General features: G+C 46.4%; 1 protein-coding gene across 3 annotated transcripts; it reads right to left on the reverse strand.

Annotated features, from left to right (window-relative positions):
* Window positions 1-10,512: 10,512 nt before the first annotated feature.
* Window positions 10,513-114,765, reverse strand: TP63 (tumor protein p63). Of its 3 annotated transcripts, XM_009931665.2 has the most exons (14): window positions 114,704-114,765; window positions 94,170-94,298; window positions 93,278-93,410; window positions 59,824-60,078; window positions 30,518-30,704; window positions 28,714-28,829; window positions 28,284-28,393; window positions 27,867-28,003; window positions 26,762-26,844; window positions 25,713-25,849; window positions 14,020-14,177; window positions 12,931-13,075; window positions 12,041-12,134; window positions 10,513-10,809 (listed from the first exon to the last, which is right to left on the reverse strand). In XM_009931665.2, the coding sequence occupies exons 1-14, from the start codon at window positions 114,763-114,765 to the stop codon at window positions 10,513-10,515; spliced, it is 2,043 nt and encodes a 680-aa protein (XP_009929967.1). The 3 variants fall into 3 exon arrangements, with proteins under 3 accessions (XP_009929967.1, XP_075273461.1, XP_075273462.1); XM_075417346.1 differs by lacking the exon at window positions 114,704-114,765 and having other exon boundaries at window positions 27,879-28,003; window positions 94,170-94,258; XM_075417347.1 differs by lacking the exons at window positions 10,513-10,809; window positions 12,041-12,134; window positions 12,931-13,075; window positions 14,020-14,177; window positions 114,704-114,765 and adding an exon at window positions 20,973-21,087 and having other exon boundaries at window positions 94,170-94,258.
* Between the last annotated feature and the right edge of the window lie 29,414 nt (window positions 114,766-144,179).

The raw sequence follows: 144,179 nt of genomic DNA on the forward strand, positions 1-144,179 counted from the left end.
CTGGCCAACCTGACAAGCATTGCTCTTCTCTCACTTGCAGGGTGGATGCTCACAACCAGCTAAAGCAGCATGAATGGGAAGAAAAATCAGGCTTAGGAAATTTGCCTGTAGCAGTATAGATGTCCATCTTGGGCACCCTTTCCTGTAGCCTCACTGGGTTTGATGTGGCTATCTCAACTAGCCACGAGCCTTCTTGAAGGTATTCCAGATGCCCTGGCCTAACCAGGCATGCAAGGGTTAACCAGCATGCTCCTTGGGCCCAGCATCACTTCACTTCAAACAGACCAGAAGGAAGGCTTTACTCATTCCTCCTGAAGGTGTGAAAAATGGTCAAGTGCTGCAGTCTGTGCTCCATGTCTTCCCAGCTGGACTCTTGCTGGGCTTCATCTCCCACAAAACGCTGCAGTAACTCTGTGCTGCTTCCTGGCCATATAAAAAAACAGTAGAAAAAAAATAAAAATCAAATTTCTGTCAGCTTTCTCTGCTCCTCAGACCTCTCCAGACAGCAGCCTGCCATAGCCTGCATGGAATGCAGGGTGCCTTCGCCTTCACCTCCTCATCTGCCCATCTTCAGCTGGCTGCTGGCATCCCTGTCTAGGCTTTCAGTCATGTCCAATTTCCCTCCTCCGAGGCAAGGCTGAAATAATCTGAGACAGATGCTGCCCGTGGCCTGGCAGTAATATACTTGTTTTAATGGTTATTTGCTAATATTTCACCCTTGGGCAAAATGATAAGGTTCAGGGCCAGGTGGAACAGATTCAGCCATCCCTTCTTTGGGGCAGGCTGAGTCACTGCTGTCAGAGTTGTGCAAATCGAGTTTGTGTGGGGTTTTGGTGCATGTGTGTTTACATGTGAGCCCTTACCCTTCAGTGCACAGCACAGTCCCACCTGCTGATAGCTCCTAAACGTTGGCTAAACTCCTAAACTTTTCTAGAGGACGAACAGTGAGGTTCGTGTCCCCCAGCCATCACCCTCAGTGGCAGGCAGGTATCACCACAGGCTGCTTCTCTAGAAAATGAGAGCCCTGCTCAGGGCTTTCAAAGGATGCTGTGGGTTTGAGGCTCAGGCCAGAGCCTAAATGCCACTTAGGAAGGGCCTGGCTCACATGCTGATGCTCAGGGCTGGGTATTTGCTCAGCATGCAGGAGCACTGCACCAGCCTTCAGAGGGCCAAATACTGCCCTGGGGGTAGAGTGCTGGACTCTGCTCTGGGGCCGGGCTTCGTATACAGGGGCATTGCAGCCCACCTTCTAGGTATACTGTGCTGGAGGTGACCCATTACGTCCTGTTTCTATAATAAATTCTTCCATGAAAATACTCATGTTCACCACCAGGTTCAGCTTGGGCTGCTTGACTGTGTCCTTGGAATAAGAACTCGATGCATTTATCTCACATTTCGCCATGGCGCATGGATAATTTGATGCAATTGTGTAGCCACCCACGCCTTTAATTAAGCAAAGAGTTTTTCATGCAGCACTGTGCAATATTTTGTTTCCTAACATCTCTGCTACAGAGTACTAGCATCTGTTGTAACATTTCTTACCCAATTCCAACACTGATAGCTATGCAGCCAAGAAGAAGATAGATCATGTGTAGAAATCTTGAGCATTGTCTCCAGAGGCTATTTCCAAGGATTCAGAAGCTGAACTAATCAGAGGAGCACAGAGGGATCTGGGAAAACAAAACAAAACTGTAAAATACTCCAGTCAACAGACAAAAACAACCTCAGGAAGAAAATAGGAAGAAGTCAGCAAATTCGTTGGGGTGCCATTTAGGATGCCCAGGAAAAACGGAAGGAAATCAGAGGCTCCCCTAGTAAATTGAAAAACACCTTGCCAGAGTTCACTGCTCTAGGACAGAGGTGAAAATCCCTTCCAAGGGACTAAAGGGCCACTCCAACATCTTCCCCTTCAGACTTGCTCCTGCCCAGCTTCATGATGCAGCTGCTGGTGGGGGACAGGAAAGTGCTGGTAGAGACTGGAGATGGCCAAGCAAGGGAGTGCTTGGAAATGCTCCAACTGAATGCTGAATAACTGAAAAGGAACACCTGACCAATGCTTGTCCGTGTCTGAGAGCCAAGCACCCAGCTCATACCTTTGTGCGCAAATGAGCGGTTTGCGTGCTCTTCCCTTTGGTGTCCCTGCAGGTCACAGCCACCCCAGCCAGGAAAGCTGGGCTGGCACCTGGAGGCCAGGGTAGGGATGAGGAATGGGGGTACCTGGGTGCTGAGCAAAGAGCCTGCGTGGGCAGAGCACGGCCCTAGCACCCAGATCCCGCACAACAAGCACTGCCTGTGGCTGCCAGCACGGCATACCCCTCCCCATCTCCCAGCCAAAGGTGGGTGCCACCCTCTGCAGCTCCCCAGCTTCTCCTTGGGAGCTGCAACCTGTCTCCACGGCACAGCCCCGAATTGCGGCAGGTGCCTGCCCAGTGCTGGGGGCTGCTCTCACGTGTGGCCTCCCCTTGGGCAAAACCACATGCGGGCCAAGCGAGCGGGGTGAGGTTTTACAGCGTGCACCAGCGAACGGAGCCGGAGCCAGCACCCAGCCATCGAGCCAACAGCCCGCAGGGAGCCCCGGGGGAGAGCCCCGCTCCGTGTGCAGCACCCTGCGGAGCTTTGCAGGTGCACAGCGGGGTGCGGGGTGCTGGTTGACCCTGGCAGGGTGCCGGGCTCCCCACCCAGACTGGCTGAGCTGGCTGCCGCGGTGGCGTGGGAGCCCAGAGCCGGCCGCCAGTGCTCCAGCCAGGTGCTGCCGTGGGAGTTCCTGGCTGCGGCGTGTGCTCCCTGCAAAATACCTGGTGGTATTTTCTCAGCTGGAAGAAGAGATGCGTATCGCTCTGGCAGGGAGGACTTTTGCAGCCGAGGCTCTGTGCGTGGATGGAAGGTGGAGCACCTCTCATGCCCTCGGGCAGGGCATGCATGGTGCTGGGAGCCTGAAGTGCTGCTGCACACCGGCCATGGCTGCAGGGTGTTGCAGCATGGGGTAACCACGCAGGGCTGCTTGCCTCCAGCAGTCCTCGGACCAGCCTCCTGGGGCAGGTAGGCTCTGGAGACATCTCTGGGCAGAGCTTCACCAAACTGAGGACCCAGCTTCAGGCTTTTTGCACCCAAGAGCTGCCTAGGGTGAGAGCAGTTGCCTCCCAGTTTGGCAGGTGTTGATTTTCGATCTTCGTCGTCTGAATTTCTGATCAGTGCTGGTGTTGGTCGGGATGGGGACAACCCTGGGGATTCCCTGGGTGCACAGCGAAAGGCAGCAGAGCAGCAGTTTTCCCCAGAGGCAGCAACAGTACAAGTTGCTCTGAAGCACCGATAGGTCGCTTGCTTATTCCACCCGTGCAAAATAAAAAAATCACAACTGCTGCAGCTCTTGCATGTGGTATGCGAGGGGAAAAGTGTTGAAAAAGGCAGTTTTATAACACTCCTGCCCACGCTGCGCGCACGGGAGCCGTTTGGGGGGGCTGAGGGGGCTCAAAGGCTCAGCGACTCCAGTCGCACCCGCCCGCGGTGCGGAACACGGGGCAGCAGCGGCAGCAGGAAGAGGGCAGGCACCGTCAGCCCCCCCCCGGCCCCGGCCCCAGCCGCCCAGCCACAGCCACAGCCCCCCCCGCACCCCGACTCCGCGCTGCCGGCAGCGCTGCCGCCCTGGGCGCCCAGAGCGGCTCCCGCTAGGGGGCAGTGGCTCCCCGGGCAGCGCGCCCGCCGGCCGCCCGCCCGGCTCGGCTCAGCTCCCCTCGGCCCCGCCCGGCCCGGCTCGGCTCTGCCCGGCCCCGCCCGGCTCCCCTCGGCCCCGCCCGGCTCCCCTCGGCTCGGCGGGGCTGCGCGCCGCCACTGCCCTCCTTATTTTTACAAGTTTTCCTTTTTTTTTTACGAACACAGCATTACAAATCCTCTTGACAGAGAAAGCAGCGCAGGTGGGAGATCATCTACTCGGGAGCGCCTTGGCTTCAGTGCAGGCAGATCTCCCCTCGTCTCAACTGGAATTTTTTTTTTATGCCAGATTGGATTTGTACTCTCTTTTTTCTTTCTTTCTTTCATTCTTTCTTTTTTTTTTTTAAGTTTGCTGGCAGACACTCATTTCGAAAGTGCTGGCAGTTAAAACAGAAAATGAAAAGCACCATCTCTTTCCCAGGTCTGGCCATTTATTTTGTTTCAGTTTTTTCCTTTTTTCGTTCAGACCCTGCACCAGTTTCTTTGCTGCACACAGAGCCCTGCAGCCGGTTACTTGCTGTTGGCTTGCACATAGCTGTGCCATGAGAGTGTCTCTCGCAGCGCAGCCGCAAGCCTTAGGAACTCAGCAAAGCTAATTGCACGGACAGAGCCGTCCTCCTTAATATTGACAAGCTTAGTCTTCTCTTGGCCTTGATGCAGGCAACTATGAGACCACATCTTCCAGGGCATGATTCAGAATGGGAAGTTAACATGCTCTGAATGGCTCCCCAGGGACTTTCTTGCCACTGATGATGCAGGGAGCCTAATCTTCTACCCCAGGCAGTTGGGAGAGACAGTGTAAGCATCTCCCTTGCATGCTGTAATGGTTGGTATCAGCCCAGCTGCCTGTGAGTAATTGCTGAGCATGCCAGAAGGCACTCACCTCCTGTTGGAGCACGCAGCCCCATCATCTGGGGAACTGGCACAGCCAAAAAAGCCACTGGTGGTTACCACTGCATGCAAAGGGCAGTGCACTGCAACGGCAGTGAGAAAATCAGCGGAATGCTGCATGGAGACCCTCACCAAGTGCTAAATCTTAGGGCTATGAAGTTGGAATCCCGTTGCCCGTGGGCCTGTGTCTGATCTCGCTGTGGGAGCGGAGCAAGGCATGGTACTGCTGTGACTGCAGCCACCAAGGCACAAGCAACGTCCTGAGGCATGGTTAGGACCCTTCAGCCTTCAATGTGGCAGGCACCCAGTCACTGCACTGTCCTCAGAGAAGCCCCTCAGCGCTTGCCTGTGCCCTAAGGCTGCAGCTACAGCCCCCCTGTCGCGCCCCAAACCTTGCATCTCCTGCCCCCCAACTCCTTCATAGCCTTGCCTTTACTCACCAGTGGTCCCAGGCATCTGGCTCGCTTCATGAAGGCAGAGCTGATGTTTCCTAAGGACAAAACAAGTGACACTGTAGGAGTGTCTACAAGGAAGTCAAAGCATTTTAACAAACCCAGCTGATCCTCTCTGCTCCCCAAAAAAAGACTTTGACCAGTTTGAGCCAAGGAAGCACATGGCCGTGCTCACCTGGCAGCAGGGCATGGCTGTGATGGGCAGCCCTGCAACACCCGCAGGCAGGCGGATGGGGCTGCGGAGGGGCTCCAGCTCCTCTGTTGAATGAAAGGCACCTACTACTAGAAATACACATACACAGAAAACTAAAAGCACCTGGTTCCACAAGGCTGATGTTAAGGCCTTGTGCTGAAGGGATAGTATATACAGTTGGGAGAGGCTGGGCATATAAGGAAAAGGGATCAGTCAATGGGCCCAGGTCAGAAAAGCAAAGCTGTAGCGAAGGGCTACTGCCATATACCTCGGAGTAAAATTTTGGCTCCTTAACCTTAAGGAAGTGAGCTGGGAGAAAGCTGCAGCCAGTCCTTGCCAAAAGACCATAAAGATTAGCTTACTTCCAGTTTATTTGACCTTCGTGGCCAGCGTATTCAAACATCAACAATAAGGCTCCAAAACTCCACCCTCCACCCTTTGCTATATGGTCAGGAAGACGATTCACTGCTGTTGTGGGTCACAGAGAGACTAAACACCTCAGGACCCAGAAACCACCAGCTCTAGCCCAGCAGCCAGGCGAGGCTGTGTGCCAAACCTGGCTAATGAAGGCTCAGCCCAGGCATGGTGACCATGGCTGGGAAGCAGCCATGCGCTCCTGACCCACAGAGCAGACCATGCAGGGGAGCTCTGCAGGGCCAGGTGTAGCTCCTCACTGACCGTGACACAGCAGCCGATACAAGCGACACATTTTACAGCTCAGTAAATCAGAAGGCCAAACAGCCCAAGCTCCCGCTCGGGGCTAGGGCTGGGCTGCCCGCGTGGTTCTTCCCACCGAGAAACAATGAGCAAAGAGGCAGAGTGGGTGGCCAGGTCCTGCAATCCCCCCACCACAGCACAGGCAGCCGCTTTGCCTTCAGGAAGGAAGGGGTTTCTGCTGAGCTGTACAGGACGGGAGGAACGTGATGAGCAAGACACCCTTGACAGGCTCCACTCGGATGTTTGCCAAGTTTTGTTGTGTCCGGATAAGTTTCATTCCAGGGGACTGCTAGCTTCAGCACACTAAGAACTAGCAGCACAGAAGGGCACGCACGTCTTCAGAGGTCCACCCAGGCTTGCAAAACACAGCTGGAAGCTTGTGATGGATCCCTGCCCTGAAAACTTCATGCCTGCATATGAAGCATCCCAATATCCAAAGACAAAATTCCAATGGGTACGAGGTGGAGGGCAAAAGGGAGAGCACAGGCTTGGCATTCCTCAGCACTGAAATCCTTGCTGTAACATAAGCAATGCAGAAGTTCCCTACTCCGGCGGTGGATCACAGCAGACAGCACTTGCAACCATCAGCAAATACATTTCAAGCCTACCCGGTTAACGGAAACAGAAATCCTATTTTACCTTATCCAATTCACTCATCCAGAGGCAGAGAGTCCCATCAGCTGGAACAGGAGGTCCTTGCAGCCGTCGTAGTAGCACTTCTCTTTTTGAGGGCAATGTACTAGTTTTCAGCAGCACATTCAAGCAATCCCTGACTGCCAGAGTACAGCCAGGGGACTGGCGCCTGTGGATATTGACATCCAGAGACAAATGCTTCTCTAATCCTTCGGCAAAAGGGAAAAGAAACAGTGATCAGAACCAAAGAAATCAGGCAGGCATTCACTATGCTAATGGTAAACATGAAACTTAACTCCCAGGCAAGGCCATGGCCTTTTCTTTTGAGGTCTTTGTAGGGTTTTTCTGGACTCTCCCCATTTCTGAGCATCCTTCCCCAAACATAATGCAGGAAAACTATTAGAGACAGACATGAGGCCCCATACAGAAACTGTTAAAGTGGTGGTTCATGGACAGACTGAAGCCCCCAGCTGATGGAGGCCACTCCACCACTTTCAGTACAGCCACCCTACTGGCACCAAGCTGCTCTTCTTTCAAATCCTTGGAAGAAGAATTGAGCTGCAAAAGAAAAGGAAATGGTTTTGGTAGGAGAAAGGATGCATGGGGTGATGCATGAAGTCTTTGGTGTAAGTTGAATAAGGAGAACAAACCTCCCCAAGCTTCGAAGGGGGGTGGTGAAGATGGCTCTGCAAGGCCATTTTGTACGCGTGGAGGTCGGAAAGGCAGCACTGACCCTGCCTGCGCAAAGCACCCATTCCCCCACCCCAGGCCAGGGCATACAGCAGCCACAGCTCCACCGCCTTTGAGCAGGACGCTGAACACAGGGCACTTCCCAGTGCCCTGCTCAGAAACAGAAAAAGGAAACCTGATGAAAGGACAGAAAGAGCCACGCAAACAGTACAAACGCCAGAAGACCTCACAGCTCAGCAAGAGGCTTACAGGGCTTGACCCATTCATCTGCCACAAAGAAGGCAGATGGGTGTGTGATGGCACCTGATAACACACCTTTGTGACATGGATGGTGTGGGGATGAGAGAACTGCACACCTCAGTAGAGGCGACACTAAGGCCTGGCTGCTCCGAGGAGGAAGCAGCAGCAAACTCTCCTGCTCATTTCCAATAAGGCGCACAGGCAAGAAAAGAAGCTGTTTGGGAATTCAGTGTCATTTTCAGTTCGGCTTTTATTTCCATTGACTTCAACAACAAGGTGTTCCAAAACACACACAGGTCCTGGTGCAGGCAACACTGTCATTGCTACAAGCATTGGCAGATTCTCAGCTCAATTAACCCATACGCTTTGATGTATCAAAACAAAACAAATCACAGCTCTACAGGGGAGGGTAAAAGCTACAGCAGTTCAAACTCACTTGAAGATTCCGGTTATACAGAAGTGGGCTCCGTTATGGTACACAGTAGAAAGAAGGTTTTCACAGCATATATTTTAATCATTAATTGATGCAGTGGCAAAGCTCCATCTTACTGCTGAGGTGAAAAGCAGATACTGAAGTTCTTGCATCCAGACTCTGGGCACAGCATTAACTGCATTAACCTTTATAGTCAGAAGCTTCCTAGTTCGTAAAATGACAGTATTTTTGCATCAATATTTTTACAATACTGAAGCAGCTCAGAAGGATTACACAATGGAGATGCAAAACCTTGGAGGTGAGAAGGGCACAACCCAATTCACCTCCAGGAATTCGCAAAGTACCCGCACTAACACTTTCCTCGCACTAATACTGCCCCGCTGAATTAACTCTTCCATTGAGTCAAGAGCAGGATGACTTTCGCTGTTTTTGTGGCTTACAGGACAAAAAAAAAACAACAAACAAACCAATGATGTAAGTAAGTTTTCACACTGAGCATATTAAATACTTTGAAATCTAGGACGCTGCTTTTTGAAGTGTTACAAAATAAAATGATAAAACAGGCTTTCAGTACCTGCCCCCTCCCCCCTCAACTGCAAAGTAACACAGGAATCTCAGTACGAAAAATACAAATATATTTGTCCAGTGAGGAGTCATTTGTTACAAGGTTTACTGTAAGCGTTCTGCATAAAAATAATAATTAAAAAACAGAAAAACAAACAACATTTTATCGTGGTTCTGTCAGACCCGGTAGCCCAAGAAGAAATAAAAATTGGCATGTTATGCTGTAGGAAACAAAAATTACACATACAAAAAATATTTATATACACAGTCTTTACAAGGTAACCATCTTGCATTACCACTTAGAGCTATCCAAAACAGGCTTGCACAGTTACCAAAAGGCAGTCTTTGAATGCAACGTAGACCTGGCATGACAGGCAGATGGAGGAGGATTCTAACAATATCGGACTGAAATGAAATAATGTGGCACACAGCAGGGTCCAGAAAACAGCCACTGCATTGAAACAAGGTTATTTGGTTGTAGCAAGGTAGGATGACAAGTCATTTAAGCTGCTTTTTTCAGCTTTTCCCAACCAAAAAAAAAAAAAAAATCAGGCTTACTGTTAAAAAGAGCAAGCCAACTTGAAAGCAGCTGTGCTGAGCCAAGCTCCCCAGTTTATATTTGTTTTGTATATGTCAGTGTCTCACTACCTTGGCCAATATAAATGTGGAAACATGCGCTCTGTTCAGTTACTTGTCCACAGGATCACTGGCAGTCAGAGGAAATGCCTCAGAGCACAGCTGCTGTAGAACCAATAAAGAAAAAACAGAGAAAAATAATCTCTCATGTAAACAAGACTTTTTGTAGTAGCAACACTCCTATTACAAGGAACTAGTCCTTATTCCAAGGCAGCTGGAAATTTCTTTCTGTTTTTACTCTCCACTTCTGGTTGCTCATCACTTAGTCTACAGTCACCAGCAACAAACCACAACAGGCTCCAGCCTATTACAGATATATCTAAAGACAGTTCTACTTTACTTAGCAGGAAACCAATCTAGCATGGTGTAAAAAATAAAAATTGGCTGGGTTTAGGGTAGCTGAAGCCCTACAAATCAGTGTGCAGCGCTCAGTTGGTGCTCTGTTCAACTGGAGGCTAGGCAGGCAAATCCTTATGCTAAACTAACCAGGCTGCATATGTGGCAAAGCCTAATTCTCTAGCTTAAATGTCAGTAGTAGTACAGAACAGCTAAAGGATGGGTGAGGGACAGAAGCCAAGAGTGGCCAGTGGCTATATTTGCATGTATATCCTGAAACAAGCAAACCAGGACATACACGTGAATGTAAATTCAAAACGAGAAGAGACAGCAGGTTTGGTTTTTCCCAGAGAAGGCGAGGGAAAAGGAAAAAGTGAGTTGCAGGTGGCCATAACCACTGGCCTGCCCAGCAAAGTGCATGTGCTGTCTCCGCTGGAGAATATTACACATGAACAGAACACTCAGCTCCGTGGGAAGAGGCTGTTTAAGTGCAACGTTCAGCAGACCGATTCCCATTTATTTTTCGGATGAATTGACAGTTCAGGGTTTAGTGGCTTTAGGCTTTTTGCATTTGGTTTGGGGGTTGGTTTTGGGTTTTTTTTGGCTTTTTAAAAACTTATTTTAACCTTCCTGCTTTGAAAAGCAGGATCGCTGGATGAGAGAGACAAATTTGCAGGTCAGGACACCCACAAGGTGTGTGAGGATTCAAAAGTCAAGAAAAGAAGCCCTCTCCCCAAAGGAAAACATGAAACAAGAACGACGCCTTCTTGAAAAGGGCAATGGCTTTCAAGGAAATACCACCCGCCTTCCCCCTTCGCTCAGCTCTTCCCCTTGCAAGAGCTGGGGTGGAGGTCACGTCCAGGAGCATGACCTAGACAGCATCAAGGGCATAACTAGCACGAGTGAGCAAGAAGGCTCCCTCCGCCCTTCGTCCAGGGGTGCAGTACCAAGCAGAAGGAAGACAAATGAAGGGCTGAGCAGTTTGTGGCCGAGGCGGGGTGGAGCAGGGTCCGCGGAGCTCACTCTCCTTCCTCCTTGATGCGTTGCTGTTTGTTGCGCCGGGCATCCATGTCAAAGTTGAAGTCATTCCACTCATCGCGGGGCGGGAAGGAAATGGTCTGCCGGAGCGTGAAGCGCACTGCGTCGATGACCCGCTCCCCCCGGGTTTCGCTGGAGCCCACGCTGACGGTGGAGGCTCCACTGGGGGTGCGCAGGAGGTGGGGAGGGGAGGAGAAGTCATGGAGTTGCCGGTGGTCCAGGATGCCCTTCCAGATGGCATGGCGGAACTGCTCTGGGATCTTGAGGCTCACCAGATCCTGTAAGGCAAGGAGGAGGGCTTAACAGGGCAACCTGGGCTCCAGGAGTAGGAGCAGCCGCTGGGCCCGCCTGCGAATGTCTATTAACCCACAAAGCTGCTAAAATCCGGGTGGCCATGATGCACTGCGGAAGGCAAACCACTAATCCTGAAGATGGTGTCTCACTTCTGAACAAGCATGCGCAGCCAAGAGTCAGCAAGGACTGACACAGGATCTGTTTTGAAGTTCTACAAAACACACATTCATGCATAAGATACGGTGACCTAAAGCTAGGTGTTTAACTGGACTGCAAGACCTCCAAGACAACCTCAGGGAGATCTGCTGGTTGTTTATAGAGGGGGATGCTGGGTAGCAGAAGTTCAAAGGCTTTGAAAACTTCTGTGTTTGTTTCAAAGCCTGCAAAAGGATTTTAGAATCGAAGTCTGAGCTCCAGTATTTGAAGCTCTGGGTCTGACTTTATAGTAAGTGCCTTAATTGCCTGAACAAAATAAAAACTTGAGACCAGAAACCTAGCCTTAGAAAACTTGGACTTTGAGGCCTCTACCTGAGGGTAGCCTTAGCTAACTCTGGGAAAAGGGATATCAGCTTCTGAAAAAATTAGCAACCAGCTGTGGTTAATTTGGGTAAGTTTTTCTAATTAGAGCAGCAGCAGAAGGAAGGCAGCCCAGGCTAGGAAGCAAAAGCACCACAGCCTTGCGAAGTCTTGGGGCAAAAAAAAAGGACAGACAGCTCTAAGAAGAGCAATGGCACAGTAGAAGAAGCAGCAACCCTGCAGCAAAAGCCATGCAAGAGGAAAAAAACCAGGGCTGAGATGCCAGTGGCAAGGGAAGATCGTTAAGGTAAGGCCAGAGAACAGAAGCAGGGAGTGAGAAGTGCAGACCACGTCTGGACAGCCTACTTGTCTGCAGGAGAGTGAGGCGTTTCAGAGCCGTGTAAACCGAAACCGAGCCTTGCAGTATTAACAGGAGTGTGGGCTGGGGCCACTTCAGGGGCTAAAACGGACAGTGGTGGGGAGGGGGGAGACACTCCTTCTCTGTGCCAGGCAAGGCAGTTACAATGCTGGCCCCGAGTGCAGCCTCTCTTCACCTCACAGTAAGTCTTCCCCGTGTGCAACAGCCTCAAATCAAACTAATCATACAAAAATACAAAAAAATACTGAGTCTGGATTTCTGACCCGTTCCTACAGCAGGGCCAAGAGTGTAAACAAAGGAAATGGTGAGGAGTTACTTACATCCATGGAGTAATGCTCAATCTGATAGATGGTGGTCAGCCCCTGGGTCGTGAAATAATCCACACAGGATGAGCAGCCCAACCTCGCTAAGAAGCTGCAGAGGAGGAAGGAAGGAAGGAGAGAGAAAAAAGGATCACCCTGGCTGCAACAGCCCAAACCACAGAAAAACCAAACACTCAGCCAACCTGCAGCAACAGGAAACAAAGCTTTCACCCTTGGCTTGACCTCTTCCAAGACGTCCCAGGCCAGCAAGCCACATCACTGCCACATCAAACAAACGAGGGCATCCTTCAGCTGGACTCCTAGCAGACAACCCTCATGGTAGCACCTTGCCTAAGTCAAAAGCCGGTGCTACGCAGCCTGGATCTTGGGGCAGGAAGTCTCACGTGAATCGTCCTGCCAGGTCACTTCACCCAGAAGGTGGCTGAGCCCGTGGCAGCCTGCTGCATGGATAGAGGGCTTCAGCAAGGCAGTGGGTCTGGGGCTCAGACACATCATGCACACAAAGTACTTCAAATCAGCATGTTCCTCCCTAAACATAAAGGATTCGTCCTTTATGGGTAGCATCTTTCAACTGTTCAACCTCATGGAGCGCATATGGGCTTCTGACCCCAGCCATGGCTTGTTGAGTGGCCACAGGGGAAAAAAATAAAAAAAGAAACATTTGCAAGACTGCCTGTCTTCCTCAGCTCCACCAGTCCAACAGATGCTGCATCCCTTGGCTTTCCTGCAGTCCTAACGTCCCTGTTTCTCTCAGCTGTTCAGAGGTGGGGGTTTGAGGCTCCAGAAGAACGGAGCGAGGGACACAGCAGGACCCTTCAGGCTCCCGACATGAGGCCTCCACTCCCTGTGGGTGGGAAACATGCGCCGGGCAGCCTGATCCCGCTCACCTGACGATGCTGCAGTCTGTGGGGTACGGAGGAGGAGGGGTGCAGTGGGACGTTGAAGGCATGGAGAGGGGAGGAGGCAGCGCCTGTGTGGGGCTGAGGCCATTCATGTCGCTGGTCATGGCCATGTGGGTGCCCATCATGGGAACTGGAGGAGAAAAGGAGGAGCACATTGTTACCCAAGCGTCCCCAGACCCCTGCTTCGCCCCCAGTGTGACACCAAGGGACAGCACCCACAGCCAAAGCAGCCTTAAATCCCCTGAAAAGCCCTGCACAGAGCGAGCTCACAGGGAATTTCAGGCATGGCCGCAACGACGGCACAAGCACCAGATGACAGACAGTCCTTCAGGGGCTCTCCCCTCACTGGAGCAACTGCCGGCAGCGCGGCTGCTGCCTCACCTTCCCTTGCAAACAGGCTCTGTAGAAACCTAAGCAAGCTGCGGGCGTCTCAGCTTTCCCTGCCACAGGAGAGGAGTGGGGAAGAGCCAGAGTAACCCAATACAGAAGCCAAACAGCTTTGTTTTCAGAGACATCGAGAGCACCCGAAGGGGATCAGCAACAGGTGTGGGCAAGAGCCCAGCGCTTTTGAAATCAAAAAAATCCATACCAACAAAACTCAGCCCCCAGAACCATGTCTGTCACCCTGGATTTACAGGGCTGCTGGGCACTGTTCAGCAGCCAGGAGGAAGCAGGTTACAGAGCTGCAAGATGCAGATATTTCCTTTGAAACTAAGAAGTGCCTTATTTGAACCGAGGGGAAAAAGTTTGCCAAGGTTTACATCTCCTCTGCTGGGAAAGGAAGAAGAAACAAGTCTTGAAGAGAGATGGCAGTGCAGCCAGTCAGATCTGCAGCAAGTAGCAGCTCTGTCCACGCTTGTGAGGCTCAGAGCAGGATGCTGAAACCTGGAGAGAGCAGGTGACTTGCCCCATGACACAGCAGCGTGGAATATTTGGCTCTGCAGATTCCCAGCCCTGCTACCACGAATGACCCCAGGCTCCCCAGACTAGCGCCAACCACTTAGAGATGCCAGCTCTCCTTCTCTAGATTACTGGGGTGCACACAGAGCAGGAGAAGGAGTGAAGGTTTCTTACTGTTGGTTCCCATGCCGTCAGGGATGGTAGTTGGGGTCAGGGCGTTGCGCTGCTGGGGGTTGATTAGCTGGCTGACCGAGGGCAGCTTATTCATGCTGTTCATTTTGCTGAGCGGTGGAGAGTTGGAGCCATAAGATGACTGTGACTGCATGGAGGTCCTGCAAACCAAGGAGATGTTAGGACAGGAACCACAGCAGTGGGTTGTTCAGACTACACATCCAAGGGGCTAATTTTTTGTTTGTTTTACTGCTAGTGATATCACCAACACCATGGGAACATTGCAGGTGAAGATCATTGGAGAGGGAGTCAACAGGAAATATGAAGTTTCCCAGATATTCTGGGCATTTAAAAAACAAACAGTGAAATACCAACAAAGGGAAGCTTCACTTTCAGTTCAAATTTTTATTTAAGGAAAAGTTTGTATGTAAGATTTTCAGTTGAAAAGAACATATGCAAAGCCAGCTGTAGACAGCTGCCAAAACTCAAAATGAGTATTTTTAAGTTAAGCTCTCCTTGTGGTCAAAGTCTTTTTTTCATAAAAACAAGAACTGAGGAAGCCATCTCAAACCATCCTAACTACACCTAAAACCTGACTACAGAAACAGTTTTCAGATCGGGTCACACTTATCACATTGGTTTCTCCAAAATTCATAGTTACTCATATAATCAGGTTGTTACCAGGCGTACATAACACAGCCAGAGGCTCCTTGCTCAAGACAGATTCCATACACCTGATGGACCACTACTGAGATGGTCAGAGCTGCCTGGGATACCGACACACAGCTTTTGCTGGTTTTAAGGAGAACCTAGTATCCAAACCCCGCAGGCTGCTTGCAAAGAGTATCAGATTCCTGCTACCACTCGACAACAGCACTAGCCTCGCTCAAGTCCAGACAGCCCCAAACTCCATCCAGCATATCTACAAACCAGGCCAGAAAGCTTTGCTGGCAAGCTCCCCACTGACCAGCCCTGAGGGTCCCAGCTGCAATCCTGCCTCATAAGTGATCCAGCGTGCAAAGACCAGACTGCTTCTGAACAGCGGCCCAGTTCCCAGATCGAGTTACAGCTGCGCCATCCCATCTGGAGCGGGGTCTTATGTGGGGTATGCAGAAAATGATCATTAAAGTGGTCCCAACAGTGCAATCGGCAGAGCACCGCCATGCCACAAGAGAGCGGGTTTTTTTCTCCCCAAGACTGCGTAAGGGCGCTGGGGAATTGGGCACACTTCTCAAACACGACGTTACCCTCACAAGCTGAGCTTGCCCAGCAGAAAGGAGGTCACCCAGCTCACCGCAGAGCCTGGTGCTTGTTCATCTGCATCATGGTGATCCTGCAATAAAGGTGCAAGGGCACATTCCCATCTTATTTCCCATTGGGAAACTTGTTCGTCTGGGTATAACTGGTTACACTGATTCCTGGGAACTGACCTTCCTTCTATGCAAACAGAATGGTTATTACTTCAAATAAGCAAAGTGTAAAGGAAAGAAAAGGCTTATTTCTAAATAATATATTAAAACCTTCAGCACTCAAGGTCAAGTTTCATACAATTACATTGTCTCCAGCTTCCTGCACTTTCAAGACCTGCAGTGTTGGGTGAAGAAAACATCTATGCTAACAGGCTGGAGTATCTAAGGCCCTGAAGAAATCTTACCTAATTACACAATTACAGGAGGTACTGAAGGGTGTGAACTGTCCTTTGGCGATAAAGATGCAGGACAAGATCCAGCAAACTTCATAGACTCAAGGAAGTGGAAAGCACAAGAAGCTTCACAAATTAATATTAACTAATGCAGCAGCTCCCAAGGGGAAGTGAAACCGAGCTGTGAAGTTCAGACACAACTTTTCAGGGTGAAGGGAATGATTCAGATCCAAGGTTTCAATTCACCAATTCTAAAAGTTGAGGCCAGCCATGAAATGAAAGTCAGGCTGACACCACCCTTAACCCAGAGGCTTCTGGATTTAGGACCATAATGAACATTCATACTTTACTGGTTTGGGCACCTATCCCAACTGAGCTTCAGCTGAAATTAATACTCATCTGAGTAGTCTGAAGACAAAATCTGCATCATATGCAAATGAGGACATCACCATGTACACAGTGAAATACCAAATCAAATCAACAAAGATTTCCCCAAAAATATGTAGTTGCATTGTTTAAGCTCAGGACAGATTTTATTCAGAGAGATCATGACTATAACCTTTTTGTTTTTTAAATGATGCCTGTTGCTATGAAACAAGATTCTCCAAGGAGGTCAGTAGTGGGCCTAAACTCTCCCCACTCCACCACGAACAGTGATCTCAGCAAAGCTAGTTAGGCAACTACAAAACACCTTCGGAAAAGATTAAAAAAAGGCAGCAAACACGAGCCAAGCCAAAGCACCCTACGCTATATGACACAAATGCATACCTTAACATATAGCTTAAGGACTCCATTCTTATATCATTTATACTCATAAGAATCAAGATTAAGACAGTCAAGCTCAAGTCAACAAAACAGGAAACAAAAGCATTTTTTTTTGTACCCATAATTCATTTAAACTAAACTATTTCATCAAGTAAGCAGACATGTAAAAGGTCTAGAGAGCGCCATCTAGCCAAACAAAAGTCCCAAGATAAACCAAGATGCAAAATTTTATTGAAAATTAATGTCACACATCAATATAGCAACAGCCTCAGAAACACAAGAAAATATTTTTGATGTTAAATACACGGACTACACAGTGTCTCTTTAAAATATATTGCTTTTTTCTCAATTTTTTTAAAACAAGTATTATAAGAATGTCATGCACAGTGATTTTTATTAAAATTATACTTACTATGTCTCAAGAAAGATAAGAAGTAGGAGCATTAACATTTCTTTGATATCAATGCCAATGAAATGCATTTTAATATCAAGATATAAGGACTTCAATTAAGAGACTATGTACTTCTTGGAACAGTCTGATACGAAAGGCACTGAGTCACATTCTGCAATTGATTTTTCTCTTTTCAAGAGGCTGTGTAATTATTTAGCCAACAACATTTGTAGTTATGCAAGCTCTTATGAGGGCAATCGCCTCTCCTGCTTCAAGGCATACACTGATCATCTCAAGAGGTCAGGAAGAAACTTCCTTCTCCCATATATGAAGCACAGTTCAGTTCACAGGTTACCTTGTATAATTCTGCTCTTTCCCAGCTCACTGGATATCAGCCCTTCACCAGAGGTAGGAAACTGCTTGGACAGACCAATTACCTGATTCAGTAGACAAGTCCTAGAGTCCTCATTCACATTAGATGAGCACACTGTCATGTAAGCAGTCTTAATGCAATGACATCAAAGGTTCGTTAAGTGCAAGAATAGGACAGCTCAGTCTCAGAGAGTTTAAGATTTCACCCAAGCCCCTGTGCCTATGGTTTGCTATCCCTGAAGACTTTGAGCTAGTCACAATGCAAAGAGACCCAAGTGGAATCAAAGCTGTTCAGTTCTGGGCCTGCCTTTCCTTACAGCAGCCACAGCAAGTGCAGCAAGGATTACATCCCAAGTTCACACATTGTTAATGTGCCCATTGGCAGTGTTTTTTCAAGTAAGGTTGCCCACTGGGCTGCATAACACTGGGATGTCACTGATGTAGTCTAGTAATGGCACACAAGTAGCACAGATGAGGCTCAGTTGCACTCATCCACTTTGAAGGCCCATGAAGCAGGACACAAAACAGCAGAGGGATGCCCTTGCTTTCCACCATCTCAGACAGCTGCTATTCTAATGCAAGCAATAGTGCATCTTTTCAACCACACAAGTGGTTTGTAGGCTTGGTAACTAATTGGGAGCATGGAAAGGAGGAGCCTGATGGTCATTGGGCAGACAGCAACTACAGCACAGGAACAAGGTGGAGATAATGACTTCCCTCAGATTTCAGGTATGGGAATTTCCCAAGGCAGGCAGTGGATGCAATCTGCTCTCTAGGGAATGGAGCTGTAATACAGGGAGTGGATATACATCACCTAGTTGACATGGACTGATAGATATGACCTGACTGACTGACAAGGCCCCATTAGTCCACTTGGTTATTCCTTGAAAGCAAAAGGTTTAATTTTCTGAAGCCTCAAAGATGACAAAGAAGCAATGAAAAGACAGCTGGGAAAAAGTTTTCTTCTTTATCTGCAGAAGACAGACTACAAAGCAATTCCAATTGCTTCCAGGTCCAGGTTATTTGATTAAAAAAAAAAAAATTCACCTTCTAAAATAACCACCTTGTAGCTGGAGAGCTAATCAAGTCACCATTAAGACCAGTTTCACAATCCTCTTCCTTTTATAGCTAAGGTGGATGAATCGGAAAGCCTTTCCAGAGGGCAGTGGGATCCAAATTTACATTCTTGCTGGGCTGAAGTCCCAGTGCTGTACTGTTCATCACGGTATGATGGATCTTTCCTAGGGGTCAGACCAGATGGTGAACTGGAACATGAGCTGGAGTCTTCCAGCGTGGGCTGTGGATGCCTTGTATCTTCTGGTGGACTGCCTCCTCAAGCTTGCTGGTGGACAGGCCCTGGAGCAGAGCTCTAGATACAGATGAGTGTGTCCTTGTTGCAGTATTTCTGTATTGCCATCCACAAGCAGACAAGACTAAGATCCAGGAATAAACCTTCATTGGAAGGACAGACTGATGGTGCCAATAACAATCCTTCATCTGGGCTGCATTTGCAGTTCAGATTCCCACCTCTCACAGGGAAAGGAATAGTAATGCCTTTTTTCTCCCAAATAAAATGGCACAGAGCAAAAGTTATCTGCTTTGTGATCCTAAAGTACTTGCTGGAGTTTCCAGGCAAAGTAGAGGCACTAGATTTGGCTAGCTTTACACAAGGAACAATGGTAGAGCCGCAACTGTATTAAATATTCCTGTTTAAGGAGTTGTTATTTATATTAAATCACAATTCTAGGGGCTCTTCTCCATCAACCCTCCCCCACATTCCTATGGTAGAACAAGTCTTGCTAAGACAATGAAGCAGATACCCAGAGATGGGATATGGCTCTCAAAGGAGATATTAGTACGAGTTATCACCTGCTTAGATCACAGCTCTGCTGCCTGGAAGCGGATGATGTGATGTTCAGAGATAAGAGTCTTCTCCCACTGCATCAGGCTTTTTTCCTTGGTGGGTGGCCAGGAGGCCTGCTCTACGTTTGGAAGGCACCTTCTCCTCAGGCTGTGCCTAACCACAGGTGTGTACCCAGCTCTGACACACTTGCTCCAAATAAATCCACCATGGACTGCACTGCAGGCACAGAGATCCCCATCAGTATTGATCCATCCAGCAGGCAGTGTTTCCCAGGGGCTGCTGATCACCAGTATTTACATCTGAGCTCTGCTCCCCAGTCACCGCTGATCCGGGAAGACACCAGCCAACAGGGAGCGACGTTCCTTGTGTACCTTCAGTAACTTCTTTACATTTCTGTTTCCCACAGCCGTGAACATCAGAGGGTTCCCTCAGAAGATATGCCACTGCCTGAGAGTGTGCATTGAAGGACAGTTCTTTACCAGCATTAGGGACTGCTCTTCATGTAAGGATGTTTGAGCACCCCTCAGTGGGAAAAACCACAGGAGACATCATGCCCACCCTCAGCCAGCTCCTCTCTCATCACCATTACGTGCTCCTAGTAGCACACCATCTGCAATGCCAGGTTAATTCCCTGGCATGTTACTTGCCTGTTGATCATTCCTCCTTTGTGCTGCTCTGGGCTTAACACTTAGAGCTGATGTTTCCAAAGGATTCAAATCCACCTTGCCAAGTCCCATACAAACAGCTTTCGGAGGTAGAGTTTGATACAAGCAGTGTGAGGATTTACATGTCCTTGCTAAGAAATGGTCTCCTGTGCAGGAATTGCTAAGCCAGGACATACTTTATGGACACAATAAGGAAAAGCAAAGGCCACTGGTTGCAGAATTAAGGGACTAGGTGGACATGGCCTGAGGCCACTTGGCAGAGCAACTGCAACATATGCTGGCACCACTTTCTTTTGAACTATGAGGTTTGTCGTGATGCAGTAAAATGTGGTAGGGTTGATGAAAACTCTAAGACAACATCTAATAACTGCTGAATATCTGCAAGAAAAAGGGCAAGCTCCGACCCCTTTTTACAGGTATGGCAATGAGCAGTTTTGGACACTCTGCCCTTTACACCCTCAGCTGCAAAGGGACAGGGACACTGGGCGCACATGGGTGTCATTACACAGAAAGACTTCAACCTCACATTCAACTTGTGCAGCTCAGCCCACTACTTGGATCAAGCCCACAGAGTCAGGAGGGACCTTCCTAAGTTCAGCAAAGCTGGATTAATGCCATTGGTGCTGGTGTAAAGTCAAAGTCACCCAGTCTTCGCTACAATTTTGATGTATTTTAGATCAGACCCTTTAAAATCAGAATTAAGGGGAAACAATTCATGATGCCAATTTAGTGGGCATTTCTACAGAAAAAAAATAAAACTGATTTTTTACCAGTGCCAATTCATATAATTATTACCTCCCTCTGTCCAGCAGTTCAAATACTTCAGCTACTTGCACTATTACTGCATGACCAACATTAAAACAGGTCAGATTGACTATCACAGACTGTTTAAACACTCCTCCTTCTATCCCCCCCAGTCCACAAACAAATTTTTAATTTAAACAAGACAAGAGGCATTTTAAAATTGAGACCTGCTCAGAGAAACCCTGCTGAGTTTCACAAATACAGAAGTAGGAGTATCAACAGGTTACAAAAACAGGAAGAAAACGTTACACCGAGACAGTCGACATTGTGGTTCCTGACCTCCCAATGCTACGGGCTACAACTTAGAGGCCTGTAGAAGTGTCTGTTGTTGTTGCAAAATTTGAGTCCCTTCAGGAGATTGCTCTCACTGTTTACTCTGTTGCTCTCAGGCTGCGGATTTGCCCCACTGTTCCTAGTCCCGCCAGCTGGGCGAAGCGACCCCACCAGCTCAGTTTACGGATATACTGATGGGTTTGGGGGGCTGGAATGTTTTAGGATGGCATCGGTCTGTTTGGGAGGGTCTCTCCTTGAGTCCATGAGTTCACTCCTGAAGCAGGCTGAAAGGAGACTGTAGAGAAGGAACCAAAGAAAAGAAAAAGATGAATGTACAGGACCCTTCACCAGCCACCATGAGAAAAACAGTCACTTTCCACCTTCATGATCACAGTATGGGATTTGAAGGAGGGGAAAAGCAGACGTCTTAGCATCTGCAGTGAGAGTATGAGACAGGGAAGTTTAGAAAACTGGAAAGCCCTAGGTACAAGCAAGTGCTTGGCAAGAAAGAAAACAACTAGTTGATAGGGAAATCTGATTGCTGTGTGCCGGTCTCATGGGTGCAGACAGTGCCCTGAAACTCTTCTCAGCAAATACAAGAGGAAAAAAGCACTCGGCCAAAGGGGAAAAGGAGAGACGCAGCTTGCATTGAGTCCAATTCAGTTACTTAAAAAACAGAAGCTGCTGCGAGGAAGAGAGGATGGTGAATATTGTGAAAGAGACATATTAGTTACATCTCAGCTACTCCCCTTTTCAAAGCCGGGGGACCCCCTGCACTAAAGCCAAGGGGTCCCTGGGGCTGCCAGCTGATGCAGAAGGCACTGCACCCTCGGATCCAGCAAAGCAAATGCAGCACTTCTTCATATACCTAATCCCTGACTTTTTCTTTCTTGCTTTCATGTTGACAATTTTCTAGAGAGAACACTATCCAAGTGCCTGGAGTTCACAATGCATGCAAGCACAGCACTACAAAACCAAACCATGCAAAAAACCACGATTAGCTGCCACACCAAAAATGAGAATAACTAGGTGAAGGTATGAAGAATACCTTCCCCACCAGCCCCCTCCCCGCGACAGCAAGCACTGGGATCCTTGCAGCTCCCATCTCAGGTGGAGCACTCCAGGCACTGGATAGCTTGGCTCTGTCATACCTCAACTTGTGAGGTTAATTTCTACTTGTTTGGATAATGAGCTGTGCTGCTGACTAAAATGAAAGGTAGCCAGTGGGCTGATAGCTGCAGCCCTGCTGAAAAGAGAGAAACATTTGCTGGGATAGAAGATCCTGCTCAGACACAAGAGCCCTCTTCTTGGTAGCCATTGGAAAACTTTGTGAAAACCCTTCAGCCATGGGAGTTGGACTTCATAGTCCTTTATGGGTCCCGTTCCAACTGTAGGTATTCTACGATTCTATGCTATGGCCAATTGAAATAAAGACTGTTCTGAAAACAGAGCTTAGCACAGTGAAACCCACCACAGGGAGTTTTGCTGAATATGAAAAAGTGTTTTCCAGTGAAACCCTTAAAGATTGTGCAGATACTCCCTGGGAATATGGACAGTAAACGTATTTCACAGCAGAGTATTGAAGAAACTGTCCCTCCCCAGCAAAGCACATGCCACCTCTGGTACCTCTGGCAGCAGGGATCTTCTGGCAAGTCCATGTTTTAAACAAACAGTGGCAGACCATAAAAAGGAAGTCTTCTAAATAAACGTGTGTGCTGCTGTTCAAATATGGGCCCCAGGATTTGGCATTGAAAAAGGAAGAATAGAAGCTGGAGGAAAAAAAACTCTTCCCACCTATGATCATGAAGGTATTTCACATAACAGTAAGTAAGAGAAAACCATGCACAAAGGAGCAAACAGAGAGAGGAGATGAGACAGAGAGAGATTGCAGTCTGGCACAATGTGGAGCATTGCAGTATTTTGGTCACCCTGTGGGACAGAAAGCTTTCTGATTGTCACCAGATTTGTCCCTTTTATTCCAGAACAGTAAGACTGTTGCGTCTGCTGGCCTACAGAAAGTAATTCTGGTCTGTATGTGCATGAGAGTAATTATACTGTTGTTTTCCAAAATTACATATTTGTATTCTTAAAACTACATTTCACCATGATAATCTCATCCTTGCTTTTCCTACTCTTCCAAAAAGATGAGGCTTTCCATATTGTAGGAACGAAAAGGAATCTTCTTCCCACACACGTAGACAGCTTTTCTATGTTAACCATTGCTCAGAAAAGTAAACTGAAAACAAATCAAGCAATTCCTCCATCAAGGTTTCACTGTGGAGCACATGTGGATGCAGCTCTGTTTTAAGAATAAAAAGCGAAAGGCAACTTGCAAACATCTCGGCCCCACAGAGCCATGCCAGGACCTACAGCTTCCTCCACATACAGGTTTGGTCACTGCATGTGCACTTTGCTAGCTCCCAGTTTTAACACACAGTTTGAATGAAAGCAAACCAAGACCGAGTTTTGAAAGTAAGTCCCTGCTCACAAAGTGAAAGGCATTTCCTTTTAAAGCCAGAACAGACCCGCAAAGGAGTCACCATGCTGCTGAGTTTGGCCAGCCTGACAAGGAAGCAGCAGCAGGACATCTCCCAGCAACCTGCTCGCATACAAGCTTGCCCTTACCCAAACCAGTTCCTACAAAGTGTCTTCTCTGCCCACGCTCACATCAACATCTGAAGCTCCTTTACGATGCTTTTTCGGGGTGAAATTGCTTCTGTGAGACTTTTCAGCCTAAATGCCCCTTTGTCCTGAACAGATTCCTTCAGAAATTAAGTCATACCCTGGATTATCAAGGAAAAAGCACCAGAGCTCATCTGCACCAAAGAAGCTATTGCATGAACATGAATTGCAACACCAGAGGACCCTGACTGATGGCAGGCTGTCGGCAGAGACAACTGCAGCAGCTATGGACAAACACTGAAAGTTATTTTTCCCCCCACTCCTGGCATCCTTAAAGAAAGAAAGAATCATAGAAAGCTCTTAATCTTTCTCCCCAGTATCTGAGCACACTCAGCAGCTGTGAAAGATGTGTCTATAACTGGACAAGTGCCAGTAGACATGCCAAAAGAAGTTTCATTAAATTAAATGTCTGGACTTATACATGCTGGTCTTAAAGGTAACACAAATACCAACCTCAGTTGCCAGGAACCCATCCTATTGATATAGGAAGAATGAAAACAGTAATTATGGCAAAGCAACTGTCAGCACCAAGTGAAAGCTGTCATCTGCTGCCGTCCATTTCTGCTTACAAAACCATTTCTCAGCTGAAATGGCTGTAGTTCAGGTGGAGCTTTGAAGACATGCAGCTGAGCGCACAAAGGCCACAATGCCTAGGAGCTAGTAAATACAAGCTATAGTATATACAAACAGTGTAGATGACTGATAAAAATAAGTACTAATAATAAGAATTTTAATTGCCCCAAGAAAAGAATCCAGAGCGCCTGAACGCTCCAGCCATTTTGGCACATGGCTTGCTTTCACACCTCCACAAGACTCCAGCTGACACTAAAAACACACGGGTCGAAATGTGAACACATGCAAGGATCTGGCACAAGGCCGTGGTATTGCAGAAGTCCTCAGACAAGGCCAAGACACCAAAATAAATCCCTACAGGCTCAAGTGGGACTTATGTGGTGCCTTGGCCTCATGCTCACCTCTGCAGAGGAATGAGGTGTACCCTCAGCCTCTTGACGCATGAGCTTCCCAGCAGGAACGTGCAAGATCCTAAGCACTACCGCTGGCGGCTACCTACAGCCAGGGCGGCTGTTTTCTGTCACCTGATACAGCAGGTGAAGCAATGCCCATGAATGACACCTCTTACGGTCTGTCTGGGAAGTCATTCTCTGATCCATTCCCTCTCACTGCAAAGCTTCGGGAACAGACGGGAAAGTGGAAACCAGACACTTATATGGCCTTTCTTCTCCCCATCCTCCTGCCACTTACACCATCCAAAAGAATCCTGGCACAGCTCTTCCAGCAAAGTTCAGATAGGGACTATGCCCAGATGGAAAGTTTCTCATGCACAATGTGGAGACACTTACCAGTGACAAATTACAGTTTTTAAATATGCTTTAAAAGTGCATGAGTAGAGTCTTTCTTTGAAGCACCCACTGGTCACAAAGCAATTATTACATGTTTCATCCTTGCTCCTGACTTTCAGCTTCCCTTTTTATAGCTGAACAACCTACAGTATTTATATCCCACTGAGACACCAGCCCTCCAACAGCACCAGAGATGCTCAGCAGTGGGGTCCAAGTACTCAGCTGAGCTAGTGCTCACAGTCCTGGTTTCATGTGCTCTTAGAAAGATGCTCAGATGGACACCCTGGAGAAGGCAAGGAGGTGGCTCCATGTTCTCTGCCATTCTCACACAGCAGACGAGGGAAGAACACAGCCACCCTGCGCTCCCCAGCTCGGGCATGCACACACATTTGGTTTCTGTCTGTAGGCTGCTCCTCAGCACTGCCTTGCTGTGCCCTGGGCTCCAGCTGGAAGTGAGAATAGAGGCACTGAACCTATCCTCATTCACCCTCTGAAGACAAAAGGGGACTTAGGTGTGATAACTAGACAGGCACCTTGCAAGCAGTCAGGATGTTCACTTAGGGAAGGAGTACTGCTTTGTCACATTGTGCAGGTCGTGAAGTCTATATCTCAAACTCAGTCTCTCAAGTTCTGGTCCAGAAGCCTGGCTTTGGCCAAACTCCTGGCATGAATTTCTACCAGCTCTGACCAGGGGGTTAACAAGCAGCTATGCTTTTGGAAAGGATTTTGCCAATGCAGTACTCTACGAGTGCTTGGCCCTTGGTTGAGCACCATGTCACTATGAACAACTGTGCAGAAGCCTTCTGTGTCTCTCTCCTCTCTCCTCCTTCCCCACTGTCCTCACTGCACAGGTCACTGCATGCACACTTATACTTACTGCTTCTGGAGCAAGTGCTGGTGCTGCTGCTGCTGCTGCTGCCGGTAGGTCTCAATCGTGTGCTGAGGAAGGTACTGCATTAGTTCCAGGGACTCTTTGATCTTGAGTAGCATTTCATACGTCTCCCGTCCCCTCACCTGGATCATAGGAAAAGAGGGGAACAGAAAAGCCTTAAAGGACCGCATCTATAGTTTTCAGTGACAGCCACCTTCACAAGTTTTGGATGAAGTCAAGTAAACAACCAGAGCAGGATGCAAATACCCCACCTGCACACTGTGCATATGCAATAAAACTGCTAAGCCTTGTGCTAGAGGTAGAGCAGCTAATGCTGAAGAGTGATAATCTGTCATTGCACGCTAATGAACATCCTGGGGTTGCTGTCTGGCTTGTTGTAAATCTATGCCAACCAAAAGCAGTATTCTGATCCAATCCGTGTCTTTACCTGCCTCAGCGGTAAGCAGATCTGGTGCGAATCTTAACATGCCTTGAGGAAAAAGAGAGTACTTGAATTTGGGCGTTGGGTTTGGATCTCACTTCTCTTCTAAGCACACCGTGGTTTGCGATTTATCCAACTAGATGTGGCTCACGGGGAAGAAGCTAAATGGCCAGTTACAGATACTTCTGGCCCTTTCTGATCCTACACTTAACACAGCATATTTCACTTCTATCGCTATATTAGAATGGTAACACATATAAAAGCCACAGAAGCATCCACCTTTGTCAGCAAGACAACTCCCACTATCTCTCGAGAAAGCTCAAGTGTCATGGACCCAGAAATGACAGAGGAGGAAACCCAGCTAGGTCTCCCAAACAATGTTTCCACCAGGACTGACAGATCTCTTGGGATATTCTCATGTGCCTAGCACAAGCCACTCTCAGTCAGCAGCTAATGGGATTTGTATTTGAAATAGATAGCTAAGGGGATTAATATTAATAATTCTACATCCCATCCCCAGTTCTTGCTGAGGTCTAGGTGAGCAGCGGACTTGCCTCAAGGCACTGAGGAAGATACTAAACATACAGTAAATGCAAAGATACAGAGAACTCACAGGCAAGTATAAGAGCTCATCATCTGGAGAACGTCTTTTTTTGATAGATGTCATCTGTATGCCGTGAGTTCCTTGTCGAAAAGCTGGAAGAGAAACCCCAAAATCATCCCATTTAAAAAAAAAAAAAAAAAAAAGGAAGAAAGAAAAAAGAGAGATGCAAGAGAGACATGAAGTGCGCGTACAGCTCAGATCTGCACTGCTCTGAAAGGGTCTCTGCCTGAGCTACTTGCGAACTGCTTGCAGCTCCTGGGTCCGTAAGGCAGACATGGCTTTGCAGATGTTGGGTGACCATACCACTTGGGGAAACACAGCAGCCAAGGAGCACTGGATATATGGCAAAACACCAGCAAGCCGTACCTAGAACAGGCACTGGCTCATTGCAGGAAAGACTGCGAGCTTTGGTAGTACAGTGCTCATGAGCTGTTGGTGGATCCACAGTCTGTGAAGGTGACAGAACAGGCAGAGAGCACGCAGAATTCACTGCGAAAACAAGCCCCCCTCCAATCTGCCTCCTGTTAAAGTCTGCTGCCTTGCTGTTCAACCTAGTGTCATCTCTGAGCGTAAGTGGGAAACCAAAGCTGGGTTTCCACATCTCGCATATCTGATAAGCACCTTGCACTCTTTAGGGCACAGAGAAAGGCCGCTTGCCAGAGCACCTCTGATGCACAGCAGGGCTTACATGCAGTCTTAATCTAGATCCCTCTGGCTGGAAGACACATGCCACAGAACAAGACACTGGCTAGAAAGAGCAGAGAATGATAGCACAGTCCCAAACAAGCAGTAGAAGTTCAAGAAGCGGTTACAGAGCCCCAGCCATGTACATTGAGGGAGGCAAATAAGCATCCCCTCCAGCCACTGCTGCCAGGGCTAATCTAACACAGGCAACGCTGCAAGGCAGCCCGCTAACCCAGACTGTCAAATGCTGTTTTGTGAACACCAGCTCATCTTCCAGGCTGATTCATCCTGGGAGAACAGACATCTAATACCCTCCTGCCTCCAAGCCCATGCACAGCACCGCTCCCTCCCCGTGGCACAAGTGCCGGGGTCACACCTGCACCCAGTGACAGCACAGTTCGCAATCTGCCCAGCTCTGCCAGCTACTTACGGCGCTTCGTACCATCACCATTCTTTGTGCTGTCGGAGACTTGCTGCTTGCGGATGCTGTCCTCATCTGCTTTGCGATCTCTGCCTGGGCAAGCGCAAATGCGGGCTTCAAAACATCGGCGGCCCAAGACTTGCCCACTGGGAAGAGAGGCGAGAGGAAACATCAGCTGGCAGCTCAGGTACAGGACAGCAGCATCCCTCAGCTTCATACGAGACTATGCACAGGCAGACCCAAACCTCCCATTTCCCAGCCAGGATGTCCCAGGTGTTGGGCAGCTCCCACCTGTAGAGATTTGGAAAATATCCTATGGCCCTTTGCATTAAACTGCCCCTAAGGAAGTGCAGTGCTGCCCTGAGCAGAAAGGGAGCCGGAGAGCCACCTCACAAGCAAAAGCTACACTAGTGATTTGCTACTTACTCTCTGGTTTCCAGTGTCACAATGATGAGGATGGGGCGACGGTTCATCCCTCCCACGCAGCTACTGTTACACATGAAGTTGTACAAGACTGTTGTGAACTCGGTACCAACCTGGATGAGACAAAGAGGATGAGCAGAAGAGACAGTGGAAGAAGTAAAGCTCTGCTTTTTCCAGACTGTCCTCTTGACAGCTGTGCTGCAATCAGACTAGCATGAAATAGGCCCCAGCACAAGGCTTCCTTACAAGAAATGAAGAACTCCTGCTCTACAGGGATAAAGAGGGTGTTCAAAAGCTCAACTCTGACAAAAAGGAAGACGGGATTCCTTGTGATGAGGATGGGGAAAGCACAAGATCCTGACTCCTTCGACTAGTGTTACAACCCCCACCCATCTGCATGCCGAGATGCCACCACCTTGAGCTCACAACATACCTGGGGCGGCTCGTAGGGGACCAGCACGCTCTGCCTCCCGGTGATGGGGTCTTCTACATACTGGGCATGGCTGTTCCCTTCCACCCTAATGAGGTGGCTGGGAGGCGCGATCTGCCCTGCAAGGACAAGGAGGCAAAAAACAAGAGACACTGTTCAGTGAAGCAAGCTCACGTGCAGGGCAGCAAGATCTTCCACTGAGGGAAACCCCCTGCGCCCAGCCCCAGAGAGTCTATCAGAGCACACGCATGCCTCCCAGCCTGTAAAGCATCCCTTCTGCGCACTGCCAGACATGAAAGGCAATGCAGACTTTTCTCAAGCTCACACTGAATACTTGAGAAAACTTGAACATGGGCTTCCCAAGACCCCAGACTAAGCAAGCCTAAACATCAGCTGAATGGCACCTCGCAGCAGCTCTTGGAGCAGATAACCCCATGTGGTTTTTCACACCACCTGAAAGCCTTTCTTTCCTCCTCTAATGTGTAAACAAAGCAAAAGCCTACAAGTCTCAATCCCTACTCTTTTCCCCATCAACTGCTAGCCCTCTTCTGTTCCCTCCCATCAAGCTTGATCCTAAGGAGGTAATAAAGATTGAAATCACACTTGCTTACAGCAGCAGCAGAAGGGAAGATTATTTTCTTTGTTTCTAGGTCCCTTTCCAATAACTTAAAAAAAAAAATTTCCTTCCTGCAAATTTTCCTTTGTGTTTCTACAACAAACAACTAAATTCTGAGGAGAGAAGCCTGTTATGGGTTCACCCAAAGAATTTGTTTCATGTTTGAATTATTAATTTCTTACTCAAAATATAGTTTATTTCTAGAGAAATAATTATTTTAGAATAAGAATTTATAGTTTTAAGTATTTTCTTTCTTAAAACTGTATCACTGAACCAGGTATCAACCCTCAAAAAAATCCAGTTCTGTCAGGAAAGCACTTTCTAATATGAAAAACTGTTTCAAAGAACTGCCTCAACTCCACTCTGATTTTACACTTCCAAGTCCTTGCTTATTTTTGGGCTTGTCTAGCTGGTTGCATTGTGACCAGCAAAGGGATCCAGGCTCCTAAAACATCCTGCTAACTGACACCAATTTTTTTTTTTTTTTTTTTTTACAGTAGGAGATAAATAATACACGTAGAATAAAACAGATGCTCATCTGAACTTATGTGAACTTGAGTGGCCAAGGCAAAATGAAGCCCAGCCCATGAGTTTGCAGAAAACCCAAAGGCATTTTTAAAACAGCTGCTACTTCACTACCACGAGGAGAAGCAAGCAAAAGTTTAAAACATTAATACTGAAGTGATAGCATTAAATGTACAGGAAGGTTGCCTACAGTTGATGCTGGCACTTAGTGTTATCCTGCCAGGGATAAACAGCCCCTCCGTCTTTGAGGTGTGGATTAAGTACTGGAGATGATATTGCATCCTGTTACTAGATCCCTGTCCCAGTGACATGGAAGCTCATTCCTGAGCGCAAGAACAGCTGTTTCTCATCGCAGGAGCAAAAGCGGAGCAGGGAAAGGCTGCCAGAAGGGCACTGCCTGCCGCGGGGACAGACATCCAGCCAGCCTGGCCAGGCATGGAGTTTATTTCAGTACTTTTTTCTCCAAGGACTTCCTTGCACAGGGACAGCTAAAGCACAGTATGAAACTTCCTGCTAAGCACGGGAAATAAAAAGCTGCACAAGACATTGCAGGGAGGTCTGCTTCCAGCAGGTTTGTTGTGAAGCCGCCACCAGACCCCTGCACTGGTCACCCATCAGTGAAGCAGCTTTGGAGGGAGGCTGCCAGCAAATCACTGCCCTCCTTACCCTCATTGAACTCCCGGCTCAGCTCATGGTTCGGGCAGCGTTTGACCACTTCGGTGACGTGTTCGGCTTTCTTGTAGACTGGCATAGCCCTGATAACAGCTCCCTGAGGCGGTGGGGTCATCACTTTGATCTGGATGGGGCATGTCTTGGCGATCTGGCAGTACAGCTTTTTCAGTTCAGTGGAATACTGGATGGGGGAAAACAGCGAGAGAGAGTCAGGATGTTCAGCTAGAGGTGGAGGCATGCCAGAAGGATGGGGATGGGTTTGCACATGTAGCTGAATGCACAGCTACTGCATGTGCATTGCGTTTGTTCACACAACAGCCGCACTTCCAGACAAGTGGCAAAAACCCTAGACCTTTACTTGCTTTAGAATAGCAAAGTGTAAACATACAGCTCTGTTTTCCCAAAGGCAAAAGTGTTCAGATAATGAGCACTGCTTTTACATGAACAAATAGAGTCTTTATTTCTCTTGGGCACATACCCCCTCTTCCAAGGGACACGCATTACCCTCCTAACAAAACAGACAGTATTCTTTTCACAACACACTAATCCTGGAAGCACTGGAAACCACACGCATAAATTATTTCATCCTGTTTTGTACGAAGATCTCGTACTTCATCAGAGGGGTGAAATAAAAACATGAAAACTGGAATTGAACAGTGCTTGAAAGCAAGACCCTGACCAGTTTAGGAATTGCACTAGATTTGATGTTTCAGTTGTCTTTTAAAAGAATCTCATACCTCTGCTGATCACCTCTGTAGCAATCCAGTGATCTCCACACTTCTAAACTCAAAGCATTATGTCCACGAAAGCAGTAAGATATAAAATAATAAAGAATAGTTGTGGGGTTTTTTTAATAATCAAAGCTCAGAAGAGTTGAGCAGCCCAAAGATCAGGCCCATGGTGAGACCTACAGCACAACCCAGGAGCTGGCTCCAAAAGGGACATTGTCACTGTCCTGAGGTGTGCAATGAACATCTCCAGCGGAACAAGATGCTCTTATTCAGTGCGCTGATTTGGAGCATATTAGAGTCCCTCTTTTAAGATGTTCCCCGCTAAAGCAATAATGCTGGTGCAGCTTTTTCCTGAAGTGTGTTCACATCTGGAAACCTTTACTCAGCAAAACATCGAGGCATGAGCTGAAGTCATTGGTTCAAAAACCCTCACTGAAATAAGTGTGTGTGCTTAGCAGGAGTGATTGCAAAGAAACTCTAATGTGGTTCAGTACAATATAACCTGAACCCATTTTTCTGGATGTCCCCCTTGAGGAGACTCTCCAGTCTCCTCTGCTGTACAAGGTTCTTTCAAAATACGACAGTTGTCATCGGTACCCTACTCCGGAGGCATTCCGTTTTCTCCTGGTGCTCAGACATTTGCGAGCACAGAGCTCTCCCAGTAACTCTAACCAAGTAACCCACAGGAACTGCTGGTGCTTCCCCATTTCCATCACTTTGGTTCTTGCAGAGGCAGAAAAGTGAAAGCCCCAAGGTGGTGGTTTTCTAGGGAAAAAAAAAAATCTCTAGCAGCCATGATGGATACAGCCCTGGTCCTAACTGTTCATACAGAGTACTGGCAGGTTCATACAGGTTGAGAGCACAAGGTGGCTGTCCACCCTGCTGGCACGGGAACAGCCAGCGCATGCATGGGTGGGTGGCGGGTGACGTGGCAAAAGAAGGATTAGCTAGCGATATTCAGGGATTATTTCCATTTCAAAGAGTACATGTTGGTAACATAGCAAACCAAAGTTGGGAGAGACACTGGGAAGGAGAGAGGGATTAAAAATAAGACAAGCCGGTCCCTTCCCTCCTCATTCAACATCACCCTGCCATATGGCAGAGAAGATGCTACAGGTATTTAAGCTAAGGAAAAAAAATTCGTTAAGATGCACAGGCCAAATTGTGCAATGTATTTTATGTGCCTGCAGGCTAGAGATTAAACCCACAAGGGATTTACCCAGCCCGCGGAAACAGGGAACATGCCAAACAATTACAAAAAAAAAGGTTGCGAAACAGATCTAGATGGTGATTTATATCATACATCTTTTTAACCTGAAATTCCTTATTGTTTTTTAATTAAAAAGCTATTCCTCACTGAAGGTAAGAGTGAGCTCACTCTTACCTTCAGTGAGGAATAGCTTTTCATCTCAAGAGGTAGGAAAAGAATCACTTATATTTGAAAGAGGAAGAAAATTTAGAAACCATTGTTTCCCTCAACATATCAGTTTGCTAATAGCATTGTGAAGCTTTCAAGGACAGAAAGCCTCTAAAATCTCAAAAAGCCAGCTAATCACTTGGATGCCTTAACATCATTGAAGTGTAAAGAGATTGGGCACCCAAATGCAATGGGCCAACATAAAAGCATGAACATGGAAGTGCGATGGTGCAGGGAGGGCACAACACACCCCAGAAGCCAACGTGTCTGGTGTCTGCAGGCATTCAGAGAATTGAACAAATGGCAGGAGATACACACCCCTCAAGTCATGGATCAGGAGTGCTGGTGTTGGTTGTAATTTTATGCGCAATATCTTCAAAGATAGAAAGCTGGGGTTACAAAAAGGGACACTCCCCCCCTCCCCCCCAAATAATCACTGCTTTCAGAAGAAGAATACCGAGGCTCTGGGTCAAACAGGGTCGCCCAGCAAAGGAAGGGATCTGCCCCTCGTCCACCCTTCAGCACCACAACTGTCAGATCCCTTTGGCTACAACCAGCAAGGAAGGCATGGGACCTGCAGCTTAAATTCACATAAAGCAAACAGCCAAGGGTTAATGGGTTCTGATGAACAAGTCTGTGCAACAAAGAAGTCTATACATATATATGTGGCCTCAAAACACAGGGCAGACTGAAGAGCTCCACGCTTTGGCCAACACCTTGAACTTGGCATGTCAGAGAAGGAAGGTGACCAGGAGCCCACCTCTGCTTTGGGACACGGTGAGGGCATGGGGAGGCAAGCACCCAGCAGAGGCAGATGAGGCAGCAGGAGGGCTGAGCTACCTTTTCGTCACACAATTGCAAGAGGATGTCAATCTTCACGGGCACTACACAGGCTGTGGCACATCGCCACGATTTCACATCTACCTCAGACACAGCCGGCTAGGAGCGTGCAATCACTGATCCGGTCATTTAACACTGGTGTAAATCTGTTCATGGGGTACCTGCTGTCAGACAGTAAGGGGCTTGAGTTTCCCACCCTGCCAAGTTCGCTGCAACCGTGGGTAACCTGATTCCCAGCCATCTATTGGCGTAAACAGATGCAAACAACTAGGTCACGGCAACTTCATACTGGATCAGTGATACTCGTTATATCCACGGAGCAAGACAGGATATTGTATATAGATTTCAAAGCAAATAAGCGTCGGAGGGGGGAAAAAAACCCAGGGCAGGAGCTGTCTGTGCATTCAGAGAGTGTCTGAAAGCAAGGGTCACCCCTCTCAGCACAGGTGCCTCTCCCCAGCGGTCTCCAAACCGCCCCACCCCGCAGAAGGTGACAGTCGCCCTGCAGACCGTTTTGCTACGGGAACTGACAGATGCTCACTGTACGAGGGGTAAGATCACGAGACCAGCAATTCCCAGAAATCTATAGCATGGGTGTTATCAACATACTTCTGTTACTTGGTAGTGTAGGAAAATCAAATCAATTAGGAGCAAAAAAATACCAAAAATGGGCTTGACCCAATGAACAAACCTGTCCTTTAGTGAGGTGACAGTAGTCATGATCTAGCAGCAGTAACAAAAGCTGCACCAACAGCCTGAGGAGCATGAACACCATTTCCACCACACATACAGAGTAGAAAGTTATTTGAAACAAAAGAGTGGAGCCTGGTGACATGTTATCTGTTTGAGGGGGAGAGGAAAGAGCTTTGGCTCAGACTTTTCTTGCAGGTTCGACTGCTGCACATCATGCCCAAATAAGCAGACTTCAAGAGATTGCTAAGAACAACAGTGTATCCAGCTTTTTGCTTAATAATATGTTTTAAAAGGAAAGAAGAAAACATTCCAGCGTCTGCAGCCCTGCCCTCCCACCTGCCTGTGCAGACAGACTGTATTACCCACTCTTGGCACCCTAGCTGGTAATTCAGTATCACAATACACACACACCAGCTACCATCAGGCAACACCTGCCTGATTTTGCAGCAAGCCCCTTCTCTGGAAGGTGTGTCAACAATGGGTTTAAAGGAGAAAACAAAACATCTTTCACCTCTCAAATGGAAAATTCTTGCTAGAAAGAATAGAGGTCTCCTGGAAGTAAGAGCAGGGTGCAATGCAAACTGCAATGGCTTTTCACTGAGCCTTCAGTTCCCTTGCAAAACTGATGCAGCAAAATCGCCCAAGCGCTTCTTTGGAAATCTGCCTCTAATATCTCTCTTTCCATCCAATCTAGCCGAGGGATTATGGCCTTTAAGTCTTTAAAAGGAGCAGGGTTCAGCCAGCCCTGCGAACGCTGACGGATGTCAACTTGAAGGTGATCCCAGAGGCTGGCTTACGGCATGACAGCTCCCTGGGCCCCTTCTGCTCGGATCAACAGGTCTTTCAAATCTTTTGCAAACTTCTTTCAATAAGTCACGTTTTAGTTCAAATCAGTTAAACACTAGATTCATTTTACTTGATGTTTTCAAAGCCATCGGTCAGCTATGTTTTCTCCCCTATCAAACTGACTCCAAGCAGTGAGAACAAAGAACAGGTTAGTATAGCTGGAAAGCAACATTTACTTGCACCAAAGTATTCACAGATGAGAACAAGGAGTCGCAAAGAAATAGAAAATCACCTGTATAAGGTTTATTCATTTAGGAGAAAAAAGGCAGTGGGAAGAAGGGAAGCTGCCCACTAAGAATAGAGATTTATGCATGCACCTTTAATGTTTTTGCTTTGATGAGCAATGATTTAACTTCTCATTCACCAAAAATTGTTGGAAGCGTGGCAGGGGACAGATACACATATCTGCAGATGCACACTCCCTCTAGGAACTGACATGCACCCAGACCACTCTCTGCGGAGAAGCCCAAGTGGAACCTTCCCAGGAGCACTGTGGTCATCTCCTGACAGGTTCAACCTTCAGCTCAGCATAACCTTAACCCCACCACTCATTAGCTGACTTGTTGCAGCTCTAGGCTGAGGTCCTCTATCTCACCAAGCTCCATAGAAAAGCAGACAGCTTGCTGCCAGTGGAAGTAGCAGACATTCAAACCACAGGCACGACAGACAGGTCCAGAGGTCATCAGCCCCCACGTACCTCCAGATTCACCACATGTGACAACAGCCTCCAGACTCACAGCCCACCGTGGCTGTGAGCATCCCACATCTGATGGAGAAACCACCACGCGATAGCCAGAGAGGACAGAGCAGGAGGAGATGCTGACGCAGCCCCACGAGCACTCTGAAGACATTTACCAAACTTGTCTGCCCCAGGGCAAAGGAAAAACCATGTTACCCTCTTTCCCCCCCCTGGGGAAGGGCAGCAGTTCGCCCAAGGGCATCTGCCTTTGCAGAGACTTCAACTTCATTTTCCCCTTGAGCTGCTCTGCCCCCTCCCCGTCTCTCCCGCCGCGCGTCCCGCGCGCGAACGGTGCTGATGAGCTATTAAAATCCTTCCTCCGAGCGCTTTTCCCCAGCAGCCACAGCCAAAGGCCGCCTGTTGCCACCTGTCATTCGCAGGGATTAATTACCTGCGCCGGGCTGGGAGCGGCACATTCCTCCCCGGCCTCACCCGCCGAGATGTTGACATCAGGCAGGTGGGCCCCCGCGTCCCCCCGGCCGGCAGTGCGGAGGGGACGGCGGAGGGGGAACGCGACCCACGAGCAGCGTGGGGACGGGCAGCACCGTGAAAACCGCACGAGCGATGGGAGAAGCGTCGAGGAGCGTGTCGGTGCAGCTCCGCGCTGCCCCGGGGCAGGCGGCGCTCCCAACGCCGGACCGGACGCCGATGGCAGCTGGTGCTGCAGCCTGGATACATTACTGCGGAAAAAAAATTAAAAAAAAAAAAAAAAAGAATATGTGTGCTGACCTGCTTAGGTAAACGGGGAAGGGGAGGGGTGGCAGGGAGGAGATCAGAGAAACGTAGCCTGCAGACAAGGATTCAGCAGGACGGTGCCTGGTGTGCCGGGTCCCCTCCTTCCGTGCAGCCCCGCGGCACAGCCCCTCGCCCTCTCCCCACTGGCCGTGGCCAACCACGGGGCTCAGCCCCCAGCCAGGGATGTGGGAGAAGGGCTGTTGCCCACCAAGCCACCAAAAAGGGCCCGTTGCACTCGGCTGATCTGGCACAGCTCCTGCGTTGTGCTATCGTGCAACGCAGAAGGAGAGAAAAGCACTTTTTTCCCCTCTGGCAGTGCAGAGCTGCGTGCACAACCACCTACTCGCGTTGGCAGAGACACCAGCTCCATGCTCCCCCTTCCCCGTACAAACCCCTGCGTTTTCCTCTGCACCACACTCCTGTCCAGTCCCCTGCCATCACCCTGCAAATGCCCATCCCAGCCACACAACCCGTCTCAGAGGACGGGGCTGAAGAAGGCTGAGAAGAGTGCACATGGGGACATGCACAGGTGGCCACGCTGCAGGACATCCCCTGAAATTCGTCAAAATACTGAATTCAGAGCATCCGCTAGATTCTTCCTCTTTAGGAAAACGAGAGCATTCATTCACGCAACAATACTTCAGCATCTCGCTTGAGGCTCCTTGGAGTTTTTCATTCAAAACTACCTTGATCAAGACGTATTATCTGCTTTAGGAATACTCCTACCTAATCTTGCCAGCAAAGCCACAATGATAACAGAAATAACACTGATATTTTCCCAGACTACTTTTGCACTATGAAACAGTTATAAATTTCAAAACTTCAGATTTGAGGGCTTTTACCTTTCAGTTTCATATCCACAGACTTATTTTATCAACTAATGAAGATCTCTTGAGGTTTGGCTTGAAAACACTTTTTAAAGTGAACAACAAAAAAAACAATTAACTGAAAAGTATCCTGTTTCAAGAGACAAAAAAAAACCGTGATGGAAAACTTCAGAGGCAAGCTGGGAATTATTTTACTCACGTTTTTTGATACAAAATGATGTCTGTAAAAGAAGGCTTTACTACTTGATTTTGTTATTCTATTTTCATTTAAGAAATATTAAATTGTAAGACTCCTGCAGTCGAATGACCTTACCTTGCAGACTAAGCTCACACTCTGCTTCTCTATCATATCCAGCTTCTCCGCTGGTGTCTAACTGAAACTTTAGCAGTACCAAATAAGTTTCAGATGCTAACAATGTCTAGTAATTTGCATTTCTGATAGGCTACTTCACAGAGCAAATTTTGCAAGTGAGGTGAAGGTACGAAACAAGTGCGAATGTGCTGAACAACTTCTCCTGCATTCGCAGTGAGTGCCCGCTGAGAGCGGGATCCCGTGGTACAAAAAGCACAAGAATTTTCACTGAGCGAAGTAGCTTCCACAGGGAGCATTTATTTTATGTTATTACCCAAAATATGAGGTACACTCTCAGATACCTTCTTGCAAACACAAGTTTAAACACACACACAGAACATCAAAGAATTATCCCGACCATAACACAGCTCCCTCTGATGCAACATAACAGGCCACAGCACACGTGCTTTGCAAGCGTACCAGGCTCTGCACACTGCGCTGATTTCCGTTGGATCAGAGTGTCTCCCTGCTCGTGACTCTGCACATCCCTGGGATATTATTTTCAGAGGCTCTGCTGATTAACTGACATTAACACAGTCAGTTTACAGGCCACCAATAAAACACGAACCGTGTGGTATCTTCTTCCTTGAAGGACTTTTCTTTAGGATGATTTTGCAAATAAAGCCTCCCATTGTTTTTTGGTTGTTTTTTTGGGGGGGAGTTTTTTTTGTGTTTAAGGGGAAGAGCTGGACACAGGCTCTTTTTATCCTGTTCAACTCTTTCTCAAGCAGATATCTAAGTCTCCCAGTGTCTTCTGTATTACAAATGCATAACAACGTAAGCAACCCATTTGACTACCAAAGAATACACAGCACTAAGAAACATATACTGTGGGAAGGCCACTCTCATACTGCCCAAACTTGCTTGAAGGCTATGAAGCATTTGACAGAATAGGGAAGAGTAAACAGACTAAAATATTAGTTAAAACTGGAATTGAAAAATATCAACTTCAAGTATTGAACATTAGTTAGAGAGTCAAAATTTGACAGCAAGATTTTTAATCATTACAACAAATGCAGAAGCAGCTCCATGGAAAACTTCATTGCATTTCTTCCCTCCTTTCACAGTTCCACTATCCTCAAAAGCACTCGGCTGCTTCACATCCTCCTAGCAGGAGGGCAACCCACTGCAAACGAAGTGCTGCACTGGAGGTACAAGTATTTGCATCTAAATAAAACACACGCACCTTCTTGCAGGTAATGCAAGCGAGTGTACATATATGACCATGCGTGTTTGTTTGCATGAAACTAAGTTGATTAGTATGACACCGAGTGTCACACCAGCTAGGGACTGACAGTGACATAACCAGCAATAATCCTTCCAGCCAGTTCTACTCATTACATCAGAACGTATTCATCACAGCTGCACGTAAAATCCTCCAAGACTTGATTTAGAAAAAAAATTTCAACATGTGCTTAACTTTTTCAGCACTGTTAACTGCTGCCTGCTTAAGCCAGTATGCCTCTGCATAAGGGCATTTGTGAAGCCAAACCTGGACATAAGAAAGGTCTGATTCAATTTGTATTTTAAAGGAAACCAGAATTTTCTTACAGATGACTCCAGAAATGAACTGGAAAGAACATATCCAGGCTCCCAACAGCAAACCCACCCCACCACGTACTGCTGCTGACTCACGTGCACAACATCAGCTTTAGATATTGAGCACCAGAATCAGTTCTGCTCACGGAGTGCTTTAAGTAAAGCCTAGGTTAGCCATTTCAAACCTCCTCCTAGCTTGGTGTGGGGGATTAAACCTTCTTACAATCATCTGTCTCAGGTTCAGCCAAAGAGGAAGGCTGCGTGTTTGCTTCCTATTAGCCTCTCAGATCTCACTTGTTTCAAATCCACATGTTCCAGCATGCTCCATCCTACCAGCCAAACTCCAAAAACTCTACCCAGCCAGAGGAAACATTGTCTGGAGTAATCGGACACCGACTTTTAGTGCATCTCCTAGGCACTTTTGTCCCTTGCTGAAAGTCAAAGGGTGATGAACTCAGCCATAAGTAGGCAAGAACCACAGCATAACACAGAGGTTGTCCCTGCTGATTGTTTCCCTGCATGTTCAATTAAGATAGCAAATGGCAAAGCAAAAATCCAAGGGTGTCCAAAGTAAGCCTGGTCCCACCAAATCCAGCCTGATTTCATCAACTTGAGTCAGCTGCATGAGTCTCAGACAAGCAGATCAAGCCTTGCAGCCCACTAGAGAGTAGATCTGTGCTTTGGGTCCTCAGCAATTTGGGTCACAGGCACAGATAGCTCCACACCAGCTGAAGATCAAGGGGAGAAAGCAGGGTACAAGGAAATGCCAGATGTAAGACCCAACTCAAAAATTCTTTTTAGCTTCCTCATCTGCGAGTAAGGTGATGTCACTTGTCAGAGCAGGGCAGCAATAAGGGGATTTCATTAATATCACAGAGGAACGTAAATGAGCTCTTAGTACAGTATCTGTTACAGCAGAGGGAAGCCGTGCTGGACAAGAGATCATGTTCATGAAAGAAAGAAAGAAAGGAAACAAAAAAGAACACAGTGAAGATGTTCTGGCGTGGTAGTCTCTTCAATCAGCAACATCCTAAGTCTGCAATTTAGGGGCAGAGTCAGACCCAAAGTTATCAGGCACTCTGCCACAGACTGCACCATCCATTCAACACCCTGGAAAGCAGGACACTTTGCTAGATGGTGACAGATTTCCACCCAAATTCCGGCTCATGCCAAAGGGCCGACCTACTTGCAAATTTCCACAGAATCAGCATATTGCGAAGGCAAGCGTATATGCGTCAAATATGGGTCCATCTTCCCAGCCGCGTCACTGATGGCCTCAGAGGAGGTGCAAGCTGGTTGTCTTTGCAGACTCTCGTTCTGATAGATGACTACAGGAAAGAAAATTTAAGCAATTCAAAGCTAAAAGCAGGTTTAACGCCTTCTGACCTCTCATACTTAACACCTTTGCCCAGATACGTTTTCTTTCCTGTTCCCTCTTTCTTGAATTAGGGTTTAAATTTAGTGGACTCAAGGGACAAAAAAGTCCCCAAAGAAGTTCACATAGCTATTATTTGTATTTTCCTTGCCTTCCTAAGTGCTACTGAAGACATAGTTAGACTTCTATTACATATTATGCCTTGTACACATGGCTGTGACAGATCCCTCTTTCATTCCCCCATAATCCATATGGAGGATCAGCTTCTGTACAGATGGCCCAGCAACAACCCTCTTGCCAGCGAGTGCATTACTAACACAAACTGCAGAACATCTCTCGACGGTGTAGTTCAATGCAAGCAAGTGGTGCTAGATTTATTTGAAAGGGGAGAGTTTTCAGCAACGTACACCCAGAGGGAAAGCTGGCAGGTCTGGCTGAGCACTCATGTCTCCTTTTAGATGGTGGAACAGATACTTTCAGATCCTGAATTTGTGCACATGACAGCTCGGGGGTCTCACACAGTAGCCCTCTGTAGCTCTTTTCTTCATCCGAAGTTTCCATCCAAAGACACACACCAGACAGAGCCAGTGTAAGAGCCCTGGAACACCACAGCCCAGCCCAGCTTGGAAAACTTGAAGACATCTGAGAGCACCCTCTGTGAAACACACGGTTTGCTGTCTATACTAAAATCCACAGCCAAAGCACATTAGGTCTTTCCTGAGCACAGAGCAACATACTGTCTGCCTATACAGTAGGCTGAGCAGGTCAATGACTGTGTAGGTATTTTCTTGGTTGAGCACGCTTACCTCAATGCCATGTTCTGCCCAAGTGCAGGACTGCTCCCTGGCTGCCCCTTAAGCAGGGAACCAGCCACTGCACCCCATGGAGCAGGGCTAGCAGCTAACTGAGAGGCCAAGGGTCTCAGCTGTGAACTTGAACGTTCTGAGAGACTAAGGGGCAATCAGCCAAATCGGTCAATGAGTGCTCGTCTGTATGCTCTCAACAAAGACTGAATGGTTCTGATGGAAAAAGGTGATCCTCTTTCTCTCCTACACACCTTCCTTCCTCCCCCGCCCCCCCCCCCCCCTTTTATTCCACCTGAGGGAAAGTACAGATACCTCTCCACTTCATCCTTCTAATAAAGTATTAATCACACCTATGGGAGGAAAGACAGAAAGTATTAAATCTGACAGGCTCTCAAAGCAGCAGTGCCAGTGAAATGCATCATTAAGGTGAGTAATTTTCCTGTTTACTTCATAGGCTCTGAGCCCCCCCTCCTCTTCCTCCCCACCTAAGATGTGGGCAGGACCCATCAAGGCAAAGCTTTGGAAGCAAGCAGCAACGTCCCCAGTTTCTACATAAACGCTGCAGGCCAAAGAGCAAAGGCAAGTTCCAACTGAGCCCTTGACAGTAATCAGGCACGGCGGCGCCTCTGGTCTTGTCTTGTACATACCTTGCAAGTAGCATCATGTCTTCCCGCTGAGATTTCACTGGTAGCGCACACAAGCACCTTGTTCCTTGGCTTCTATCTCAGAAAAAGAAAATCCTGAACACACACATACGCCCCTACCTTTCTGCTCTGAGGTAGACCATTTCCCTCTAAGTCTTCAGCGTACTGTGGGCACCCCTTTCAGAACAGATTTATGAATTTTCAAGAAATCCCTCTTGTTCCCGTGCAGATAAGTTAGCGTCAGTCCCTTGCCAAAAGGGCATTGAGTTTTCTCTATTAACATCCAGGAAACTTTCCTGAGTCAGATATTATTACATTTGAAACAAATTGCAGGTACCAGCAAGTCTCTTCCGTGATAACAGCCAGGGCCTGTCCCATTTCCTGATCACATTACGCTCAATTTCCAGAATTACATCTATGCAAATATTGTTCTCCTGCTTGCAGAGCTTTTAATTGACAATTAAAGTGAAAAGCCAGCAAAGCTTTTGTAGCCAGAATGGTGAGCAAGGCAACAAACTAATGTAAAGACACCGAGCAGGGACATATTTTTTTCCTCCATATGAAGACCATCTGATAAATGTCCTCCCCTCTTCCTAGAAGACAGGGAACCCAAATTGAGCCAAATAATTTTTATAAGTGTCTTTCTGTATTCTGGATTTGGCAACCCAACGAGGCCATACTCTAGTTCTGAGTCACAGAGAAAAAGTAAGGATTAGGAAATACATTAAAAAAAAATAATTAAAAAATCACAGCTAGCCAAGCAAGTAATAGTTTTACCAAGAACATAAAGATGCAGTAACTCAGATTTAAGCTAGGTCAATAAAGCATGACAGCAGCTCCAGCATACTTAGGATGAATAGTGACTAAGTCAAACCTTTAAACCTTTATTCATACAATTAAGCTTTTGGATGAAGGGCAAGAAAATCAGACAAGAAGACAGCCACTAGCTATTCCCAGAATTTGCAAGGTTCTGGAATCTGTATTTCACCCTGATCCTCCTCTCTCCCCTCTCCCAGCCCCCTCCTTCCATCCTCAATGACCTAGCTGAGCACAGTCCTCAAGTCAACTGATGTGGTTTCTCCTGAGCCTACATTCAAAGTCAAGACATGATTCAGCAAGGTGTTTAAGCAGATGCCTACCTTTAAGGATGGGAGCAGCCTTGCTGACTCCAACAGAACCCAATAGATTTCACAGGGACTATTCACGTGCTAGAGGTTATGCACTCACTCGAGTGCCTTACTGAACTGGGATTTTGATTTTCCTACATAGCGTGGGAAACAGCTTGTCAAGAGCCATGTAGAGGAACATAGCAGTGTCACTGCTGCAGCCATCAGGCCATTGAAAAGTCTCCAGCTCCAGAGTGCAGCACCTCACCCCCAGGCAGCTAGTGAGGTCAATGCTGTGGCATTTTCTCTGCTAGGAAGAGCAAGAAGCCCATCCCAGGCTTGGGGTATTCCTCCAGCTCTTCCTCATGCTTGCCAGCAGCCCTGAAGCTACAAAACTGCAGCGGCTAAGGGAAGACAGCCATTCTGCAGAGCAGCATTTAGAAAGGGAGGAAGGTTTGCAATGAGTTTGGAAAATGTTAGCAGCAGACCTTCCTATCCCTCTTATAGAAATGAAAATCTTCAGTGTTTTGTCTCCTACCTCTGAAGAGAGGAATGGAAAACCACATCCCAGTTGACATGCAAGCTAAAGGAAGATGTGCAGTAACATGTCACATGAGAAATGGAAGGCTTGAACACAGCATAGTCCACACCTGGTTTAGTCAATTCTCAGGTTTATAATTTCAGCATGAACACAAAAGTGCATAGAACAAGCTTGCATGGACCTGGATGCACTTTACAGGCAAGTCTAGAAGCCTGCTAGGTAAACTCGTCAGGAATAGTTGCCCAAATTCTTCATGACATAGTTACAGATCTACACATTACTGGAAACAGATTACAGCAAGTGTCTCAATAGTTAGCAATTGATTTATTTCACTTGGTAACTGAAAGATAATCATATTATCTGCATGACCTAACTGGAAACATAACAGGAATAAACATGGATTTAGATGCAAATCCTCATGGCCACAATCTGAAGATGGCTTTCCAAGAAAAACACCAAACAACATTGTCCCTGCAGACCTCTCTACCTCTGTGATGCTCCATTTGCAAACTGCAAGTTCTGAAGACCCCAGGCCACAGATGCTTCATGAGAAGACCTATCTATTCAAAGCAAGACTGCTTTCCCAAACAAAAAAGCAGTCTTTGTTACTGGATAACAATGAGAACAGGAATAGTTCCCTGGGAAACATAATTTTAAAGTCAGATTTCCCAAGTAACCACACCCAATTAATAAGTAATGGCATATTTTTGAGTGATTATGGAATCCCAGAAGATTTTTCACCGGTCTTAATTTTGTGATTTCCTCCATCTTCCCAATAAAAAAGGAAAAAAACGCCCCCTCACAATTTGATATGGGTTGAAGGTATCTAAAGGCAAGCCCCTTCCTCCCTAAAAGGAAATAAAATAAAATGGAGCAAGACAAGACAGAGTTGCAATAGCAGAAGTTATTGGCTCATGCTAGCTGACACTCTCGTTTTCCTTACAGCTCATACATGATGCATCAGAGAAAGGTGCAAAGCCTTTATGGTTGTTGCGCAGATTAATTCCTGCCCTTGTGGAAAGCAAGCTCTGTCCTGAGATAACTACCATGAATCTCGTGATCTTGCACCACTGCAAATGCTATCAAGGGTAAGACTTAAAAACAGCCCCTGAGCAACTCTTTATTTAATGCTACCCAACCAAGAAGGCAGGAAGAGTGTTGGGACCAAAGCTGGCAAGACATTTGCAAGTATAGCCTATTGAAGGCAATCACCTGGCACCAAAGAAAGCAAGGACTTTGAACCTGCAGAAGCTAACTGCCCTTCCAGAATTTTGTCAGCCACTGCTACATAGAGGAAGACACCATTAAACTATCAGCATAATCCAAAAGACTCACTCTGTCCACCAGCTTCATGATTGAACGACAGAAAAGAGTCCACAGGGAAACAAGTATTTAGCTCTTCAGTTGCAGACAGTAAAGTGCCAGGATGCAAAAAAACCCCTAAATAGAATCAGAGATATGACAAAACACACCACAAGGATGCGACCACACTACTGCTACAATGAGCAGCGGGATCATCATCGTGTAAGGTAGCATGCCAGGCTCCACTGCACAAAGCACTGGGTGAGAAGAAATAAGCCCAGTTTTACAAAGCATGTAGGCAACAGATAGAAACAATACAGAGGGAGACACTTGGGAAGAAACAAGATGATGAGGGAGCAGAAGCCCTAGTCACAGCATGACAGCTACCTGACCCTGGAGGACAGCAAATGATAGAGGCCCAGCTAAGCTGTAACTGTTGCCACATATTTCTTATTTAAATGCAATTTGTTTAATCTCAAGTCAGATTCAACCATCAAAGGCTCTCTTCTGTAGCTCACTGACAGTTCACTCTAAATCTCTGCACCTTTAATCCTTTAATTAGCCAAGAAAAATGCAATCTCAACTCTTCCACCAACCTAAGCTAATTTTCTGCATGGAGCTTCCAACTCCTGTAGGTTACAGGTTTTAGCTGCTCATGTAGCCAAGAGGAAAAAAAAAAAAATAACACCCACCCACCCCCACCCCATTCCCACACAGGCTGGTGTATACTTCTCCATGTGCTGCCTCTCCAAAAAGCAAGCTCCTTGAAAAGTCGTTGCAAAAGCAAGAGGGACCCATTTTCACATTGCAGTAAAGGCATAATTGCATCCCACAATTCAGAGAAAGAGCGAGCAGAAGTTTTGATATGTGGTACAGGGGTGGCTGGAGAGACCTGGGGACAATGCGATGTTTGCACAGGAGGGATAAAACTGGAGGGTTAAGCCAATGCTTGAGTGGCATTCCCACTATGTATCTTTGATCACCTTCCTCAGTGATTTTGGGATGGGAGCTCCAAAGCAAGCAAACAAAACACTGGATAGCCAACCATTTTGGAAATTCTCTCCAAAGGAAGATTTCTCCATAGATGAGCTCTTCTATTACTCAAGAGTGTCATGGTGACACAGCTCTGAAGGCAGAAAAGGAAGATTGTGTGAGTCACCAATGCATTGGGACAGAGACCCATTCAGGCAACTTGAACTGCACATCAGGCTTTTCATGCAGTCCAGCACAGCAAACTCAAGGAAGGACACAAGGGCCACCTATAGCCCTCTCGTTAGAAGCCCTAAGAGCATGGGGAGTGAAGAACGATCTGCACCTGAACACAGCCCTGACTGCCTCTCTAGGTCAGGATGCTCCTTAGAGGGCAAGGCAAAAGCAACCAGACCTTTTGCTCCAGGCCTGCTAAAGTCATGGCCATAGCAGAGCTGCAGGGACCAGTGGCTTGCCACATGCTAACCCGGTGTGTGACATGCAGGAGAAAGGACTTCAAACACTGCCAAGCCATCTCGTCACAGCCCCCAGACTGTCACGCTGAAGTTGCAACGTGCCAGAGCAATGGACCCGACCTGTTGCTGTAGCACCACACAGACAGAGCAGTTCTCTTTCTAGGCGCAGCCTGACAAGTCCACACAGCGTGGCATGGAGCCTAAGGCTATCCCTAGCACAGGCGTCCACCTGCTGAGCATGGACAAGGTGTAGGAGGCCTTCCCAGTAGCCGGCCAGGGAACACAGGTGAACAATCACACTGAGGGTCACGAGGGACTTGACAAACTCATGCAAACACAGGGGTAGAAGTAACCTCATTCCGCTGAGCAAATGCACAGTAGAAGAGCCCTGTCTACATCAAAGGCAGAGGATAGGCATTTCTGCATCTTGCGTTGGAGCCTTGAAGAACATTAGCACATGATCAGAGTTGCCTTGCTTAAGCAAGCACTTTTGGCGCAGTCACAGTACAATTTGGTGTGAAGCAAGCAGGGAAGGGAAAAAATAATAATAATAATAAAATTGTAGCCTGCTGATTTTAAACACTGGCAAAATAGTATCCTGGTAGTATTACAACCTCATCTACATAGAACAGAGCACTTTGAATACATGTTGCTTTCCTCTGGTAGGTTCTTAGAGGAACTGTGTTCACATTCTCCACCTTATTCAGCCCAAATCTGTTCCCCCCAGCTCCTCAGCAAGGAATCCAGCCCATAAGAGAAGCAAAAAAGATCTGAGCAACAGCTGCTACACTTCACTAACAACACAATCCTAGTCACATGCAGTCTACCTGTTCAAAACTCATATTAGTTATATGTGCAAATCAGAAATACAGTTGCATGTGCATCCCAGGGGTCAGCTTAAAGAAATAAAACACAATCCAAAACCACAGAGCTCACTATGATGAGAACCATCCATATGACGATATGAGAACCTCAATATGAGAGCCTCTATTACCAACCTCACCGCTTCAGCTGCTCCTGAGTCACGTAACTGTTCTACACTGCCACAGGCTTTGAGAAAGAGGCATTTCTAGAGCACAATTAAAGGCAGGCAAACGAGCTCTGCAAACTGCAGTTGCTGGATGTTCATTCTACATTCAGTTCTTACAGAACAAAGAGGATGGGAGTAGCTGGCAAGGAGCATTTGACTGGGAAGCTGCATTCTGGTGTCCAGGCAGTCAGCCCGCAACCGAATCTCTGCACTCTCTTTAATCAATGTATTACAGAACATCCTTCCACCGACAGTCCTCATGGTGGGTACACAAAGATAGCAAACAGTTACCAGATTCGCTCCAGGCCAGAAAGCAAGCTCATTTTGCAGCACTAACATGCATAGGGTTTTTTCTCTTTCCTTTTAAGCAAGAAAGAAAACAATAAAAGAGGATTCTACAGTGCTCTGAAAGCAGCTAATCAAATTATTAAAGTGTTTAAAAGTTTAATGAAGAAATCAAAGCTATTAAGAAAACATTCTGCTTGATGTCTCTTTCCCTTCTTACCCACCCTTCCTTAATGCATTCAAAACCTCTTTTTGCTGTGCTACAACATGTTTGAACAGGTACTGAGATACAAACAAGTCTTGGCCCCATCTCATACAGAATGGATTGGTTGCAGATGTTCTCTTGCAAGCTACATCTTGCCTCCTGCAAGAGCATTCATCTCCAAAACACATCATTTCACCTACTTTGCCTGAAGCCAAAACTCAAAGGTTATTTCATTTTTATTTTTTTTTTTTATTAACTCTAACATACCTATAGCTGGGCAAGCAAAACCCCATCTGGCTTTTCAAGACACAAAGAGGTGAGCGACTAAGTTGAGATAAATGTAACCAAGTTGGGGCAGTCATCTTTCTGTTCACCTCTGTAGCACCCAACAGCAATGTCAGGGGTGCAATAAACCAAAAACCTGCTATATTTCAGAGAAGCCTGACATATTTCACTATCTTCCTAGGACAAGTCAGACATGAGCTCATACAGTGGCAGGTGAGTCAGTGACGAGTCAGACAGGAGCTTCTTAATTAAGCTTTAGGGGCAGATGATCCCTCGAAGGTGTAATCAGATTGGTATGGCCAGTGGAAAAAAAAAAAAAAAAAAAAAAAAAAAAGCCGAGTGAACTGTTACACCCTTGCTGAGCCATGCCAGGCAGGCTGAAGGCAGCACGCTGAGCAGAGCCGGCGAGCCCCCAGTGCGCAGGAATACCTGGCCATCCTTCACCACTCCCTGGCAGCCAGAGCCTGCCTGCATGCTCAGCCGTGCTTCTCCTGGGAGCAGAGAAATGCCGACTTCCCCAGCGAGCAGGTTATGCTGGGGTCACACTGCAGATGCAGCCCAGTCCAGGGTAAGGCGTACCCCAGGAGTTCAACCTTCAGAGGAAAGGGGGTGGTGGGCAATGGCTCAGACCTGTGTGGCAGAGAGGGAAGTGGTCATTCTCAGTCACTAACCAGCAGAGTCAATCTCGGCCACGTGCTTTATCGGCCCTTAAAATGCTACCAAGCTACTCCACATAAAAGAAAATCCCCATGAGTTCTGTGTTCCAGAAGCTTCCCCAAAATAAGCTGCACAACGTGAATCAGAATATCAGTGTATATCCTGTAGCCCCATAAAACTGATTGCAATCAGCAGGGTGGCTAACAGCATCCAAGCGTTCTTGTGCTCACAACACTGGACTTGCAGCATGGAAATGGTTTTCTTCCAGTGTGTGTCCCTGCAAATTCCACCTGGAAGTCAGCTGGCCCAGGTAGCCACTCTTCTCATGAGCCAGGAACCATGCTGCAGTGCTTCCCCTGAACACCAGCAGCTCCAGAGCAACCCAGTTCTCCCCATTCTTAACTTGTACAGAGCAGTCTGCTGCTAAACAAACCCAGAAAGACAGGCTCCAGCTTCTGTGGCCCTTTTGAGAGGCATGGCAAAGGAAATTGGCAAAAATGGCTCATCAGAGAAGTCAGCACGCAAGGAGAATGCCAAAATAAAGGTCAGATTTATGAATTCCTTATAGAAACTGTATTGCAAAGCCATCAATCCACATGCTTTGTCTTTTTGACAGTCCTTACAGAACTAACAATGACTCTTCTGAAGCTTTTCCTGGCAGGCTCACCACTTCCTTTACGGGTTCCAGTACTGTAAAAGATTTTAGTAGGATACCTAGAAATGCACAGACTGTTTTTTGTTGGAGTTCCCTTTGCTCTTACATCTACAAGAACCCACTAAGTTACTTAGTGCAAGTAATGTGAGCAGTTTGCAGCAGAAGAGACAGGAGACAAGGAACTCATTGCAAAACCAGCCACCACCTCGCTAATTAATGAACAGATGTCATTCAGTGCTCAGCCACCCAACAAACACCTCACTGGAAGGCTGCTTCTCTCCCACCCATGGCGATGCTGATGCTCAAATGCAAATAGAGCGGGTGTGCTGCCTGGCCCGTGAACACCCTCCAGGCTGGGCACCGAGCCCAGCGGCACCGCTCCTGTCCCTTCTCCACAGGAATCCCTTCCAGCCCCGCATTTTCAGGGGAGTTGCAGGAGCTCCGAGTGCAGGTCTGATAGCAAACCTGGGCTCACTCTGCTCCCGCTGCGCGATCAGGAGGAACTTGCCTCCCAGCCCCACAGCTCACACAGTTGAGCTAATCAGCCTGGACAAGTAGCAAGGCGAGTTTGCTGAGGCTGGGCACTGCAGCTAACGTAGTAGAGCTGGTACTGCATCATGCTCTGGCTACATAACAGGAAGAGGCTTTCCTTCACACCATAGCCCTCGAACAGCCTCTGCGTCAGTAATTTTCACATCTGATAGGCCTGATACTGGTAAAGCTCAAGATATCAAGCGGAGGAAGCAATAACCCAACTGTCACTCAGGCAGTTTGGAGTTTTAGCCTGGAGATAGGTTTTGGTTCCTTCAAAAGTTAGTTTGTAAAAAGACTTTAGTGTCCTGTAAACAAGTCAAAAGAAGAGGCCTGAAAGCTAAGTCTAGTGACATGGGATGCACAGCACGCAGCTGTCCCCCTGGGCATTTCACATCAGGGGTCTAAGTGCTTTACAACACAGGATCGTGGTGACACAGTCCCAGATTGGAGGGTGGGTGTGTGGAAAGGGGGAAGAGTGGAAGAAAGGGAACAGAGGCAGAGGGAATGACTTGCACAATGTTACCCAGATTACATCTAAATCACAGGGCAGGAGCAGCTCTGAGGCCGGGCTCCAAGCCAAATCCACTGCTCGTCGGTGCTGCGCCCTAGCAGATGCCCTAGCCGGGCATCTCTGAGCAGCCTGGCTTCTCTCCCCAGCAGAAGAGCATGGAGAACCCCAGGGCACACAACCAGCAAGGAGGAGAGCCCCGGGCTGCGGCCCCGCAGGGATGCTCTGCTCCCCTCCTCTTTCAGGGCAGGGTGATGCTGAAGCAGCATGGACATCACAGCTGACAGGGAAAACAGCAGAACCAGAAGACATAGACCCAAGCCCCATCTAATTTGTTCAGGAGACAGAGGTCAGCCTCCAAGTGCTGCTTTCCTGTGTTTCCTCTAGCACATTTTTCGGCTTTCTGTAAAGCTAAATTTAGATGAATTTCAGCAGCTAACATCTATCAGCAGATCATATAGCACTCCTTATTATCAGAAAAGTAATATTTTGCTCTCCTTAAAGAAACACTCATAGAACACATTGAAAAAAGTCAAGGAGAAGCAGCACTCTCCTCCTGTGGCTCCACAGAGCTTTGCTCCAATATTTAAGTGTTGTCTTTGACAGCTGGAAATGCTGAAGTTTGTATCAATACTGAGGTCTATTTGCAAGAGGATCTAAGCTTTTACTTGGTGAGCTATCCTTTTGTGTTTACAATAATAAATCTGACACGCCTGCACATAACAAAACCTCATGAAAAGATTTCCATTGCATAATAAAGTTCATGCTCTTTCTATACAGAAGCCATCTCTACTGAGGACACTTCTTTAAAAAAGAAGTAGGACATTTCTTCATAATGTACAGTCTGCCAAGCTGAACCCTCAGCATACAGAGCACCACCAATGCAACACAAGTAAAATTGTGCTTGCTTCAGCACACCACCAACTTGCTGCTTGTTCTGTATAAAGTTGGCACAGAAATGACGTCTATGACAACTGCGACATTTCAGCTGACCTAAGGAAAGTAATGATCATCTCCAAGGGTGGTCTTTGCTGCAAGGCGAGCAATGCCTCTTGCGCCAGCTTACCTGAAAACCTTTACCCAAAAGTCACTTATTAAATAGTCATGCAAATATTTTTGCACAAAGTTTTCTGCAGGGTTGAAACATCTTGTAACAGTGCTCAGTTGACACAGTTTAAGCTACACAGCTCAATGGTATGGGGGAAACTGGCCACCCCTTAGGAAACCCTCCTTGCCCCGGAGCGGGCTGCCTCCCTTCTGGCCCAGCTAGCTGTGACCTCTGCAAAGGTGAGGAGGTGACTCTGCCAATGCCGCGTTCGAGCTCCGCCAGGCTGCTTTGCATGCTTAGCACTTGTAAAATCCAGGAGACCTCAGCAGCTTTTACAAACCAGCCTAGAGGCAGCCCCCATGCTACAGACCACCAAAAAAAAAAAAAAAAATTCCAACAAAAAACCCCAAAACCAGCAAAAAAAAAAAAAAAAAAAAAGAAAAGAAAAGAAAAGGAGGCGGCAAAAAAAACCACTCCAGAAATCTACTAGTTTGGAAGATTTGGCATTTCTGGCACCTTGGTTTCCCTTCTCTAAAATGGCAACTACATGCCTGATTTGCCTAGCCAGCAAAGGTGTTTGTCGATTAGGGAAGTAATGTTTGTGCAGCACTTTGAAGATTTAAAGTACTACATTAATCCTACATGTTGTTCTTGGTAGAAGCCAATTTTTAACTAAGAGGAGAAGAAAAAAAAAGAAAAAGGTGATTTAAATAGTGACCCTCCCCTACTTCAAGATGTTCACTCATCTCCCCACATCAGCTATTCTTATCTGCAAATGTTTTTTTAACCCTTCCTTCTCATAGTTCTCAGAAACCACAAGTCTCATTCAGCTTTTATTTGAAAAATGGCTTCTTTCCAGGCTGTGGCTGTTTCTTGTAAAGTTAATTCCTTTGGTAATACTGCTAGAGGTGCATTGGTATGTTTGGTGTGTGTGTATACATATATATTTTCCCCCTTTTCACACGGTGTTGTTTTTATATGTGTAGTGAAAGATACCTAATCCAGGATTATGACTCTTTTTATTCCTTTCTCATGAAAGTAGGTGGGGCTTTTTTGTGCAAGCTGCGTTGATGAAAAATTATGTTTAATTAACACTTCTTCCTCGACAAAAAAATTCTCATTAAGAATCAAAATAAGTTTCTTGCACTTAATTCTCTCCCTCTGAATTTTTCTTCAAAAATAACTAAAACCTTACAAAAAGAAAATTTCTGAAAGGAATAAAAAGAAAAGAGAGCGTGATGCCAGCACAACTAGAAATTGCTTGTGCAAAACGTCAGAGGGACGTTTCTGCCCCTCTGGAGAGCACAACTCCTCCCCCATGACCACTTTCTCCAGCCTACTGGGTCTGACCCTAATGTCTCAGTGTTTTTCACTTGCAGATCCAGGGAAGGCTGCAGTGAGCTCTAACTGGTCTCCTGTTACACTGGGACAGAATTAATTACAAACATAGCGACCAAGAGGCTAAATCCCAATCAAAAGAGGAGGGCATTCACACCACCTGAAGCCTGCTTTCTCTCAGCCAGTCAGACATGCTGGTGCCCAACACTAACTATGCTGTTTGAAGAGCAGAACACGCACCATTGCAAGTCAGAAGACCCAAATTTTCTGTTCCTGGTGCCGACAGGTACTGCTTCATTTAATCAGAAAGCAAACTACTTCCCTTGTCGTCCTTCCTAGGCACTGTTAGCTGTGTGGGGCACCCACTGCCCCTGACAGCATGCCCTTACTTCACAATAAGGAATTCACAAGGAAAAGAAAAAAGCAAGACAACTCACAAGACATTGTCTGGACACTATTACACAGATCTGTAGAGCTGCTGGTAAGGAGTAACAGGGGAAGATAACTGCTAATAAAAACAAAATATACATGACAAAGAGATTAGGGGCAAAAAGCACAATTATATTCTAATGGGAACCTAATGCACTCAGATCTCCTTTTGCTCAAGCATAAAAACCCAAACAGAAGCCAGCGGGCCCCTCCTGGCTGGTTCTCACAGGTGAACTGGTTCTTCCCAGCTTTGCTAGCTTGAAAACACCTCCTTGCCGTGAGAAAGGCACCTCCTTCAAAGACAACAAGCACGGCTCCTCTGTTTCCAGGTAGATGACCTAGGAAAAGTTGCATATGCCTCAACAGCCTTAGCATTATGCCCTGTAATCTCACACAGAGAGCAACGCACTTCACTAACTCTCCAAGCAGGAAAGCTCAATCTCAACCTCTCCGTGCATGAGAATGATGGTGGCAACAAATGCCCACCCTGCCTGCTCCACGCCAAGAGGCAACATGTGCTGGAAACAGCCTCTTCAGGCAGGCATGGCTACAGAGAGCTTGAGGAAGCCAATTCTCACCACTTCTCACGAGAGACAAATGCCCAAATATGGAAGCGCTCCTGCTTCGCTGAGATCAGTGAAGAGCCAAGCCCTTAGCTCACACCATTGCATCAGCCTTAGCAGCCTACAACCTGCACACCCAAAGGCTGCAAGCCCATCTCCTCCTCTGCTGCCTTCTCCTTCCAGTTCCCTTCTCTCCCTCTAGACAACAGGCATTGTTTCCCTTCCTCACTCCTGCTGTAACAAGGTGGGGTTATCACCAGCAAAATTGACTTTTCCGGGCAACCAGCTAGGATGAAGAGAAAGCCTGCATTTAAAGACATGAAACGATTAGCAGAGTGCCCAGGAGCTGACCGATTTCAGTGCTTGGCAAGGTCTGCAGACCCTCTGCACAAATGAGTCTTTCTTTTACAAGGACCCTTCTCTAATCTAATACAGCCAACATCATTGCTGACTAGGAGCCTCTAAGGATAGGGAAATTCGAAATCCTGTAACAAGACCACTTCCACTCCCCTTCTCCTAGCAGCTTTTAATATTATTTTTAAAGGTAAAATCGGAAAGCTCAAATTGCACTGATGGACACACCACCAAGGAATAGCAAAGCTAAGGTTTCACATCAACACCTAGCACATCCCCACATGTTCATTCAATGGGAGAGTTGCCATCCTCTAAAAAAAAAAAAGAAAAAAAAGTAGTTGCGTATGATGCAGAGAGAGAGTCGGCAGCTGGGACAATACTGGATATTATCAGTGTTATTGAAACAATGCACTATTTGAACAGATTATTTAAGGGAACACTGAACACATTATTAAGGACTGTTGAGTCAAGGCGATGCACACATCTAATTGCCCTCTCACTGCTTTACTATGCTTGTGCACGTTCCTCTAATTCATTTTATAGAGATTGGGAAAAAAATTTTCCCAATTTTACCAGGTGGTTCAGGACACAGAATATATTTTAAATGGAAATGGAAGGAATCAATCTGAAACAAAAAGACTGAGATGGCCCAGCCAAGGAATTTGTACTCTCCACCACAGGAACCTGTTATTGCTCGCGTGGACTAATTTAAGTGCATTCCTTTCACTTTCCTTAAAATGCAATTTTTCCAAATCCACTAAGCCCAGCCAGCACAACCTATGTACTTGCTTTCATGCATGTTGCATAGGCTGTTATCCAGCTTTTCTATAGCAAAGAAAGCCCGAAATCTGAACATTTTCTTATAGCTGTAGGTACAGGGGAGTTTATTGAGAACAGGAGAACCAGTGAGCCCAACTGGAACACAGATTGCAGCTTTGCAGAGCTCCAGGTTTCATAACAAAGCCCTGCAAGGACCAACCCAGCTCAGCTCCAGCCTACTGCAGGGCATGAGAATAAAGGGCTAAACTCCGGTATTGCCAGCACTTAAATTATGCAACTCTTGCAGGGCTAGGTGTATGTCTTCAGCAGAATCGAAAATTTGCAAATAAATTTCTGTTTTCATTTAAAAACTTAAAGATATTTCTACCTTCTTTTTCCTTAACCATTGTGACTACCAAGAAAAGCATTAAAAGATTTAGTAGATGCACCCTAAAGGCTCAAAAACCTGGTGGAGAAAAAGAAGAACCTGTTCGTCTTTAAAAGAAGTCTCATGACTTGTAAGGTGGTGTCTTGCTGATGGGGATGGGTGGGTCCGATTAATTTTTTGATAGCTAGTGTTTGGCAGTAATGTTAACTTTTACTTACCTTGACATACTATTTTAATTTTTACTTTCCTACTGCAATCATGTTCTTCCCCATGTAACAGGTTCTGCTAGTGACAGGCGATTGCCAAATCTCTTTTGGGGGGGAAAAGCCAGTGCAGTTGTTTATTTATTTATTTGCACTCAGCATGGGTGGGGAAGATCGGCACACAACTTACTTCCACAAAGAAAAAAAAAAAAAACTCTGAGGTGGCACACTTTTGAAATGCCTTGTTTTCTTCTGCTGCAGAAACGGGAGGAGATATGGCAAGGCATGGGAATATGAGAGTTCTCACGGAGGAAACATCCCACAATAAATGAGAAACAGTTCTGGGTAAATTCTTACTTCACCCAATTCATAGGGCTTCTCGCTCAACCTCAGTGACCTGGTCTATCTCAGCATTACAAAACGATGAGTGGTTCTTCCTTCGCAGCAGTGATTTTCAGGAAGGTTTTATTGTAACAGGAGTATGCATGTGAGGAACTTTGTGCAGTTCAGACTATTAAGGCTTTTGTTTTTAAACACTCTAGTAGAGTTTCAATTATTAAAGATTTTCCTTTTGAAAAGACTGATTAACCTGCTTATATTCTTACTTGTGTTCCAGGTCATTAATTAAAAGAAAAAAAAAATCAAGGATGCCTATAAAGTCCTCTGCAATCCAATCTCAATTTGTCATCATTAATTAGTTCAACACTGCATACAAATGAAGAGCTATACCTGATTAGACAGCACGTTTTACTGGAATTCCTACTTAAGGTCATGAAAGACTTCAGCGAGAAAATTTGTAATATTTTCAAAGTGAACTGCTCATACATATGAAATCACCCTCACCTAGCAGCAGCTAGTGTTTCTCTCTGCAATTTTTGGCCTTTTTTTTTTTTTTTTTTCTTTGTTTTCCCTTTTTCACTAGGGGCCCATCACAAAGCCGAGCAGAGGAGCAATCCCCATGTTGCACTCCTCTTCCTCCCAGCCTATCCCATACCAATACTGATGATTTGGCAAAGAGTGCCCGCTGTCCTAGGACAATAAACCTGCCCCACAGAGAGAGTCTGCAGAACTCGGAGGCGGGGCAGGAAGGATATTTTAGGGGGAAAGAAAAGAATTATTTGCCTCCAATGCACAGATTGGGAGCTAAATGCACAAAGTGGCCAAGAAATCTGAAGCATCTTTACAGGTCTCATCCTCCCATGAAAGCAGCTCTTAGTTTTTAAAGAAATAACCCAGTCATTTTACCAAGCCCACAACCTTCGCTCCCATGACCTAATCTGACATGACTCAGCCCAGAAGCTCTGAGGAGCTCAGGTGAAGTGCACTGTCAGCCAGGACAGCAGATCCCCTGCCAGTCACCGCCAAGCCTTCCCAGCAGGGCAAGGTGGGTCAGCCTGGCTCATCCTCTCCCAAACAGGGGAAAGTGCGATACAATGGATTTCCTTACTTAATACTGTTACCCTGCAGACTGTCAGGACGGGGAAAAAAAGAACTAAGAAACAAGGCTTTCAAGTTTTGGGCTCTTAATAAGGGTGGAGCCATCAAGTAATTAAATTTTTAATAGGTCAGTGCAGTGGAAGAAACTCTTCCAGTTGGGTAAGTTCCTAATCCATCATTAAAAAAAAAAAAGAAAGCAGGCATTAATCAAAGTGTATGAAGTCACATGGGGGGGGTGGCAGGGTGAGCAACTCCGAGAACTTGCTCTCACTGAGAGGATGGGGCAATCACTCCTCCTTTCATCAACATTTCACGTATGTTTCCACATTTCTCAGGACGGCAGCAGGAAAGAGCCTTCACGTCCTTCCCCACCCACCCCACTGATAAAGCTGTCGAACATATATTACCAACGGCTCAAGAGCCTATGTGAAATGAGTTGGTGGATTAATTAGCAGAAGGGCAGAGCTCCGAAGATAGAAAGATGCTCTACTGTGAAAGGCATATTGATTGAAGGTCCGCAGCCACCACCGCAAGGCTGTCATCATCCACTGTGAATATGTAGCACACTGCCAGCTCCTGCACGAGCAGCTAAATCTAGGTCACTTGGCTCAGCTCAGGGACACCTGAACTGCACTCACTGCTCCCTGATCAGAGAGCTGCTCAGGAGCCCATTCCTTTAGTAAAATACACGGACTTCTGTCTAGACAGACTGCAACAGGTACAGGGAGCACACCTGCAACTCTTCGCCTTCATCTGCCCTCCTTCACCAGAGCACACCTCCTGGTCTACATCAGGGCAAAAGAAAAGGATGGGAGGCTAAACATGCCTTCTCCCAGGCTGCACATGTTTGGTGACTGTAGTCACCAAGGAGTAGTTTTATTTATTTTTTAAAGCCAGCACGTAATCTGATCTTTGACTACTACCCACATCCACATTAAAACTCAGCCTCCACTTCTACCCCAGCAAGTTGCTATCACTACAGTGAAACAGCTCAAGTGCTTGCTTAACTTTAAGCTCACACATCTTCAGCTCTGCTGGAACAGCCTACTACATGCATTCAAACCTCATTTCAACTACGGAAAGCGGTCTTTTGAAAGGACAGCATCAAACACTCTGGTTCCCTGCAGCTGCGTTAGATATTTCTTTGTACCGTATGTATCAAAAAAATCTTTTCACATCTCCTTCAAAGGACCCTGTCCAGCACAGCCTGTAAAAATCCAAGGGTGGCGTTTTCTTGCTCAGAGCAATGGAAAGCAGAGCTGACCAACTATTTTCTTACCTAAAGGGAAGTGAAAATAAATACTGCATGGAGTGTAAGGGGAGAAACCTGGGCATGAAAACAAGTGTGAACTACAGCAGGTCATCACTCCCAATGCAGATAAGGAAAAGGTGCAGTTTCTACCTCACTTAAAAATCCTTTATCCTTTTATGCATTAACAAATGAAAAATTTGGTTTTGAGCAAACCTATCATATTTTAACCCCATTTAACATGATTTTCTGAACAAAGCTATTGTTACTGGTTTTAGACAAATTTTACTGGAAAAGGCTTTCATAATATAAAGGGATGCAAACTTACAGTGCTTTATTGTTATGTGTCATCCTGTTCCAGAGTGGAGCACATGGGCTCTGCTGCTTTTCTGGCAGGGCTGCAAGTTTTTTTTGTTAGCTGCAGTTCCAGCTAGATTGTATTTAAATCTGAAATCGAAGTAGTTCCTCAGATTAAAAAAGAAAAAAACCCACACTATTTTAACGCTCTTCACTTTCAGTAAAAAGGGCATCTTTTTTGCTTTAAAAAAAATTTTAAAAAAAAAGTCCCTTCTGTTATTCAGGTAGCATGGGGTAGGACGTTATTCACTGCACCTACCCCAAGTGCCTGAAGGAGAGTAATGCAAATACTGAACATCTTTAAGACAGCAGTACTCTCCATTGCAAACATCTCTACTCTAGAGCCCTAAACTCCGACAGGACATACAGCTCCAGCAGTACTCTGTCCTGGGCTACAAAGTTTCTAGAGCTTGAACAATCAAGCCAGCTCCACCAGAAAGCAGGAGCTGGGCTGCAAGTTTTAAGCTCCATAGATATTTTGATAAAAATTCTGACAGCAAGAGCAGAGTGTTAAGGAAAAAAAAAAAAAAAAAATTTGAAATACATATATACAAATGACCCAAATACCACAAGGCTGACCCAAGCTGGCGACACTAGGGTTCCCACACCAGCTGCAAGAGGGTAAGTACCCTGAGAAAGAGAAAGCCCCACACTCCATGGGTCAGAGCAAGGAGCATCACCTCCCTCCTGCTGGCACAGCCCCCCGTGCCAAACCCATGGGTGCTGAGGAAAGACAAGAGAAGCGCTGAAGCTTATGCCCACCCCATGTTTTAATCCAGCACACCTGCTAGACCCAAATGAAGAGCCACAGTTTCATCACACACGGTCTTTCGACGACTACCTTTTTGAAACGCGTTTTATTCATGGGGGATTTAGTGATATTATTGGGGTTTAATTCCCACCACACCCTGCCAGAGCAGCCAAGATAAATCTCTCCCTTCTGTGTGACATGCCATGCACTGAAGAGGACACGGGTCACTCCGTTCTTGCACAAGCTGGATATGTATCATACAAAGAGTGTCACTACCAGCATTGGGACCGAAGCCAGAGAAGGAGAAAAGCCATGCCACATCCTTACCGTCCACGTTGCTGACTTTGCTGTGCTGGACTGTTGAAATGATACATCAAAGCTGTGAGGTCCTGGGTAGTCTGTGTTAGAAGGGATGGCTGGGGAGGGCGAGAGGGCATCAAAAGTCGAGCTGGGCTGGGCGTAAGGCGAGGGGGCCGTGACGCTGTTCTGCGCGTGCTCCGTGTTGTAGGGGCTGGTGGAGGAAGAGCCATTCTGGATCTGCTGGTCCATGCTGTTCAGGAGCCCCAGGTTCGTGTACTGTGGCTAGAGGCAAAGAGATGCACAGGAGTGTTACAGAAGCAACGTTAGGACAGGCTGGCTAGCCGCGGCATGGCCTTCACGATGGAGGATACTCAGTGTGATCTCACCACCAGCGAACATGTGTCACACCAAGAGGAGGGAGATCGGCGGAGGATATACAGCATTTTAAATCAGTGATTGAAACAGAAAGAAGGAAAGTTTCTCACAGTCACACGGTAGATCAACAGCAGAGCTGGGAAAAGAGCTTGCACATAAACAAGGAGGTGATTTGCTGGGCAGAAAACCATCACAAGGAGAAAGGCACCCTATGTCTAGCAACACCCAGACCAAGACTTTTTTGAAGAGACTTCTATAACCTGACAAAAAACACTAGGTGCATTGCAGTGCAACTGTCTCTAGCTTGCACAAGGCTACATCATCTCTGATGGTCTCCTGCTCTACCCAAAGACTGCTCCTCTCCTTGGGGATCCACTCCTGCTAGGCACCGTGACATTTAGGATCTCCAGCTCAGGTAGTAACTGGGCTGACGTGTGACTCACTAGAGAAAAGGTTCACAGCACTTAACCAGGTTGCCCCACTTTCAGCCTGGAAAAAAGACATTGAGGAGAGAGGTGGAACTCACTATGACAGAAGTGGATAAAATCTTAAATGGTACAAAAAAAAAAAATCAAACAAATAGGAAATTAATTTTCATGCTCTCTTAGTTGAGGAGTTGGGGAACAAGAAAACGTCTTGAGCAGGATTTTGGCTTAAACACATACAGAGTGGTTCTTCACAAAGTCCACAAATAAAAATAAGTTTTCTGCAACAAAATGCTATGGATACTAAAAGCCTACATATGTTCACAAAGGCATCGGACAAGTTCTGCTGGAGAAAAATCCATCAGGGCAAGTGTATCTGATTTTAAAATTCTGAACCACTAACAGCTGGAAACTGGGAAAGTACTCTGGGGAGAGCGAGTTACACAACTACCCCGCTCTTTTAATCCTCCAAAGTACCCAGCATTGGCCACGGAGACAGGGTAGCAGGCAAGTGGTACATGGGGTTCAGCCAGGTACACGTAGTCTCGTCCTTGTGTGCACCCAAAGGACATTGCATGTGCCCAGCTTAGAGAGAGAAACATCCAAAATGTTTGTGGTACCCATCCCCAACAGCTCTGGGATCACCTGGGAACATGCAGCAAAAAATACACCTGGTTCTGCTGTGAGCTGATGACATGGCAGAAGGGACTCAGGCTCTTCCTGTCATTCAAGCACCTTATGCCCCTCCACATCCCATAGCTTCAGTCCCCCCAGACCCATCAAGCTCATGTATCTCTCAGCATTTCAGTCAGTCTGCTCCTGACTTACATCTTCTTTCCAACAGTTGCTCCTTTTCCAGAGACAACTCGCTATTAGCAGCTAAGCAGCGAAGGTTCCCTGAGACAGAGCAGCAGCCGCCAGACCCGTAACAAAAAGGTTTCCCAATACTGGGAATCCCACCAGCCCTACTGAAGCTTCGAGATGCACAGCATCAAGGGAATGGCACAGGCTATCTGCTGAGCTCCCCGGAGACTTTGAACAAGCCATTTAACACCCAGTTTTGCCAGTCATTTCAGCCATGGAGGAAAACAGGCTGGTCACTTTGCCCTCCCTATGCCCAAACACTTTACGCTTTCAGCTGGCCTTCCAGAAGAGGAGGAAGTAGAAAACTTTAAACCACCAATTACAGCTTTTCCTTAGGTTTCTGTCTGTTTCACTGGAAGAGGCTGATATTTCATGGGGTTTTAATGAAAACCTCAAGGAGAGGCTAGTGGCTCTGGGGTCTTCAATGAGGCACACGGGACCTTTGAGAGATGGATCAGCTTGATGCTATGAACTGTTCTGGGAAGGAGAAGGTCTAGGGGGGAAACAGCACAGGGGACTTCATTTTGGGAACTAGGATGGTCTGCAGAGAGAAAGGAGAGCTGGTTCCCTCCCTTGCTTTGTCAGCAAGGTGCTGTGTCCTTGAGCAAGCCACCTCACCTCCCCCTCCACCCTCAGCCTACTTCAGGATCAAGGTCTGCAGGGCAAGGATTGCTCCTCGCTATGTAAAACGCACTCCGCTTAATGGGCCTCCGTTTTGTCTGAGGCCTTCAGGCAGCAGAGTAATAAAAGCAATTACATATTGAGTCCTAATCCTGGGTGAACCAGTGACTCTCCATGTTGCCTCAGGTTAGTCATTTGCCCTCCCTGCCTCAGTTTCCCAACAATAGCAGCAGGGATGTTATAGATGCCCAACACCCCTCTAAGGTGGGTAAACAAGTATCTGCAATTGGACTCCAAGAGTGCTAAACTGTTGACTCAGGAAAAAGCGATCCAGACTGGTGGTTCTTCTCCAAAAGGAGATTGCTGCTTTAGCAATGCAGATGACAGTTAGGTCTCATCTCCTGCAGGCTATTCAGCCAACCAAGACCTATTTAATGGACTTTTGGTACATGTTTTCCTTTGAGGCTAACTGTGTATGGAAAGAGACAGAATGCTGATGTATTGCACCAGGAACAGTCTTTTGCCCGCTCAATAATTTTATATTTAATCAAAAAACAAACCTCCCTGTCCTCCTGCCCCAGAATACCTAATAAGACTTGAAGATTTCTTAAAAATGTAGAGATATCACTCAGTTGTTTCATTTCTCATGGAGATTAGCATCAGACACACTCCCTAACCAGCAGAATGATGAAAAGATGGCTGTGATGAAAACAGTCTCCTAAACCAGCTCCTACACACAGACAGGAAAACAATAGTGTTTCAGCTTTCACTTAAAAACTATTCACTCTAATCCCAGGCTATTTAAGATGATGGAGAAAGATGGCCAAACAGGCAGTCGGTATTAACAAGACAGTACTATCTGGAAATGCTGGAGGTGCTGCCTGCAAGGCAATTTAAAAAAAAAACCGAAAAAAACCCCCCAAAAAAAAACCGTGCCCCATTAAAATTTAAGATATCCTTAAGAGAATCAAAGATCCTTTTCATTCCTCTGAGTCCAGGGACCATCTGTCTAAATGTTACCAGTGGAGCAGCCATTCCACCACATTTATACACTCGCATGCCACAGCCGAATGCCATGTCCCCATTTGCTCTTTAAATAACTATTAATCTCCTTGCACTTATCCCCGCGCTGACACAAGCAGCTGTCAGACTCTCCTTCTCCCCCTGCGAGTCCCACCAGCCTTTCACCTTCCCTGGCCCCTGGGTCCCCTCCCCAGGCAGGTGCTCCAGCCCCGGTGACAAAGCCAGCAGCCGCCGGCTTTGCACACACACGAGCACCAAACCTCGTCTGGAAGCTGTGCCCCAAGGCGGGCGGCTCGGAGAGTTGTTTGCGCTCAGGGGGTCAACATCTGAATTGCTTGCAAGGCTTTTGGAGGAATCAGATAAGGCTTTCTGAGGCACACGCCTTGTGACAACACAACAATTAGAGGGGCAGCAGGCCCGGGGAAGGCGTGTGCGGGAATTCACCCACCACAGCAATAAAACCCCTTCGCCCCAGCCACGCTGCGGATGGCGAGAACAAAGAGAGCAAGGGGCTGTGGGCTCCAGGAGGGGTCTGCAGGCTGTGTCTGCACACACACACACAGCCTCCGTTCACCATTTCCAGACAGAAACACAACAGCGTTTCATTCAGCGATTAATTCTTGCCACGTTGGTAGCCTACAGTTTAGCACACGCTCACATTTTGCTGTGGGGTTTTTTTGAACAACTGCAGGATGTAGTCCCACCACCAACTCCTGGCAGAATCAGAATGCTATTTGGTGGAAAACTGAGAAATGCATGCAAGGCTGAAAGGACAGATTATCTAATTTTCAGTGTCTTTGTTCTCTATTTTTTTTCCCCCCCCATCAAGTTTCTGAAAGGATTAATATCGCTGAGGCATTACAAAAACCATCAGGTGAGTTAAACCACAAATAATTAGACAGCTGCAATTAGACCTTTGACTATGTATTTTGGAACCTTGTTTCAATAATGTATCTTGAACTATAGGTTTCACTTCCTACATCCCATCAGCTTCACTTTCAGGTTTTTATGCTAACTCACGCTTCTAGATTAGGAAAGCCATGGTTTCACTGGAGAGGCTGCCGAATTAAAACCCAGACTGAAAACTGCAGATTTATTTAATCATGGTCTGCTGTTGGGAGGTGAGATCTCCTTCACTAATGCCACGGATGAGGTAATACAGAGAGCCTCCTGACCCAGCAGCTCCAGGGCACTTGCCACAAGAGGGCAATGCAAATGCTCCACCACGCTTGCTCGGCAGAGCTGATGTGACAGGGAAGACACCCCAGCCCACCCAAACTGGGCCCCTTCTCATCCTGCCCCACAGCAAGAACCCACCCTAAGTTCTATGGTCACAGCCTGATTTTAAGCCCATTTTGTTAACTGATAAGGTTATGAGATAGATCTGCAAAGGCACCCCCGGTGTGAAGGCATGAAGGAAGCAGCATAAGGGAAGAAAAGTTTTCAAGGGGACTTCCACATCAAAAATCCCCTAAAATACACAGCTCCAGTTATTAACTACCCAGTTATCAACCTTTCAGAGAAAGTTTTGAGAGTTTTTCCACTTGAGAAAATAAAGGAAAAGTTACCACCTTCAGGTGTAGAACACGTAGATGCCTCTGCTCCATCCAAACCCTTCTCCATGTCTCCAAAAGAACATGCATCTACGTTGTGCACACGTACTGACAAAATTTTACTTCTCACTGCTGGACCCATACAGCTTAAGAGCATTGTCCATCTACCCAAAAAGCCTTGCAAAACATCACCACTGGTGTTTATCCTCCGACAGTATGAGATGATGAAACTAATAAACTATCATGGTTGTTAGCAACCAGAAGATTTTGCAAGGCACTACTAATTCTGTGCTTTGTCCTTAACTGCACCACAACTGATGTACCAAGGCTAATAGTTGCAGGACTAGTAGGATGCAGCTTACAGTGATATTTCACTGCTAGACCAGGTAAAGGCTCAGATTCCTGTTGGAGAACAGTTCTCTTAAAAGCAGCAGGATAAATATTTCCCAGAGTGTTCAATGCCTATCCAAACCAGAAGACAGACACCTCAAACATATCAAGAAAGATTTAAATCAGCCTAGTTTTTCAAACCTACCTAGCAAAGGATTTAGCACTTCTGTTGAGCTGAAGTGCTTCTATCACAATTATTAATCAAGATACTGCTGACTGCAAGACTGCACAGCTTTGCCAGTTGCTCAGAAGGCAGCTGATGCAGTATCCGATGTAGGTGCGCTGCTTGTGCCATTGCAAAGAAGTGCCAAGAAAGAAAGGGCTCCACCCATGCCTCTCAGCTTAGATCAGGGCTGAAGCCAAAAGAGATATCTAACTCACTCATCGCAATGAAACATGTGATTTGGTTTGCATCTCTAGCCTCTTTTCTCATCAAAAAGGGAGACTGAAAAATGTTTTTATGCATCAGACTTTCCACTCAGCTCGCATGCATCTGGACTGCACTCCTTTCAGGAGGACCAAGCTCAGTTTGGACATCGCTCTGGTCCCCTCCAAGCTGTGAGGGGAGGATGCGTACAGTCTTTTCAACACCAGCTCAAGCCCAGATCCCCACAGAGAGCCAGGGTGCCAGTGGCAGGTCTCACTGCCTCTGCACTCCCTCCAGCTCCTTTTTTAAAATGGAAACAAATCCTGTAGGTCTATTTTGAAGAGGTTTTTTCCCCACACCTACTGTGTAGCTAAATACATAAAACATTCGGAAGTCCACAGATAAGATGATAATGTGCGCCATATACTCAATATTAAAAGTGAGGGAGCAAATAACTTTGGTTCAACCAAAGATATCAACAATTACCAAGATAGGTTCCCAGGCACTGTAACTCCTAAGTGCTAATTACCATGTGTCATGGCTTCTAGCACTATAACAAATCAATCTGATTTGAGTAATCTTACTGTTGGGTCATTGCTTTTTACAGGAAAAGAGGAGACTATTTCATACACCAGTTGCACTACAGGTTCCCAGCGTGATGGAGTGCGTTGGACTAGAAGAGACCCTGGAGTCAGTAACTCCTGTCCTGGCTACTAGACCTGCTGCACCATACCCAAACATTTAATGTCTCCTCAGCTCAATGCCACCTGTAAGCAGGTTTTTATATTTCTGCATACTATCTCCAATATTATTTAGAAGGGGATCTATCTGAGATATACAGGGCTAAGCAATAAGCACGACCACAGTAATTTTAAAGAAACTAAATTCAAGAATAATAAAGGAAAAAATGTTCTTCTTCCAAAGAGGGTGAGCCTCCTGGGAAGAAAAAAAAAAAACCCACCAAAAAAAAAAAAAAAAAGGGAGTGTGTGTGTGTATATATTTATCTATCTATCTCTCTCTCCACAATTGTCCTGCACAGGTATTTCATGTTAAGTAGTAAGATAACCCCAGCAGGTTGCCTGGACAGCTTCCAACACCACCTAAACACATAAAGCACAACCTAAAGAAAACAGAGACCTTCATTCCACCCAGCTGAGGAGAAAAAAAAAAAGAGAGGGAGAAAGAAAACAACAACTGCCTTCTAACCCAGACAACGTTAAGTGACCAACTGAAACCGTACCACCATGTTTAAAGTTCAGAAATGCAAGCTTAAAAAATTGCCTGCTCTGTCTACTTAATAGAGCACCCCTTCCCATCTGGGTGTCACCAACCAGCCCTTTGGCCATGGCCAGCTCGGTAGACAACACACTACGTATACTAAACAGGAGAAATCCGTGCACATCAGTAATTCGCAAACACACACCGCCACACTTGAAAAATGCTATGGTTTGTATACTGGGAGGGGAAGGGGGGTGGGGTAAGTCTGGATGATTTTTGCTGGGATGAGCTATTCCGGTATGCACATCATGCCACATCTACACCCTTTAGGTTCACACAAGCAGCACAATTTTAAGAGCCATACCCAGTAAGGCTGCAGCCCACATTTCCACTGAGACACAGTTCTGTTGAACTCAGCATAACTTTTTCTTCAAGTTAAAGTCCACATATGCAGGTATTTGTGGGCTTGGAGAATAAGACATATTCAAGTAAAGCAATGTGAGGTTCCTGTCCACCCATACAGTTTGTAAGCTTTGGAGTCGTCTCTTCCCCCAGCTGTAATTGTTTTTCTTTTATAGCTAAATTTTGAGTTGTGCCCCTTGGTTAATTCATTTAACTCAGCAAAAAGTATTTTTTCAGCCAGAAGCAGGGTGCCTTTTAAAACAAGCACAGCCCAAAGCAGGAATGCCTGTAATTCCTGACTCCTAGCACCTGCCACAGGTTCACGTAAAAGAGCTTATCTAATTTGAGGATTATCAGAATGACAGTGCATCCCACTTCACACTAATATTAAGTCTAGACATCCTATACTGTGTAAGTATTTCTAAATATTTTCCAGTGATTAGAAAAATAATATCACTGACTTTCCTAGAGCTGTATTACAGGCTTTTATAAAAAAAAAAAAAAGACTGCTAATTAGGGTCTAGAAAAAAAGTTCTCCTTGCATAGAAATCAACTTTGTTTCTGAAAGACCATTTTACACAGGCCTTCATTTGAGTATCTAGACTACGCTTAGTTATTTTGAAAATTCAGACAGTTTAAAACAGGAAAGAGTCCAAGATCCACCCCCCTCCTCACACAGACAGCCATTTCTTTACTCTGAGCTTGTGCACGGCAATTTGACATCTAATTGGAAAACATCTAAACAAAAAGAGAAGAGGGAATAAAAAAAATAATCATATAATGTCATCTCTATTAGGTGTAAGAAATCCGGAGACATCAGAACTCCATGATCTTAAAGCAAGTTGATTAATAACCCAAACACTCCACTTCCTAAAACTAAAGCGAGGCCAAGAGCTTCCTATGTTCTCCTATTACCAGCTGGACAGCACAGTATCAACAAAGATCTGAAGAGCCATAAAGTACCGACGATTTGGAAAGTCACCCCCTCACGCTCCCAAGAGATGTAAACATAACTGAAGACAAAGATCTACATCCGGAAAACCAGAAAAAGACTGCAAGATTTCAGCAAGGCATTTTTGCCCAATTTCAGTGGCTAAGAGCTGTAGGATTACAGCTTGGCAGCGCATCCAGAAATCCTATGTGCTGAGTTTGTACAGCCATGTTGAAAAGTTGCATTAAAAAAAATAAATCGTTAAATATAAGAGGAACCGATGAAAATACAGAGGGGGAGGTGGGGAGGAGAGGAAAACTCCAGTATTTGATTAAACCTGCCTTGTTTCTTGAACTCTTTACTGGATGGTAACCGTGGATGGTTATCAGTCCTTTCAGACATGCAGCATTTTATTGTGTTGAGAGGGCAGCGTTAGGCTGGACAGGATATCTGTGTGTCATCCACAGTGAAAGGCTGCAGACACTGTAACCACCAAAGTATGGCCATAGGGCACAGGGACAACGAATAATCAGGGTCAGAATAGCACTAGGAGTTGAAGTTAGCTCCAAAATTCATCATTATGCTCAAGAAGAATTAGAATATGCCAGCTTTCAGACACCAAGATAAAACACTCGTTAGGTAGCAATTTAGTCAGAACAAGAAATTCAGATTATCTGCAAGTTAAATAAATCAAGCAGTAATACACACACACACAAAAAAAAAGAAAAAAGAAAAAGCCGCCACACACATAAACCCCCCACACCCACTCTTTGAAGCACGGTGCAACTACAGAATATAAGAATTCATAAAAAGAGTTATAGGAGGGCAAAGGGCAAATTAAAACAAGTTAGAGCAAGCAAAGGAAAGGGGTTACGTTGCAGCACAGGAGTCCCTATAGATTAAACAGATGATCTACTGGATTTTCTATTGTATTGACCATTTCATCTGTCCAAATCAAGCAAGAAAACTTCTAGATGACGTTCTCAAAATCCTGAGACACCAAACAGCAGACTGAGAAGCTTTCAAGATTGAGTGGGGAGTCAAGAGGACTGGCTGCCAAATTCTGATTATGCCCCAACTGTAGAGAACAAAAGGAGGCAGTGCTTTGCCTTCCAACACTTTATTTTGTATATTAAAGCAGCTCCTGACCTGCACCAAGCTGGTGTTGCCTACACCCAGGGATCTGCTGGGGTTCAGAAGAGCAGCGTGCATGAAGTCGGGAGAGCACCCTAACCTTCCCTCTGCGGCACACGTCAGGAACACGGCTTCACATCACTGCTGTGACTTACTCCTAGGGGATGAGCAGGAGTTCTATATGGTGTTTTCCAAAGATGCCCGGCTGTGCATTCACCAGACCTAAAAGCTGGTCTTCGAGAGGGGGGGGGTGTGTACACAAACACAATGCGCATGCAATGGCAGCACTTCTTTGACAGTGACTTTACTCCATCAGCCTTACAACCATCAAGAATATTTTCCCTAACCGTTTAAATCGCGTTATCACATATTCTGCATATGCAGGATTTCCACAGGGCTCTCTGGTATGGGCCCCCCAATATCTCACAGCACCACCAAACCCACTTTCGAGCACTTCCCTCCCTGACCAATACCACTGATACAGCAAACGCTAAGACACATGGTGCCACAGTCACTTATACAAGGCACAGCTTTGGAGATCTACATTTGAGCTACTCAGCTGGACAGACCTTTCACAATGCAAACTGAGAAGTTGACAGACTCATTGTTCAATGTGGAATCGCTCACATTAGCAGAAAGACAGGAACATTTTCTACTCAGACAGACCTTCCATAGTTATAGTGGTGGCTTCTTGCAATAAGCAAGTTAGCTAAGCTAACTGCAAAGAATTTCTAGCCTTTTGCCCTGACAGTTACCCTGACTGCAAGTGATTTCAATAGCCAAAGACAGAAAGGGGTTCTTGCAGTTTTTTTGAGTAACAACATACCTACTAATTTCCATCCAATACCACGTTCAACTCCCTACACCCCTCCAATTTGAACATACACAGTTCCTTTCAGACACACAGTATAGTGGACTGACAAAGACTCATCGCAACAGCTTTCCCACCGTAATATTCAAGTAGTAGTTTCCTGTTTGCTACATATTAGATTACACCCAGCCAGTGCATGTTCTAGCTTCCTTTTTAAGAACTTCTTGCACACTATATGCTGCTGCAAGAGAGTGGAGGGAAATTCACTCATCTATTTAGTTCTAGTCAGTCACCACCAGCGCTGCTGAGGGCATCAATTCTCATGGTATGGATAAAACTGCAGCAGTGAGAAATCACAGCAAAGGCTTGCAGAGGCTACTGAGGATCTCAGAGACACAACTTAAATCTACAAAATCCAATTTTTACAGAACAGTCAGAATTTTGTTATTTTCTTTGAGCAGTCGCACCCAAAAAGTATTTTGTGATGCACAAAGAAGTCACAACACCTAAAAAAGAAAAGTTAAAACCCAAGCAAAATGATTAAACACTTTTAGTCATTTTCCACGCAGCAAAGAGATCTGCTTGCTGACTTGACACCTTTGTTGGCAGCATGCTTAAGTCCTATAAAGCTACAGGCTGAGAGAGCTCATCCACCTTTTCCTACTGCTCTGTTTGCCTCCTCCCCAGAGGCGTCGCACACCAGCCCTGTGCATCAGATCCCTTACACAGCCGGGCTGCAGCTCTGCAGCACAGAGATTTCTGCCTCAGCACAGCCAAAAAACCCAGTGCTGTACCTCCTCCCCTCTCCCCATTCCCAGAAGTCGGCAAGATTCTTTGTATTTACTTCCTATATGTGGATTAAAACTGAAAGATTCATATCTGCTGAGACACAATCCATCCCTTTCATTCCCAGACACTACCCCACCATAAAATATTTCCCCTTCCCTCCCTAAACTGGGTGTTTCCTCCCACTTTCTTGCCCTTGGTAAAAACATTTGTATTCTTGCCATCTTGAGGAAGTTGGACTCCTCTCAAATTTCACCAGGTCCCCATGTATACCACTTCCCAAAGTCCTTGAGGGGAAGTTTAATCCGAATCCAAACTCTGGAATCAATCCCAAAAGGCTGCTGGGCTCCAATCAATGCATTAATTTTCAAGCATGCTCAGCCTTGCCACTTGGGTCCACTTCCAAACAGAGCGGACAACTGAGCACAAGCCCAGAAATACATCACACCTTGAGCCATCTACTCTAGATACTAACATGCACATCCTGGTTAAAACACCGCTTCTTTAGTTTTACGAGTAAGACTCTAGGTGAAACAGCAGCAGCAGGGGATTTGCTAAAATACTAGATATCGTTGAGTATTCTTGGATCAACTCCCAAACCAAACCTTGTACAAACTGAAAAAAAACAACAACCAAAACTCCCACGTATCCCGTGTTTTTGTTGCTTGAGTGGTCATGGATCTCGTAACAATGGTCAGTAATTTCAAACAAAACCATCAAGTTTAGATTAAAGTTCCGAAAGAGGATTCAAGTTTACTTGGCCGACGCCAAGGAACTAAAGCTTTCACGTGTCTTATCTGAGACTTCCCGAACAGTCACTTCTTACTGATTTCACTCCTTAAAGAAGCCTTGCGGAAATAAAACCCCAGTCTTCAACCTCATCTGGCTCTATTAGCTCATTGCTCAAGGTAATTGCAAGCGGCTAAGCTAAACCTGGAAAGCCTCTGACAGGCTCTTCTTCAGGAGCGAGCTGGGACTCTCCGCCAGGAGCCATTCTGTTTATAAGAAATGGGTTCACCCCTATGTTTCGCTGCCCTTCCTTCTCAGTAGCTTGCAACCAAATCACAACCTGTAAACTCCTATTAGTCCTGGGCTGCTCTACTAAGGCTTTATCCTGTGGTTTGCCCCTACTGGAAAGCTGCCCTTTAATCCCTCTGAGAGTTACAGCATCTTCTCCCAGCACAGCAAAGCTCTGATGGGAAGCTCCGCTTGGGAGACTAAAATTTGAAGGGCTTCTCAGAAATCATTTAATACTCTAGCTGAAGAAACCAAACCAAAACAGGAACTTTTTGAAGAACTGCAAGTTTATTTACTTCGAGAGACCCACCCACACGCCTAACCATGGCTGAGCCACATATCACGCTAAAGATCATGGCCTTTGCTAGTTGTCGAGGGACTGTGAGGCGATCGTGGCACTGAGACAACAGAGACTCTAGAAAACATGTACAAGTGAAGAAAAGTTGAACCTCAACACACTTCAGGAGAAATTATTTTCCTCTTAATTCCACTTCATACCAAAAGTGACTTGACACTAATCCAGGCCAAGTGGCACAAACAAAGAGCTTGAGCTCACTTCTCTGCTGGAGAGGATGAAGTGGAGCATTGCTGTGGGTATATGAGCAGCTCCTCTCCTTTCCAAGGATTTATGCAACCTCACTTTAAGAGCTGCATTTGTTTTATTGCCTACTCTGCACATTCTCAAGAGGCATTGGAGGCAGTGCCAGAAAAATAACAGGGCTTAACAATGTCTAACACAAATCCACCGGTGCAAGAGCTTCTTTCTGAAGCGTTTCCAGATTTTTTTTTTTTAGTGGGAACATTTTGTAAATAGAATTTAAAATTTGCCTTGAGCCAGACAACACCCACTTTTATCCAGCCCTTCATGATAGTGGAATAAGTAGTTTCGCCATTAGTTATAGTCAACATCTTCCAGAGGAAAGCAAGCGCAAAGCACATGGCTTACACCCTCTCACATCCCACATCCACATGCCATCTTCCTCATGGAAGTAGCGAGGCTTCTGCCTCTCAGGAGAAAAAAAAAAAAAAAGCCATGACTGGAAAAAAAACCTTCCACTAGGCATAACTTGGCAGATGCAACCCAAAAGGTTGCCACCAGATAGGCTGAAACACATACAGAAAGCAGACAAAGTTTCCTTTTGTTGTATGTCTCTGCTCAGGGACAGGGAGAGAAGAAAAACAGTTTCACTTGACTGAAAACCATTACTTCGTTACTGAAAAAGACAAAGTAAAAAAAGAAAAACAGCTCCTGGGGGAGGTAGGCAATAACATAACTGGGCTTGTGTCAGAAGAAATCAGAGAATTCAGGTGTTGGTGACACTGTGAAAGATTCAAGCCATCATACTGGTAAAAATAACCAGTCGAAACAGCTGTTCTTGTATTCCCTAAGGAACAATCACAAAGAGAAAGTATATGGATAATTTCATCCTGTCTCATCTGAGGCCAACTTGCAGCAAACAAAAAAGGGTTATCAGTTACAACCACCGGTTGAAGATGTAAAATGCCATCAGCGCACTGCAACAGCAGCTCTTTTCCACCTCTCACAGTGAAACCTTTTCATTCTGGATAATACCTGGTATTAGTTTCTTGCCAGATGAAAAAAGCTAACAGTTGCCAGCAACCAAGAAGATCCTCTGTCCCTAATTTCATACTGCTTATTAACCCCATTTTCAGCACATAAAATTGTAAAGTGGAGATGCAGTTTCCAACCTGATGTGCAGTGTAAGTGCATTACTGTGCAAACTGCAAAACACAGGTGGTACTGAGCAGTAAGGACACTTTATGCACAGCCAAACCATCCCAATTTATGTGGATGTATTGCATGCCGCACACTGAGAAGTTCAAGTTGTACAGATGGACATTATGTCATTTTTTTTCTGTTGAAGGACACACTCATTCATTCTTTCCATCCATATGCAGGTTACAATCACTTATTTCTGGGCTACACCCACAGCCTTAGACTGGTGAGGTCCAGTTCTTTTATCTAAATCAAGGAAAGGATTTCTCCAGGTAACATCCCCGATTCACTGCTCAACGTTGGGAGTCACATCACCTCTGCTATCAAGGCTGATTATCATCAAAATTTTTCCGTACCCTATCCTGAAACAACAGAAGACCACCCATTGCATGACAAACCTGCTCCAATAACAAGTGTTTGGATTCTTGTTGGAAACACACTCAACTCTTATCTTCCCTGCATTTCTCCCCCAGAGTGGTCCTCTTGTTTCAGCTAGGAGGGAGATGGGATCACACTGCAAGGGACAGGTCTCAGCTTCCCGCTACCCGCATCTCTAGACTACTTCAGTGTCTTCATCAGCAGACCCAAACAGGGTAGTAGCATCCACTCAGTCTCTCCAAACAAAAGATATACACATATATAACCTTAGGCTTTTCTATCTCAGGCTAAACGTTTGCAAACAGACTGCAGTTTTAAAATCTCTCAGAGGAAAAAGTACCTTGTTATACAGGGCATCTGCAAGCTTGCAGAAGACCTTTGCAGGCCACGGATAAAACACGTGCCTCACAAGCCTGCACAGAAGATGTCACATGATAAAGACTTCAGTCTCTTTAGTGCAATTACAGCAAAAACAAAGGAAGGATACACAAGTAGTGTAGCTGGAATTAGAGCTGGACACTGTCAAGGAACACAACCCCCAATGCATCTCCCTATTTCTCGGTCCTAGTGGGAGACGGTGCCAAAACATACGGGGCGTTGATAACATTTCAATAGAGGCCACTGAAAGGCACAGGGCTCCTACCTGAACCCTGTACAACTCTGGGAGAGGTTTCCTCCCAAGGACTGGGAGATGTTTGCCTGCTCAGAGCCAGCAGAATCCCAAGACACTGTCAGAAATTAGAGGATGAAGGACCAGGAGAGAGAATCAGGTTTAGCCGAAACCTTTCTTGAGGAATTCATTAGGCTTCATAGAGCATCTATCCAAGAGCTTTCATCTTGGGGTAGGATGAGGTGTGGGGCACAGAGGGTAGTGCAGAGATGAACCTTTCTCCCTGGTACCTCTGGGCTGGAGGAAGGGAGTAGGTGGGTTGCTCTTCCGGGGAGTGATCAGGAAGCGTCCCTCAGAGATCGCTTCCTTCACCTCAAGGCTGGCCAAGGGCTGCAGAGAACAGGCAGCAGGAGGGCAAGAGCCTTTGCCAAAGGCAGTCAGGGTGACCACTGCCATGTGGCAAAACCAGCCAAAGAAAACAGCACCAGAAGGACTATGGCTTTGTCCTCTTCAGTGGTTCGTAGCCAAATCCAGGTTGACAGCAACGATAAGCTTCAGTCACACTTACACTGCACACCAATGAAGCTGATGCTCAAAAATGAGCTACAGGTCAATTTCCAAATTCCTTAACCTTGAAATAATGTTTGCTGACCAAGGTCACAGATAGGTTCAAGAAAGGTTCCTCCCACTGAGGAGGTAAATCTTCCTCAGGACATCCTTCCAGGCCACCCCAGGACCCACATGTCCGCTCCTGCAAAGTGGAAGGACGCCGTTCCTGGGCACTACAGCTCAAACACATGAATCTGAATTATTATTTAAAAAATCTAAGAGGGAAAAAAAAAAAAAAACCAAAAATGCACCCTTCTGAATAGAGTATCCTAACTCTCAAAGACGTTTGCAGCAATCTGTATACAGTTTTTCTTAATTTCCAGTGTGAAGGAATGCTGCCAAAATGCCATAAAGCAGAACACAAGATGTTTTAGTATAAAACTAGTTTCCCCCACTCCCCTCCCAAAACTATGATAAAAATCTTAACGGAAAGAGATTCTTTAATTTGGCTCTCTCCCACAAAGAGCAGGAAGAACTTTTGGAAGGCTGAAGGATACAATCAAAAGTCATGGCACATATTTCTTATCAGTATTTGAACAAGATGTGTTTATTCTTTTGGCAACGCTTTAACTTGATTTTAGCAAATGCTCCAAACTCCTCATCATCATCTCAACCAAACTGCAGAAGCATCCAGAGTCCCCAAAGAGAATATCTGTCACATTCATCTCCCTTCCCAGCATCCAGGAAACTGGGACAAGACTGGACAAACTTGCAGATAGCCTCTTCACATCCAATTTTGAGTACGCTCCCTGCAAACATTTGTGCGCAACACCTAAAATTCCAGATGAGGAGATAAGGTAGAAAGACACAATAAGATCCAAAGGATTCCAGTTCATCAGCACTTCATCATCCCATGATAACCGCCCCAACGTCTCTCTCCTTTTCACATCTCCTACTCATAAACACGCAGGAACAGATCTCCAGGGTCATCAAGTCCAGTGCTCTGCCAATAAAGAATTTAATCGTTTTTACAGTCAACCCAGATCAAATGCTGGGTTAGACTGAGCTGGAAAGGTGGTTGGGGCAGGTTCTCCCTCTAGCCTTTCAGGGCTGTGATTCACTTTCAAATATCCTTCTCCTCTATCTCAGCTTTTCTCAACCAGATTTTTCCCCGTTTGGGAGGAACTCGTTATCTCACTGCAGCACTGGGGACCGCGCTTGCGGGCATGGGCACCGTAGGGCCATGAGCAATGGTGCGAGCTCGCCGCCCTGACCACGCAAGCCCATGCCAGGGCTTGTGCAAGGGCTGGTTCCAGGCTGTGGGGTGTAGCGTGCCGCACCACCGGCGGGTGCGGAGGGCAGAGCTCGGCATCTGCAAGCAGGAAACGAGCATCGTGGGGCGGCTGGACAAAGCACCCTGAGGAACGGGCTTTGGTTGGGAGGGGACCCCTCACTCTCCAATTTAAAATTTTATTTCAAAGGAAAAAAAAAAAAAAATTACTTCCCCCCCTTAAAAATGGACAAAAACTTATTTAAACCCAAACTATAGTCTACACCAAGTTTTTCATGAGTTGGTATGGCCACCTTCTGCCCAATGCAGCAACAGTTCTACTTTCTGTACTCCAGCCAGCACCAGTTGCAACAAAATGCTGCTTCTGTTTTCACACAAGGGCTTTTATTTAGTTTTAAGTACTTCTTTTTTAAGGAAACTATGCCAAAGCTTACACCTTGTTTTAAAGCTTGGGACAGGCAAGGTTCATCATCAGCAATATATTTCAATTGAGCATTAGAAAGTCTCCTCCTTTGAGAGGAGTCATTAGAAAGGCTGCTCTTCCTCAGAAACAAAGCCAAGTCTGTGCTAAATAAATTTTCCTTCTCAAACAACGCTTTTCTGGATGAACAAATTCGGTGCACCATGTTCAAACTCAAGAAGGAGAAAGGGGGAGGTAGGGAAAAAAAAAAGTCACACCAAAACAAACAAACAAAACAAAACAAAAATCAGAGCTAAACCCTTTTAGAAAACCTCCCGACAGCAACAGTGATGAGCGGCATTTAAGCAGAGCGAGAACGCTCCTGAGCGCATCGCTTCTGACAGATGAGCCCAGCAAGTCAACCATAGGGACTCCACAGCCCCACCGCTGCTATTCAGCGAAAGTTGATCAGATAGCAGCAGACAAATAAAGCCAAGCAAACACTCCGAGAAGTGCTCTCTCCACATTTAAGAGTTTATAATTAACCTAGGAAGAAAAAGCGTCACTAATTCAGGTATTCTGCACGGCGGCAGCAACAACTAGGAACCACGCGCGCGCCGGGCATTTGCACTCCCCGCAGAAGGGGGGATGGGGAAAGGACGCTGGTTTCAGTTTACCCCTCACTCTCCCCGAGTTGCAGACCTGACATCCCAGGCGTGCAAGCCCCAAGTGTACTTCTAACAGGCTTTTCCTCTCCAGCTATCGCATCCCCTAGCTGTGCTGTCAGCCTTGCAATTCCTATTTTCTTTTCCAAGTGGCTGAGCTTCTCTCTGCTTCAGGCTCCTACCCCGTGCCCTCCCCTTGAAGCATTTTCACCAGGAATACACACGTGCGCGCACACTCACACACAGCAGAGCTTTTGCTGCATTGCCATTCTGACGAGTGTCAACACAGCTGCTGTCTCCGCTGGAATGTAAACCAATATTGTCGTTAGATCTCCCTCAACCCCAGGTAACTGCCTCAAAGATTTGCACGGCGTGTGGCAATTCACTTCCACCTTACAAAGTGTCGGCCCGGTCGGTTAAGAGCAATTAAATACAAAAAAAGATAAAATAATCAAAGCTGCATCTGAATTTTGCATTCCACCTGCACCCACATGTTGCAAAGGGCTGTGGAAAGCAAAATGCATCCACTGTACATGCGTTCATCCTCATATAATACATTTAGACAAACACCCTGTATAAAATATCTTGCTGCTGCAAGTCATGAGGCAAGGTATTAGCAGCACAGAGTAAAAGAGTTGTTGGTGTGGATGCTAATGCAATATTCACAGCAGAGAACCTTTGTCTGTGCATAATTTTACATAAAAAGGTAACCTAAGAATGAGTTAATAATATATTTTTTGTTATTTCCTGGATACCATCCGCTTTTAACAATAAGCAACAATTTTGGCAATAAAAGACTAGTAAGCGAGTTATAGCGCAGTCAGCACAGATACTGTTGAGACTGCTCCAGGAATGCAATCCCTATGCATCGCCCACAGTAAGCAACTGTTTCATCTTGCTTCTCCAATGAAAGAAAATTATGTCTGGCTGATCAAGGTTCCCAGAAGAAATTCGTTGTCCCAAATGTAAAGATTCAAAGTCCACTCTTGTTCCACTATCTAGCCCAGCAAACTCCGCTTGCCATTGTAAAGTGCAAAAGTTTCAAAAAACAAATGTGTATTCCACACCTAGTTTCAAGACTACAGGGATGAAGAAATCACACACGTTCACCAAAAACAAAAATATATTAAAGATATGATAACTCAAGCCTAGAATCCTTACCTCGCTATACTGGGACTGGGCATTGTTTTCCAGGTACAACATGTTAGCAGTCAAATTGATCAATGCTGCTGTTCTTTCTTCTGGCTCCAGGATTTTGACAAACAGCTCCCACCCCCTAGAAGACCCTAAAAATATGTGATGCTACTTGGAAGATAACAGGACTCGGAGTGTGCCTTTCTGCATAATTGAAGTTTCCCTTATATACCTAACTATAGGCAAGGAGGAGGAGGTGGGGCTCTCCTGCCTTACCTGTCCAATCTGTCAAAGTGCCACCTGGAGTCCTCCACTCCAATGGAGAGAGGCCTCTCCCAGCTCATTAAGTAGTTAGAATTCCTTATCACCAACCTCTAAAAAGCAAACGGAAGGGGGGGAGATGACAAAAAAAAAAAAAAAAAAAAAAGAGAGAGAGAAAGAAAGAGAAAAGAAAGGAAACTGTAACTTTCCCCTGTCACTTTTCTACAAGTTTGGGAACTCAAAAGACAGCCGTGGGGTTGCTCCAAAGGATCCACTCTGAGAAACTTCTCCTATTTCTTTCTTTTCTGAAAAGACTCCAAAGGGTTTTTTTGGTTTGGTTTTTTTTTTTTCGGGCACAGGCTTTGCTGCTACCAAAGCGCTAAACATTCGGGAAGGAATCAAGACGTAATGTTCGAGACCGGCGGTGCAGCCACACAGCCGAGCGTCTGGCTGCTGCAGTGCGCAGGTTTGGGACAAAACCCCCAAGAAGCTTTCCGAGAAGCAGCCACTGTTTCACGCACTGTAACCCAGCCAGATTCCCAGCCATCTGTGTGCTCTCATCCAGGCTCAGCCAATAGGTCCTGTCTTTGCAGGACACCACTCCAGCTCGGTTTTTCTCCCTTCTTTGCAATTGCTTCTAAGTCACACCACAGTAATAAGCCTTAACATCATCTAGCTTAAAACAGGAAATGTTAAAAAAAATTTTAAATGCAGCTCGTCCATAGTGACTCATGATTTGGAGTTAATATATGGCAGAAGCTGTTGGGAACTGCTCAGTAAAAACCACCGGCACACCGTGCCCAGAGCAAGTGAAAGATTTTTAAAAGAAATGACAGGAAAAGCAGTTAACCGAGGCTCGGGCCACCGGAGAACAGAGCAAGTAGACGGGTAGATCGGAATGGCCCTGCTGTGATTTTACTCCGAAGGAGTGGACAAGCCCCCCCATCCCTGCCCCCAGGGCCCGGAGCCTCCTGTCCTGGGCCACCTCGCCGGAGGGGTCTGTCCCGTCCCGCCGAGCGAGCGGGGTGCGCGGCAAGAACAAAAGCTCGCTGCTGAAGCCGAGCAGGGGGAAACCAAACACCTTCCTAACAGGGTGGGGAGGAAACCAAACATCCAGAACGGAGCACGGCCGCCTGCCCTCCCAGCCCAAGGACTGTGCTCCAGGCGCGGATTTAGGGACCAGCGGGGAAGCAGACCGGTGCCCAAACCTGCTGCCGCTGGTGGAGAGCAAATGACCCACTCACGGGGGTTTAGCGAGGGGGATAGGGGTCCCCCGCAGTGCTGAAACCCACCTACGGCCCCAACACCTCCATACAGCCGAGCCTCTGCCCGGGCTCCCCACCATGCCAAGTCCCTCGCCTTTGGGCATAGTTTAACCCCCAACTTCTCTGAGCGCACAGGGAGGGGACTCCAGGCTCGCAGGAAGATGAAAGCAAGCAGGCTGTGCCGCTCAAGGTGCTAACGGCTCTCCTGGGTGCCTTCTCCAGCACATGGTAGCAGAAGGAGCCACCACTGACGTCCTGTCAATCTGCAAATTGAAGGACCCTGCTAGCTCGCACAAACCTCTCTCCAGACTGGAGACAGGCAGAGCGTTCACAAACAGCCACTAATAAAATGGTACAACACCCGTCTGTGAAGGAACCGGCACCAGAGCCGATGGTCACAGTGCCCTCACTACCCTGTCACAGCTCCTTGCAATGAGAAGCAGGGCAGATGTCTCATTTAGCTCTAACCCTACGAGCACAGCTCAACGGAGGACTGCTGGGCACAAGAGTAAAGATTGCAAGCATTTCTAGTGCAGCCTCCCGATTCCTCCTTGCTGAGCACAACACGAGGAGGTGCTTCCAGGAACGGGCTGCAGGGAGGAGCACAGGGCCCTGCCTACCACCACCAGCAACATCCCAGCTCAGGCTGGGGCCGCACGCACCTCCAGCACGCCTGAGCTACCAGCAAGAGCCTGCTGAGCACACAGCAGGTTTCTTACATCAGAGGAACAGCTCAATAGACCACTGCTGCAGCCCCTTCCCCTCCTCTCCATCTTCCCCAGCACCACCTAACACCAGGGGTTACGCCTGGTGCACTTGCCTGATCTCACCCGAGATGGGTACAAGCCAAAAAGCCACACAAGTGCTAATCTGGAGATACAGACGAGGTTTGCAGGGAGCAGCCACAGCACCGTTAGCCAAACGGGTCACTTAGCAGCACTACTGCAAAGCTTGCATGGAGCTGGACATCAAGCTAGAAGTCAGCTGTGGATTTTCTGCTGTCTAATAATGAGGAAGAGTTATGGTGTCCTCAGAGGACCTTTTGACCCATGAATACTGTTAAGTTTTTGATACTGGCCCATGAGTTCAAAAGCTATGGAGCAGAAGGAAAGAGGAGGGGAAGGCACTACATAGCTCTCCCAACCTCAGCAAGCCATTGCAAAAACCTCTTTTACTAGCTATGAAACACAGAAGATTCTCCTTTTGCAAGTCATTCATGCAGCACTGTTGTGTTGGGTATTTACTATCTTCTGTCCCACAGGTGGCTGGAGGTGGTTGTGGGTGAAGCAACACCCAGATGCACTACACAAACATATGTGGAGGTTTATCCAGAGAGATCTGCATGTCAAACATGACAAGAAGCGTTTATAGCATGAATAAATTGACATGTCAGCACAAACCCCTGCCCTCTGTACACACAGCCCCTACCTGGCTTGATGTTTCAGAGGCATTAGCCTGTGCTGTCACCTTGAAGTGGATGCTGGACAAGTGTTTTTTTTGTAAATCAGTCATCCACTAGTGACACAAAGGAGGCCACCACCACCCCAGCAGGGGTGGCAGGAGGTAACAGAGCAGGCACCAGACCCTACGCCCACCAGCACTGCTGCAGCCCAAGCACTCTCATCATCCCAGGGCTCCAAACTTTATTTCACTGCCTTCAGACCTAAATGCACCCCTTTCATAAGATGCTTGGTGTCATGCCTTGAACCTTCATACGGGCACAGATGGCGCGAGGGAAGAATAAAGGCTTGATCACTCACCTTTCTGCCTTACCATGAAAAAGAAAAGCTCCTGGAGTCTCATTTGATACTCTCCTTTTTCAGATAGAAAAAATTTAACGTAGATGAGTGTTCAATGACCTAATAGCAGCAAGGAAGTATCTCTCAGAGAAAAACTTGACTCTCTGCAATAGTGTATGCTTAAATGGCTGAGTCTCAAAACCAAAGGGACACCCCCCACCTCCTCAAACCAGACACCCACGTCTCAGGAATGGGACAGTGACTGTTGTCACTTATCTGAGCCTGCCAGACAGGTCTCCAAGGGGGACACCAACATCAGCCCTGTTGCAACTGTGACGATCAAAAGGCATGGCAAGATAATCTTTGTAGATTGAGGTTATACCTTATTATACCAGTTAGCCTTGTCAGAAAAAGCAAACTGATTCAGGCAAAGGCCCTCCTTTCACACGTTAAAAAGAATTACACGTTTAAAAGATTTGAGGCCAGATGAACAAGGTTTAACACCTCTTCTAGTCCATCAAGCTCTCCCCCACCCCGAACAGGAAAAGAACAAACTACGAAATAAAGAAGTCAACCCAAAGCATCAGGAGTTGTGCAAAGCCTGGCACTTCACGCTTTGGATGCTCAGTTAGATTGAACTTAAAAAAAGCAGAGCAGTTCAGCCTCGGGAAGGGATATCTCTTTACAGCAAGTTACCTCCAATACTTTAGGAAGCTAAAAATAATAATTGCTAGCTAGATTTGAAAGTTTCAGCTGCAACCCTCCCAGGTCTGACTCAGATATTCTGCAGAGCTCTTGTCTTCTGCTGGTATGTTGAAAAACAAAATAATACGCAAACAAGACCCCTGAGTTTCCAAAATGAGGCATCAGCCAAATCAAACTGCTGATTCGGGTTCTTTGTTTCACTGCCTTTTCCCTGTGCTGTTATATGGTTTGCCCTTGCCTCTCTCACTGGTACCATTCACAAGTTCTCAATAACCCTTCCTGGACGCAGGGTAAGCATGCTAAATCATGATGATTAAAAATGTCATTGCCACAACTGTAGTGTTAATCAGAGATTGTGTAATTTCTTGTAGAAGGGGTGGGGGGTTATGTGCACACCTGTCTGCGCGTTAAGTGGTTCATGCAGAATTGCCTGCAGATCAAAGAAAAAAAAAAACCTGCTCAGACTTCTCCATTCTTATAAAAATAGCATCTGGAACAACCGCGTCACCACGGACTGTGACATTCACTCAGCTTAGAAGTGTTTACAAATTAGGACTAAGATAAGAGAAGGAGGAGGGAAAAAAATAGAACATTGGGTTTGGGGTTTTTTGTTTGTTTGTTTGTTGCATCTGAACAACAGCTGAATACTCAAAAAAATGAGCCTCTGCCAATTGTCTTTGGAAGTTTTTCCAGTGAAGACTTTACAGGGGCAGAAGTGATAGACTGCACTAGCAGGCAACCAGGTTAAAGAGCAAAAAGAAAATACTTTCAAAAAAAACATGGAAGTCACCCTCCCTTCCTGAAAACTCTGACAGAGCTAGTCTTCATTACTCAAACCACAAAGAAGAGGGGGAGAAAGAATCCAGCACATACTGAAACAGGGACTTTCCCCTTCAAAAAAAAATTTAAAAATCATCTATGGCAAGATAAAATGAAAAAGGAAAAAAGAGACATGTAGCTGACAGGCAGCATCCTGCCTGCTGCTGAAGGGATACAGCCTCATGTGCATCCCGGGCAGGCTGCTCCGGAGCATTGCACGGGAGGTGCTGCTCATCCCTGCACAGGAAAGGGACGGGCACCCCTGGTTCTCCCAGAGTTAACTGCTCTGCTGCACCCACGAGCAAAAGTTTGATGCCCTCCTGGCTTCCCCGCCACTGACCCAGGGACAGGTCTGATGCTCAGAACTCCCTCTGGAAAGCACTCAAGTGTCTGAGCCGTCCAGCTAGAAACATGCCCTGGCTGCAAGTGCTCTGAACTGCGGATCAATCCCTTCTTCCAGGGACTTCAGATTGCCTTATTTTTCTTTCTTCCCCCCATTTTAGAAGTGCAGGGTAAAGAGACAGGATCGCTGAGGGCAGGAAGAGAGCCCAGCTCTGCCCACGGCACCCTTCGCCTTTTCCTTCCCCAAGAAACACGTCCTCCCCAAGGCAGTCGCCTGCCACAGCAGCCCTGCCCTCCGACCCTGGGTAAACATCTGCGCACGCTGCTTATTTGAGCTCCTATTGCCTCGTTATCTCCTCCAGAACACCCCTAGGGCTAATTAGAGAGTTAATGGCATCATGTCAGGAGATAACGCTATGTGGGGGGAGCAGGGAGAGGAAAGGTGGAAAGGAGTTGTGAAACAAAACCAGTTCCCTTCACAACTGCTGTGCAATATTGGTTTAGGAAGGGCACACACAGCCCCCCGGGGACTCTGCCCTCCGGCTGCCGAGCTCCATTTAATAAGAAAGCAAGACACTCCTCCGGAGAGATTGAGGTCTCTAGCCAAGATGATGCAAGGTCCCCACACCTTCCCTGCGGTCTGCACAACCAAAAGCCTTCCACCACCACCAAGGGAGGACATTCCCACCAACTCGCTTCCCACAGTCGGTGTACGACACAGGATGGGCACTAAGCATACAGATGATCTATCAAGAAGTATTGTCTGTTTATTCCTGGCGCTCCTCGTACTTAATTTTTCCATCTTTTTTTATACCCTAGTCACTCTCATTAAACAACCGTTGTTTTCACTAAAAATGCTTAAAGATAAAAGGAAATTACCATCTGCACACAGAGATCTTTGCAAGGCAGCTGATGATAAGCCTGCAAAACCACTCTCCAGCAGACATTTGGGCAGACATTCTTGGACTGATGAGTGCAAAACCATGGGTCGGCAGACACTCATACATGGAGATATGCCCAGGGGACTTTTAGGGTTCAAACCTCTGCTATCTGCTGCTCTTTTGTCTGAGTAACAAACCTTAACATTCAAACTGCATTTTTGCCTGATCAGGATCTTTGGATGCTCAGCACAGTGTGTTTGACATCCCCCCTTCCCTCTCCCCCCCTTGGTAAAATATTTTGCACAAGTAAGAGAGAGGAAATTACACAAGAAATTTCATGCCATTCATGCACGAACAACCCGATCCCTCCAGCTGGAGCTAGGACAGGATCATGGCACAAACTTGCATCCCAGCACGAGACAGAGTGCTCCAGCCAGGGAAAAGGAAAAGCAGGTGATAGCGACAGATTAGCAAGTCTTTGTTTTTAATTACAAGACAGGAATAACTGTTGACAGACCAGGGTTGTTCTTGCACAAGCAGCTGAGGGGAAAGTGTTGTTCTTCCCTTATCTTGTATAAACTACAGATTGCTCTCGGGAAACACACAACTGTTCATAAATGCACAATCACAGCAGCTCTTGCCAGCCAGCTTCTGCTATGCTGCAAAGTCCCTCCCTACCCAAGCTCTTGTACAATAATCCAATATTAAAAATAAATTATCCGTTCACAATAATTTGACAAGTCTCCCAAACCTCTGGCTAAACCCTCACCCTGCAACTGATGTCCATTCACGCTTCTCGTGAGCACATCACCATTATCCTGTATCACCCAGGTGTGTTGGGCAACAACCTACAACCCAAGACAGCCAAGGAAGCCTGTTTGTTCCTTGTTTCCTGTGCAGAAGTGTTGTATTTTGCAGTGCTGCTCTTCATCCAGGTGCCCTCTGCCTGCCCTCACATACCACATCCACCACCAGTATGGCAGCAGCCATAGGGCCAAAGGCCATAGGGTTCAGTTTTTAGGCCAAAGACCTTCCCCAGAAGACTGGTCACCTAAGTTTCTGACTTTTTTAATTTTAATCCAGTGTGGACATCACCATGAGGTCCACTGTACCCATCCACGCCCTCAGAAAGAAAGAAGGGTGCTTCAGGGTGCCTTTTCCTTCTATTTAAGGATCATGGAGATAAAAATCTATGCTTTTAGAGGGACAGTTACATTCATTACTGAAAATTCCTTTGATCTTTCATTAAATTCTGCAAATTCAGATTCTGATTAGCAAAGAGTTCATTCAGCAATGAGCAAACTAACCAGGCCACAAACCACTCCCTAATCTATGCTTCACAGAGATTGATTTAATTTTCCACGACTGCCTGACAATTCACTCCCTCATTAATTTCAATGCTATCAAATCATCGACAGTGAGGTGGAAAGCAGATGGTACAAACACTCACATGAAAACATTACCTAGTCCAAGAGTCTCCTCATGAAACATTGGAGGAAAAAATAATAGTCATTAACAAGACTGTGGGCAGGATCTGCAGAACAACAAAGCAACATGCGTAGCGAGACTCTGGATGCATAAGGCTTTCTTCAAAGCAAGAATCCCAATTAAAAACAAGAGCTACACCCTATAGCTTGCTGCAGAGCAGACACTTTGGCCGTGTTGGACAAGGAAGGGGAGCGGGATGCTCGTAGTGCCGTGCTCCAGGTTTGTCTTAGCCTGAGAGGAGCATCCTGTGAGTCTGGCCACCCCTCCCAAGCACGGTCAGCACTGCAGCTTGTAACAGGGCTGTGAGGTGCTCTCCATCCACCTCACCCCACACAGTGGGGTACCATAAAGCTCAGCAAGATTTTCATTTGGCTGGAAATGGAGAGCTTGATTCCATTTGGCTGGAAATGACAGCTCTACTTCCAACTACCATGAGAACAGGGCCTCATTTCGCTCCTATCACCAATCTGCTTTAAAAATAAAAAATAAGAGTCCAGAGTAAAGTGAACTTTGGGAATGACCACTCCTCTTCTGGTTTTCAAACTGTGATATGTGGCTTGCTGAAGTGCCAGCTGTCTGAAGGGTTTACTGTTTACGGGCTCTAACCCAATCAAAGTGTTCCCAACAAATAATACGGGAAGTATATTGAAGGAAAGAAAAGGATTCTATCAGCTAGACAGAAACATACAGCAAAGCTGCCAGCAAGACAGCATAAACCTCTAACTTGCTCCAGAGGCAGAAGTAGCTACGGTCTGTTGCTCCAGGATCTAGATCCCTTTTAATTAAGTGTTTGTGCAGACCTTTTAAAGATGTAAAATAAACGCTAACAGATTATTGCTCCATACTTTAAGCAAGGAGCACGTGTAGCACCATGGAAACCTTTGGAGGCAGGCCTAACCGCTCGGGGAAGATGTTTTCTGAAGCGACTGCTTCTTTTGTTCAGAGGTATTTGCATGTAGGCAGATGACAGGACTCACAATTGCAACACTCTTCCACCTCAAGTGCTCATAGCAATACAAGCTGGAGATTTAAAGCCAGCCCCCTAGAAGAGCCAGGCCAGAATGAACGCAAAACACTCCATCACACGTGGCTCTTTTTGAACAGGTAGGTGCTTTTCATCTTAAAATTACTTTATTCCCTCTCAAGATGAATGCAAAGCAAGATACTAAATGGGCAGAAATATTTAAAGGAATTTTAAGTATGCTTCCGAAATGATCTGTAGCTCAGCAGACAGATCTCCCAATGGTTTTCTTTGATACCATTGAGAATTTAGGGAAGTGGCATTAAAAAAATAGAACACTTGGTGTAACGATACTCATCGGCTGGCTGCATTCCTACAAAAAGAAATGCAGCAGCCCTGGTCTGCAGCCAGAACCAGGGCAAAACAGCATAGGAAAGGGAACTAATGAAAAATCACTTTAAAGAAACATAAATATGTCTTTAAAGCCCTACTAGAGACAGAATGAGAGAAGTCTTCAGGCTTTGGGCAAACTGAATGTACAAACCCATTCTCTATGTGCATCCTTTATATGAAAGAATTGATCATTTCTGGATTTGCATCTGTAGTCTTAAATGCCATTAGATCATTCGGAGGGATTGACACTGCAGAAGATGAAACATTCAGCAGGATTACAGAGCCAAGTCTAAATAAGCGTATGAAATCAACTGCAAAAAAGAGAGATGCTGGAGGGAAAACTTCCAACAGAATAAAGCATTTGCTTATTATGGAAATGCCTTTGCATAATTTCAACTTTCTTTGCACAGCTATGGAACGAACAAATACCCACAAAGAAGAGAAACTTGGCAAGCCTCAAACTCTCTCAAGCACATACCAGACAGCAGTAAACCCTTTGATCACATCCCTGTGCTGTACAAAGTCTTCCTTCCTTTCTACGGTCAACTTGGGAATACTTCGGCATGGAAACAGATGGCCACACAACCCACTTTGCTGCATCCACATATCAAATCAGCCTCGTCCTCCAGGTGCAAAACCATTTCCCAGCAAAAGGCAGGGCTGCGGCACCTGCCAGAACACTGGGAAGCACACACCACGCGTTAGTTAGTCAGCCCCTGCACCGAGACATTCTTCCTGCACCACTCAGCCACACCGTGCATGCCACGCCAGCTCCCTGCCCTGCTGTCGGTACACAGGGATGTCCTCCCCGTCCCACAGTCCCATCACCAGCTTTCATCTGCTTCCCCAGCCACTACCCTGCAGCAAGCGGAGTTCTCTTCTCCTGACCCAGCAAAACATGTAAGCAAGCAATTAAAGTTACCCGAGATCAGAGTCTGCACTTTAATAATACAACATTGGATAGAATGCAACAGACATCCTTCTGGGCAGCGGGTTAGTTTTTTTAATATCTGTCCATCATGTTCTTGCACACTCGATCGTGACCACACCCCCCAGCTTGTACAGGTGATGGGCTCCTAGAGACCCAGGAATTCAGTGCATGACTAACGGATATGAATTACTGAACTGATTTACACAGCTCCAAGGCTGAAAGGGTGCAGAAGAGGTCTACCAGCTACCCTGGCCACCTTGGGCCAGGGTAACGCTGCAGGGGCCTCAGCCCCACTCCTTTCCAGCTCGCTAGGCTGCAGCATGGGAAGGTACCCAGTGCAGGGCAGATGGGGTGACTCCTGCATGAGCCCACACAGCAGGTTAAACCTGGGAAAGTTTATTTTTTTCCCCATCAGGAAGACTACCAACAACTATGAGATGTGTTGTTGGTGCAAGGGCTGAGGCTGAGACCCTCGACACCTCCATGTCCTATATGGGCCACACCTCGTCTGTCCTACGGCCCTGGTTTTTTTCCACCTCTGCATATAAAGGAAAACAGCAAAGTTACAGAACCAAAGCTGTCACTTAAAATTATGAAACACATGTTGCACCTCCAAAATTTCTGTAGCCACCCTGTTGGGACACCCACAGCCCATGAAGCCAATGACCCAAACCCAAAACCACCCACCCTGCGGGGAGCTCAGCTGTGCCTAGCCAAGGAACACACAGCAAATCCCCACTATGATTTGCAGAAGATGAAGGACAAATAAAAAAAAAGGCAAGGAATTCTCTCTCTCTTTTGTGGGGAGGGACGGATCCAGGTTAAGAAAACTCTGACCAAGGAGACTGTCTGGGGAAAAGCATTCCACTGAACTGGTTAGGCAAGGGGCTGCGGGAGGACGGCTTGCTCAGGGGCATGAAAGGAAGGTATGTACAGGGGGAGGGGGGTGAGCTGCTCCATCACTCCAGACAGCACTCCTGCTCCTGCCAGCGAGGTCTCTGGAGCCTCGTACATGCTGCTGGGACTGGGGCAGGAGACGTCCAGACTCTGCAAGTCCCTCAAAAATGACACTTTTATCAGGATGCTTCCCGCTGAAGTCCTTAGCCCAAAGCAGCTTTGTTTGGGTCCAGACTAACATCTCTTAGCATTGGCAAGCAATTTAAAGGAGCTCTGAGGGATGACAAAGGAAGGCAGTTTTGCAGCTGGTATGGCAGGCTGACAGCACTACGAGGGCTCCAGGGCAATGGCAGGGTTATTGCACCTTCACAGACTTGTTCCTAGAGAGAGGTCCTCAGACCCCTCCTCCTTGTACCTCTAGGGCATTTAATCAGTCAGAAAGACAAAAAATATATTCGTATAACATCACCTGCTTTCTAGCACCGCAGGATACAGCCTTTGAGACCAGCATTCATCTTGAATGCAGGGAGCTGGCCACCACCCCACCACAGACCCCACGGTTGCAGGCTACAACCTTGGTCAGGAAAGAGTCTGGGGACCACCTTCTCTGGTGGGCCTAAGGAATGGCAGGTGGCCCACAAGGACGCACATTCAGCTTACCTTCCTGGCCATCCGCAGCTCCTTCCCACACCAGGGCCATGGCAGAGACTAAACATTCTCTGTACCCACAGAGACCACCAGCCTCTCACCCCAGCTATGCAAAAAGGCAGATCTCTGCTGGGATTTCCCAGCCTGTCTGTGGTTAACACCATGGAAGAGGAAAGGCCACAGCCAGCAGCCTCCAACAAGCCACCCAGGACATTGTGAAAGAGCCAGTCACAAGGCACATGGCTGGGGAGGGCTGCTGACTGCCTTAACATTACACCAGACCCACAAACCCTCTTCCTGTACCCTCCAGATCTTCTCATCCCAAAGTAGTGCTGATCACCAGTTTCTCTTACCCCTTTCTTATATGGGACACAGCAAGAATATTTCTTCCTTGAAAACAAGAGTGTGAGAACTTAAAGGTCTTGGCTCAGCAAGAGACAGAGGCTGTAGCTCAGATGAGAGTGGTTTCGTTGTCACCCAACCTTCTTCTCCAGATTTCTCCCCAGATAGTCACATTTTTAAGGCAACAAATGCAAATGATGGGTATTTAGCAGGGCAGAACTCACGTTCATTTTCCAGTCCACTAATGGGACTGTTTCTTCAGGCACTGCTCTGAACACTGTAGCTTCTTCCCCACTCCCAGCTCTGTTGTGAACAAAGAGCTGCATCCCCCCAAAATTAAATAATAATGCAAAAAAAAAAAAAAAAATCACAGCTCTCACCATCACAACCCTTAGGATCAAGGATGGATGTCTTAAGCCTGAAAGTTTCACTTTTCGGTCAGTAAGTTGCAAGAGGGTGCAGAGATTTTTTTAAAGACTGATTAGGATTGCCTTAAATTCCATGTAAGGGCAATTGCTTTAGATAAACCAGTCTTAACTGCTTTGCACCTATTTAAATCTCATGTAGTGGTACATTTTGGAGGAAAGCTGGCCTTGCTCTTCTTCTAAGACAAATCTAATAATAAAAAGCACTCTGCCTTGATCTCACCGTTCATCTCCCCAGGGCCTCTCTGTTTCTGCTGCATTCCTTTGTGTTTATCTGCCCTCTTCAACCCTATCCTGCAATCGGCTGCGTGTGGCACCTCGTGTCTAGAAGCGACATGGCTGAGGTTACAGGAGAGACAGGTGCAAGGGGAGCTCTTGCCCCGGAGCTATCCAAAGGAAAAGAGAAGCTGCAGGGGAAGAGGGTTGTAAGGTATTTCAGATTAAAGCCGACAAACAGCAAACACCTTGCCCCAGGCTACACATTCTCTGCCAATGCAAGCTGCAGCGGCTGCGAGCCCCAGAAACAGCAAAGCAAACACCGACTTCTCTGCAAGGGGGAGTTGTCACCTGTCAGGGATGTTTGCAAATTTATAGGGAGGTGGTAGTGGTGGTAAGGGGAGTAAAAAGAGCTTTCCTCCTTTTAAAAGACGGGGTGTTTGCACAGGTTTGCAATGCATATTTTGCTTTGTAAAGTCTTTTGTCCAGCATTCAACTGAGTGAAGGTGCTGTCTTCCACTGAAGACAAACTGGAACATTTATTAATGTACATAGATTAATGTGCTCGGAGCCACTGCCTTACAGTAAGGGTGAGGATGTGATGGAATTTCCCCGTTCCCCCTTAGACTTCACAAGTCAGCAAAAAACACTTCTTGAAGAAGTCAGTGTGCAACTCGGCCTCTCCAGAAATGCCTCCTGCAAAGCTGGGATCAAACTTATCATAAGCAAGATGTAACCGAATAGCAAAAGCTGCCTGCCCTCCTCTCCTAGCCCCAGTGCTTGCTTCGGCAGCACTGAGGACAAGAGGAAGGGATATTCCATTTGTGTTTCACTGCTTCACAGACGGGAGAGGGAGACTCTGAACAAGGGCTTCAAGTGAGCCTGTCAGCTACCACAGTGCTCTGCAGACAGCTCAGAGGAACTGGAGATGGGGAGGCTTTGCTAGCACTCCATGCAGCAAGGCCAGGTTTGAGCATGGTGGGAGCAAAGTTTCTGCTGACGACCTTTAAACTTTTGGGGACTGTTTTTTTAAGAGGACATAGTTCAAACACAACATTACCACCCATTTTGCAAATCAGGAGCCCCTCTAAACATGAAGAATCTTTTGGACTAGCTATTGAAGAGACGCCATTTTACTGGAGCTGTGCTATGGTGTTGGAAACAGCCGAAACCCAGATGATGATTGAAGGCTTGCGTGTCACCCGTCTGTGCCCAACCCAAACGCAGAATGAAAAGATAACCAGACTTATGTCTGTCATCTCTCCTTGTGCACTTGGATTAGCTTCACCACATTACAGAGCACATACCCAGCTTCAAATTGGCCTTTTTATCCTTTGCAACCTTGCAAGCCAAGAGCAGAGCACCGCAGCCTCCCCAGAAGTAACAGGTCAAGCCTTCTGTCATGGGGGACTGCAACCAGCATGACCTGGGAGCTCTTCCCTTGCAGATGTGATCCTCCAGGTTACAAACACTGCCAGGGTGTAGAACGCCAACATGCCATCATTGAGCACATTAAAAACGGTGGTTGATTAACCAGGGAATTAATTGACACAGTTTCTCAGGATAGAAACACAGAGGAACAAGAAAATTTACAGACGCCAACACAAATTTCAAACCACACATGATTTTTGCCCCCTAGTATACAAAACCCAAGAACATAAACAGGACTCAAACAGCTCAAACTCCTGAAATACCTCCTGCTCCAGCCTACAAGAATAGCACCTGTCGTCTTCACCAGAGCTATTGCTAGGGAAGAGCTGGTCAGTTTGTGCCAAAGGCAACGAAATAGCAACCACCAGTGCCTCATCTGCATTCCAGTCCTGAGCCATACTAATGGGACACCTATGGCCAAGACTTGTTACAAACACTCTCTAGCTTTCCCTGTCTTGGAGACACAGGAAGGAAAAAACCCAACCATGTACGAAAGCTTGGTTTCAGATCATATCTGACCTTTAAGAGAAGAAAAACCATTGAAGAACCCCTAACTTCGGTGAGCAAAATTGCAACTGTGCCCAGAATACCAACAGTTTTAACCCTGAGGCCACACAAACAAGCTCTAAGCAGGGAGAGAGCAGGGACAGTTGAGCAGCCAGGCAAGTGCAATAGACTCCTCAGCTCGTCTGCCTGTTTAGTTGCCTCATCCCTCTCTCCCACCACTGCTGCAGCAGAAGGAGGAGCAGCTAAGAAGTCAGTCTGCTCCCCCTCGCAGCCCCGGGCAGGCACAAAGGAGTGATGCCTTTCCATGGGTCACACACTGTCCAGTTTAGCCACGTGCACAGAACTGCTGCTCACCACTCCCAGAGTCATGCTACCAACCAGCTTCTGCGGGTGGGACACAACAGGCAAAGCTAGAAGGAGCTTCCTTAGTCAGAGGCAGCGGCCACAGCTCCTCCACCAAGAGGAAGAAGATGGCTACACGGCGAGAATAGCCCCAGCAAAACCTCCTCATCCGTCCCCAAAGGTTAAGGAAGTTCTTACTACTCACCCACATTGGGTCATTCAGCTCCGTGTCCTGCACCCGGACGCAGTCCATGCTAATCTCTATTTTGTTAGTAGGGCCATTTTCAGATGGGTCATCAATGAAGTTTAAATCAATCGGCTGAACTGAGCATATTGGCCTGAAAAGAGCAGAGTAATGCAGTTAAAAATCGGCCAAATTTTGTTTTCTGTGACCCCCCACTTGCTAGCGTGTCACCCAGGACATCGGCATGATCACGAACCAGTCTCAGGACAAAATAAGTAATTACTAATGAACAACTACCTCATCACTCGCTATGCTAACAGCAGCCCCTGAGCAGGACAGGGCCTGGAGGGACGTTTCACTTGCCTTACCAGAAAAATGAGGTAAGAGCACAGGAGTTAAATCACTGAAAGACAGAACTCATGGAGGATTTATAGCAGCAACTGTCTCAGCATCAGTCATGGCAAGTCAGGAATGGGAACAGTCAGTTTTATTCCTTGCAATGGACCTGACAGGGTGAACAGTGCACCATCTCTACCTCCTCTCCCTCCCTGGCATCAGCAAAAGAAGAAAATACGCAGTCTGGAAATAGAGTAATGACCCCATTTCCTTAGGGGAAAATGCCAACCATCTGCCTTCAGCGATCATGTGCTGGAAAGCAGTCAGCTCAGAAACCAAAGGTCTTGAAGAGAGCCAGTGTCACTGCTGGTGTCTACATCTGTTGCCCATAGCCTGGATGAAGAACATCTTGAGAGCTCAAGAGCTGTCAGCCATCACAGACTCACACCCACATCTTCTAATCAACAGGTACAGAAGGCTCCAAAACCCCCTGCATCAGTCTCCTGAGCATCCCAGTTATAAAGACGTCCTGTCCCAAAACACTTTATTCTGCAGGTTCCATGTAAGGGCTACTTACTGTTCCAGGAAGTCCCAGATATGCTGGAGCACCTCTGGGCTGAGGAATTCCCTGGGCTGCGAGCTCTGGGACATGGCTGATCGGTAGTAAGTCTCCTTCCAGGAGAAGTGGCTCGGAGTTTCTACAAACCTTAAAAAACAAAAGCAAAAAAAAAAAAAAAAAAAAGAAAGAAAAGGAAAAAAAGAAAAGAAAAACACACACAAAGATATGTTGAATGCATGAGCCCAGCTTGATGAAATCCCATAAATAGAAGCTATTGTGTGAAAAAGGAGACACACTAAATGCCTGGAGCATTCACAGCTGTACAACACACATTCCACACTGCTGCAGATGCTGTATTTAGATGGAGAAGAATTTGGCCACCCTTCTCCAGAAGTTAAATATCCCCCAGAGTTCATAGGGATGCTACATCATAAGAATCCCTGAGGAAAAAAAAAAAAGCCACTTTCCATTTTACCCACAAATAATCAGCTTTCCATATAAAGCAGGTAGGCTTTGCAGCAGGTGAGGCACCCAAATGGTGTGCAATTCCACTGTCCCTGGCTGGTTGCCTCTCTAGATTGCATGGCCTTGGACAATTTAGGTGACTTCTACACCTAACCACCGCAGCTGAGGTCTTGGACTAAAATAAGTATTTTTTAAAAAAATTTGAATAATAATAAAACCCCCCTTCTTTTTGCTTTATTTTCTATGCAAATAAGCAGATATAATCTGATGTGATGGAACTTATCTACTGCCTTCTCACCTCTAATAATTTCTGAGCCTGACCAGCTGATTGCTGCCAGAGCTGTTAATTACCTTGGCCATTTTTATCCCCTTAAGCTCCCACAAGCCTCACAGAAATAGGTGGGCCCAAGAGGAGCAGTGACGAAGCTGGAGCACTCATGCCTTCCACAGCTGCACATTCTCATCCCACTGGCCAATTTCTAAATTCAAACGCGGCAGCTTTTACACCCGTGTCAAAATACTCAGCGGCTGCAGGGATGTAAAGAGGGCAGGAGGAATTTCTCGAGTATATTTGCTGTCGACAAAACACTCTCAGTTCAACCTAATTAAAGTAGGAAGCCAGTGACAACCTTTCCTGCTACCAGGACAGGGGCACTCAACTAAATTTTCATATAAAAGAGCTGTTCTGGCACAATGCAAGTGAACAGCTGTGCTCCCTGCCATGGGAATGGCTGTGGCAGGAGTCAGGGCTATAAATGGATTCCAAAGACAATCGGACTAAGGTTTGGTTTGACACATTTTGGTGCTGTTTAAAACAGTGGTCTAAACAAACTGCATGGAAGACCCTAATTTATTAAGCTGCCAAAATCAAGAAAGAGTGTTTCAGAGGGAGGATCACAGTACAGTTGATCTTTTCCTCTATGTTTTCCTGAAGCATCTGTTTCTGGCTGCTGTCAGAGGGGAATGTAGCACACTCTAATGAATTTGCATGGCTTCTTACATTTTGAGGACGACTCTGGTCTACAAAAAGCTGATCTTTCCTCACCTCTGCTACCTACAGAATGGCATGCTCTTTGAAAGGAGCAGACAGTTTTCCTACACTGATGGAAATCAAAGCAGTTTCGGTCCCCATAGCCATAGCTAAGCATGCCTCAAGATAGGTGATGGTATCACTTCAGTTCCTCATCCTTTTTGTGATTAACAAAAAAATCCCAGCATCCTTTAAACATCCATGAAGAGCTAGAGACAAAAATAAAATTCAGAAGTGTCATAGCCAATAGCTCTGTCTCACAGATGTGAGCACATACCCACACTACTTGTGAATAAATAATCACAAATCCTCCCAGAACAGCAGTTATCCCACAAAATACCAGAAATTACTCCTTTCAAGATTTCAGTCTGGTAAGGCACTTTCAAGAGTGCCCTATTGAAACCCGGAAGAACAGATCTGGCCCAAAGTCTGCTATATAAGCTATGAATCAACACTACCACGGGCTTTTGAGAAGAGCAATGGGGAGTGCATGCTCCCCAGCCTGCTCTTCTGCTAAACCCACAGACCCCAGGCACCACTTGATACCCTGTACTCCATCCTGACCTCCGAGGAATGGGCAGGGAAACCCCAAAATTGATTCTCCAAAGCCACCAAAGTGCTTGCTTTTAACAATTCTTTATCACTCATCACAACTGCCTTTGACCTGAAAACTAAAACTCACTTTCTAGGAATTCATTGCCAAGGTAGAAACAACTGTCCACCCTAGCTCATTACTAAGTACACAGGCACCAACTTCACCAGAAAGAGTTATTACAAAATAGACCCTCCTCAGAGACCTTCTTTCCTTCATAAAGTCTCAGTGCAATGAGATTCCTGCATGCGACAACATGCCCCCAGCTATGGTTCACAGCTGCACAAGGTCCTAGGTCTCAAGAAGACAAAGCAACCCAGTTCAGCCCTGCCTGCTCTGGCCCTCGTGGGCCCATCCAGCAGCAAAGTTGCTTATCATAAACCTACCCCAGCCAAGCACTCTTCACAGCACCACCCACAGCCTGCAGCGCAGGAGAGGAAGGAGATATTAGCTGCACAGACTGATAAAGCCAGGTTTGTTATTCTATGCTTCTGAAGATAACAGAGCTTCTGGAGTCACACCAGTTTAGTACAGAGATGCACCAATTGTGTCCTTAACACAACTCCAAATTTCTCCAGAAAGAGAGTTTTGATCTGTGTCATCTTTATCCATGTACCCAGCAAAACTCCTGGTTTACTGTTTCTAAGAAAAGCGTTATCGGGTTTTACCCGATGGCCAAAACACCACGTTTCCTTATACCAAGCAAAGGAAGTTCCCCGGTTAATGCTTTCACAGAAGCGAAATTTGAGAGACTCCTTCAACACTTTTACTACCCGTACAGCTCTGTTTCCAATGGAGGCTGCAGGACTGGGTGGCCAGCCTTGGCCAGGCACCTGTGAGAAGGCAACAACATTACAGATCTACTGAGTGTTGCTCTTTAGTCAGTTTGGTGCATCCTGCTCTCAGGTGGGAAAGAGCTGTTAAGCTGCAAGCAAACCAGCTTCAGTTCAGCACAAAGCTTCACGCAAGCTAAATTATCTCATTCCCTGTGATCTTAATAAAATCTAAACTTAGTGCCATCATCCTTAACAAACAGCCTTCCACATAGAGGAGCAGCCTCTGTCTACAAAACAGCAAACCTAAGTGCCCAAATTTGCATTTCCACAAGAAAATAACAGCTAAAGCTTAAGCAAGTTCTATGCATAAATTTCACTACTCTAGTTAATTGTCTTTTCCCCAATCAGCAAATGCTCTAACTTCAGTAAAATTATGTGCCTGAAGTTAATCACAAGATAGCAGGAGTTTGCACTGTTCAAATTCCTTCTACCAGCCACTTTTTTTTATTACAGACATTTAAAACCTATCCCTTTTACCCACAACCACTCATCCCAAAGTGCATCATCATAGGAGATAACACTAACGAACACCGACTGTTATACTGACCCACTGACTATGACAGCTCAAAGCATGGTAGTAATTCTCGTCTAGCTTGCCCTCTGCCTTAAGTCTGCAAGCTATACGCTTAATTCCCTCCATTAGCTACTGAAATATTTGGCAGGCAGCCTGCCTCAAGCATCAGAGAGCACTAACTGCACCAGGTTGGAACTACAGAGGGATTTACAGCCCCCATCACACTGCAAGCTAAATGGGACACTGCACCCAGAAGCTGCCTCCTTTAAAAACCACCAGGAGATTATTAATTAACAGAAATAGAAAATTAAATCTTCTCCAAGAAGCAGCACCTCACCAAAAGCGCAAAATTTCCTGGCACAGTGTTAGGACACTGCTCCTGTACCACTAAATCCCAGGACAGGTTTCAGCCAGCAATGCACTCCCACTGAGGTCTAGCTCAGCTCCATCCTATTTATTTTGCTGAAGCAAGAGCAGCTCAGGCTCCAGGTGAAAGCACTTGCCAGATTCACTCTCTGGGGTGAAGCCTTGTACACACTGATTGTGTTGCTGCCTCCTGATCATTTCCCCAGAAGAGCAGTGCTACAGCCCACCAGAGTGGAACTGTGTCCCAGCTGATTCTGTTTGCCATCACTCTGATCAGCAAGACCTCTGTAAAACAAGGTAATGAGAGCAACAGGTCCCTGTAGCTGTGCCCACACAGCACTCCATTTCAGAGTCTACCACAAGGCTCGAATGTTAAACTTCACCCAAAAAGCCCAAACCTCACCCCACCAAAAATCTACAACCAAACAAAAAAAACCCCTGGCAAGCACAGCATTTGCCTTTCACAGGCCTTAGCACATCTGCACTATTGCCTTTCTCTGGAGCCAAGGGTCTCAACACGGGTGGAAGTAAAGCCCTGACTGCTTGACCCAGCATGACATAAACTGGTAGCAAACCAAAGAGAAAACAAGACAGTTCTTCTCCAACTACCTCACTCTAAGTACATGCTTTCCACTCTTCTCCACACTTTCCCCCTTCCTACCTTCACACCAAAGACATTAAAGAAAAGCAACAAAACAAAAACCACCCAAACCACTTTCCACCCCAGAAAACAATGTCAGAAAATTATTAAACTCAACTATTGCAATGAGGCAATGCTTCTCACCCAGAAAGGCACCTTTCACTGCAAAGAGCCTTGCTTAGAAAGGGCTAAACTTAAAACACTAAGTCTGACTTACCCCTGGGGAAAAGACACGAGCTCCTGAGGAAAGAAAAACCTAGGTTTGATACAGAGCATGCACAGCCCCTCCTCTGTAAATTTAACCTTAAAGGCAGATGCCACCTGCTTGCTATTATATAAGGTCAGTTCTAATGCAGGGTGTAGCTTAAGCACCACTGTGGTGCGTGTATGAAAGAAGAAAGACTGTCACAACCAAGACATAGCATGGTTTTCTTTGTTTTTTCATCCAAAGTAGGCTTGGAGCTTCAATACTCTGAACTGCCCCTGAGTTAATAGTAGAGTTTATGGGGAAACCAGAAATGAATAAGGTATCTCAGTGAAGCTTCTGGGCTGGGTTTTAAGAGATCCAAGCACCTCCAGTTCTTGTTAGCTTCCCTCAGAATGTGGAGCTCTGGGGTGGGTTGTGTTTCTCCTGCACAGTGTGCAAACTCTTGGAAACTATCAGTGTGACTTACAGATGCCAGACTTCATGGCTTGATATTGGTGTAAAGCCACGGCGTAAAATCTTGTGAGAAGAAATCCTTCACAGCAGGGATGAGCAAAATGTTCTGGAACTTTTTTCTGCTCATTGCCAGAGTTCCAGAGTGTTGCTTTCTGCTTCTCCCCATCAAATGTCTATCAATCAGTGGCGTACAGTTTTCTGTCATTGGGTCTGTAGTCCTCAATCAGTAGACAAGCAGATGGGGACAGAAAAGTCTTTCTATGTAAGATACAGATTTTGCTGTTTTTTCACAAGATATATTCCTCTGAAGGATCTGCTAGCAGAGTACTTAGGAAACCTTGATGCGAAGAGAATAACATCTACTCTTATGAAGAAAGCACTTCCACATTATACAAATGAACCCAAAGAATAATTAATAATGTCTCAATAATGATATCTAATATGGCTTATTTTATTCATAGCTCTCAAAGTGCTCTACAAAGGAAGACAGTGTAATTACTCCCATTTTACCTGTGGGAAAGCTAAGGCACCAGGAGGTCATAGGATTACTCATCTTTACTCAGCAAGCCAGTTGCGCAGCCAGAAATACAGCCTTGGTCACCTGAGTCCCAGTCTGGTGCTGCTCAGAAAGGAACTAGTGATTTTGTGTGTCTAGATAAGAGAAATTCAAAAGGGCCTGAATTTCTTCAGGTAGTGTATGCACTGCACTTCCCAGTGGAAGAAACCCCCAAACCTCATTTATCTTCAGGCACCAAAATGCTGATGCCCAGGAACGCAAATCACAGCTGCAGAAATGCTGTGACCAGCTTTAAGCCACACTCAGAGCTCAGGATGGAAGTAGAATTCAAACCCGGATGCCGAGACTAAAGCCTAACCTTTCTTCCTGAATGCTCACAGAAGTTAACCACTTCACAGCACTTAATTCACACATAAATTAATACATTAGCCCTCAGCCCTCACGGGGTGTAGGCCGGATAGGGAACAAAGTCACAGAGCAGAGAAGTCAGCAGCCTCAGCTCCAGTTCCAGCCATCCCAATCCACGTGCTGGTCCCTGCCTTCTCTGGTTACACCTTGAAGGGCATCAAAAGCAACAGTAAACAAAGCACTGAAAGTTCACGAGCATTACGATCAATTGCCTGAGTCTTGGTGTTAGTTGTATTTTTAGGTCTTGAGTGCGGAGGGGGTTCCTTTTCGGATGGAACAGCTAAAACTCGAGGAACTTGGCAGCCCTCGTCCTGCTGGAATTCCCCCCGCTCTGCATTTTAACACTGCAGTGGTTTGTAGACGTCCCTCCCTAATGAAGCTCACAGCTGTGCAAGAGGTGGAGGAAGCAGGGTCTGGCAGCACGGGACAAACGTGGCCCTGGCAGGCAGTGTCAGCTGGAATTCCCCGAAACCTGGAGCACGCTTGTCCCCCTCGGCTGCATCAGCGGCCCTGGAAGCACCTGTCAGAGACCTCTGGTAATCAAACTGGTTCATTGCTGTAAACAGGGGGGGGCAAAATGGAAGCCCATGGATATTCAGGCAGGCTCTCAGCCCCTTCAAGGAGGAGATTGCTGTGGAACTTCAGGGATCTGTCTTGCACCTCTATGTACGCTTCTTTCTGCGTTTCCTTCGTCAACAAGCAGCCCCCATTCCCAGCACGAACTGCACCATACCACGTGTTCTGTCATTTTTTTCTCTGCCTCATGCCATATTGCAAGGTCCTGGCTCGTGATAGCCCAAAAGAGACTGACTCCCATTCTGGCAGAGGCAGGCTCTGCTGAACTGGACTCACAAGTATTTATTTTCCTTTAGATTTCCAGCCCAGCTTTCAGATTTCGCTTTTTAAAATCTAGACTTCCATCAACTTCTTTCAATCCTGCAGATTTGCCTTCCATATAACATTGGTCCTACACGTTAGTCCCATAAAATATCTCCAGAAGAAGAGTGATGGGTGCATGGATTTGGAAGGGCTAACGTAAGGGATAACAAGCACCAACACACAGGATTTTTATGAGACAGAATACAGCTTTCACCCGTGGTTCAAATGTCCATTCTTTTTTCCCTAATCCTGCATATTTCAGGTGTTTCTCAGATCTGATCTGCAATCTCACTGAAAAACACCTGGACAACAGGATGGTTTATGGGGAGGGGCAGCTGAGAGAAAAGTGGTCCAGTGGCACAGAGACACGCATTAGAAAACAAAAGAAGCCAAATGCCTGAACGGCGAACCCCAATCTCAGAAGTAACCACCAACCAAGGAGATACAGGGAACACAAGAAGGAGCTAGGAGTGACAGTGGTGAAGGGCTCTGTGACACTGCCAGCGTCCTACAGCATCCACTGTGGACAACCTAGGGAGGACTGTTAGCTTCTTCCTATTCTCTAAGCAAATGACACTTGTATTGTGCACACCCTGTTTCAACTGTGTGAAATATATTTAGAGGAATTAAAGCAATTCTGTCTCAGAGAAATGTTGATTGCAAGCCTTATAAAAACTCTGTGTTCTGCTAGATTCTACCGTAACAGTGCATGCTGACCTCCCTGTGATTTAAATTTCTGTTTTGGAAGTGTACATATGTGAGCAGAATGGAAAGGAGTAAGAAGGGATGGCTCGGCTTTCTGTTTGCTCATTACTCGAGCCTTCAGCGCATGGGCAAGACTGACCTATATCAAAGAAAGTGAAACTGGCTGCACAGAATGTTCCTCCTAATTCATTCTGCTGAAAAACACATTGGGGATTTTTCTCCCTTCATCGTCTTCTTTCAGTTAGAGTCATCTTGAGTAAGACTATGCTCGCAATGGATACAACAGTTTCAGCTTTGCGGTGGCCCCTCAAAGCACGTTATATCACCAGAGCCCTGGGCCCCACGCCAGGGCCCCGCTCCAGCGCTGGCAGCAGAGCTGCTTTGGGAGAAAAAGGCTCCCTCTGCATTCCCAGTGCTACTGTGCCAAGGGGTTCCCAGCTTGGCCACTGCATGGCCTGCTCCCTGCAAACCACTGGGAACCACTTCTGGAAGCAGAATGGGTTCAGAACGCTATCAGCGCTGCAGCCTGGGAACCCACCGTACCTCCTATCTACATCTCATCACATCTGCTATCTACATGTCATCATTATCAGCCCTGACAACGGTCACCAATTCTGCATTCTTTGTCCTCAGGGCTTCAGGCAGCTGACCACTCCACCAGCACTAGGAGCACTGTCCTCTAACTGTTGGAGCAATGTTACCCAATTTTTTTTTTTCCCTCTAAAGATTCCTTCAGCATCTTGTGAACTTTCTCAGACCTCTCTTATCTCCCACTCAACCTTGGACACCCCCTACTCCACCCTCCCCTTCTCACCCATCCTTGGAAACTACCTCCTCACCCAGCCGTGGACATCCCCGACCCTTCTTTTCAGCCCTGACACCCACTCCCTTTCTCAGCAGGGTCCCAGACTGATGGAGCTCTGGCCAAGGTGAAAGCACTGCCACAACAGTTTCTCCACCTGCCCACTGCAAGAAGAGCTTTCTAGTCTGGGGTACAGAGCCCTCATAATCTCCAGAAGTCCACCCAGGAACCTGAGAAACCTGTGTTGGGAAGCCCAGAGTCAGAGCGTGAGCCCAGAGCTCAGGACACCCAGGTCAGCCCCTGGCCCCTGGGTGACCTGTTCATCTTTGCCCTTCCATTCCTGAGGTATAGCAGTGCCACCAACTTTGTTAAGCACATAGAGACCTGTTGACCATCAGTATATCTCCAGGGAAACATGGTCCTGAGACTTTCCAAATTTAAATTATGAAAAAAGAATTAAATCTCCAGCCATTTTTAAAAAGCATTAAAACCAAAACCAATTAAAAACCAGCTGCAATTATACTATTAACTCACTTGTCCAGTCAATCCCTTCCCCAAACCTATTTGCAGTGATGGTTAAAAGCAGTGCCTATATGGAGAGGGAGGAGTCAGAGCTGCTGGGCAGAGGTGAGAGCTTTTACTGCAGTGAGTGTGAAAGTCTTCTCAAGAGCAACACGAGTGGAAAATCCAGGCCCAGCCCTCAAAATTCTGAGGTATTTTTAAGCCAAGTCCAAAAATAAGTATTGTAAGATAAACTTTACAGGCAAACTCTTCAGAAGCCACAAAACATTTACAAGTACATTAAAAAAAAAAATCCATTTAGTCTAAGTAATAGACAGCATTTGATCAGTTTTAGATACCCAGCTGAGAACCTGCTTTTGGGTCTACCTTTCGAAGTTTACATGAGCCTTTTTGCAGCCAGCCAGCCAGCCAGCTCTGACAGATTTACAGCAGGACAAACGGAGTGATGTCTCCTCCTCCCCTCGGTGCCAAGCACAGATCTCTGCAGAGAGGTCTCCTGCGGAGAGGTGCTGCCTCCAGCCCTGTTGCCAAATCCCAACCTCTGCTGCTCAGCTGCAGCTACAGTGAAAGACAGCAGGGACCATCTTTTGTGCCTCCGGGGAGATGCCTAACCCAACATCACCCTGTGACCCACTCATCCACCATCAGTAATGGTTTGCAGCAGGTGCCCGGGGGCACGTCCACGAGCTGCTGGGGAAGAAGGAGACTCAGATCTCTGCTGTTGCGGTCTGCTGCACAGTGTGGAGAGACCCCTCATCTTTTCTAGAGGAGAAGAAGGGAAAAGGCAGGTGTTAAATGCCCAAAGTAGCATAAAACAGCTAACTACGCCCTTTCCAGTTATCCAGATATCTGCAGCATGGTGGAATATTAAAAGAAAACAAAGTAACTGCCCCAGAAATGAAAGCGGGTGAGGTAATTCTCCAGAGATGACAGTCATGGCAAAATACAGTTATTATAGGCCTTCATCACTAGTGTTCTGTAGTGATTTTAGGTACGTAATAGGAAAAATTGAAAAGTTCTGAAGAAGCAATAGCCAGAAATCTGACCTTCCTGAGGCTGGCTGAATTATTCCTCCTTTTGGGCTTTGCTTATCACTATTTTTCCTGTGGGCACAGAACTCATCCCAAGTAGCTGGCTTTCAGTATTTCCCACAGGAAATGGGGCTCTTCTAACTATTGTCTGCTGACATTTTGCAGTGTTGAGTACAACCAGCATCTCTCAAGTTTCATTAGTCTACCTCCTTCACAGCAATATAAAGACCACAACACAGAATGAGAAATTGCTTTATTTATTACAGATGGTAAAATAATTCAGCCAAGTGCATCAGAGCTTCAGAAAGGCAGTCAGGGTGTCAGGAACTGGCTCCTATTAGGTACTGCAAGGCTCTGAAAGAGGGCAGAACTGGGCGGGGGGGGAACCCCAAACAAACAACAATCCTAACAGAAAAGTTCCGCTTGCAGCCAGGGTATAGCAGCAAGGAAAGACCTCAGCTACATCCACACTGCTGGTCTGGCCTGGATTCAGCATCTGGTTTGTGTATTACCACTTATGTACTTGCAAGCTTGTTTTTCAGACTTGGCCCAGACCTGAGCTCTGGGCTGTCTGGAGAGGAAATGACTGTGAGCACTGTTGAGCCCAAACCTCTCATTTTATATAGTGCGGACAAGTTAGGCATGGTCTAGGCTGAGCTTCCTGTGGTCCAGTCCACCACCAAATGTCCTGAGCTCATCTCAAGTACCCTGTGCCATGCAAGCAAGTAAGTGCTAGCCGCAGGCAGCACATTGCCAAGCAAGTGTGACAGAATCCCCCAGATCAAGGGTTTGCCATGAGTGCAACTGGTCCCCCAAGCCAGGGACACACACTGTCCTGAGTAGCTGCCAGGGAGATCTCTTTGTGTTCCTGACTGCCTTGCTTGTTAACACAATAAAAATGAGATTCTGTGGTGCGCAGAGCAACTGTTACAGTCTAGGAAGCAAAGCCAGAGCAGTAGTCCTCCAAAAGAGTAGCAGGGCTAAACCAGAAAAATACCCCACGCATTAGTTTATACCTCTTTTAAAGACACAATCAGAACCCAAGAACTTCTCATATGCAATGCTCATGCCTGAAGAGATGAAATCAGGCTGAGTGCTTCTCCCAGGGAGTGCAGGAATGAAGCATCATCTGAGGAACTCTCACACTGCTGATATCCATGCTCCAGACCACAGTATACAGATAGCACCCAGCTGAGCAGACAACCGGTCATTTCAAGTACAGTATCCTCTATTTAGTGGCAGATACACGTAGAAGTATAGTGTAAGTGAATTGATGGAGTGATTCTACTACTAGATATGGTGCATTTACATGGAATCCTTCCAAGACAGCTCCACAGAAGCTGTGAACACTCGGTGCAGCACACAGGCACTCCTGACCATGAGATGCGCGTGCCTCCTTCAGCTTGCTGCTGCGAGGCTTAGTGAAGCAAGAGGAGACTCTTGCAGCATGTGGTCGTGGACTTTGGAAACCCAGGTAAAGCCAGCTCAAATCTCCAGGTGTCTGACTGCCCTCCATGTCCCTGGGATGAAGATGTGGGCTGTAGATTTGTGGGTCAGGGCCGAGGTGCTCAGGGGGCTGTGATCTCAGATCTGGACTTGGCAATGGGCTAAACTGAGCACCTGTCCTCACACTCCTGCACCAAACACTGTTTCTGGGATGGTTCCAGCTAACAGGAGAGGGTAAGGATCTTCTGCCTCCCTTCACCCTGATAAGCAAGTTTTAACCCTCTCCAAAACTTTCCTGAGCGCTGACACCTTCCAAAAGCCCCCAGAGAAAAATGAAATGCCAGATTCAGCTCCCTCTACCCTATGCTATAACTGCTTCCACTGAACTGAGTATACTTTTCTGGACCAAACCAACAGGAATACGCAGGCTCTGTGGCAGGGCACACCACAGGGGCTTTTCTGGCTGTGCTTGCAGCCCCGATTGATCGTGCTGGGGCTGCAGCCCTGCAACGTGCTCTGAGCTCTGTTTCAAGACTGGCACAGGCTTCCTGCAAGCAGCCTTTTCCCTGCTTGCACCATATCACCGTTGGTAGCATTGAAGGCATGTTCTCCAGGACACCGACACACTCTGCCAAGAACAGAGTTTCTTTTAAATTTGCTGGGATTTGGGCCTTTTTGATGGGTGAAGGAATCGGATCCGCTCTCTGCCAGGATCTTCCCAGCAGCTCGTTGGGTTTGTTTGCCCAAGCCCTTGGGGTGCTGCGGCTACAACCCTGGGGAAGGCGCTGGGCACCCCTGTGCACTGAGCAGCACGAGCTGAGTTGCTGCGGTCGCAGTTCATGCAGGACAGGCATTCCCCAAATCTGGCCACTGTAAGGAGATGGCAGGGAGAGACTGGGGAGGGGACGTCCCAGACAGGTCTACAACATGGCCCCCCACCACATGGAAGCAAAGCAAGAGAAATCGTGCATCATACATGACAGGGCATTTAATCACATAAATATTAAGAGAGGAGAAGTACAGCTTCCTCAGAAAGACAACATGAAATACGCTATTATTTTTTAGGACAGGAAGGTCTCAGACTGCCTACTGCAAAATACTCATGACATTTTGAGTTGAGCCAGGTAAGACTCTTGGCTCGCTTAAGGCACCGACTCTTACGAAAGCTGCTTCAGTCTTTAGTTACACAAATACTTTTCTCTATGAACTGCTCAAGGAACTTAAAGTCCCTCTCTCAAACTCTCTCTCGAAGGTTGAATTTTACAAAAATACAAAATAAATCATCATGATAATACAGAAAGTCCCCAGAACTCTTCAGAAGCAGGAAACTGTAAACAGCAACATCCTGTGTTTCAGTAAATAATTAAAATGCAAAACAGAAACACCAGCAAAGCAGATGTTAGGTGCAGATTCCTGTAATACAAATTTGGTTGAAGCTGTCACTTGTTCCCCTCACAGCTAAGCTGCTAAATCTGATATGTTTTGGATGATAAGCAATAACTTCCATTCCCCACCCCTGCCACCAGTGATGCTCCTATGGGAAAAAGAAGTCTTCTGCTAAATATCGTGCTGGCTGCATTTTTCAGAGTGCAATCCTGTGGCAGCACAGCTATTGGTAAGTCCAAGAGCAGAGAATCCTTCACTCAAAAATAAGAGCACTTGCAAAAACCTTTCTCTGTGTCACAAAATAGCTGCGAGATAGGGCAGATGAAGTACAAAGAATTAAGAGCAGACTATAGAGCTGGAAGACAGGAACAAGTGAACTGTTGGTCAGAAACACTGCTGGTGTGTAAGAGAATGCCACCTGGAGCGCTCAGAAGGTCTTAAATATTCTTGATGCAAAGAAATTACAGGGTTATCTCCCTATGATTTTATCAATATATTGCCATACCTAATGTGATTTATAATTTTTTGCATGTGATTATCTTAAAGCAGTAGCTCCTGGAGTGCTATCAATACACCAGAGCCTCCCATTCCATCAAAACCAGGAATTATGTTTCCAGCCTGTATATTTGAAGAGCAAAATTCACAAATATGAACAACCAAACTTGGAAGAAAGTGTAAAGGAATTTTGTTGTTTAACATGAAGATTTTTAATCCTTAATATTTGACCACCTAATGCCCACCTTCACTCTCAGAGCCAGCTGAACTACGATTTAACAGCCACTTCAAAGACCCCATTGACAGTAAGCACAGCAATCCCACCATTTTGCCCCACTGGCTCTGAGTTGAGAGGCAGACGCTGCTGGCAATACACAGCTGCACAGCTGCTGCTTGCAGCGTCTGGCTCACCACCACACTGCAAGCTTCTTTCCGTGCATTTTTTCAGTGTGCCTTGGCTTAGGTACATATCAACACTACTAAACTAGACAGGCATTGAACCTCCCAAGGTAAGGTTTTGTAAGCAGACTTATTTTTATATTGCAAAGAGCCTACTTAACCCCCGATCACTTGCTGCAGGGTTTCCCCCTTCTCACACTTGGAGTTGACTGTTCTCTTTATAGCTCCATGCACCAGCCGAATTCCCCTTGCTTATGTGCATCAGCATTTATCACATCAGGCCACCTGTGCCACTCAAACACCTGACTGGAGATGACTGAGCAGCAAAATCCCATGGGGAGATGGTCTGCTACACAGTAGTAATTGATTACAAACAGGCATCAAAAACTCCCAAGATAAGCCCTAGGAACTGATACAGACGTTTTCACAAAGCTACTAAGCACGTGGAAGGATATTATCTCTCTATTATCAGCAGATCTAGTCAAACAGACCTCAGAAACCCACTACAGCAAAACATTATTCTTCTAATTATTTCGATTTTTATTATGAGCTACTAAATTTTAAATTAAACAGAAGTCAAAATTTGTGTGGCAGTGTAACCAGTGGCACCTACCACAAAGCCCACATTCCCATAAAGGTTTTCACAGAAGTGTGAAACTAGCTTAAAGCCAGGCATCAAATTAAAAGCCAAGTTGCCTTGATTTCTTCCTCATCCAAGACCCTCCTTCCTCTCCCACAACTTGTGGCACCTATGGACATTTTTTTATAAGGATTCAATGCTCCTTTGGACACTTACTGCACTTCAGAGGGTTTTATTTTTCCCAAAATCAAAGCTGAGCCCTTTTGCTCTGGATCAGGCCAGAAAAACTTGTGTTTATTGAGAGAAGCCATTGCAAGTCAGCTTGTAGCAGAAGGTTCCACGCAAATCAGCAGGGTATTATAACTTCTAACATGTACCATAAACACCCTAAACATCTCTGAACAGATGAGCTATTGAGAGAACTTGTTTCATTAATTTCTTCAGTGTTTTTGGAAGTTGAGTGGAATCCTATGAATTAGGTATTCTCCCCTCATGGTAGAAAGGCCCACATGAAAGATGTCACGTATTCTCCTTACAGTCCTTTGAAATCTGGAAAAAACCAGAAAGCTGCCAATGTGGTTCCACTTTAATCCTTTAAGAAGCACTGAAAGGACCTCCAAGCAGACAAATGTTTTGTTAGAACACTCTTGAGGAGCCCATAATTTTTGAAGAGGAAAAAAGAAAAGTACTGTCTTTGGCAATGACTGTGAAGGGGTTGTGACATCCCCCGAACAATGATGTCTCTCTGGCATAGAGCAAAGAGGTCCAGTGGGGACAAAATGGAGGAGGGCAGCAGGGATGAGCAGACTGCTGTGGCTCCACCAGGAAGCAAGAACTGAAGTAGGTTTAACATGCCGCTCTTGAGCGGTGTTTTGCAAAGACCCTGTCTTCTAATCCCATCTTCTGATGAGACTGCAGTATAAGAACAGGAGAGCGGCTTAAGAACAGACCTCAAAGGCAAGATAAACACCCTTGCGCATTCACGGCCAGCAGCACACGTCCTTAGTCAGGTGCCGGGGGCAGCTGAGAGGGCCCATGCTGGCAGTGTGTCATCCCTGCAGAGCTGCTCTGCAAAGCCCTCCTGCCCACGAGCCCACCCTGCCATCGCTATGTCTTGGCACACTGCATGCTGTCCCCTTGCAGGCATCTGGTTCCGGCTGGGGACCCTCCTTCATGGCATTTCTACCAGGGGTGACAGCACAGCCGTGAAGGTGATCACCACCTCACAGGAGGCCAATAAAAAAAAGCACCTTGCAGGCTCCCCTCCAACTTTCCTTCCTGTGTGGAGCCAATTCTGCTCCTCCAGAAGTCACCGGCTGCTCCGAGTACGCCACAAGCTGCTCAGAACAATTTCTGTCCCCTCTCTGAGTCTTTGGAAAGTACCTGCTGTATCACTGGCTGTTTCTGCAAATAGATCTATACCAAGTCACGTGGCTTTCCTTACTTGGCTTCAGGTCTTTCTGCCCACACAGCAAATTTGGACTCCCATCTCGAAGGTGAAGGCAGATGAGATTCGTCCACCCTGTCATAGCAGGAGTTCAGTTATTCTTCAGCAAAGCATAGTGCAAGGAAAGAGAAAAAGCCTGAAGTTGCCCTAACGCAAGGATTCTGCAGAGCCTACATGTGGGATGAAACACTCCTGCAACACATTACCCTATGATGGCTTAAGCAAAGCTCTGTCACAGCGTCACCCAGCTAATACCCAAGTGAAAGGAGAGCTGCTTACATCAGCATGGATTCACGACCATGAAGGGGCACAGCACGCTGCTGCCTGCGATTAGAATGAGTAGCCAGCACGTTTTGCCTGATGTGCTTCCTCCCAACCCAAAGGGAGGAAATATGTTGTTTCACTACTGCCTATTAGTAATGATGAGCACTGAGTACAGTGAGTTTTTCACCTTTGTGCTGCATTGCAAGCATTAACACTGGTGAGATTCCTGTCTGATAATTGCAGTCCATTGACCAGCCCTGTTTGATATGTATGGGAACCAATGAAGAAAGGTGAAATGACACGTGCAGTGATCCCAGTGAAAGATCCCTTTGAACCCAGGAGCTCTGGCTGGCTGGAACCAGACCTGCTCACCAGAATCTATTCAGATTCAGCACCCAATAGATGATGCCTGCCATGGCCCATGCCCTCCCCTCTCTTCCACGTCTCAACTCATTTCTGACAGCTTCCCTCTTCTAAAAACAGATTTTTTTTTTCTACATAGTTGTTTGGAGGTTTTTGATGGATTTCTTTTTTTTTTTGCAACCCCCCTAAAAACCAGGGCCTTGTCTGAGAAACCAGGTTTCCAGCACTGATGCTGCAAAGACCAGAGGATTTCAGGGCTGTTCCTCGAGTCTGTTATTAGTGAGATTTGGGAGGCTGGGCCGCATCACCTCGTGCTGAGAATACAAAGCCAGAAATGAAAGAGGAAAGAGCAGCTTGTATGAGAGGCCTTTGATTCAAAAGGGAGAAGTGAGCCACAGTGAACGCCTTCAACACATCAGCAATGTGAAATCCTGAGGCCATCAATTAGCCTGGAGAGAGGGGCGAGCAGAGCCAGCAGGACCGTAGTCCGGAGCACCAGCAGGTGCATTCCCAACAGCCCCAAAAGAAGAGAACTCCTGGGTAAAACACAGCCTAATGACCATTATTTCCAAGAACACAAGTAACTTATCTGTAAACATCACTCCCCCAACCAGGCATTAGCTGGGAAAAAAGTGTCTTTAGAGAGAGAGACTAATTACATAGCTCTCAACAGCTGGACTTTGATCATAATTACAGTGCCTTCTTAGTCTTACGTTAGTGGCTTTCAACTGCAGCTAGGTGGGCACTTCTTGGAAGGTGGAAGCCCCGCCTGTTTCAGATAGTTAGCTCATTTTATGACTCAGAACTAGCCTGGGTTTTCTGTAGCGCAGGAAGGGCTCTCACGGTACCATCCACACAAGTAATTCATGAGGGTCAGTGACTTGGCACTTCAATGTAGGTCCTTCTTACAGCTGCACCTTCCCAGGCCCAGGAGGCAGAGAGCACTGAAGCCTGCTTTATCACCGATTTCAAGCACTTCATGCAAACCCCTTTATAAGGGAACCAAAAGAAGAAAACCTTTGAGTTTTTTGCTCAACTCTATTACTGCTGAACTTCATGGCAGGGGGGTTAGAACCAGATGAACTTTAAGGTCCCTTCCAACCCTTACCATTCTATGATTCTATGATTCTATGATTCAGCATCTTTTAGCTCTTTCTGTTTAAGCAGAAGAAATATGAGCACACTCAGAATATATTTCCAACCTCTGTTCAGATATTCCCAGGCTACTGTCGCATCCCTCACCTCTGCACAGGGATGTGTGTCCCGTCTGTGCCCGGTGCCCCTCTGCCCCTCGCTCAGCTGGGCTGCGGCTCCAGCACCCAACACCAGTGACCACAGCAGCAGGTGGGGTTGTGAAGGAGGCGGCTGCTGTCCTGTGCCCCAGCCCCATTGTCTGTCCTTTTGCGCAATACATGGGGTGCTTTGCTTTGATACCCACATTTACAATGAGATAAATAGCCTAAACGAGAGAGCTGGGCTGTTGAGACAGAGGCTGGAGTAGCCTAAACACACAGCACTGGGAATCTGGGCACCCAGCTGTTTTTCCTCATCTGTGGCACTGAAATACTGTGTTGTTTGGATGTACCACCGCAGCAGCACATGGTTTCACTGCTGTGAAGTGACAGGCAGTAAGTATACAAGCATTATGATGGCACATTAGTTAATGCTCCTAAGCGTGATCTGTGTTTACCTCTTGTTAGAGGAAACATTTTAGCTGGCTCCCACGCTGTCTGCCTGCCGAACACCTCGTAAGTGAAGAGATTAATAGATGAAGCAGCAGTAGAGGGTAAATCTAAGCCACAAACCTTAGATCTAACTGGGATTTATAATGGCTTCCCCCTCCAACTCTGACCTACAGGGAAATCTGTGTGACTCACGCTCCCCTCACCCGTTTTAACAGGGTTTCCAACAGTTTTTAGTATCGTTATTTTGCCAGCATGCCTCAGCTCAACGTTATCTCTTTGCTGTTTAGATTATTACTAGATGTAATTTTAAAGTTGCAAAGAAGCACACTGGTATTGGCTAAATAAAGCACTTTGACCACATCAAAGCAAAAGTGTTTCAAAGTGTGTAAAATATATACAATTATGAAACTATTCAATTTTATTAAATCAGTCAGATGAATATCACCCAGCACACCATGAAAATCCAACCCAGTGGAGCTTAAAGCTGAAGACCATCTACGTCTTCAGACTGAGAAAGGTATCTCTGGGACCAGCTTTCAGCTGATTTTGACCTGTGGCAGAGCACAACCACTAACTGGACAGATGCCACTCTCGGCTCACGTAAACAGACATGCAGAACAGCTGAGACGTGCTGTTACTCTAAGCTACATCTCGACTGGGTTTTATGGCTGAGAGGTGTCACAAACTCTATCTGTCCCAAGCTGTCCTGAGGCTTCCCACACCGCAATAGTCACTTAAAAACTCTTCGCGCTGCACAGGCATGCAGCGAGGAGCAGCATTTCTAGTGAAAGGCCTGACTGGCTGGAGGATGCAGATTTGAAGAGGAGAAAGGCCCATTTAAAAAGTTTTACAGAATACAGCCAAAGGAATGTTTTTTTTGTTTAATTCCTACTCCAGTTGGGTTTTTTTGCCTGAGCCACAGCACCAATTTTATGAACCTGTTCTTTGACATGGAATGTGATGCGACTGGCAGGAGTTTACAGGGACAGAACACTTCCCAGTGCATCTTTGGACTTTCCAAATTTTTTTTTTTTTTAATTTTCTGTTTGGAAATTTGCCTGGCTGTGGCTTCCAGCCACTGAAACTTATTCATCTCCTAAAGACCCCACTGTTGTCAGCCTGAATCCACCTTCCCGAGTGGGCACTGCTCTCATATCGCTCTTCTCCAGGACGCAGGTACGTCCCCGCTGGGGTCAGCGAGGCTGGGTGGGTTTGCGGGAGATCAGAGCGTGGCTGCATGTGCCCGGCCAGCCCTGCTGCTCGCGTTGTGGAAGGTCTCGCCGGGGAAACCAATACCCCCAGCTTCGTTCCACATTCCTCTGCCACGGCAGTGCGGCCAAGGCCCGTGCGCTATTTCCCAGCTCCCCTCCTCTCCTTCCCCTCCGCTGGCCCCAAACGCAGTCCCTCCTCGCTGCCAGGTCTCCACACTCCTCCTCCCCAGGACCTGCACACAGCAGTGGCACTGAGCACCCAGCCCAGTGCATTGAGGGGGGAAAGGACACCCCATAATGCTGCAACAAATCATAATGGTGGGGAAAAAGACCCAAGAGAGCACACAGCTGCCTGCAATGCTGTGGAGTGGGCGACAATGGCCAAGACCTTTCCTCAGCAGACAGCTACGCAACGCAAGCTGCCTTCCCCAGCACCCTGCAGAGGATACAGAGTTAATATTTAACCCTTCTGGGGAATCAAATGCCTTGGTGAGACACCAGCCAGGGCTTTTTCAAAACGCATCCAGAAAACAGCCTTAAAGTAGTGCGACAAGTGACTGTGCTCAGAGGATTTCACCTTTCCGAAGTTTACGACTGGAAAAATACCATCTACATGTCATTTACATGCTTAAATATAGTATCTTCTATTGGGAGAAACAAACAAACTGACAATGTGATACTGTGATACCTCGTGCGCACATGGTCTTTTATCTGCTGGAAAGTTATAAAACTCAACATAACAACAAAGCTAAAAGAAGAGTGGCTGTTAGGCTCTCAGGTTGGCTGTTAGACAGAATGAAAAAATACTCTCGGAAAAGTGCTTTCTCTTAGAGGGCAGTTTTTTCTTCTCTGAATCCTTCAAATTATTTATTTATTCTTTAAATTCCAAAATGTCAGAGCCAAATAGTTAAGCTCATATTCTTTCCAGGAGTTTTTTTTCATTTAAAGGAACAAATAAACACACTACAGAAAGCTAAAGTAATTCCTGCACTACCCAAAGCACAGAGTAAACTTCTGCTCCAAACACAGGGAAAAGATACTATCAGCTTTCATGTTCTTTATCATGTATTTTTTCCTCTAATGTCAAAGAGGAAAAGGGATATACCTTAAACGGTTGCCTATAATTAAACTGTAACCTGTTAGAAAGCCAAAAATAATAATAAGCTCCACTGAGCATGAAGAGAGCGGCACATTTTTTCCGTGTGCAGCCCAGCTGCCACCGGACGATAGCAGAAAAGTTAACAACTACACAAGACACTCAGATCAAACCTGCGATAGAAGAGAGTTACGTCACGCTCAGAGACTCACCGCTGGATGCAGGGCTCAGGGTAGTACTGCAAGGTGGTGAAAGGTGCCGGTTCAAAATTCATTTCCTTCAAGCCCCTCTTTGGGTACAAACCAAAATAAAATAAATAAATAGATATAAAGCCAGCAGGCTAAAAGCAATAAGGTCAAGTGGTACACGAGGTACAACTTTAGGGATTTATTTTACACTTGCGAATGGGTGGGATCTCCCAGGGGCTTGGCCAATGGGATTCATCAAGTGACCTGAGCATCACCACCAGTCCCTCCTCGCCAGCTGGGTATCTTCTGCATGGATATTTTCCCCTCCTCTCAACATCCTTAATAAACTTCGGTGTAGGTCGGCCACACTTGTTGTTGGGAGCTCATCTGGGGCATCTCTGAACTTCTGATCTCACCAGTCATTGGTTGCCTTGCTGCCTGACTTCACAGTTTAATTTTGGCAGCTCTTGCGATTTTGCAGACTGCTGTGGCCGTTGGTCATCTTCGTCTCCAGATGGCCGGAGTTTCCTCTGCTGGGTGCAGTGCCCGTGCTGAATTTCATCATACTTTAAAAGCTTTCCTTGTCAACTCTGTGGCTAATACCTGCATAATGTTGCCTGGGGAAATTTTCAGTCTCTCTCACACCACAGTTCAAACAGTCTGTTGTGGTCACAGTTTCAAAAGCTGAATGACAAAATATAGGGAAATTCCTCAATTAAAATTAACTCTGAACTTTTACTCCTCTGCCTCCCCTTCCTGCCCTCCCCCCAAGAAAAATATCATAAGTAATTGTTAACATTTCCCTCTATATCTCTTGATCTTTATTCAAAAAGAATTGAGGTGATATAGAAATCTTTCATTTTTTTAGTGTTCTGTAATAATATATACATTTTCCACATGAAAACCAGTAACAGTTTCAAATAACTTGAGGAGGACAGAAGAATAAGAAAAAAAAGAAAATAGGAGTCTCACATTCTTCAGGCCACTAAAGCCTAAAGAAACAAGAATGAAGTCCACCAAAACAAATTACCAGAGATGAAAAGCAGATTCAATTTTCCTGAAGGAAAATAAAAACCAGGAAGGAAGACTTTAATCCCCTGCTCCCACCACCCCCCCCTTTTTTTTTTTAATTCACACAGAAAAGCATTCAGCAAAGAAGCCTGATTTGTTCCCCTGTTTTTCTCCCTCCATGGCTTGTCCAAATAGTGCAGGCTGTAAACCTATCCTGGTTTTGTGGTTTTGGAGAATGAATGAAATATGAATCAGGAGCTAAATTAAAATGGATTCCAGCAGGAAAAAATACCGTCCATGTAACTATGCACAGTGGGATTGCATCTTGAGGCGGACGTAAAGCTTTGTGTACATGAAGAGAGGGGAAGGGGCTGCCCCATAGCTCACCTACAGTGCATCTTTTGTGCTGATGTCAGCACAAACGCCAACTTCCCAAGCAAAAGCCAGAAGCCTTCTGAGACAGCAGTGATTGCCTCTTATTTTTCCCCTCTGTGTTTTCCTTGTAGGAAATTTTCGTTCGAAGAATGTCATGTGGAAACATTTTCTTTGCTGCCTGTGCCAGGGTGGCAGGGGAGCTATTTCAGACTTGACATTCTCCACCCACACTCAGCCTGATAGTTCCTAACATCTGTGAATTGTGAATCCCATCAACTCGAAAGGCTGATCCCTGGCCAAGTCCAAGCAGCCTTTGTTACGATAAGTGGCATTTGTGAAGGAAGAGAGGCTGGAAACGAAGGATGTATTTATTAACTGAAATTAAGGACTCCCTTGCTGCTGGATGCTGCTTCCTCTGCCTGGACTGTGGAGGAGCAGTGATACGAAACACCTTTCTTCTCTTAGGCTGAGCCCTAGAATACACACCAAACCTCGTGGCGTGCATCGCCGGGGAAGCAGCGTGGAAATGTCCAAACCAGGGTCTGCTGGGGAGGCGAGAGAGGGAATCACACCAGGGTTTGTGTACACACGATGCAGCCCAGGGAGCATGGCTGCAGAGTGGCTGCATCCCCTCCTGTTGCTGGAGTCACGGCTGTGCTTACCCCTGTGTCACTGAGGCAGCAAATACCTCTAGGGAGGGGGCAAGGAGGGCCAGGAATCAGTGCAAACTTGTGGTCCACACTGCTATCCTGACTCTGGTCTAGGCTTTGAGCATCCACTCTTATCCAAAAACATAGCAGGCAAGTCCTCTCCCTGCGCAAACCATTTGAGCAAGAGTCTGGGCTCGTGCTCTCTTGGCCCCAGGACTCAGTTTCAATCTGCACCCATGGGTGTAAGTACGGATACTCAGCCTGGATGAGACGTTATGCTTGCTCCCAGAGACAGACCAGAAGCTTGTTGGATTTCTTCTACCATGCCCATGGTGGGACTAGCTGTTACCTCTGCAGGCTTGGCTTCAGGAAAGAGTAGCTATGCATCTCCCAACAGCCTAAAAGAGTTTGTCTTTCCTGACTGATTTCAGCCTAAAAGGAATAAACCTCATGCTAAAGAAAGTTGTGTGAAAACAGCTGTTCTTGTGAAATCCTGCTTTACCACCTTCTCCATGGGAGCTAAAGGAGAGTCTTTCCCAGCATGGCCTGGGTGACAGGGCCAATGCACTGGGAGCAGGGGAAGGCTGGACAATTCCCACCTGGAGACTCAGACCCTCTCTCCTGGTTCTGGCCAGTGTACTTACCCAGCATGTACCCAGGTAATGCTGCGTGCCCAGATCACACACCCTACGGGCTTTGTGAAGTACAACAGGCAGCTTCCAGAATTGATGCTGCGGGGCTGCCTCTGTCTCCAAGGAAGGGCCTGACCCCTGGTTTTACACTACCTGAACTCTGCACAGCAGAGAACCCCTTGGTATCTCAGACACATTAATCACAACTCTGCTACAGCCCAAACTACTGAGCCTGCGATTCCTGCTTTTAATGCTGAACATGTCTAGCAGCACCGCAGTCAAGAAGAGGCAGTTAGTCTCCATCTTGCAACTCACACCAAAAGAATAGCTTCTCCTGTAAAACCATAATTAATTTAAAAAAGAAGCACCACATAATTGTAAGGAGTAGTTGCTTGGAGCTGGGCTCTCTTCTCACTCACAAGGCACCGATGGGAGGGGGTGTCTAGCAAGAACATTTCCATAAAAACTTCAAAAGGAGCCCCCAGCTGCCCAAGGTCCTTACCAACATTCGTGCCTGGGGCTGAGCAAATGCAAATAGCTCAGTTTGGATCATTTTGGCGGTGCACACAGCACCTGGCTGCTTTTCCCAGAGAGCTGGACATTTTCAGCCTCCCACAGAGACTGGGACATGTTCTGAAGCATTTCAGAAGGTCTACCTTTTGCTTTTCCCATCTGGAAAGCGAGGCCATGGAAATCCGATGGTGACAGTGCACAAAAGCCACCTGCAAAAGCCAGCAAGTCTCCCTATTTCTCTTCCCCAACCCCAACACCCTTCCTCCCTGCTGCTCGCAGCCAACATTTAGCTGTGGCTTGATTCACCGTAAATTTCGGCAGAGATATCTACCACTGCAGTTGGACTGCGTCAAACTGCTCTCAGCTGCAAGGCCCTCCTTTGCATAGCGCAGTCCGCAGTGGAAACACAAGCCACAGGGTGTGTATTGCCAGTACCCCATGCATAGCTGGGAGGCTCTCAAGGCTCGATGGTATTTGGCCAACCCCATTTGCACTGCCTTAAAGAAAATGTACTGGGAGATGAAGCCCAAGACGCTTGAAAGCTGATGATTTCATTGGGGGTCAGAGTGGGTATATGAGGACTAGCAAACTTCATCACAGCAGCCTTGGAGCGCAGACAAGGGGAGTTTTTGGCAGAAGCAGAACTCAAAAGTAGTCAACTCAAGAGGTAAAGGGCTTGCGATATCCTCAGTGTTCGCTGCCCTCCCTGGGAGGTTTCCTTGCTGGTAACAAGGGTCATGCTAATCTAACAGCAGCAGGCACGTGTCCCGCAGCAGCAGGGCGGAAGCCGGGGTGTCAGGGATCTGTCTGGCTAGCGGATTTACAGCCGAGACACTCGCGCTTGCGGTAAGCAGGCAGCACAGGGATATGCGGAGGAAGCATGTGTGTAGGTGGGCGAGAATGCAGGGCATCACTCTGCCACTGCTGCTTTCACGTCTGGGAGAGAAAAACAGCCAGAGAAACAGCTGTGGACTACTCTCCTGTTACGCCTCCGTGTACTCTCTCTGGCTTCGATTTAAGCTGTCATTGAAATGACCATGAGATTATGTTTTAGCAGAGGCAAACATTTATATCCTCGGGAGGAGATTGATGGGGATTTATAATGGTCTCCCCACCACCACCCAAATTCAACACCAGGACGCCTGTGTCCTAGCCCCAGTCCTGAAAGGTAGAGACACAGTTCCCTGACACCTCTGCGGCTCCAGTCCTGATCTATGGGTCTGAGGACCTCTGAATGGCTTGGAGCAAAGGAATACAGGAAGGGGAGATGCCAACTTTGCTCTGAGCCACCTTTGCAACTTCTGGCTTCATGGTTCGCCTGGAATCAGCCTCACCCTTTACACCAGGGGATGAAACAGTTCATTCGCAGCTTGGGGTTTCCAGGGGAGTGGTTGTGGCCGGTTTTGGGGTTTTTTAAGTTCGGATGAATTTCTTTTAAGAGTGAGAAGTCTGTGGGATACTTGGGGATTTTTTGTTAGAAAAAGTTGGAGAGGGAAATAATTCCCTCCCACTAGCAATAAAATGTCTTTAGCTTGGCTGTCAAAGGGAACCAAAATACAGAGTGTCAGCGTGCCTTTTGAGCATATTTTCCAATTTCAGCTAAATGTTACAGATGTTTAAACATCTCCGAGGTATTAAGGTTTTAGGAGTTTCATGAACATAAGCAAGAAGAGGAAAGACAACTTTTCAGTAACTCCAGGGAAGGAAAAGAGGCGACAGGAGTACGACCTGCATAGACTTTGGAGGATCTACCTGAATGCTGCAATGGTGGAAAAAGCTTCTGTAGCAATCCACGTTTTGCCTCCAGCCAACAGGGATCTCTGATCCCACTGTTCCAGAAGTGTCAGATTTCTGGCTTTTGGTTCATACAAGCCTTCCCCCTCCATACTGAGAGACAAGGCACAGGGAGAACAGCAAACTGAAAAAAATAATAAATAAATATACCGCAATTCTACACACAATCTTCCCCATTCCCCCAGCACCTTTTGCGCCTAGTGCAAACACAAACCAGTAAAGAAAGGGTATTCGTACCCCAGCCCCTCCACGCTGGCACCGCCTTGCGCAGGGAACCCAGAGATGCTGGTGGGGAAGTGCAGGCCTCAGCCCAGGCAGCAGCCCTGGGACAGCGCAGCGCAGATGCAGCTGGAACATCCGAGGTCCAGGGCATACTTGGTCACCGATGGCCAAGTCTGGACCCAGGACTGGTGACAGCTCAGTAGGCGAGAAGTCCAGCACATCCAAAAAGAAGCTGACAAAGGTGTCTCAATGTACCGCTCACCGCATCCTCCTCCTCCAGCTAAATCTGAACATATGAGTGCTAACAACTGTGGACTTTAAATTACACACCAGCTTCAAGCTGCTGCCTACATGTGACACCACGCACCTGGAGCTCATGTTGGCCATCAACTGCTATGTAGAGCTAGGAAGAAACAAAGGAGATGGTGCTGTTCCAGCCCTGCTCAACAGGACAATATGAACTACTGTCAGAGCTGTCCATCTGCCTTTGGTGTCTCCCCTGTCACACCCGTAGTGTCAGAGCATCATCCTACTCACAGTAAAGGACAGTATAGTTTGGTGTTTTCCTCTGCAGGGATAACAAATGGTTTCATGAGGCACAAACTGCTTCTTGAGAATTTGTTCCCAGGATCTTGTCTCAGCAGGGACTCAGATGACACCCATTGTAAGACTGACTACCCCACAGTGGAAAAGCTGAAGTCTTCCACGTTCTCCCTCCTCACCATCACCTGCTTTGTAGTCTTTGTCTGTCACGACATGCCATAGTCCTCTGCTTCAGCAACCCTGAGACTATCAGTACTTCCAAGCCACCCAGAACAGCTACAACAGGGGCTTCCCACTGCTTCCCTTTCCAGTCCAACCCCACAGCTTCCAGTGAAGCACTTTTTTACTCTTCTCCAGTTGTCCCACATGTTTATGGAGATTTCCAGCTCCCAAAGGACAGTTAGTAGCTTCCCTTGTTTGCTCAAGGCTTTCTCATCTCCCAGGTTCGAGGGCAGAGACTGGTGCTAGGAGCAATCCCAGAACACCCATCTCAGCAGGTTAACTGGTACTGTGCTCTGGACCTCCCACAAATGCTGGCTTTGCATATTTCCTAGGGACCACTCTGAGCCAAAGAGCCTACCTGAGGCTGGCTTCGCTTCTAATGTGCCAGCCTTTGTATCTCACTGATCCGCCACCAAGATTCTCAGAGATGCAGTTTCCTATATCACAGTTTGATGGTAAAACCTCAGTACAGCTATGGATATCCCCTCTTCTGGAGACATTCCCACCACTGAGGGACACATTGGGTCTTTTTTTTTTTCTTTCTTTTTTTCCCCAGAACTGAGGGCAGTGGGAACATTTGCCCCTTGTTTTTACCTAGCCAGAAGGAGATAGTGTGAAAGCGGGCTTGAAGCTGAACATGCATTTTGGAACCTGCAGTCTCCATTCTCTTATCATGGAGGAGTCAAACAAAACTAACCGTAAGGGTAATGCCACCAGTGAAGAGCAGATATAAACACTCTGGGGGTTTCTCTTAGCTGTCACTAAACACCAGGGTTCTTCTCCCTATGAAGAGGGAGCAAAAGGAACCAGCTCAGAGACCAGCACCAGCCCACCAGCACCCCAAACTGGAATTTTGCTACATCTCTCTGGCATGCCGTGGAAAACAAAAAAAACAAGACTTATGGTATTCATGCAATTGTGAAGAAAGCAAGACAGAGAGCAGTGACTATCGCGATACACCTGAAAAAAGGCCAAAAGCAGGCTGACCTCCTGCGGCCAGCTCTCCAGCAGTGCTGCTGTCCCAAGAGAGCCTGCCCTGTCCTCGAGAGCTGGCTGGACACCATGCATCTCCTGCGGGAATCTCCCACCATGGGGAGGGAGTGACAGACCTGCCGGGAGAGGGAATTTCCCTCCCTGATGTCAGCGCAGCTGTGCCACCATCTCCGGGCGTTCCTGAGACATAGCGGGGCCACGGCCTGGGCTAAAGCTGGGCTGGGGGCCGGAGCGCCCCGGGACAGGTGGCTGCACCCCGCCGTGGGGCTGGGGTTGCATATCAAAGGGGTGGCAGGGGCTGTGTAGGTGGGAGGCTTGGCCTCCCCGTACAGCTGCCACGCCACCATGTCTGGCATTCTGGCGAGAACAGCACCACAAATACACACGGTGTCATCACACCCTCCGGAGTCAAGCCCAGGTTGGTGACAGAAACCCTGGTGACCACATCCTTATGGGTGAAGGCCTGCCCTGACTCTGCTGTGCAGCGGGTTGGGTGGCAGAGGAGGGCAGGACCAGGACCTCCCTGCACTTCTAGCCTCTCCTAGCACAGGCTCACACTCATCCTCTTACACCAGACCCATCCCAGAGTTTTCTCATGCTCTGCTCCCATCTCCCAGGCTTTCACATCAGAAGCTACCGAGTTTGGTGAACAGGCGTTGGGGATATGAGCTTCTGAAATCCTGGTGACAGCTGGCAGCACCAGACCACCAGAAAATGAAAGAAGGAAGAGGTTTGCTCCATGCAAAGGCAAGGCAAAAGCTTTCAGCGAGTTGTCTGCGTGGAGAGAGAGATCCACTCACAGAGAAAGTTGGTAGTGAGGATGGCATTTACTATCATGCTCAATGTGGGACACAAAAATGCAATGGACTGAATATTGCTGCATCACTCGTCTTTCACTCCCTCTAACTTCTCCTTGTGAGTCAGAGCTGAGCTGATTCGTAGCGATGTCTTGCTGCTATCATCCCCTGCTGCCTTCCACCTCCTGTATGCTTTGCACGAGAAGAAACCCCTCTGTCCTTCTGGCAGCATCAGAAAATAAATCCTCCATGCAAAAGCATGTGTCTTGGACGAATTTCTTATTTCCAAACAGGATACACCAAAAAAACAGTGCTTGGCTGGCAGGGCTCTAGTTCCCAGCATTAAGGCTATGTCTGTCTTGCAATCTGAGGTGCAAGCACAGCTCCTGCAGGCATACCCAAACTAAAGGGATTAAAGCTAGTTCAAGAACCAGTAGCAATTAAAACAAAAAATCCCCAAAGCATTAACCACTAGCGATGGAAGCCCTGGTTGCAGACCTGCACATCCTCTGCTGAAGCTTGTGCTTCTACACCTTCTCAGTTCACCCAGATCACCATTAACATGGGTGTGTTCACACAGGTAGTAAATTGCCCTCCTGACTGTGCTGGAGATACAGCCCCAGAACACCTGCATTTAGGGGCACGGGGCTCCTTTTCCAGGCTAGCAGCTTGAAAAGCAGCAAGGGCAGGACAAGCTCATCTCTGCTAAACGAAATCCACTTAATCAGTGAGAATAAAGTACATGGGCATAAAGTAAGGGTTTGGTGCCACTTCAGTAATGTGTGAAAGTTAATAAAACCTTTTATTGCCTCTCAGAGCAAAGCTCAAGAAAGCTGAAGAGCCCGTGTTTCATGTCTTTATGGAAAAGATAATGACTTAAGGAGGGTCTTTTGCGTTACCCCCATCCTTGCACTTTGATGTTAGTAACCCATATACGCATCCTTTGGGAAGAAAAACAACCCTCATACGTGATACGATCAAAACTTTGCACCTCACTTTTTCCAAAGTGAAACAATTTCTGCTGTGTCTCAGATTAAGCATGACATACATTGCACCCTTGAAGCAGGCAAAAGATCAGCCTTCTGTCCCAAGCTCTCCACTCAGCCTTCAGCTTTTCAAACCAGGGTCATGTCCCCATTGCCATGGGACAGCAGAAGCCAAATTTGCCCTTTACTAGGAAGCAGACCTGCCAGAAGCAACAGACCATCTGGGTAACACCAACTGAACAAGGGGTACCCAACACAGGCAATCCCACATCTTTAGAAACCCGATCCCTCCTTCTGGGGGCTCAAACCTCCCCCAGGCAGCAATGCTGGTTCGAGGTGCGGCACACAGTGGGTAGATTGACAGCGGACAGTTGATTTTCAAGAATCAACCTCTTCAAAACCTCAACGATGTAACGTGTTTCGAGGCAGCATGTATCTGCCGTGCAGGGAAGCGAGTTATTGCGAGTGCACGTAACAGTGCCATCTGGTGATCCCTGCCATCGGGTGACTGACTGGTGTGCAGCCCCCCAAACCTCCGGACACGCGTGGGGCCAGATCCGAGGGCCTCAACGGACTCTGCTTCGCAAAGCCTTACTGCTGAGTGCTGCTGCTGTCATCTCACGGGGAGGCAGGTCAGAAATACTCGATCTTGGAGTAAAGATAAGGCTGCCTACAAGCTTGCCTGAACCGTCCTGCAAGCAGGAGTCTTAGCAAGGCTGAGCTAGGTCCCTCCATTCCCCTTCCTGTTACCCTTCATCAAAAGGCTGAGTGAGCCAAATCCTGCCTTTCGCAGTGTCTCTGCAGCCCCTGGACTTCCCGTGCCCTTTTTGGGGGGCTGTTCCAGATTCACTTACAGACCGTGGTCTCTGCGGCTGTGGAAGCACAGCTCAGCTCTGTCTTGCAGGGGTACACTAGCCCTGGTGAGCGAGGGTATTTTAGCCCCTAGGCCTACATTTGTGACAAATGAAGAGCTGAGAAAAATTCCTGCCTTTTAAAAAAGAAAAGTCACCCTTCTTAAGGGCAAAGCTCCAAAGCACAGTACAAGTTGCTCAGATAGCATCAGTTCCGAAAACCTTAACACTGCTTCAGGATTTCCAGTCAGCATCCACAATCTGCATTAGCTGTGCTATAAGTAGCAGCTTTTGCAGGTCCCGTGGAGCCCACCTACCGTATACACAGCTCCTGCACCCAAATCCGCTGCAGCTTAAGACAGCACCAGAGTGACAACCTAAGTGCACGGCGTGTTGTCACCATTAACCACTGAGCAGTTACGGGCTGCCTGTGTGCCTACAATCCACAATAAACAGAATCACAGAATCACAGAATCACAGCATGGTAGAGGTTGGAAGGGACCTCTGTGGGTCATCTAGTCCAACCCTCCTGCCAAAGCAGGGTCACCTACAGTAGGCTGCACAGGATCTTGTCCAGGCGGGTCTTGAATATCTCCAGAGAAGGAGACTCCACAACCTCCCTGGGCAGCCTGTTCCAGTGCTCCGTCACCCTCAGAGGGAAGAAGTTCTTCCTCATGTTCAGATGGAACTTCTTCTGCTTCAGTTTGTGCCCATTGCCCCTTGTCCTGTCGCTGGGCACTACTGAAGAGAGCTTGGCCCCGTCCTCCTGACACTCACCCTTCAGATATTTGTAAGTATATATTAGGTCCCCATGTCAGGTAATTGACATTCTCTCAATGCTCCCTATGCAAAAGATGCCACCCAAGTCCTCCTGACACAAGTCCTAGAAGAGCAGGGGCCACCCAAGGCTGATCTCCACTTTGAGAAATACCTGTCACTTGACACAGCCCTTGCCAGGCTGCTGGAAGGGAAGGAGGGGACACCTCCAAAATCTCTCAAGCAGCTCTAGGCCTGGCAAGTGCATCATTAATCTGCTAATGGATTCTCCAATATCCCAAGTAGATATAGGTGAATCTTTTTGGCAAGTCATCTGAGAAGATACAGAAGGGAAAATTAATATAGTCTGCTCACAAAAGCATTTCCTCTCATGTCTTCTCAGTCTCCAGAACAGTGCTTGGTCTTGTGGGAGAGCTAGACTCTCCTACCCTTGGCAGGTTGTATTACAGCCGTTCCTCTGCCCTAAATAGATGTTTAAAAAAAAAATTGCAAAAACTCAACAAAAACATACAAAAAGTCCCACAACAAGTATTTCCACAGTCTGCAAAGCACATAGTAATATTGCTTTTCGTGTTCCTTTGCCTGATGCTAACTCCTAGCCTTGCCTCCAGGAAATGAGAAGCTTGTTCATTTGCTTCCAGTTCTAATGTTGTGAGGTCTCTAACAATCCATATTTGAAAGCAGTGTTAAATATGCATTAAATGATTATTACTGATAATGCCATTTAAAACAGCTTTATAAATAAAATGTGTTCCTGTCTAAAAGCAGCTAATTAGTGACCCTTTCCAGTTAACTTATCCTAAAGCATTAGTGATCAATTAGTAGGCAGACAGGCTTTAGGAAAGTCTCTTCTAAAACAGATTGCAACATGCAGATTCTGTGCTTTTAAAATAATTCACTTGCCTTTTTCGCACATGATTTCAAGTTACTAAGGTGAGACCACACCAGACAACTTAATGCATAGCAATCAAAAATTTCCACACAATCCTTTAATACAGAGCCATGTCCCTATGTCATAAGTGATGCAACAGACTTTCCCTGAAGTCCCAATTCCTGCAACTGAAGCTTAAGCCCAGCAAAGAAAGAATTAAAATTCTTTGGTTGGTGCTGAATCATTGGCTGCATTAGGTTATTTTACTGTCCATTAGACTTTAATTATAACTAAGCTCTAGCCATCTGTTTTACACCTTAATTATAGATGCAACAAATATTTCACAACTCCAACCGTTAAAGGGATCTAAGAGAGCTCAGTCTGTGGTGTGCAAGGCTGTCTTCATTACGACCATTCACACTCTTTAAAGTGCTGGGGGAGAGGAAGGAATACTCTGCTCATGAGGCCTGCTCGTCTTATTAATCCCAGGAGGCCTTTGCTACATCACCTTTCACACCTCTTGAAAGGACTGCAAACTACCTTCTGCCAGGGCATAGAGGGCCACAATGGTGCTACCTGCTGGTGACCTATTACTCAGACGGTGCTGGTACCAGAAGAGCTTGAGAGAAGGATGAACAATTCAGATCACCTGCTAGAAGCTCATACCCTGGAGCATCAACAGTTACAGCATTTGGAAAGGACTCTGGCAGATAAGTTCTGGGCTTTTTTTGTTGTGCAGGCTAAAAGTGTTTCCATCCCTAACTGTTCTCCTGGCTCCTCTTGCTGTGGCAGTTATCACACCATGCGCATCCTACTAGGATGAGTCCCTGTGAGTGCTTCAGCTGTATCACTGCATGGACCAGCACCTCATCAGCACGAAGAAAAGTGAAATTGTCTTTAGATATCATATTGTCTTCAGCTGCTGCTGTTCACAAAGCCCTCATCCTGTCCCCTTCATGCCTGCTGGAGCAATAATCATCTCAGCATGATGGCCAGGTAGGGAGAAGAGTTGAATGACAATGTGATAGCACCCTACCCAGCCAGAGCTGCCATGCAGCACAGATGGCTTAGTGTGAGAATCGTTACTAACTCTCCCCACAGAGCCAGGGCTGGCTGCCCTTGCCCATAGGCTGGCAGATAGGCCAAAAGGAGAAACTCGCTGCAGACCCTGGAGCCCCTCAGTTGCCTTCCCAACAGCTCTGCCCACTGTCAGAAGACACAGCTGCAGCTGTCTGACTGTGCCACCACCTCCTCCCTGCCCAGTCAAGAGCTTCAAGCACACTTCTCGCTATAGGGTGTGCTTGTGCCTACACAAACCACCCTGGAAACAGCCCAGTGTTTTGTAATTATGCACACCACCACTGACCTAGGCAATCCCTTGACCAACAATAAATAGTCAGATGCCCAGTGAGATCCAGAACAGTTATTCATCACAAAAAGATTTTGTTTCACAGCGGCTGTCTGCAACTGCATTTGTACCCAGGTGTGGAGAGGAAGGTACCTCCTTTTCAGGTACTCGCCATGGGCTACTTTTTGTTTGTGTGTGTCTAGGGAAAGCATGAAGAAAGTGGGAGAAGAAAATGTTGAATTCAGAACTGAAGTTTGAATGTTTATATTTGTTAGTGTACCAGGAAAGAGAGAACTTTGTAGACAAAAGAGAAATCTAAGAAATGGTAGAGTAACCCAGAAGCATGTACAGTTTTCGTAGTGTGATTTCACATAGTTATATTTTAAATTATCTCATCTCCTGCATCTACAGTAGGTTTTCAGATGAAATCCAGTGGTTTCTCACCACAGTCATATCTAAGACCCTCTTTACATTTCAGTGCATTTAGGTATATGCCCAGATTTTCACTCTGAATGTAATGTTAAAACAAATTAAGAAGACAAGTAATCAACCAACGCTCTTCTGCTGTGCTTTGACAAGGACCCAAAACCACCAAGTTTCTTGTGGTTTTCTTCTAAAATCATTATGACAGGGTTGAGTGGAATCACGAGGCAGGTTTGCCAAGTGGTTTTGTTCCGAGCATATAATAGAGTCCGGAGTCAAAGCATTTATCTCTGGCATCAGGGCAAGGGATCACAGTGTTTCTGTGGGTACTCAGAACCATGTGCTTGCATGTCCTAGCCGCTGGGTGATTATATATTACACAAGGTGATAACATGCACACTGAGATAACTGCAGGAGACACCATGCACGGAAATAAACAACTCTCCATGATTTGCTTGAAGTTAGTCCCAGACCTAAAGCCGGAAAGTCCTGCTCTATCATTCTAGTTAAACTTCAACCTGCAAGCAAAGCAACAACAGAATAGTATTGGTTGCTTCCACCTCAAGGAAGAAACAGACTAAAGTCTAGCATTTTCCAAAGACATCCTGATGCTTTCCAGAGCCATACGCAGAATTCCCTTTACCCTCAGGCAAGCCATAGTCTTACTTATCACCACAAAAGTCCTGGAAACTGATGGCTCCCTTTCCGCCACAGAAGCCTATTTGGTTTAGACTTTGATGTTGCAGTGAGTAACCATCTGAGAAGGGTCCAAAGCCAAATCCCACAAGTGCAGCCCATGGTTGAGAGTGCAGCCTGAAGTTCAAAATCCAAATATAAGCAGAGGTTCTAAAGGTTTAAGAGTAGTATTAACAGGACACATGGGATCCAGATCTGGGCTGAAACTGTGCTTATTCAATTCACAACAGAATTCTCTCTGACTTAAATTTTTGCCATAGGGATATGATCTTCAGTTTAATTAACAGGGTACAGCTATATCTTTCCCCTTTTGGTACTTTTCCACTTTTCATGCCCTGGGGAGTACTCAGGAAGAAAACAGCCTGGGGAACAGGTATGCAGAAATCTCTTTTAACGCAGTAGTCAGCATTGAGAGCAACTTTCCCGGTGTTAAGAGGCTGAAATAGATAAATGTGAGAAAATGTCTGTAAGGAAGCTAAATTAGGGGACCCGCTTAAGGAGATTAAATAATTCACTGTGGCATTTTTCAAGAGCTAGATTAAAAACTAAACAATCTCTTCATTTGAATGATTCCCCCCTCCCCATACAAGGATTAAAACTAGCTTACTTTTCTTCCCATCAGTGATCAATTTTATTCAATATGATTTCTGTTTCTGATCTCCCTTTTTGCCACCCAGTCAGTTTCTGCATCCACCCAGAAACCAGCCAGATCAATACCTTAAGCGCAGAGAAAGGAAGAGAGCAGCACAGTGAGAGACTGCAGTACCAATGGGAGCCATTTGCTTTCAGTCAGCACATCAGATGTGTGGTTTTACTCACAGATGTAATACAAATTCTGAATCAAAAGCCAGGATTTTCACCACCCACCACTCTATATTCACTGAACATCATCAAGCAATAAAATCAACACGACGTGCTGGGAGATTAAGTTATGCTCCCTGCATAGCAAGGACAGCTGCACTGCACCAAGGATACACTAACGATGCAGAATTTTATTGATTTTGACTGATCTCAACACTGTTAACCTCAAGATGTGTGATGTTAGATGAAGATCAATAGTGAAGAATCTGGACGGGATAAACTACTAGTTTCTGTCGACACATTTGGCGCGTCTGTGGGAGAAGTACATTGAGCTGTGCTGCCCTGCTCTCCCGAGCAGACACATAGCAAGCTCTATCCTGACCCGATAAGATTCAGCTTAGGACCAAAAGCCACGCAGTTATGTGAGCCTGGCTGAAAGCCAGGCCAATATACCCAGCACCAACATAGCCACAGCCACATGGCTCAGACCAGATCTGGCATTTGTCCAGACCGGAGAGGGGCTCACATCTGTCTACAAACCCTACATTGCCAGCGTCTCCATCCAGCAAGATCTGGTCCTGCAAGGCTCTGTGCTCAGGATGTGCCTCATCCCTCATGATGCATCCAGCACCATCTCTGGTCAGATCATCCATAAACTGTAAGAGAACCTCTCACATTTCACCGTGGCTGAGAACTGTGCAAAGGAGGCTAGGGAAGGCATTCAGCAGGTTCAGGCTGTCCTTAGATGATGCAGCTGACCTAAAGCAAGTGATTTGCAGGTGACTGGATAGTAGTAAACAAGTCATCCTGCCTGCAGGGGCAGAAAGCATCACAAGTATGCAAGTTACAGTAACTTTCCAGAAAAAGAGAGGGAGGAATAAGTGGAGACCTGCTCTGGGATGAGTAACTGAACAGAGTCATCTGCCCTAACCGCGGTGCACCTGCTCTCCAGCTCTCTTGTTCCAGCCCTCAGCACCCTCACCTCACCTTCCCAGTGCTGCCACATCAAGGCGAGCACAAAGCTCCTCTCCATGCCTGAGGCAGCTCAGAAAATTCCCAGCAGTGCAGGAGCATGAGCAGGGAAAGGGGCAGAGCTAGGACAGGGAGCTGGGAAGGGTGAGAGAAAGGGCAGGGAGCACTGCAGTCGCTGCTTCTGTTACCACATGGAAAGGATCAAAGGGAGCAACAGCCCCTTTCTGAAAACATCCCCTGCCTAGCAAGAGGCATATGGGCTAAGGTTTCCTCCTAGCAGGCACACAAGTGATGAGGCCACCAGCATGGCTTTCCAGGGCTCCAGTCACAATGAAATGGAGAACAAATTTTGCCAGGACTGCCTTGCCATTGTGGCAGGCAGATAACATAGGCAACTGCCTGTGGTTAGAGACAGCCCTAGAGGCAAGAGCAGCAGAATGCCTCTTGCTAGGAGTTTCTGAAGAAGATCAAAGAGGTTTGGACCAAAGGTATAGAAAAAGATGTGTAAGAATGGGGGGGGGGGGGGGGGGGGGAAATCAGTGACACTGTCGGAGGAAAGCAGTCCTGAAGCAATGAAAGAAAGCCTGACTATAGCAGAGATTGCATCCAGCACAGATAGACCCCAACAGAGAGGATAGGCTGGAGTCCCAGAGTTAGGGCTGTAGAGACTCTCTGAAGACCTGTTTCAGCACATGTCTCCTCCAAAGCTGAATATCTAGGTGTAGAAACTTGGGCTGGCAAAAATGGATCACCAGTGCCTTCCCCATTTGTGCAACAGGTCTGAAACACCACCAGGGGAAGAAGTATCTTGACAAGGGTACACTATCATTGGCCTAGCGTCTGTCTATTGTCAGTATAAGCTATTTTTTTTCTTTCCAATAAGGTTGGGTCACACAAGAAGTTGCAATTTTAATTCTTTTGGATTAATAGGCCGAGCTGAGGGAGGGCAAATGCTGTCGTCTTGGAAGTTCTAGTATATGCTATATCAATGATCTTAAACTGATCGTACAACCATGATCTTGTACCAGTCCGTGACCTTCAAAGAATGAGCTTTTGCAACAGGCTTCACCACGGAAAGCACATGGACATGGATGAGAAGTCTTGTAAGTGTCACATTGTTTTGATGCCGTGAAAAGCTGGAGTTGAAGACTCAATAGTCAGAGGGCTATTAAGCAGGTATTCTTTGTTGTGGTGCTGGGCACACGGGGGATCTCTCCTACAAATGTGCGTGCCAAACACTCTGTCATTTCAGGTTAAATACAATCACAATATACATACTCATTATATTTCTGAGAAATGCTTAGCATATTCATGATTTTTCCAAAAACAAATTATCATATGTTAATGTCTTTGACGTGTGTCTGTTAGCGTCCTCAGGTGGTCTTTGTGGGTCCTAAGATGAAGGCTTATACTCCTCATCACAGTGTCTGCTGGTTGACCTTTTTTTCTGTGCAAACTCAGTTCTAAGATCAGTATACCGTGTCCTTCCAGGTTGTTTTGCTCTGGTCTTGTTGTCCTCTTGGTGCCTCTTTATCTCTGTAGCTTGGTGCATCTGCCCTCCCAAGGCTGAGCTGTCTGGGGTAGAATTATTTAGGACCCTCTCTATCTTAGAGCTTTCCTGTCTTCTCAAAACGGCAAGTCAAGTTCGTCTAAGTAGCGTTATTTAGGAGCCTCTTTATCTTAGAGATTTCCTGTCTTCTTAAAACAGCAAGGATCTACTTTAGTTTAATTACAATCCCTCTGGTAAGTGCAAATTTTACATTTACAGGTATCAGTTTCCTTACAGACCCATACAGATGCACCCACAGATATATTTGGTATACATACATGTGCAGTGAGGGAGAAAAGAGAACTCACAAAATATACAAAACAAGGCAGGTCCTCAGAAAAATCATGGAGAAAGTTCTTCTCAGATGCGTGATAACCCAGATGCTGGGAACCATGAAGCTCTCTGTATTGAACCTGGCAAATGAAAAGGATTCATCAAAAACGTCCTAAGAAATACTGGGCTCAAACACAAACTTTGCTTTCTGTGGTGAATGACCTGCTAGATATTGAACACTGTGCGTTAATTGCTGGTGCCAAAGAGGAACGAGTCACAGAAGACTACTCCAGAAACATCAGAACTCAAAATATTAATCCATGGTTTGCAAATGAATGTCCCTTCGATCAATGATGCTGACTTGTGTTTGCAAACGTGGAAGCCCCTGAGGCTTTTATGGGAGTGAGGAACAAAACTGCCAAGCTGTCCTGATCCAGCGCAGCACAGTGGTGCGCACAGGGCCGCTGCAAACCAAATAACAGACAAAATCTCTTCCTGCCAGAGACAAGCAGCTAAACATTTGGTGACACCATATCGCTCTGGCAGAACAGGGTGAGGATAAGCCACATGAAAGCTAACTTGTCTACACTGGAAAATCAGCTGGAGCAAGTATTGTGAAACTCTGCCACCTGCCACTCTGCAGCGGCTCTCACTTGGCCACTCTGTTGCTGAGCAGCAGTAGCTTTAGCTCAGAGCAATTCAAAGACAAATCATCATCTCCAGGCGGCTGGTCTTCTGCTTTGTACCCACGACCATGTCACAGAGTGATTCTGGGCTGGTCACTGTCCTTTGGCAGACAAAGGCCCAGTACTTGGACAAAGTCTGCCATTCTAAAGCAAGATAATTATACCCAACATCTTTAGCAACAAAACAATTAATTCCTAATTCCTAAAGCTCTTACACAAATAAGATGGAGATAAGAAAGAGAACAAATCCTTTGCAAATGCAGCAGAGTGTAGATTGTCTGCATACGCCTCACTTAATTGCCTATTCAAAAGGAACAAAGCTTCTTTCACACTGTGACTCCAAAAATTAATTAGTCTCAGTTCTCATTAAATAATGATCCAGTTCAGCTCTAATTAAATTAGGCAATCAGATGTAGTCTAGCCATTGAAGGTAACTAGCTCCTTTTCCCTGCATCTCTCCCAGGCTTAAGCAGAGGCAGGGGTGCTGGCAGCATCCTGCAGCCCCGGCGGCCCTGCCACTGAGCATGCAGCATGACCAGGATGCCCACCGGTGCTGGGAGAAGTCGGCAGACAGGAAACCTGCTGGACTTCAGGTCTTCTGTTGCAAGAACTAATGCCTTAGGGAGGACTGTCTTCTCTGCAGCAGGACTACGTGAATTCAGAGTTGTATTTCAGCATGATCTGCTTTTTGTCACTGCTGTGTTCAGCCCCAGGTTCTCCACATGTCCCTGCAAACTCCCTTTCTCTGGCAGCCAGAGGACACTCAACCTGGCTCAGTCTTTGTGCTCTTCGGGGTTTCCCAATGGCAAGCAAAAACCCCATGTTCTGGGCTTCGGCTAGAGGAAGTGGATGTTCTGCCCAGTCAGATACAGCTTCCCTAAATAAAAGGAAGGGGAAGAATTTTATTACATCACACTATCATCACTGATGCTAGCTCAGAAACTCTGCTCTGTAGGAGCTCGACACAGCCTTCAGCATGGGTTGCCTTCTGCATGGCCGCTTGAGGACGGTGGGATCTCATTCACTGCGCTATCTTACTTGCTGAGCTGGTGTCTTGTGAGTTTCATTATCCTGTAGCTGAAACAGGACAATTCACCACCCACATTTTCTGCTCTTCTGTCTAACCCTGAACAGAAGCTTGAGGGAGAAGGACCAAGCACACCCCTGCTTTAAGGGAGTGGGTTACCGCACACCAGGCTCACCAGGTCCCTGTATTCAGCACTTCACGAGGCTGCAATTTTTCCAGCTCTGGAGACCTCAAAGCCAGAGATGCTAATATTGCGTTTAGTGGCCTAGACACTTGTCTTTCATTAGGTACCCAATTTTAAACTGGAAGAAGCTTTTTGTACCCACAGCTTCCTCAGGTAACGAGTTACACGCTGTGACTGGTCAATCTGCCAAGAGTAGCAACTCAGATCAGGGGAAAAGAACATGCATATCTGCGTGTTTCACTGTCTCCTTTGGGTTGCTCTGCACTTGGCAGCCACCGGTCTAGTTTTACACTCCAGCTCCTGAGACCAAATGAGCATGGAGGCTCTAGATAACTTTCTCTATGCCGCTCACTAGCTAGCTGACTCCTAACATACTTTTCCTCTCTTTCATGTTTTTGAGGCTGGAGTCATCACCTGATTAGCTGTTTCTTCTATGGAAAGAGCTTCATGTCTTCACTCATCCATTGATTCTTTTGCAGTTTGAATGGATTACCAGAGACTCAAACAGTCCCCCCAGAAAATCACTGGGAAACACAAAGCGCAAGTAACTTTTTCTATTGTAACATTTTACAAATCCCAAGAGAAGGAAAAGATATAGAGGCAGGGAGATTATAACTGTTTATAGATCAGCAGTGTCAAATCACAGATAAGCACTTCAGAGAGTTTGCATAATAATCTCTGTGTCAACGTGCTGCCAATAAAACATGACTGAATAGTAACCTTGTAAAATCAAGTCCAACTGTCCAGCAAATAACTACATCAACTTTCACAGACAGCATCACTGTTCAGTCTAATTTGAAATGTCACCTTTGCAAATGAGCTCATGCCGATCTCCCTGGCACACTTACACATTTAGTTCTCCAAGGCAGCCATTAGGTGCCAAACACTGTTCTCATTCACTCAATAAATGTTTGCTCTAGAAGAAAGGCAAATGAACCTGCTGCCTCCTCCGCCACTTATTTCCCAGGCAAGTACTGCAGCAGCAAACCCCAACAAACCTCCATGCTCTGATCTGTGGAAACTTGTAGTGTTCCAACAAGTTAAAATTACCCTGAACTCCCTGCAATCCGAGAGCTCCCAAAGTGCCCCCACATTAAGGAGATTACACAAAAATGTGAAATGCTCGAGTCATTTAAAATTGCCATGTGATCAGCACAGAGTAAATGGACATTACTGGACTGCTTTGAATGGTTCTGTAAAGCCTTGTAGCTTGGGATTCAAGCAACACTACAGATGTACGCACGTCCCTTAAGAGGTATCAGATAGAGATGGGAAGGGGCAAAGAATAGCTGTAGTAGGGAGAAACTCCTTGGCTCAGGTAAGGTCTGTATGCCAATCCCATCCACATGCTGCAATTCTTCTTACTTGAGAAGACCTTCTGGGAATCAGTGAATGGAAGCCATTCTGTATAAGATATATATGTAGTGGTGCTAGTTAGCAATGTGAGAACATGGGGAACAGGACAGGAAATGTAAGCCACTGAAGAGAGACAGACCTGCAAGAACTGAACCATTTTCTCAAACACAAGTAATGAAGTAAGTGTTCCCACTTGCATCCCTATAGCACATGTACAGAAAACTCCAGAGAGCTGTTAAGATGCCTTTCTTCAGTCTGGTTCACTGTAACAGTGTCTGGACGCTGTGTTCCCATCTCTCCTTACAAAGGTTTCAGCAGAAGGTAGTACTGTCTTTGCAAGAAAGCTTTTAAGAAGATTTTGGTTGTGTGCTTTTCCTCCTAACCATCTACAACATCCATACTCTCCTTGCCATTGGAAGAGGTGAGCTGGCTGACATATACTCAGAAAAATCAATTCCTATGAATTTTATGCTGCCTAATGGCCAGGTACATAGCAAAAAAGTGCCCAGTGCTCGTTCAAGGGAAGGCTGCAAGAAGTGGTCCAGTTTTTACCAGATTTAGGAGAACCTTAATGAGAACATTCATATAACTAGGATATAGGAGAAGTACCAATGGAGGACACTATTTTATCAGACAGTGGGGAATCCATTCCTCCATCAGGCGACCTGTGCTGTGAGTTTATAATACTTATTGTTACATTGCAGCCTCAATACAATTCAATAGGGGAAAGAAAGTCCTTGCAAAACAAAACAGAAAAAACAAACCTTGCATTAACCACCACACAAAGCCCTAGGAAATCTGACTTCACTGTCTGCCAGTCACAGAACCCACTTACCTGTTGTTAGAATCAAAAAAATTCATGATCCATCCTAGCAGGGAAGGAAGAGAGCCTGGGAATGGACCCATTTTACAAGCTTTTGTATCCCACTTGCGTGAGAGGGAAATGGTGCCGGTGGTTTGCTGCAGAAGGAAACAACTCTGGGCTCGTACCCCAGATCCCATGCTGCAAGGAAAGAGGAGACCTGGTGATGCACACAACATATGTGCAGATGCAGGGGAAGTCCTGCAAAACCCAAGTCACACAAGGTGATTTTTAGCTGCTCTGCAGGTCTGATTGCAACCCACATCACTGCAATGAAACTACCTACCAGAGCTGGGCTTTTGGAGGGACACAGGTCTGAGTAGGAACATCACACTGTGCTCCAGGGAATGCCCACAAAGATGTGCACCAGGGACACCCAACCTTTTGCTGAAAAAAGTCATCATATTTTAAGATGCAAGATTAGTTGCTTTGGACATGTAAATTTGGATGAGCTACAGGATGGGTGTGTTATTTCGGATGTCAAGTACTTTTTTAAGTTACTGTCATTTCTTAGGGATGCATTAAGGAAAGAGGAGGCTGGGGAAGGAGAAGACTGAACTCCCCAGATGAAGTATAAATACATTTTCTCAAGCTCAGAGTGGGTTGGGGGGAGCATGGCTCTGTACCGAAGACTCCTATTTAATTGCGGTGAGAGATACACAGTGGACTATTGTCTTGTCCAAGGAATCGGAGAAAGACCACATTGCCAAGCAAATCAGCACATAGCAGAAGTCTTTTCCCCTAAAAGCAGCTCTTTATGCAAATCCAAAGCCTTTTCAAAGCCAGTGAAAGAGGCACCCAGAGCTCACATTTATGCAGCAATGACGAGTTGCAAGAGAAGGATTTGACGTCTTACATTGTACATATGAGGATTTCAAGGGCTTTTGACTTCATCTAATCAAAAGCCGTTTTCACCACAACACTCAAAGACTTTGAGTGAAATCAAGATAATTTGCCAAATTTTCTCTAGGTAAAATATTGCTCCTTGTGTGCCAAGTTGTCTAAAAAGAAAGAGTAACAAGTTTTAGAATTTTTCTCTGCTATTAGCCAGAAACAAGAGTTAAACCACTGAGGCTTCAGTTTTCCACAAAAATTCAGTTCAATTAGAAAGAAAAGAAATGCATAGGAAATCTTACAGGGTGTCCGAAAACAGGGACAGATGATACAAAAGCTAAGACAACTCGAGCCAAATCAGGGTCCTGTCGTCTTTTAGAGTAAGTAATGTCTCCGTGATTGAGGTGTGGATTTTGCAGAAGTTCAGTCTGAGCTGCAGACCTCACAGAGTTCCCACACAGTAGAAACAAAAGCAAGAATCTTTCACGCTGTTTGTGAACATTCTGCCTCGCCCAGTTCTTAACAGGAAGCTTCACATTAACAATAAGAGAAGCAAGATGAATGAACACTTACACACTCCGCAAACCCATTCACTTTTAATGGTTTTATGATATAAACCATAGTAGTCACACAAGTGTTTCAGGGAACTCACATTCTGTACGTTCAAAATGAACCAAAACAGTTCTGTGGCATATCTTGTCCCTGCACTAACTTGCAGACAATCTTGAGCTGATGCTCTGGTTGTTATTACAAACAGCATGCACACGCACTGCGAAAACTCAAGAACAGATCTGCATCCCATAGCCCCCCTTTTCACATAGCTTGTGTCAGGTATTGATAGAAAGGGGGCGGGGGGGAAGTAATCAGTCTTCTGTTTTGTAGAGATGAATGCAAAGTCATATATGATATGCTGTGACTAGCCCCCAAAAGCAACCCTACACTGAGGAGCTTGTAGGAATTTCCCACTGACCACCTGCTCTTGAAACTGCAGGGGGAAATCCCACATGCTCTGGGATGAAGGGAGTTCAGTTAAAAACAGCCCTTAACAATTACAGCTGCAGGTTATTTTTAAATGAATTCAGATGATGAATGTGAAATAGATGATTTCAAGTGAGATAAGCAGGGAGATTCTTACCCTTGTCAAGAAGCGTAGGGAGCACGCACTTTCCTCAGCCAGCCTAGAGAGGAACTTTTTAATCACTGAAACAGAAATTATGAGTCCAAGCTATCAAGGTCTTCAGTGCTCACAACAGCCCCAGGGTGAACCAGAAGGAGGTGCTGGTTCTTGTCTCTGGACAGACCTGGAGGGCCCTGAGGAACTTCATCCTTCAATGACGGACTGCAGAGCTGGTGCGCAGCTTTTCCTGTCACATCAACGCTGTGGCTGTCCTCAGCCCTGGGGAAGGGAGAGGGGATGTTCTCACTCTTACTGTGCTGCAGTTCAACGCTGGCTACAGACTCCTCACACAACCTCAGATGCACTCGTGAAACTGTCTGGGCAATAGTTTCCCCAACAGAGAGACAGGGACAAGATTTCCTTTCTCCCACTCTTCATCTTGTCCATCGAGACAATAAGTCCTTTTACATGTAAGACATGCTGTGAAACAATAAGGCAGCCAGGGCTTTTGGTAATGTATGGGTATGAGTAACTTAACCATGGCTTTGGTCCTGCAGTACCGCCAGCTACTTTTGACTTATCACTGTGCATTTGCGTGGGTAATTGGATGTGGGAACAGAAGCTTTGTAGGCACAATGGATGCCCCCTTAGAACTGACAGAGAATAAGAACAGGTCTGGTAAGTTTGGGGTATTTTCAACAGAAGCTGACAAAAATATTCATTAATCTAGAGACACTGTATGTCAGGCTGAACACTATCAGAGCGATAAGGACACGTAGCTACCAAGACGGATACCTCCCCACACCACAACATCGTTTATGCAGATTCTGAGCTCATTTTATCCATGCACATGATAGAAGTGTAAATAAGACAAAAAGTCTTTTCTAGGCTGTTGTTACATGGAAATACAAGTAAATTCACTCCAGCGGAACATGATCAACACTCACCTCCAACGTAAAGAAAAGAGCACACATGCAGCTCCTTCTTTTCCCTCAACCCCAAAACTTTGTAGGACTTTATTTCCATAAGAAAAAGTGAACTGCAAATCCATGTGCACAGAAGGGGATGAGCAAAGCTGGGAAAAAAAAAAATCCTGCCTGAAAGTGTACAGTGTGTTTCACAAGATAATTGCAGAACAAATGGAAAACAGAGCAGAGCCAAATAAACACAGACAGCCTGCGCTATATTCTCATAATCATCTCAAGAGTATTTTAAGGCAAAGGGAAATGGAGTAGATAGATTTCTACTGAGCCATTTCCTGGTATCTCAAAGAAAACTAAAAATAAAAATTAGAGTAGGAGCACTACTGAGTAGGTACAGGTCTCTTGTACACTGTGCACGTTCAGCGTCAACTCCTGTATGCTCGGAGCACGGCATAGCTCAGCACAAGATGGAACCAACCTATTTCTTAAATACACTCCACAGCTGCCACATGGCAAAAAAATCCAATCCAGTTATGACTCAGTTAGGTGGGATTTGGACTGGCAAGCACCCAGCAAACACTTTCACAAATCTTCATTGCAATCTGCCCCAACATTCTCTCTGTGCAAAGAGATCCAAGTTAGGTGGATAAGTTTTATAAAATCATGCTAAGAGGAGGAAAGGAAATTCAACAGTTACCTACCACAATTTAAATGCAAAGTAAATTTCAGGAAGCCACCTTTCAAAGAACCAGAGGAAGAGACAACCAGAAATAGTGCATTTCATGGACTGTGTGTCCCCCCCACCAACCCAGCTCATCTGTTGGGCAGGTGAACCACACTGGCTCAGCCCTGGGCTCCAAGCAGCTGATCACCATTAGTTTTCCAAGACCCTTTTAGAAGTAGCAGGCACTGCACTTCTACCTGGAATGAAGTCTGATTTGTTAACTAGCTATTGAAATTAGTAACCCTCAGTTGAGTCAACAGTTAGGCAGTTGCTTATATTGCCTTACAAGGAAGAAAATATTGACACTCTTATACTGTCAACAGATCTAGAAGTAGGCAAATATAGACAGAGATAGAGTATTCAGATAACCTGCCAACCTCTGCCAGTCGCAAGCAAAAATATAAACAGAAGGCATTCTGCTTTATGAAGATTTGCAATGAGACAGCAGCTGCATGAGGAGCCCTGGAAGCATCTTCTGAGCTGAGTTTAAAGCCAGATGATGTTATTTTACTGTCTCATGGATTTTTCTGCTCAGAAGAGCTGCTGATATTACAGGCTTGAGCAACTGTAAAACAGTGCCTCTATCCCCTTTGGCAGAGGCAACAGGAGTTCACAGATTCAGCTGCAGTTGCCAGATAACCCATTAGAACAGGAACAGTCTGGATTTTGAGCCACTTTAAACCAAAATCCCTAATTTGATTTAAAACAAATCTTGACATTGTCCTGTTCATTGTGTTTTACTAACAAAACGGAGACAGGTATCTTCAGTTTAGAGCCCATCCCAGATTTCAGGGATATAGTACATACCCCTGCTCTTCGTCACTCACCATTTTCACCTGAGGCTGATAAACATCAGAAGATGCTGGGCCAGCAAACGCCTTGAATTATCCTGCCTGAAGCTTATTCTCTCTTCTATGCCTTCTCTCATTGCTCTGTCTGCTGTAACTCTTACTTCCACATATATCCTAGAAGTCCTCCTTCAGCTACGTCCCCAGAGGGTCCTTTCCTTGAGCATAGCTCTTTATGTACCGCTGGGCCATCCTGTGCTCCCCATATCACACAACCTGGGAAGCACTGAGCTTTAACAAGTAGCTTCTGTTGAAATACCTCTTAGAAGGTCTTTTCCTAAAAGGCCAAATGTCCTTTTACAAAATCAGTCTAATTATTCTTCCTCCTAGAGCAGCTGGGACAAGGGCTTAGTGAGCAGCTGGTAACCCTTTCAGCAACAGGTTATGGCTAATACAACTGCAAGTGGTAGGGCTCCTTTGTTGTGCAAAGACCTATTCTTTACAGAGGTATAACTGCCAAGGTTGCCTTAACGGCAGAAAGAAACCCCTCCATCTCTACACTCAACCCCTTGCTCTATTTTTTTCCAGAGTCATCTCAGAGGAAGGCTATTCAACCCCTTTCCTCAAGAAAACCACACAGACTCTCCAACAATGACAAGTGGCTGCTTAGGCTAACCACATGCAACCCCACAGCCCCTATTTTCTAACACACTTTTGGCAAAGCCAAAGGGACACATTGGTTTGTAGTCCTGTGGGGAGTAAATCTCTAGTGGAGGCCTGAAGCCCACACCAGTCTGGCATTAGCATGCATGGAGTAAATATTGGCTGATGTTCAAATAATTAACCTCAAGGGAGGGTGGAGGTGCAGATGTGCAGGAGATATCAGCCATATTTTTCACAATATCTGTGAAGGTTCAGCTCTGAGGACAGTCATGATCCAGGCTTAGGTTTATGAGGTGGAAGAAGACAAAATTTAGGCTCAGTCCATCAAGAAATGGGCAAAAGTTCAGTCTGAGCTGCAATTTCTTCTACCAGAACCAGTTTGCCCAACCCTGGAGATGCTACTCAAGATACTAGATTTGCTGAGGTTCCCATCTGACATCTTTCAGGGAGGGCAGAAGGGCTCAGAGAACTCCAGCTCCACCTTGGCTTATAAACCTGCCAAACATGTTTCTTGGCAAGGTAGCAGATTTGTTTCCCCAAAGGCATGGCGGCTTTGCTTTGTCTTTTACCAGGTTCTAGCCCTGTGATGCTAGCAGTTGTCACTGGGAGACAATCCTAAACCAAGAAAGCAAAGCAGAAAAAAAGAGTAAAGAAATAAGAAACAACAAAAATATTAAGACCACAACTACACACAAAAAGGACATGTTGTTGAGCAGACAAAAGCCAAGATGGATGAAAAAATGACTCATTTTCAAAAGTTTTTTGCTTGTTTCAAAGTAAAAACAACTGGTGGGATAAGTAATTCCCATTGTGTTTAGTTACTCTCTGTGGTTTTTACTAGTAGCCACAATTGTCTGTGTTGACTTAAGTATTATTTAGAAGGTATAAGGAGTGAGTTGTAGAAAAGTCAACCAGGGATATGACAAACTGCAGGAAAAATCTTGGAAGTTTTGCTGATCTTCACTGTGCCTGACTCTCACCACCACTGGCCTCTTTCTATCTCTTCCCCCCTTCTGCCCTTGATAAGAGAGTTTTGTCATTTCCCCCTCTTCTGCTTTACAGGCTGAGAGTACTTCTGCAGCAATACATCCAACACCAGCAGTGACATGCATTCTTTCAACAACGAAAAGGAAAAAACCTGCACGTCATTTGAAAAAATATTGGAAATGGAAGAGAAAGAACATGAATTGATTATGTAGGAGGAGACCTAGAGCCCTTCAGGCTGCAATGAGACTGTCGTCTCCCCCAAAACACAACAGATACAGAGATGTGTCAGTGCAATAGGTGCAGAGGTGCCCAAGCAGGGTCTGCACATGGCAGCCTTGGGTTGCCAGGATCAATGAGGGCAGCACAGATACTTCTGTGCTGATGACACAGAACCACCTTGAGTCTGGAAATGACCTGGCCCCATCTCCAGGCACCGCAGTGCAAACCCAGTCACTTTGCTTCTGGATAGGAGTAACATGCTGAAATGGCACTTTTCTAGCCTGCGCTTATTTACCGGCTCATATCTCCAGTTGACAGATCTCCATTTTATGCTCTGCCATGGCAAAACCACCTGATCCCTCCCTCCTCTCTCTTTCTATTGCCTGTCTTGGCTCAAATTTAATTTGAATTGACATTTCTAAGCAAATCAAAAATTTTCATTTTAAACCAGATTTTGAAAACTGCTTCAGAATACTTAATACCTGTGGATACAGAAAAAATGTTTCATTTCAATGAAATATATTACAGAAATTTTATTCAATATTTCCAGGTCAATGTACTGTGCTTGGTTGCAGAAAATCCTCTCATTATTTCCTGAATATCTTGACACTGTTTCTCCCTCTTAGGATGAATGTAAACACATCGTAGAGTTTCACAAGGGACAGAAATGTTCTTTCCTCTCCAGTTCTGCTCTGTTAGCCACCGAATAGGTTGGCTGCATATTGGGGCCTGGAACTGACTGCTGGAAAAGCAGACTCCTTTGTTAAAAGGTGCTTCTCATTAAAAATAGCAACAAGGCAAAATGGGGTGAGACCAGAGGAATCCAGTCAATGCCCTATATAAACAAATGCTCTCAACCTGACTATTAGAACAACACAGGCTTGCAGAGTTTGTAGGAACCTTTTCTGGCTTTGATTAGCACAAGCTGCCCCAGCTGCTTCTCTTGACTCACCTACTAAGATATTGATTTTAGTCTCAAATCAGGGCAGAAATGAAATACAGGCAGTGTGATTCATGTGCCTCTCACTTCAACCCACCCCCATCTTGGAAAACGAATTGTCAGTTGCTTTGAAGTTATATTTCTCTCAGGTTAACTTTCATAGGAATTGCAACCTGCTTGCTGAGTTGTTTCGGCATGAACTATTTTATTACTGCAGCAATCTCATTGCAGAATGCAGTAGGGTGGTGACAAGAAGAGCATTCCTGCAGCAGGGCCATGCGGTTCTTGTGCATTCAACTAACTTAGATTTATTTTATACACACGCAGCAACTCTGCTGGCACACAAGAAGAATCAGAATAGGGCCCCAAACTGTGGCAAGCTGTTGGCATATGCAGCCTTTTCTACTGTAGGAAGGTTGACTCTGGATGTCTGAAGTCAAGACTAAAGGCACTGCAAACTTGAAAAACCTCAGAGTGATCCTTACTTTGTGTAAGAACTGTAGCTAATCTCGTTTATCGTCAATTAAAACAAATAAGAGAAACAGAGGTCCAGCTCCAAAGCCAAGGAAATCTGGACTAGCTAAACACAGCGACTTCATTTTCTATGCATCTTGCTGTGCCCATACTGATTCTCTCTTAGGCTGCCTTGGCAAGACTTCTCCAAGCCCAATTTTAAGTATGTCCTTCACTATTCTCTTTTTCTAAAGCGAGATATCCTGCCTCAGGCTACCAGCCTCTTTGATTTGTGCTGGTCCCTCATCAGAATCTAGTGAACTGTCATCACATTCCTTGGCTCCCTCAAGCCAGCCCTTGGTATTAGAAAACCTGGACTTTTTGAAATTGCGTATGAAATTTTCATTGGCTCAGCCATTCTTAAGCCATGATTAATAA

This window comes from Opisthocomus hoazin, chromosome 4 (assembly GCF_030867145.1).
Source record: "Opisthocomus hoazin isolate bOpiHoa1 chromosome 4, bOpiHoa1.hap1, whole genome shotgun sequence".
NCBI lineage: Eukaryota > Metazoa > Chordata > Aves > Opisthocomiformes > Opisthocomidae > Opisthocomus > Opisthocomus hoazin.

Coding starts and splice junctions, on each gene's coding strand:
- TP63 (XM_009931665.2), bottom strand. CDS start 114,765: ATGAATTTTGAACCGGCACCTTTCACCACCTTGCAGTACTACCCTGAG. Junction 60,079..93,277: donor AGCTGAATGACCCAATGTGG/GTGAGTAGTAAG, acceptor CTTTGCCTCTAG/CCACAGTACACGAACCTGGG. Junction 13,076..14,019: donor TGACGGCATGGGAACCAACA/GTAAGAAACCTT, acceptor TTTCTCCTCCAG/TTCCCATGATGGGCACCCAC.